This window comes from Hypomesus nipponensis, chromosome 4 (genome assembly GCF_054491055.1).
Source record: "Hypomesus nipponensis isolate SF chromosome 4, ASM5449105v1, whole genome shotgun sequence".
Classification (NCBI taxonomy): domain Eukaryota; kingdom Metazoa; phylum Chordata; class Actinopteri; order Osmeriformes; family Osmeridae; genus Hypomesus; species Hypomesus nipponensis.
The window spans coordinates 6687456-6831153 of record NC_140364.1 but is presented as its reverse complement, the minus strand read 5'-3'; the positions used below and the strand labels follow the sequence as shown (position 1 = coordinate 6831153).

Genomic DNA, 143698 nt, shown 5'->3' with positions numbered 1-143698 from the left:
TCTGTATGGTTTCTTTCCACACAGCAGGATATGCTCCGAGAGCCACCCCGTTTGCTAGATCCCAAGTATTTTCTTCAAAAAAGTACTGAAAACCTGGAGAACAAATGCCCTTAGAAGATCTTATAATGCTTCTGTGATCAATGTACTTTGAAAATCTCTGTGTTGTTTTCACAGTGTGGTGTCCCTCAGTCTAACAATCCAGCAGAAATAATCAATGTGCATTGAGGGACACATCTAAGGGCTTCAGCTCCAACAACTGGGGGCAGATTGTCCATTGAAGCGATGAAGCGAGACTCCTGGCCTTGTCACCTGCTCTTTACTGCGAGTCACCAATCAAGGGGCTAACAGCATGCTGATCTGTTCTTGGTGTTGAATGCTAGAAGATGAATTGCATAAGTATAATTTGAACGTATTAAAAACATCATTATCTAGAAATACGAAGTCCTGTAAGAATCACTTTAACCCAAAATTGAATTTGAATGTGACATTCAGACTGGGTAATCATGGTGCAGGCGATTTTGCTCTCTTTCATCCAAAACAAGGTACAGGGGAGGTTTTGAACTGCTCTACCACATAACTATACTCAGGTGTTATCCAAGGAAAATATTCAACCAGTGCTGAGTATGAATGACCTTACCTTAAAACACTGACACAGTTGAAGATGCCCCCTTTTTCTCTGACACAAGCACATTTTATCAGTATCTTTCAAGCCCAAAGTAACACTTTACTTTCCATCACTTGCCTCTGGCTTCCAGCCTTGCTGACAGGGGTAGCTTGTGTGCTGATGATTGCCCTTAATGGGTTGTGAGAGACGTCATTAACGTCTCTGCCCACCATCCCTCTCCAGTAGCTCAGGGGCCAAGCAGTTTGACCGGCCTCTGTACACAAAGAAAACCTGAGACAAAAATATAGAAGGAGTGGATGTCTTGAGTGTTCATGCCTAAAAAACTGAAAATGAAACATTAAAAAAGAGTGGCTCAGTGCACAATCAACATGTATCATTTGATGTGTATTTAAATGATTAGAAAATGAGTGGGATTGAAAAATGTAAAAAGAGTAAAAATGAAAGTGGGCTTTTTGATCACCTTTTAAATTTTGATAGGATATTTGACCTTGAATGTGAAATCTGAGTCATGAGTTGTGCATGCGGCCATGAGGCCACAGTCAGCAGCTATCAGGGAGAACCTCCTCTCTGATTGCCATCCACAAAGAATGCCCTGAGGAAAAAAAAAAAAGAGTATGACACGGGGATTTTACAGGACAAGGTTATAGAATTCCAGAATTCCCTGCATAGATAAAGAATGCAAAACGTAAAAGAATGATCATTTTGATTTCAGCTGCTTTAGTGTTAATTTGAAATATGTCCTAGAGTTATTGATATTTGAGGCAAATGCATTCAAGGGTTTTCCAGTTGCTTGGCGATGCTACATCCCTGATGTTCCAAAGCAATGTGGGAGAAGTAAGCTGGATCCCTCATGTACTCTAGTACAGTTAATGTTATTTCAAGTTCATTCACATCCATTGAATTACAGATGTCTTCTCCTGCTCTGTTGCAGAGTTTATGTTGTGGTGTGGTAAACAGGAGGCATCTGTGTGAATTGCCGTCTCAAGTTGAACAGCCATGGATGTGACCAGATGACAGCTATCAATAGTCGAGGAAGACACTACAACAATGAAAAAATACAAATACTGTGTTCTTACCTTTGATGAGATAAAAAAGAAAGAAAGTGAAAATAGCAAAAAATATATATTGAGGAATTTGAAACCTTCCCTTTCATATCTAATTGTGAACTTTGAAACATTCTAAAAATACAGTTCTTGATAACAATTGCTAGTTGAGTGGGTGTATATGTGGGATTAGAATAATAACTTCCTCATGTGACTGTTTGAGAGAGGGATTTAAGTCAGTGATATCATTCAAACGTTTCCTGTTTTTCATGTTACATAATGGAATGGAGTAGGAAAAGGTTCTACTTTCAAGTTGTTGTCACAAAAAAAGAATGTTCTGTGAAGTGTGGTCTTAGAGTCTACTGTTATACTCTGCTATTTATTGAAAATCACAGCTAGGACTTGGGGAATCACAGTTTCAGAACAGATATACAATGTATAGAAACAAAGAGTAATTGTTCGCATGATCCACAAACTATATTCAGTGTGTCTACTCTTTGAGAATTACAAAAGCAGAACTATGGATCACATATGGCTGCTGTGTTTGAGCACAGATTGAGTATCTATTTTATGAGAAATCGTGTATAACAATTTGACTGGGGTATGTAGCAATTGGAAAATCCCATCTGTGTCAGAGGCTGAATGTTATGTTTTAGGCATCATTCCCTTAGCATCCAATTACATTTACAAGAAGCTTGAGGTCTCCCTCAGTATCTCAGTCTGTTTCCCAGACGTGTGGGGAATTAAGTCTGTCAGCTAATCAACTCCGCCACATTGATCGCCGCACTATTTTAACGAAGCCAAAATTTCCAACCATGCCATTTAAACTGCATACTCCCATTAAGAAACATGTACCCCTTGAACCATTTGACTCCCTGAGGATGAACTGTCAACTGACAGAGGAAACAGGCAATGTTCATAAAATAATATTGCTGGTAATAAAAAATAATTTTACGTCTGTAGAATCAATCTAAAAGCAAGGTTGCTCAGATATGTATACAAGGCTGAACAGATGTCCCTGAAAATGCTATTATCCCAACAGACTGTTATGTAATGATCTTCGGCAGCCATACAATAAAGGCTGGTAACTGATGGCCAATCAAAGCTAAATGTAGGCCAGGAAGTGAAGACTTTTGAAAAGTAAGTTAGATGTTGCACTCAAACAAACATCATCCAGCTTTAACTTCCCCAGACTGCTCTCCTGTCATTTTTATTGCAGTTTGTTTGATATCTGTAGGAACACCTAATATTCATCATGCACTGCAGACTGTCTACACGGTTGGTTAAGTGCCCTGTAAAAGATTACTTGTGTCACAGGTTTGAACACCAACTGCATATCATGAAGATTAGAAAAGCTGATGCTACGGAACTATATATTTAAAGAAATGGTGTGACGTGTATGTTCAATAGTGGAAAACTGGGCTTGATCTACAATCAGCTCCATAACTTGTGAACACTAGTCCCACCATAAAGCATGGAATTGGGTTTGTGACAAAGTGTTCTGGCAATTCATCCATGCATGCCATTCTGACAGAACCTTCACTTTTCCTTTGCCTTGGAGTCATCCTGAGGCTTACAAAAACTAAAACAGTTTTACACCTAGTAAGTGACATCAAAAGAATATTCAGAAAAACACCTTGAAAGCTGAAAGTTGTAACTGACGATTAGTTGTTGATTACATAAAATCCCCCTTCATGAGAAAGCCAGTGAGGGTTACCATGCAGCTTCGAGAGATTGGAGATTGAACTATCTAGTTCAGTCCAATATGTACTGGAGCTAACACTAGTAAGTACATTATTCTCTATGAATAAATTGTTTTTAAAATTAAAAAAAGAAGTGGAATATTATTGAACACATGAACAACAAATTAGGGTGTGGATTGTTTTAGTCCAATTTGCAACTCAACCTTTCTACTCTGCCTCTGAAGGAAATTGGATTTTATTCTGACCGTCTGATCGTTTTTATGAAGTACATTCAGATTATATTAACTAACATTTCCTAAAATGTTGTTGAAACAACTGATTGGGCATCTCTATGTCATGGGGAGATGTTGGTGGTCTTCAGTATCAGAGACTATTCCCAACATACATTTAGGTGACAGTATAGCATACTAGCATCCTAACACACACATACAGCAAAGTGAAAAACATGTACCCGATACAAAATAGTATTTTCAGTCCTATTAGTGTCCTGTTTTACCCCCAACATCATCATGGGGGTTATTAAAGGTGTTGGTGTACAACAGAATTTCATTATCACATTGAAACATGGCGACAAATTCACAATAGGTTTCCTTTTTATCTACATTGAAACTCATTTTGATGCTACGAAGAAGAGCAATTGCAATCAGGGAGATATAAATTGGCTTCATAGAGAACCATTCAGGAGGCGACCGCTTTCAAACCTGTCTTATCAGTTCCTTAAATGAGTCAGACATCTTTTAAATCATCATTCATTACTCTACGGAATATAAAATGTGAGTTGTGATAAAATCTGAACCATTCTTGGGTTGATCAGGAATAGTATCCATTTTCGATGATATATAACGTTTTTTAACAGTACACCTACAGTAACAAAGATATTTCATGTGCATGCCTACTATAAGTATGTATCAATGTGTGTGTGTCTGTTCAATTGCTTAATCATTTGTCATGCTGGATAATGATACCATTTAGAATTTCTTACTAAAGTTTTAAATTTACATTAATATCTAGGAATGATTGAAATCCTTTCCATATTTCTCTGGCAGCTAATTTCATTTAATTACAGTCCCCGTAGTCAGCCATGATTTCTATCATTACCCTTTCATTAAACAAAGAGGGATTCCATGTCTTAATATTCAAAGTTTTCTCACTCTAAACAGAAGGGATAATCAGGAAACGTGATTTGCTTTATCTCAAATTATGCATTTAAACAGAGATTGCATCCTGTATGTGAATGTGCTGAAGCTGGAATTCTACTGCCTTGTTTTTAGGGTGGGAAACTCCCTCCTCTTGTGACATCACACACAACAGCAGATAGTAAACTGTAATCATTCTATTCACTCTCTTTTTGATGTGTACTGGCATCAGATACTAGCCACTTTTAATTTGTATTCCATTGTAATCAGCGGGAGGGCTGACATCCTACACAGTGGGTAATAGCAATAACACTAAACTAATTTCATTTTCTGAAGTCTGAGATCATAATGTCCTCACCTAGATCAAATATTGATTATTGCCAATGGCAATCAAACACCTTTTCTCAGTGTTCCTTTACCTTTGCTCTTACTCTCCCCAGCTCCTCTATCATATAATGTATCGATCCTTGTCACATGTTATGAGTTATCAGGTGATTTGAAGGTCATGGACTTTCAAACAAAATTGCCTGCGCAATCCACTTCACTCTTTATTCTGCTGTGGGCAGTATTGACTGGACCAACTCAATCAATCACGACAAGCAACGTTGTGGAAGTGATTGGACTGGGAGTGGGATAAGGGCTGGTACCACATCTACAAATCCACATCATACACCCATTGGAGGTGAGACTGAATGCGGCTGAATGCGGCAAGTCAGATTTGGGTGCTATGAGTTAAATTCAGGAAACTGTTTTGATACTATGGGTCTTTCTTACTGTACAAGAAGTTAGTGATTCCTTTTTTCCATCTTCCTCATTTGGTGCCAAGTACATTTTTGAATTGCCAGTTTCACATCCAGACAAGGGAACTCCTTGACCGAGCAGTCAGGCAGACAAAAGAAAGGTCAGCCTAACAAATGAGGATGTGGTTGAGAGAGCTAAAGTGCAGAGGGAAATCCCAGAGAAGATTAAACTCTATGATCACCTTTTTCTCGGGCTAACGTTCCAGGCTAACTATGCAAGGAGAAGATCCCTGAACAGATGAGGGATTATCAAACTGCCATGGGAGGTTATGAGGGTCCTTGAGCTCAGAAGATTTGCTAAAGGTGAGCGTAATTTCAGTATTATCCTCTGTCGGTCAATCCCCCTGCGGTATGACAAAGGTTGATTGGTGTTCCTTGTTTGGTTAATCTAGAATGGGCACATAGTGAGAACATACACAGCCGGGACAACAACAGCGCTGTACACTGCAACCTTTTTCCGGGTGTTCTTTTCTCTCTGACTAATTCTCACCTGGGACTGCATGGTTCATAAATAAACACAAAACAATTTCCAGACTAAATTGCCATGAAGACTCGTCAAGGGTGGCTGTCTGAAGGTGATGATGACACAGATTCTGAGATGGATCAGACACTGGAGGGGAATAGAGAGAGGCCCTGGGTACAGGAGAGAGCCCTGCCTACCTGCCCTCAATTCATAACTGCACATCAACCATTCTAACATCTGTGTGGGCCTCTCTCTCCCTCTCTTTCTGTGTGTCCTTGAGACTCATTCAATCCCATCGTCTGAGAGTTGGGACTGAATGTTGTTCACAGAGTGGCATGATCAAGGTGAGACTGAGAGACTGTGGCTGAATATGATCACTGAGCAGTGGGCCCTGAAGACTACAGAGCATGTCTGGATGAAACTCCTCCCTGTGTAATGTGAAGATGCATCCATCTTAGATAGGGACTGAACCAGTTCATCAAACCACAATTTTCATGCACTCAGCTTTATCACACGGTATGGTTTATTGAAACAGTCATTTGAAAACACAGCACATAACACTGTTCCCGCACACCAGCAGCACCCTTTCGCACAGTTGAGTGTGTGAAATAACAATGCTGTACAAAGATAGTTTTGTTAGTTGATGGCAGTGGCAAGCAAGGTCATGACTCCATCACGAGTTGATGCCTTATTTAACGTCAGCAGAGAGAGCATTAAAGAGATGAGATCAGCTCTGGGCTGAACACAGAACTAGGTCGTTATTTTCTCTTATTGATCACAGATTTGTATCATGTGTTATGCTCCAAAGAAAACGACACGAGTCTGGAGGAAACCTCAGACATGGGCACCAGCGCTGAGAGGATTTGTGTGTTTAACGATTCCTCCGCATCAACATCCCATCAGAGCCAATTAGTCATGACACCAGATAACATTGGCTGCCTCCACAACAACTCTCCTTCTGGAAGCACACATCCGTCCTCTCTCCCTCCTCCAGTGGAACGCACGTCTATCCCGGGAGCAGGTGTGTGCACTCCCATGTTTGCATGGATTAGACCGATCCCTGTGTAGGAACCCGATAACAGCCAAGTGGCTTGGAAATAAAGTGTCCTCTCTCTGAGGTAATGTCGCCTCGCTCAGACACTGCTTCAGTCGGCTTTGGCTCCGCAACGGAGTGTGAAGGTTCTCCCAATGGGATTTTGTGAAAAAGAGCAAAGAATAAAGAAACGGAGAGCAATGTGTTTTTTGCACATTGTTTGTGAATAATTGTAGCCGCTCTGTGATTTTAGTAATTATGCAAGTGTGTTGACATATTCAAATACATTAGCAGTTTAGCATAATATTATTATTTTTTGTATCTGTTTGGAAAGTACCTTCACGGAGGTGAAACAAAGTATAAATGAGATTGGAGAGGGGTGGGAGCAGGGGGTCCCGGGGAGGGGGGGGGGGGCACAGCTAAGAGTTTTGACTTGATGTGAAATAAGGGACACCTTATATATGAACATACCTGAGAGGAGATACAAATCCAAGATGGAATACAGCTGTACGGTACAGCATCTTGTGTTCCCAAGGTCCTTTGAGAAATGACTCACAGATGATGATCTCGAAAGTATTTTGCGTTACAGTGTTGTGTGTAGCTGGGGGACAGACAGTAGTTTGCAGAGTCTTTGACAAAGGCCCAAAGGGTGAAGTGAGCGAGTTCTACTCTCATGCACAAGTGGAGGTGAAACATTCGAAAAAGAGGGTACCAAGAATCATGAAAATGATTACATTTTGACTTCATTTTACAACTTTTAGTTGAGAAAGAAGCTCTTAAGTTTGTATAAGTGGTAACGTGTCAGACTATGGTCTTGCTAACCATGGGTGGTAAGACAGAGCAAATTAATGAGTCTTTCAATTTGTCTGATTGAACTACAATGAATAGGTGCCGCCTAAATAACTCTGATAGGTGAAGATTGTGATAGGCAATTTAAAAGGACTCATTATTTTGATGTAAACCTTACGCAGAACCTCTTGTTCTCCATTTCAGATTTAATGAGGTGAGGGCAGTGAGACAAGATGAAATCTTTCTCTTTGCAGGTGCTTTGATGAGTTCATCCAAGGTTACCGTATAAAGTACAAAGAGAAATTTATGACACAGTATAATTGGCCTTTATCTTCATTGAGACATCCATATCGTCCGTGTTCTGAAATGAAAATGGATCACAGAGAGAGCGAGAGTTTAGTGGACCACAGCAGAGAGGCCCATACCTGCTGAAAGGTTAAATCAACTGAAATGCCAGCACTTGAGAGGGGTCTGTATGAGAATTGGTGTGGAGACAGCAGCCAAGGTATCAGTGACTCGCAGATGATCCCTGTCAGACACCCCTAAAGCATTCAGGCCAACCGGGCTGGGCTTGCGCAGGAACTATCACGTAGATTACTGTTTAATGTGAGCTATGTTACCTGTTGGTCTCTATCCTGTACTGTAAGTCGCTCTGGATAAGAGTGTCTGCTTAATGACTAAATGTATCCTGTCTTTGATATAGACATCAGGCTAGGAATGACAGATTGTCTTGAGATGAATCCCAACATTCATTAAATGGACATCCTAGGCTACATTTAGATGTGTTGTTTGTGTCACATTCAAATGTTGCAAATGTGCTTCTGACAATAGGAATAGAAAATAAAACAAGTCTTTTTTGAGCAGCTCCCTTGTATAAAGTCCTTTCTTAAACGTCAAAGAAAACCCATGAATTGTTGTGATATCAAATTGATGTAAACCCAGAGAATCTTTCCGATCCTTTCATCGCTTTGGCAAACTCATGTTCTTGCACGTCTGGGAAAACTTGTTCATGGCTGTGATCACCCCCTATTGCTGATTGGATTGCAAAATAACAATGTCTTGGATACAACATTGACAATAGTGCATGATAATATCTAACCAATTGGGAGTGAAGGACTGGCCTCAGAGGACTTCTTCAGATAGAGGACACTTTCAAAATGAAACTCTGGACAGCAGTCTCATTGTACTTGTCTGCATAATGCCATCAATATGTTCAGCTCATCATCATCATCATTCCCTTCCAACCCCCCCTCACCCTCTGTACGCAATACAACCCTTGGCAAGGTATTCATATTCAGCGTTCAATCAATGTCTTATTTCCTGCTTTCTCTGTTGGAGTGTACCCTTTGTCATTAGAAGTCATTCGGGGAGTAATTTAGTGGAATTGTGTGGAGCTGGCAGTTGGAAATTTGGAAGCTGCCTGAATTCTTCCATTGTACAAGACGGCAGGGTCTTACCTGCTGTCACTGGTACTTGGGACATTTCAGATAGATTTTCTTTCATTTTTTTAAGTGCAGGATAAAGACATGTCACAGATTATATATGAATGCCTGGAAAATATACCAGGATATAAAGGAAGGCAGAGGACATTTGAGAAAGGCTTTCAAATGTACTTGTTTCATGCTGTTTTACAGACATAAGAGGCATTGCCATGATAATCAGATGGCAGAGTTTGTTCCTAAAACTTATCTAAATAGCATGTCATATCATCTGTGTCTGGAGTTAAAGTAAAAGTAACACATTTATCAGTAAATAAAATAACTAGGAATAACATTCACCAAAGATTATAACATTTTCTAGTGCAGGCATTGCTTGTAAGATAAATTATAGAAATACCAGATGCCAGATTTTCTAAAAACCTTTGATCTTACGTACTGGAAAAACACAAATTCAAAGTTAAAAGATTACCATAAGGTCAAAATGTCAGAATAATTAAGCTGAGTGTCTTGTTTTGCATTGTCTGCCCACAGCCTATGTAAGCCATGCAAACCAATTTTACAGAAAGCTGTAAAATGCCATTTCCATTAAAAGATTATGTGAAATTGGTCATCATTGTCATTGCAGCCATCCTCACCCTTTAATAAAGTCTTCACCATCAACAATCACAACAACAAAGCAAGGAGGCCTGATCCACAGGACGGTGTACACTTACCTACTCTATCACCTCCGAACATGGCAGAGCTCCATTGGACAAAAGACCATTTTCTCTAGAGATTCAGGTTCAGTTTTGTTTCTGTGACTATTACGTAAAACTCCTACGTTTATTTTTGATCAGTTCTTTTTTATGAAATAGAAATGAATGTTATAGAGCTATATAAAAACTGTTTAAGGAGGACAGGTAGCAGTGTATTAAAGAAAATACAGTGTAAGAAAGACAAAGGAGTGTAGTCTAAAGATAATTAACTACCATGCCAGACAAGGCCTAACTCCCATTAAACTATGGAGCAATGCTTCACCCATACTCAGTGATCAATGCCGACGTGTGCCAATTTCACCAGCCTGTATTAGCCCATCAGATACGCAATGAGCTTAGTAAGTCTCAGCTCATTTGGTACCAGATCTCCGCTATGCACAGGCTTAGTCTGAGGGGTTAATGGCTCAGGGTCTGCATGCACCAAAACAACCAAATGTAATTAAACGTTTATATTTTTTTGAAACTTTTAACAGTATTTACACTGGATGTCTTGATAAATGGTCCCAAGTACATAATAACCACAAGCATTCTGTAAGTAGGTTTCATGAATTCTTGAAGCTTCAAGAATTCATGAAACCTACTTCAATACTTTGGTTCAATTTTAGGATAATTTCCTGAGCACACACAAAATGATTGTCCCTTCTCTTAAATTACCTCCACATGCCAAACTGTATCCTTTTTTCCAACTCCAAGAAATTTAACCGATTCAGGGTTAAAGAGTGAAAAGATACTGTAAGATACTTTCACCTCATCCTATTAACTTTCTCAGGGGTCTATTATCTGCCAGCAAAAAACAGATACCAGGTCATGGCAATAAAGACAGCTGAATCTGTTGAAACTCACTCTCGCAAATCCAATTTCTATGTCCAATATTGTCACTTCCCACAGGAAAATAATATCCGGACAATTGTCGGATCTTGTTCCGAAGAATAGCTATTCCATTGAAACATTATCTTTTCTCAACAAAGTATTTTCAAGACAAAGTGCTGAATGTCCTACCAACAATTGGTTATCAAATATTAGGCCATGGTGTGATACAGCTATAGACCTTGAGCGTGAACTCAGAATGAATAAATAAAACAATTAATTTCTAATGCTTCAATTCATTTGCTGAGATGATGAGAAAACCATTGTGGAGAGATGAAGTTGTTGATGACATTTTGCCTGAGGATGAAATTGTATCTTTGGCTCACACAAAAGGAATATTAGTACCTCAGAAAATATTTTATCTTGAGTGTATCCAACAAAAACCCAGTCTCCTTGCAGAGTCAAGCCTTGACAGAACTGTGAAGACAGCCAACGAGCTGACTCGTTTGAATATGGCATATTGTCAGATATGTCAGAGAGATATTCTTGCCTGTGTGTTTTCTAGTTATACAGGAATACACCTGATGAAAAGTCTAAGTGACATTCGAGCAAAACTAACAAAGAGAAAATAAAGACAACCTCTGATAGGCTGGAAAAACCAGACAGACAAACTGTCTGTACAGATAGATAGATATATAGATAAATATTTATAAATAGATAGGTTGTGACATATTCATATATTCATAGGTGCATATTGTTCTGCCTGGGAAGCTAGCCAGCTTTTTAGTGTAATCGCTGGTGTCAGGTCATAAATTAAACAGCCACTGAAAACAGAGTGTGTGTGTGGGGGGGGGGGGGGGGGGGGGGCGACACACGCAAGCTCCACTTTTTCCTGCCACATACATCTTGTTATCCCAGCTTCCCCCTCGCCTACTGGGGAGGAGTGTGCTGAAGTCAATCAATTCTGCCACACGACAAGAGTATTTACAGTTCATTAATGAGGAGGCCAGGGACAGGACGTTGCAACTGAGAGCTCTTGGGACAAGGGGGACATTTGAAGGGGAACCGGCGGAGTGACGAGATTACAAAGTGCGTATTGGAATGGGGGCGGATATTGCGGTGAAAGGAAGTGGTGTGGGGGGGGGGGGGGTTAGATGTTGAAGAGAGAAACAGTGTTCCATGCTGTAGGTCACACCAACGGTGACTTCATTATGTGTGTCACAGCAACAATAGTGGAGACAGCTATTTAACAAGGAAGTTAACCTTGAGGGAAGGAGATTGCACGTCAGTATTGACCTCTGCTAATTAGCTCTGCCAAGTGCCAATGCAACTCAGCATTGGATTTCATTCTTCCCTATTTCCATATGTTCCCATATTACATAACAACTTCATAAGGTCCTTGGGATTTCCATTGGAAATAAAGTAGGCTATAAGCTATGTAATTCACCAGATGAAAAACACTCAGCAAAACATAACTCAACTAAACATACTTATTTGACCTGCTAAGCTGATTCAAGGCCAGTCCATGTCCTATGCCTTTACTCTCTTTATGATTCCAAGCAGTTCCAACAGTGTAGAGTATCTGCGTCTGAAAAACTATGCCATTTCAAGCCTCAGGACACTAGACAATCGATAAGGGGTTGTCATCTCGCCCTACCAAACAATAGGACGGCCTGTCACAACCAATGTGAACACTCATCGATTTAAATATACCTCCTTTTCAGCTGAGCCAACAGCATGGGGGATTAAGAGTGTGGTTCTGGTCATTGGAGGAATAGATCGCGACACACCATCATTTATTCACAAGTAATTTGATTTAGGGACTGACAAGCTGGGCGTATTGAGTCGGGGGGGGGGGGAGGGTAATAACAGATTAATAATCGTAATTGACAAGTGGCCGAGTTCCTTGAAAAGGGAGCCAGCCCTTTTAGTTTGATGGATGTCATTCATCAGTGCAATAATCGAGGGGGCCTTGGCTGACCGGGCTGTCCCGGGGAGCCCCCCACCTGTCCCGGCTCCTCCTGTGCCCCATGATGATCCGTCACGGGCTGGAGGGGGTCTGGGAAACAGAGGCAGGAGTCGGCCATCTCTCCATCCATCAGGGGCGGAGATGTGGTGGCGGTGGTGGAGGTCATGCCCGGGTAGCCATCTCTCAGCAGCTCATCAGTAGGTGTGACGAGACGAGAGAGGGAGGGGGGGGGGGGAGTCTGATGCAGTCAGAGACGAGGCTGTCAATCCATCTCAGTGTCTCTGTCAGACGCACGGCGACAGCGCCCTCACAGACCAGCAGGGAGAGAGCAGAGATGACTGCTCAGGAGAAACAGGGGTGGAACTGCTGCGATGCGCGCATAGAACATCTCTCCCAGAGTTAAGGCTAGTGATGTACAATGAGGTACGTTGGACATAAGCCTGGGTATTATACAACAGTGAGTTAATGTGGATAGAACTGTATTGATTGTGTGCCTGTTGACCAAAATTACGGTTGGACTACGCGAATTATGAACAAAGTCTTTACTTATTTCTCATGAGCATAAAATCAATAGCTATTTCAGGGGCTCATTTGTTAACTTCCCCATTTTGTCTCTCTAGCCATTCCTGGGTGGAATTTTCCGTTTTTTCTATCTGGCCATTTGAGATGACAATTATTATATTGCCTTTTCTAAAATCAATGTAGGCATCCTACTACATTGTTGCTATGGCTTTATTACTAAGACTTTTGTTCACATTCCTGTGTTTCCAATTTATTAACTTCTTTCGTCATCCGTGTTTTGCATAATTCTGTATTCAAATCTCTTCTTTGGAAGTGAGAAAGATATGAATGATTAATATCTGACATTTTTATAATTCCTGTGCTCGGGTGGCCTCGGGAACCTGTTGTAGAGAAATACGAATTTTATAAACCTGACAAAGAGAATAGCTAAAAGAATCAGGTGAGATGAGAAACACAAATGAAAGATCAGTCAGTCAATCTCTGCATTCCAGACACACACACACACACACCCCGACCAATGAGAAACCCGCTTTGGTAATAACGAGCTGCTGAGCTTCACAAGAGATTTCAATGAAGACAAAGCCTCTGATGGAATAGGATACCACACTGCTTTATGGGCAGATCTGTCTCTCGCTATGCAAAGACAGAGGGCACTCTCCTACTAAGGATGCACTAATGCACAGTCAGTCCCCCAGGGCTCTGTGGGAGGCGTTCTGCGCCTCTTCAGCACTTGTTGTTGTCGTCGGCTCATCACATCACATCACAGGCCATTTGCCACCCAGCATATCTGGATCCATATGCCCTTCTGCTACCTTCTTAGCATGGACAGGATAGGCCCAGGCCCAGGCCCTTTTCACACATCAGCACTGGCTACTGGAAGAGTGAGTGAACATCCAGACTATTGAACATCACAAGCCTGAGAATGATATGTTGGTTGTGCTGCAGCTTAGCAATAACTACAGCCTACCATGGGAGGTTGGGCATTTTTAATTTTTTTATAAATAATGGGGAAGAAAGACAGGGAGCAGTTTTCTATTATAAAACAGAAAGTGAGGATGTCATGGGAAGAATCATCCTGTTTGTTGTCAATGGCCAGCTGATTAGCTTTTATAGTGATATCATCAATGTCATATATGTCTGGTTTCAGTTTCCCCAAGCCTTTCTTCAACAGGCACAAAAAACATCTTAACTGTCCGTCTGGTGTGCAGATATTGATTGCTGTATATTGTTATCTGATGCTGATGATAATATAGCCTACACACCTTGTCAGACGCAGCCAGCACTAATCAACAAAGGGAATACTATCACCCTGCCTTGTGACAGCTTGTCAAGACCGGTCCTTTTGAGACAATCAGAGTGCTGGACGCGCTGTCATATCAGTGTGACTAAGCTGTTTTCGAGTGTCAGCCTGCAGGGTACTCGTCACCATGACACGGCATTGCCTCAGATTTCACCTCTCTCCAAAGAGCATCGGACGACCAAGGTCTGTCAAAACACCGCCTCTAGCAGGCCTTTTGTGCCACCATCTAAACAATCTAATTATCAATGTCATTACTGCCTTTGTGTTGTAATGAAGCTAATGTTGTGGTAAATTGCAGGAAATGCTGGCATTCTCAGAGATGGGTATCACAGGAGCAGTGTCTCGTCAGGCTGTCTGTGTGCCTCCCTGCCTCCATTCGGTTTGGTCTATTCACGCTTGTGATGTGCTTTGATGTGAGTCTACTGCTAGCGTTTCAGCTCATTAGCTTGCACTCCTATATAGCATACTAAGCTCGTACCTCATTATCAACTCCATACAACAACACAAAAATGGAGGGGGTCCTTAGCACACCTTGGCAATTTCGTTTTAAATGCCTTTTATGAGTTACAGCGGGTGAAAACATCCATGAACTCAAGTACTTTTTCCTGAAACAGGTTGGGAAATTGTGACCTACTGGCATTGATTTACTAAAAACCAAATCAATTATAAAAAGAGGAGGTGAAAGAGGTTCTCTCAGATGTCCAAGTCAAGGTCTGTCTTGAAGAAGGTTTAAAAATGGACTGTCCACCTTTGGCCTTATCAGATAAGCTGAGCACTTGATTGAGGTGAAAGAAATTATTTTTACCAGACCAGTTGAACACCGGTCTGTCAGAAGTCATTGAGAACAGTCAGCACTCCACAGACTCACCTTCAGGAAGCTCACAGACCAGCTCATTTGAATCCATTTGACAAGGTGGAGTGACAGGAAGAGATGAGTACAATTTGATTGTTGTGGTTCAAAGTGAATAGATTGTTTTGGGTTGTCATGACAGGGAGTTTATTTGTGGGCTAAGATGATTGAATGATTGGATGTGCCTTCCCCACTGATCAGTCAGACAATGCACAGAGGGAGCTTCAATGGCCACAAGAGTAAAATCCTGTGACAATTGATTTCACCACACTTTATTCCTCAGAACCCACTGTGCATATCTCTCAGTTTGGGTCTTTCCCTTTTTCCCTTTATTCAATCTGTACCTATTCATGCCACATTTTGAGTATGGCACTGTCACAGCGGGGTGGGTGAGTCACATTTAGCTCCGAAAACAGATGACTGTGAAGTTGATGAGACTGTGAAAGACGAATGCCTGTTGCTCTCCTCCATGGAGCTGCTGAATATGAATCGATAGTGTTTAATCATGCCTTATCTTACATGGAGCGGCTCTGGCTCAGAGGCATGGCACCATCTATCACCTGAATGGGCCTCTCTATCCTCCATCACTGCACCACATTCGTCTCAGTCCTATGTGACACACGCACACACGTCCTTTTTTTGGGCCAAGTTTTTTTGAGAAGAATTCTATGACAGAAATGTGAGGCTTTCAACAGGCCGTCCACTGGTGAATGCTAGTCCATGCTGAGCCATGCTTACACATCTCGACACTCTCTCACTTTCCTTCAATCAACTCTCATTTCCTCATACTAAATGACAGTTTGTCTCTAGGAGCGAGGTGGAAACACAGCCCACCTTTTACATTGTATTACCGGATGTAATTCTGTTTAATTAGCGATGGAGAACAAATAGTTAGGCTCTGTGCCCTCGTGCGGAGAACAGCGATTAACCACCGGCTTTGTTTAAATGCAATCCTGTCAATCATAGCGTCCTTTGTCTCTGCGCTAATCAGCATGTCATTGTTCAGCAAACACGATTTCTCCCCAAAATAAGATGGAGGATTAAAGATAATGAACTGCTCCCCCTCTCATTTGCGTCCCATATTTGGAGGGCGAAGTGAGGATTCTAGGGACAGACGGATCAGTGCCTCGACTCAATCTGGACGCTTGAGGAATTTCAAATCACTTGAATCTGAATTTGTTTTTTGAATTGATGGCATATTTTCAAATCCAATTATTTATACTACTCGGTTTTACCACTGCAATAACCCCTTCCATCTGCAAATGATCCGTAATGCCCCTGACATTACATCGCTCCGGCTCAAACAAATAAAGAATAAGCAGAACTGCTTTTAGTTAACACCATCGTGTCATTCAAAAGAACCTGTCCTTGTCTGTATTTTCCACAGGCACAATTTGAACACCTGTGTCCTCACTTCCTCTGTGCCCCCACCCTCAAGGACTCAAACAAACATGCAAGTCACTCAACAGCTTAGTTTTGATGCCTTTTTAACATTGGGTTTCATAGTGTTTTCCTCAATTCCCACTCAGGTGAATTTCCCTAATTTCACAGACATAATTGCACCACATGAAATTGGTTCTCATCAAAACGATATATTTTTTTGACAGTCTACACCTTCCATCTATGAGCTGGGGTTTGGCATTAGCATAAATTTAAAAAAAGAATCTGCCACAAGCTCACAGCATGGCAAGTAACAACATCAACAAAAGCTGGGAGATGAGATAACAACAAGGGAATATGAAGGCTTGTTTGTCTGGTGGTTAGGGCATGTGTTCTTCCATCTCTCCACTGAGTTTGTCTTAGGGCTTATTTCTCTCTGAAGCCAACATCTACAATTTGATCTCCATCCGCGAGCAGAGGGGACTTTAGTACCATCTTTTGTAGATCCAAAGGTTTTTATGAAAACAAACAGAAAAGCCTGGAAATGTATGGTTTATGTTATGACGTCACTGTCAGTTATAACTTTGTCGTCTCACTCCAGTCCTCGTCAAACTTACCATTCCCCAGTCAAACACAACTACTGACCTCAACATAATAGCTTTGCGCTTGGAGAAGTGAGCTATCCATCTCAAATATCCTTCATCCTGGTGTGAGCATTGGGTAACGGAAAGTGTTTGTCCTTCTCACTAAATTAAAGGTTATATACTCAATGTGATGTTTTTACAGGAAAGCACAACCTGCTTCCCTCAGATATTCTTCATCCTACTCTAGAACATGTGCATTTATATGCTGTTTGGCTTTTTTTGTTGCTGTTTTTAGCCACGTCCTATTAGTAAGCCAAATCCCACCGACAATAAAAAAGCTTTTCACTATCAGTCACCCCTCTGCCTATCACACTGTCATTAAAGCAGCAAAATCCATGAAGCAAAAACGCATGCTGGAATTGATGGCTTTGTTGGTGAAATTCCTCTGTAGCAACCATCTCATTGGAATGGCAGAGATGTGCAGACTGCTTTCTGAGAGGTGACATTTTGTTGAACACTAACTCATTTCTCATTATCGTTTCCCTGCTCATTCCATCATCCCTACACTCTTTCTTTCTCCCTCTTCATTCTTTTCCCCCCCTCTCTCTGACTCTCTCTCTCTGTCTGTCTTTCTCCCCCTGAATCTCCCCCATCATTTCTTTCATCACTTTCTCTTGATTCCACATGCTGCTCTGAAGATCACGTGCTCTGCCTATCTAGCCGGGCTTTAATACCACAATTGATCTTCCTACATGCAGAGCACCACGCATTGTCGGAGCAGATAAGTGGGGACGAGATGCTTGTCAGCCCACAGTGCTCGTCTCTGACTTTAGAAAGCCATCTGCACCAACTCCTCCATGGTTAGTTGTTTCAGAACTCAAGCAGGTATCAGTCTCTCACAGGCCTGCCCCCTCCCATCTATAATTCACCAGGAACAGGCCATATCTAAACCAAAGGGAAGTGAATATCCCACCTATACACTGAAGTGGAGCAGTAGTCAGAAACAAGAGAGTGGCAACAGAGCTAGATAAGCAGGCTATGGGTGGCTTCAGAGAGGGAAGCACTTATTAGGTCCAAACCAATGCAACGTTATCCCTCATATTATATTACCCCTCATGTACTGTAAAGTGTACCTTCAAGGACCTCACTTCTCACATAAGCAATATGTAGATGCTCTGCTCTTCAAACGCAGCAGCAGCACGTGGTTTGTGAGTCTGTGTGCAAGACGCTGAATGGTACTGGCTAAACTGTGGGGGAAAATATACTGTGACTTACTGAAAGCTCGTCAACAGATTAAACTTGGGTGTGTATCAAAGATCTGAAATCAAATCAGCATCTGAAGTGATTCAGGCCGTCCTTTGTTCCACGAGCATAAACCTAAAGTAAAGGATGTCAAGAAGATGATTGCTTTCTTGGTATTGTTTTCACCTTCTCTCCCTCTACTCTCGTTTCTGTCGCCCGCTCCCTCCCTCCCTGCCTCCTTCTTCCTTCTCTTTCTCTGCCTCTCTCTCCCTCCCTCTCTTTCTTTCTCTCTACTTCACTCACATCAAAAAAGATCCCTTTTCTGAGTAATAGCCCATTAGCTCTGCTCTGACTCTGTCAAAACCTCCCCAGGCTCCTTGTCTTGCCATTACACTCCTCCGACTTAAGAACAACAAAATAATAACAAAGACCAGGCCCTTTTCAAGGGGGGAGAGAAGTCACGTGAACGATACACAGAACAAAAGTGTTTCATTTGACCATCTTAACATTCACACTCATGGATATAGACAGTGGTGTTTTCGTAGTCATATATTACTTGCAGTCTGTTGTGGAGAGTACTGTATACAGACCAGTAATATTATTACGCATAGTACATTCATGTCACACACCATATCGAGAAGCACAAGCCGTGAAATTGCACTGGCAGCAATATGCACACACATCTGTACAGTAGCCTCTGCCGTCCTGTGCAGCCTTGTGGGGTATCAATCTCCTTCATTGACAGCTATTTATGAGAGTAAACAGGGGCTTCCTTCACCTAATGATTGCTGAAAGAGTTCACTTAAACTGAATCCTCTAATTAGCATTAATCATGTTTATGTTTTTTTTACTCTCTTTTTACTCTGTTAAACCGCCATTCTCCGTCTTCCTTAAGGCTGTCAGCTCTAACATCTGGTTTGTGGCGAGCGTGATGCATGTTATTCATGAGCACGCTGTAATTAATGCCACTGTGCATGATGACTTGCTTTGAGGCAAGTCAGACGTTGGATATTGACAACAATCCTGTGCCCACACATTCAGATGCATTTGGTCTGTGAAATGTGGAAAACAATGAGTAAAGCTGTATATGAATGCAATGAAAAGTTTTCTTGGAAGTCAGCATTTACGAAAACCTGCAGTTCACATTGTTGTTACAGGGTGGTCAGTCAGCCTGGTGTTGAGACTAGTTTTTTCAGAGAGAAGTAACCAAGAGGCAACCTTGCTCTGCTACATATTTTACAACCTGGTGTCTTATAGATGGGGCTGCAGTTCAGTTGAACAGCAGTAAGGAGATTGGAGAAAGTAATTGAGTTTAAAGGTGAATAAGTGTCGGCCATTTCTTTCCACACACGGCCACCTTTCCACAGCTAACATTCTTGCAGGTGATTAATGATGAATATGCGAATATGCACTGGAAATCACCTCCATTCAAAGGGCAGCCATTTTAAATACATCCTGTTTGAAACCAACACATTGGTGGGAAAGCACAAACATTTTCCTTGCCATTAAGGCACTTGCCACTGAGGCATTGTGCTGCATTTCAATTCTCCCAACCATTAACACATCCTATTGACATCAATATAATGTTGAAAGGTCAACCAAATAAGTTTGCTTCCATGAAAATAGCTTTGTTCATTAAAGCAATTAAAGCAGTACAAATATGTGTAGTCGAGATGGTTATGTCAATTGCTGTTTAATTAGAAAAATAGCCTTGCACACATTTATCAATATGTGTCGATGTCATGAGGTAAAAAAGCAAGTTCAAACCAACAGTGTAATTTGAAAGCCGAATCCAATTACATAACAACTAAAATACCATTCTGTCAATTCCACCATCTTATATAACATGTATTTTATAATGACTTTTCATTGAACTATAGTACTTTTTCAAGTTGATCAACTGAAGGTATCATTTGGCAAACTGCTCTCTATTTGCTTCAATGATGTGAGGCATCTATGTTTTATAGCTTGGCTGTGCACTTATAAAAGGTTTAATTTAGTCCTGAAAGTTTTAATGTGGTTTAGATGTGTGTAAGATGATTAGAAGATTTAATCATAGATACCGGCTTAGTGGAGGTTACTTGTAGGAGTGTGAGAAAATAATGTTTTAGCCATTACAGCAATACATTCAAAATGCCATAAAAAGTATCATCCAATCTTAATTTCAATCTAAAAATAGAAAAATGAAAAAACATGTTTTGATAAGTTGAAATGCTGCTGTATTTCCTCAACCGCATTTCTAGTAAAAGAAAAATTACTTGAAAACAATAAATGAAAACTTATAATCAACAGCACCCTTGAAACCACACAAGCACATTTTAACCATGATGTCTCCTTCCTCTTTTACTAGATCGTTTTAAATAATTAATTAATTCAATTGAAATCAATTTGGATCATTGCACTATTGCTGCATTAGCCTAGTTGCAGTTGCTGTATTGGTGCATTATATCCTTTCCTTATGTTAGTCAATAAATTAATATTGGTCTTTCTCCACGATCTTGTCTAACCAACAAATCAAGGAAATATGAGTGTTCACCCAAACCTGAGCCAAAATGTTAAAAGTACATAATATTCATATATGCAAACACTTCACTCAAGGACAGCAGACATGAATGGACAAGGAAATCCGTCATAGATCTACAGACGTGCTAATCTATGCCATTTGCCTATGCCCTGTTTAACAGACTGACTAGGCCTACTGCTCCTCAGAGAGATCTTGACAGTGTCCCCGTCATATGCATGCTATCCTTATAACAGTCATACCATCTTTTAAACCACAATGTGCCAGGATGTGTGGGAGACATCCAGACAGACTTATGTCTCTTCTTTCGTTAAATTACAAATGTGTTTATTCGATACATGTACTTAGAGGAAAGAGACTTCCGTTTGCAGGTGCATTGGGATTGCCTGATTACGCACAATTGTCTGTTTGAGTGATGCGTTAGTAATGCCATTTGGGATTTAGTGTAACCTACACCCTACTGGCTCTTCACCAAGAGCCAGCGGTAAGCTAGAACAGTAGTTATCACGAAGGTGTGTTCAATTAAATGAAAAGGGGAGGAGGCGGCGTACAAAAATAATGCACTTTATTTATGGTACAGTTGGTGTTCCCTCGAGCCACTAGCACAACAAGCTGCACCAAGGCTGCGATCTTATTACGTTGCCTGTTACATAAAGTCAAATCAAACTAATATAATTAAATCAATCCAAACACAAGGGGGGCACTCTCACTGCAAAGAAACAAAAGGACAGAATAACGCCCGTCCAATAAAATAAATGACACACAAAACTTGGAGGTGGTTTACATAACAAAGGCACTCAACGGCAAACTGCAAGCCCTGAACTGCTGTCTTGTAATAGGCATTAGGCTGGGGAACAGCGAATGTTTTAACTAGTTGAAATTCTACGGTGGGAAAAACAGTGGCTACTAATGATCCCTGAAAATAGCAGACATTATTTTAGCCACTTGTGTATCAAAACATACAGGTTTTACATAATATTACACTGGTCAATTAATACCTTTACGTCTGTGCTGAGGTCCGATTTCAGATGGGAACCATGCGTTTCTAGCACAGGACACTACAACAACAATCAATGCATAATCAATACAACAGTATAAACATTACTCATTTACTCCCACAATTTACTCTGTTTAATTCACCTCACATTTACTGTCTTAAAATCTCAATTAAAACACAAACATTTGTAAACATGGCTTACGTGGTGACGCTTGTCCTTACCCGCTTCCAATTTATCACCGCCGGCCAGCTCTGATTGAAAACAACACTAACTGTGGTATGCCATCTACCTGCATTTAATTGAAATTAAGGTGGTCATGTGACAGAACCAGGTGAACCAAATGGCTCCCTGGTTTATCCCCCTCCCACCTGTCACATATTTCCCCCACTTTAAAAGGTCACCGTCCCGGTGCCGTTGATCTATTCTTTCTAATGCCATGGCCTAAAATAGTAGCTGGGGGTAAGGTTTACTGACCGAATGGCGTTTTGTTGGGCTTCTAGGTGTTGGGTAACTGACTGTGGCAACCGGTAGGGGTTGGAGTGTTGGCCTGCTCGTGCCCGTCTTGGGCGTCTCACTGGGTCTTCTCCCAACGGCATCATTTCTTGGGGTGGGTCTGACTCCACCTCTGGAGAGGAGCTACCTGTGCCAACTACTGTTGTCATTGGGGTTGCCTGGTCAACTTGTGGCGGGCAGTTGTTGTCCAGTTGTGGTCCAGTCACTGTCCCATCTTGTCCAACTTCGCAGCCTGGCCTTGCATCTGGCAGATTAGGTAGAGCTTGAAACCACACCTCATCCTCATCCTCTTCATTAATATTTTGTCTCTCATTTTCTGGTGTGCCACATAGCATGTCCCAAGGAGCATCCACCGGTGGTTTATCCTGGCTTGGCAGAGCTTGCAACTCGGAGCGGTGGACATTCATGTCTGGACCCAACCCATCTTCAGGTGTAAGATGGTACACGAGACCCTTGTCGTCCCGGCATTTCACCACTCGGTATATTCTTGGATCCCAAAAATCTTGGATTTTGTGCCGGCCGAGTGGATGGCTTCTACGATACACCCTGGTATTCACTGGGATAAGGGGTGGGAGGTGACTGTAACGTTCTCTAGTGGCCGCTGCTGCCTCCAGACGGCTCTTGGCGTCAGCGTAAATTTCAGCAAGGTGTTCTTGGTGGGTAGTGACCCAATCGGCTGGGGGTGTATCATCTGGATCTGCTGCTCCCAGCCCCAGCAAGAAATCCACCGGAAGTTGGGGCTTCTGCCCAAACATGAGTTCGTATGGGGAATGACCCGTGGTCTGATGCACAGATGTGTTGTATGCAAACAGCAAGTGTGGGAGGGCTTGGGGCCACCTTTTCTTCTTCTCAGGGGGCAGGGTCCGCAAAAGGTCATGGAGTGTGCGATTAAAACGTTCACATTGCCCGTTTCCCTGTGGATGATAGGGAGTGGTTCTGCTTTTGTTGATCCCGTACAACTTGCACAAACGCTTCAGCAATTCTCCCTCAAAGGACCGGCCTTGGTCTGAGTGGATTCTTTTTGGCACCCCAAAGGAGTAGAACCACTTTTCCGTAAGGACCTTGGCCACAGTCTCTGCCTGCTGATTAGCAGTTGGATAAGCTTGGGTGAATTTGGAAAACACATCTGTAACAATTAAAACATTTTCATAGCCATTACTTGCTTTTTCCATGGTTGAGAAGTCAATAGCGACAACTTCCAGTGGTTTGGTGGCCAACAGGTGGCCTGCATAGGTGCGTGCAGTAGGAACCACTCCCTTGGCTAGAGAACACCGCTCACATTCTTTGCACCACTGCTCAATGTCCCGACGCATCCTAGGCCAGTAACACCTCTGACGGACTAGTTCAGTAGTTCTTTCCACCCCTTGGTGGCCATGATTGTCATGCAAGCTTGTTAATACCTCCTTGAGCAGAACTTTTGGTAGTAGTAGCTGTAGTTTAAGGTTCCGCGCTGGGGGTCGTTGAATCTCACGATACAAGATGCCATCCTGCTCTCGGATTCTGCGCCACTGACGAGCTAGCTCCAGTACCATCGTGGCTTCCTGTGGTCTCTCCTGTCTATTTGGCGGCCGGGCCCTCCTCCAGTACGCCAAAAAGGCCCCAATCACCACGTCTTTTGCCTGGAGTGCTCGTAGGTCTGCTGGCAAGCGGATGGGAGCTGCATCGATGGTGGCGATCACTGCTTGTCGTGTCAGGTGTTCCGTTAGTACCTCGGGCACCCTCAACTCCATTGGGACCGTGATGCCAGAGACGACTGCTGTGACAAGCTGTGGAGACAAATCACGATTTTGACGTGACAGGGCGTCGGCATTCTGGTTTGCTGTACCAGGGCGATATTTCAGCTGAAAGTCAAAACTTGCCAACTGGGAGGCCCACCTCTGTTCAACTGCAGCTAACTTGGCAGTCTGCAGGTGGCTTAAGGGATTGTTGTCTGTATAGACAATAAATTTGGCCCCGAGCAAATATTCCCTGAACCTCTCCGTCACCGCCCATTTCAATGCCAGAAACTCTAGCTTCATCGAACTGTAGTTCGACATGTTTCTTTCAGATGGTCGCAAGGTTCTACTGGCAAAGGCAATGGGACGTCTCTTTCCGTCCACTTCCTGAGACAGGACCCCACCCAGGCCCTGGTGACTGGCATCAATCTCAAGGATAAATGGCTTTGAGAAGTCTGCATACTTGAGAACTGGGGCACTTACAAGTTTCTGTTTCAGTGTTTCGAATGCTTGTTCACAGTGGTCATTCCAGAGATTCCCCAGCATAGCGTTAGATCCACCCCTTTTCTTTCCTTTCCCTTGGACTGCTGCAACGAGCTTGTGTAAAGGCCCTGCATGCCTGGCAAAGCCTGCCACGAACCTGCGGTAATAAGAGGCAAACCCCAAAAATGAACGCAGGTCAGTCAGGGTGGAAGGGCGTTTCCACTGCAGGACAGTCCGGATCTTATCTGGGTCAGTTGCCACTCCACGAGCTGATATTACATGTCCTAAATATTGTACTTCCTCTTGGAAAAAATGGCATTTGCTCAATTTAAGTTTTAAGTTGTGTTCCTCGAGTCTACCCAATACCACTTGTAATCGTTGTAAATGCTGTTGAAACGAGGATGAAAAAATCACAATATCATCCAAGTACAACAACAATGAGTGGAAACTTTGGTCGCCAAAGATTCTTTCCATCAGGCGCTGGAATGTACTCGGGGCATTACATAGGCCAAAGGGCATGCGATTAAATTCAAATAACCCAAAGGGTGTACAGAAGGCAGTCTTATCTTTATCCTTTTCAGCCATGGGAACTTGATGGTATCCAGAGGCCAGATCTAGAGTCGAAAACAGTGTGGCCCCCGTTAGTGCATCCAAGGATTCCTCTATTCTTGGAAGAGGGTATGCGTCCTTTCTTGTTTTGGCATTAAGTTGTCTATAGTCCACACAAAGGCGGATTGTACCATCTTTCTTTTGGACCACTACGATAGGTGAAGCGTATGGACTACAACTAGGTTGAACTATCCCCTTCCCTACCAGTTCATGTACATGAGCCTTGACTTGTGCAAACTGAGATGGAGGCAGACGCCGGTAACGTTGCCGTACTGGGGTTGTTTCTACCAAGTGTATCTCATGTTGGACTAGTGCTGTACAACCCAAGTCCCCGTCGTGTTCACTGAATACCCTTCGGTACTGCTCTAGAAGGGCCCTAGCTTCCTGCTGTTGTGAACATGAAAGGTTTGGCCAAGGTACCCCCCCGAAATCTACCGGGGCTATGGTGCTAGCCCCTGCTGCTTGAACAAGAGCTACCTGCTCGTTACCTGTACCATCACCAGAGGTGGAGTCTACTATGTGAAGGGTTCCCAGTATACTACGGGGTTGGAGCCACTGGTCTTCTATCCCTACGTTAACCACTGGTACATTCACTTTGCCCTGAGTAATGGGCAATAAGGCAGACGAGATAAGGAGATGCACAGGCAACTGCCCTTCTCCATAGGGTAGGGGCTCGAGGAAGCATGACACAATAGAGCCTGGGACAAGCGAGCAAGTGGCCTGCACAAACTTAAGGCACCCAGCCGGTATACGAAGAGTGGGACCTGGCTGTACTACTGCCTTCCCAATGCACCCAGAGCCAGAGATGCGCTCCAAGCTTTGGCATTCAGATAACGCTTGTTTCCATCCATTCTCCGCGGCCTGTACTGGCGGGCAATGGAAGAGATCCTGCCCATGTTCCTTGAACAGTTCTTGGTAGCAGGGACTAATAGCGTTCATTCCCAGCAAGCCTGGTACAGCCAACTTCTGTTGCCGCGTGGTGGGGTCCAGTGCATCTCTAACCACCAACACTCCTATTTTTGGGAGGGCTTTGCCCAGCACCTCTAAGTCAAGCTCAAGATAACCCAGGTAGGGAATGGCTATCCCATTAGCTGCTTTAAGCTGTAGCCAATCACATGGCTGCATCGCTTCAGTGGTCTGAGGTTGTACATGCTGCCGAAAAAAACTCTCAGTCACCGTTGTTACCATGGAGCCAGTATCGAGGAGGCAGCGTGTAAGTACACCCCCAAGACGAATGTCAATGACTGGACAACTTCCGATAAGACGGGTGTTAGTAGAGGAAGTCTTCTGTTTTGAGCCCATCAAACCCCCCCCCGGTGTCAAGCTCCCAACACCAGAGGGCGCTAGTTTTCCGGCTGCATCACACTGTTGGTGGTTACCGTAGTCTGCACCCCGCCAGGGTAGTCACTCCGTGTTGCTACCCCCTGACCTCCTGGAATGAAAACCCTGCACATTCTAGCTATATGGCCAGCTTGGTTACAACGTAAGCATATGGGCTTCCCATCTGCCTGGAACTTGTAGGGCCTAGGCTGAGCTGCTGCCGGTCTGTGAGTGGAACTGGTAAGACTGCGTGACTGTCCTAGTTGGGCTAAAATTACATCAAGCTGAGACTGTTGTTTGCGAAGGCACTCCTTCAGTTCTGTAAACTCAGAGGAGGGACTGGCTGTAACGGCATTAGTGTCTGCCTCATAGGAATTGCAGGAATATGCACGGGCTCGGGGGGTGGTTTGTGTACGCCTATTAAGCCAATCGAGGGCTTCATTTCGTATATCCCTAAAAAGTAACCGCTGGTTAGCTGAGACTTTATCCAGCAAGTCACCCTGCAGTTTATCATTACGGAGACCTTCGACAAACTGGTCACGGAGGACGCGATCCGAATGCTCTAAATCATCATCCCTCTCCTTAATCTGTTCCATTAACTCCATTAAAACATGGGAATATTCCCTCACAGATTCACTTTCAAACTGCCGGCGGTGATAAAACTGGCGGTGTAAAGCATTAAGAGATTTGGAGCAACGAAAGTTATTTTTCAAAATGGCAAAAATTCTCTGTGGGTCATTGCGATCAGCTGCTGGACTAAACTTAATCTCCCGCTTAGCCTCTCCATCCAATAAATCATACAGAAACAAAGCCTGCTCAAGTCCAGGCATAGGACGGACCGCCAATGACCACTTTGCCTCCTCAAACCAGTCTTCTACAGACATATTGTCAACAGACATTTTACCAGAAAACCTTGGACATTTTCTTTCTCTAGGTAGACATAACAGACGCTCAGAGGTTCGCCTAGTAGGATTGTTGAGAGAATCCTGGTCAGAGTCTGATATATTTGAAGGACCTGCCTGTCCTCTAAGTTGCTGGTTATCAGCTTGAAGCTGTTTAACCAGCTCTGTCAAAGCCCTAACCTGTTCCTCCAAGGTATCAGACATGTTGATGATGAGGAGCCAACCTTGAGAGCGAAGTGTGATGAATCTTCCTCGTGGTAACCACTGTTTTCCCCACCAATCTAATGCCTTTTAAAATAACCACCTCCACAAAGGAAATAAATATATGTATCTAACAAACAACAAAATATACACAAGTAGCCAGGCAAAATTTCACACCACCTCCAACCCTACTCGCAGCGCCAAATGTAACCTACACCCTACTGGCTCTTCACCAAGAGCCAGCGGTAAGCTAGAACAGTAGTTATCACGAAGGTGTGTTCAATTAAATGAAAAGGGGAGGAGGCGGCGTACAAAAATAATGCACTTTATTTATGGTACAGTTGGTGTTCCCTCGAGCCACTAGCACAACAAGCTGCACCAAGGCTGCGATCTTATTACGTTGCCTGTTACATAAAGTCAAATCAAACTAATATAATTAAATCAATCCAAACACAAGGGGGGCACTCTCACTGCAAAGAAACAAAAGGACAGAATAACGCCCGTCCAATAAAATAAATGACACACAAAACTTGGAGGTGGTTTACATAACAAAGGCACTCAACGGCAAACTGCAAGCCCTGAACTGCTGTCTTGTAATAGGCATTAGGCTGGGGAACAGCGAATGTTTTAACTAGTTGAAATTCTACGGTGGGAAAAACAGTGGCTACTAATGATCCCTGAAAATAGCAGACATTATTTTAGCCACTTGTGTATCAAAACATACAGGTTTTACATAATATTACACTGGTCAATTAATACCTTTACGTCTGTGCTGAGGTCCGATTTCAGATGGGAACCATGCGTTTCTAGCACAGGACACTACAACAACAATCAATGCATAATCAATACAACAGTATAAACATTACTCATTTACTCCCACAATTTACTCTGTTTAATTCACCTCACATTTACTGTCTTAAAATCTCAATTAAAACACAAACATTTGTAAACATGGCTTACGTGGTGACGCTTGTCCTTACCCGCTTCCAATTTATCACCGCCGGCCAGCTCTGATTGAAAACAACACTAACTGTGGTATGCCATCTACCTGCATTTAATTGAAATTAAGGTGGTCATGTGACAGAACCAGGTGAACCAAATGGCTCCCTGGTTTATCCCCCTCCCACCTGTCACATTAGGGTTAGTCGGTAGGGTAGAAAAAGGCATAGCGCAGAGAAGGTTTAATGACATTTCTGAAGCAGGGGCTGTAGTCAGATCACGCTCGCTGGAGTAATTGCAGAGGAGGGACGGCGACTGAGCGTCTCTTTAAGGCTTAATCGGTGTGCAGGTTGATTTTTCCGGCAGAGCGCTCGGCGTGTCGGTAAGCTACATCAGACGGCCAGATGAAGGCGGGTACCGCGATTGGTGCAGAGTATGCAACAGGAGGTCTCAACACATATCTCCCATTCAAAGGGCACTTCAAAGATGCGACAACACCAGAGTGATATTCATGAATTATTTTGACAGCGGCTGGAGTTCGGTGCATATTTTAATAGGATAAGCCAACTGAATCTTGCATAGAGGAATGCTCAAGAGTCAGCCGTAGGGAGAACACAGTGTTGACATCTTTGAAAGATTGATTTTACTTCATTTCAGGCGGGGGGGGGGTTGATTAGAGAAAATAAGTGAGACAGAGACGTCCGGATGAATGTTCAATGAAAATGGCCCAAGGTGTTGACTTATAAGTGCCTGGTTGGCAGAAAGCACATTCCAAAACGAGACTAAAATATGGTATTTGCAACTACTAAAAACGTATGTGTAATATTAGCCTAAACGTGACAAGTAGGATACATTTCTCATAAAAAATCAATACAGGACAATCCATCAATAGACCAATTTGACATTTAAAAAAGGAGCAGCAAATATGACATTTTTGAAGCAGCTCAATGTTCAGATGGTTTGTCAAGTTAGTCAAATATTTTAAGTTTAATGTTGTGTCATAATTTGATAATGTGTGCCAGAAGAATAGGCATGGTTCTCATAGCCTGTGGTGAATGCATGAGCAGGTGGTGCAACTGACCTTCTGATTTGAACAATAAGGGAAAGGATCATCTGAGAGATGGAGGAAAGACAAAGTAATTCCCATAAATGGGAAGTGTTTTAACAGTGGCTTAGTTGTAACACTGTCAGTGGTTGAACAGTGGTGATACCGTCAATATTTACACTACCCTTTACATGTTGACCTTACCAGAGATGTGGCATGTCTCTATGATCAACAATGTGGATTTTACAACCAAAAATAAGAACGTAAACATTTGTATCAAGAACAGTTTTTGCCTAACATTTGCAACCTCTAGGCCAAACAAAATGCGGGTCAAGAGTATACATTGCCCGTTGTTTTTTTGTCACTTGAAATTGTTCACTTAATTCAAACAGTTTACTATTAACTGTTGCATGAACTGGATAATGTGGATATTTTTTCCAGTAAAATTATTTCTCCTTGTTACATGTCTCCCCAGCTACATTTAGAACTCACCATAGTAGTGGATGCAAAAACAGAACTCTTTTTATTTGACATTAACTCACATGATCCGTGATGGTGTGCAAGACATCCATGAGAGTTTCATTTGAAGTCGACAAATATTGTCTACTTCATACAGCGCATTAAATCATCAGTTTATCAAATACAGTGTATCATTGTTTGAGATATCAAGAGTGAACAACCATTGAGTTTCTGAAGTTCAAACTAAAAGTGGTACTCCCTGGTCTCCCCCAGTAATATGTTATATTCTGCTATCTGTAATGAGGTTGGCTTGAGAAGTAATTGCTTGGGATTTTCATAGTGCTTTAGAATGGAGTTGCTGATACAGCAATTGAGGAATGGATGATTTCGATATCTGAGGGTAATCATACTATAATCAAGAAATTCAACAAAAAAAACATAAATTGTTCCCGTGTACATTAGACATATAATTATGAATATAAAACATAATGACCGGGTTTACCAGATTCGTTAAGAAGCTCTTAACGCTAAGAGCTTCTTAAGAACGTTCTAAGAGCACTCTGGAACGCTCGTAGAACATTCCTAAGAAGCTCTTAGCATTAAGAGCTTCTTAACGAATCTGGGAAACCCGGCCAATATGTGTTACGTGTAGAACTTTAAGTAGTTCCCTGATTTGTTTTCTTTTCTCTAAAATTCCTGAAACTTGAATCAATCCGTTTTTCTTTATTCATGATTAAGTTGTAAATTGTATCTTAAAGTTGGCTATGGACTCGAGCATTAACTTAAATGAGAACTGGATTAGATCAAAATAAAAATGTATCAAATAGGCTATTCGGACTGTGCATAAACTCCTCCATGAATGCCTGTCTAAATGGCAGGAGGTAGATGAATCCTTCGAGACAAGAAGGAAGCGTTTGTGGTCAGAGCTGAAGCCCCTTCTATTAGATGGAGCGCTCCCTTGCTGATGCTACCTGCGAGTCTGTCTGCGGTCAGGGAGCACACAATTAATCTTGTCAATCACCGCTCTGCTCACCAGGTAGTTGGTGGATCTCAGCAGAGCAGTCCAGCATGGGAGGCTCTTAGTAAAGCATGAACATGACCAATGCCTAGATATTTGTCAATGGGCAAGCTGGATAACGGGTACAAAGGAATGCCAAGGCAGGTGGATGAGGTAATAAAATCTTTCACCAGTAACTTTAGCACAAATGTATTATACTGTTTTATTATACTCCACTGATCTACAATGTACAGTAGTGTAAAATGAGCAAAGTAGAAAGATCAACATGCAATGCAGCATTTGATAATTGCAACAAAACAGTCAAGAATTACACCAACCTTTAGACATCACACATTGATAAACAGACAAACACACACACACACATGCACACACAAACACACCAACATTGTACACTTATATATGTATATGGGCACTTCTTTAATCAAGTCTTCCCACATATTCTGCAGCATCCAGATCCATCCTCGATCCACCAGCCTTGGAACTGTCACTCCTCACTGCAACTGTTTGTTTCAGTCAGTCAACTCAGGCACAGCCTAGTTTCACACTAACAATGCAGCACTAGCGCTCAACCAAGTCTTTGATGGCAAAAGTTTGATAAGATTTCACACATAGATTAGTTTCAGTAATTTTTTTTCTTCTTCCTTGGTTTAGACTCTAGTGACAGTGCGTCAGTCAGCATTGTGCTCCAGGGGTCTGCAGTCGATGAAAATAGCCTCCCACCAGATGGGTCCTGTGAGTGAATTACCACCCTCCCTTCCCCAACCATCTCCCTCTACCCTGGGTGCCAGGTCTGAAATGTATTTACCAGTGGCAACGAAGAGAAGGCATATCAACAAGAGAGAATTAGCTTTCCCATAAAGCGGTAATGAGCAAGAAGAGCCTGCAGATTCATTCTAAATCTGAGTAAAGAGCCTAGGTCTGCCAGGAACAATGGACGAAACCTGGGGCTCTGTGATTGGTGGGATTGGGGGAGATTTGGATGGGATCAGGGGTGCAGATGGGGCCCAGGAGAGAAGAAGATCCAAACCCGGCACGGGTGGAGGCTGTCTATGAGAGTATCACTGCTGCTGAGCAATGCATCACAAACGTCAATTAGTCCATCATTAGTCGGAAAGCACCCCACCCCACCCCTCCACACACACACACACATAACAGTACAAAGCTCTGCTATTATTTCTCTGACATCAAGATTAGACTCATCACTCTTACACGTTTTCAAATGTTTATTTTCTTAAAATGACACAGTTCTGCATTGTAAAATGGACACTCTATTCCATTATATTCTGTTCTATTTTACTCTTTTATCAGATGCTGTTCTATCCTCTAAATAGCAATTCCCCTAAACAACAGTAAACAAACACAGAAAACGTCACAGATATCCCTGATAGATCTGTCACTTGCTGTGTCACTGATGTGTGAGTGGAAGTGACTGGCTTTGATACAAGGATACACTGCTCCAACAACAAATACACACTATGGTGATTATAAGGAGCCCTGCTGATTTCTAACAGTTATCTTGACAGCTGAAAACATAGGTTGTCTCTCATGTGAGATGTCCAAAGAAACAGCTGGTTGCTTTTTAGTTTTCATTACATTTTAGAGAATGTTTTAGTTTTGAATTAATGTATTCCACCACTTCCTTACTCTGCCAGTAGCCGGGAGGATTAGTTCAGACAAACAATTGAGAACAAGACTAAAATAAATGGAGGCAAAATATCTGAGGCACTCTAAGGACATAAACGGTGGTCTTATCTCCCACACACCACTCAAATGTTCTCCTTGAGATGTTGCTGTTTTGCCTTTCTTCAACCTACTTTTTGACTTCCCTACTGGCATTTAAAACTGAGACTTACTTCAGTGTAGAAATAAATTATCTTTAATCCTCTGGCCTCTCTCCCTGCAAAATCATGCCCTGATGTATGAAAGGTGTTTCGGATTCTCAGTGCAAAGAAAGAAGCTGTCCATGGTTCTGAATTGAATAGATCGATTGTGCGCAGAACGATAATGCATTGTTGAATAAACAGCCACTTTGTCTGGTGTCTTGCCAGCTCTGCAATTTAATCACCGAAAGAGTAAATATATGAATGCCTGGTCTTGAGAAGCTCATTAAAGATGCTGGCCATAAGGCTTCTTCCAGGAATGAAGCACTTTCAGCTTCACTAGTGAGAGTAATGACCATCATTCATACTGCCAGCTCTCATTGCCCAGTGGACTTTAAAATCACACGTACTTGCATTCTAGAGGGAGGAAAACAGTCCTATTTAATCTTTCTGGAGGAGGTATGTTTCTCTAAAATCATGTGCAGGTGATCTATGGTTTCATCTGTTTGAGCTAAGGGGAAAAACAGCGAGGAAAATGTAATATCCCATGATATCACTTTAGATAGGTGAAGTGCTTTTTCCAGCTCAACAGAGAGAGTAGAAATGCATCATGGGTAGGCATCTTGCATTTTAACGTGTTTTGTACTCTGCTATATGTATTTCCAACTGTATCTCTAAGTATTGACGTTTGTGTGTTTTGTGTGTGTCTGTGTGTACCATTGCGTTGAAGCGTTCCTCAACAAGATCTGTTTGGAGGAACTGAAGTTCACCCACAGATGGGATGTGAGGCAGAGAGAGTTCAAACAGCCCCTGGTAAAGCAAACCTATCTACCGACTTTCACAACAATGTGTTTCTCCACACTTGGTCAAACATCACTGCCGCCGAGGAGTTATCCTCAGGAGGTCAAATCATCTCTCAGTGAATCTCTGTTAAAACACCTATTCCACTGTGAATGGCCAGAGCAGAATTTTTGGGCTCCTTTGTGAGATGAACCTGTGCAGAGCCAGGTCAAAACTACTTTTTTTCCTGGTCAGTGAGATTATGAATTCTAAAGTAAATGTTTTGTTTCTCAATCTTTTTTTTCAATGTCATCAGGATAGTCAGCAGGATGTCCTCCCATTCCCTCTGCCTCCCAATTTAGCAGTTTTTAATTGTGGGTGATTTATTAATTGAAGAGCAACACCCTGGCTGTCTTTGTGCTTGTTGGTTCTGACAGTAAGAAGAGCTCCTGGAGAATGTTCCGGCCCTGGTCTACTCTATGGAGGGCAGACACACACTTAAAAAGCTCCTGGAGCGTCAACAACTAACTGGCAGCAAAATGCCTTACCCAGTTACCATGTGAGGGGTGGCTGGCGAGGTGGGCAGTGTGGATGAAACAAATGTGTTTTAATAAGATACTAATAGATCCACAATGGAGCCAACAGCATTTTTTTTATATTGTTGTGTCTTTTCTAAAAAGTATCTTTGTTGACTACAAGAGCGATTGTGTTCACACTGTTAATGAGAAAGAGAGGCTTTTGGATTTCTCAGAGTTTGTGATACAGAGTCCATTTTCAGGGATGTCACAGGGGTTAAGATCACCAATCAGAGAGCTGTGATTGAGTCACTCTGGAATGTTCAACCCTGGCAGCCTCCGAAGATCCAATCAAGTGTCCACAGCTAGGACACAAAGTCCTCTCTCTAACTCTCTCACATTGGGATTCAATCAGCACTCTGCTCTACAGCGTGGAGCAGAGAACCATCTCATGTCAAGGTTAGTAAGATGAGAAAAAGGGAGGCCTTCAGCTCAGCCTGACAGCAGTGTTAGGAGGGCTCTATGGGGGGAGACTACATGTAGGATGTTTAAAGGGAACGCCTGGAACCTTCCTGGCCAGCCACGTTTAAATTGGTCCGCAGTGTTATCCCGGAGTAAAGCTGCATCAGAGTTCATTCTTCCTCGGATTGAGTGAAGAGCTGCATTTGAAAATTGTCAACGTGTCACTTTTTTTCCCTCCCTCCCTCCCTCCCTCCCTCCCTCCCTCCCTCCCTCCCTCCCTCCCTCCCTCCCTCCCTCCCTCCCTCCCTCCCTCCCTCCCTCTCTCTCTCTCTCTCTCTCTCTCTCTCTCTCTCTCTCTCTCTCTCTCTCCCTCCCTCTCCTTCCCTCCCTCCCTCCCTCCCTCCTCCATCTCTCTCTTTCTCACTCTCTCTCCCTCTCTCCCTCCCTCTCTCTCTCTCCCTCCCTCCCTCCCTCCCCCTCTCTCTCTCTCTCTCTCTCTCTCTCTCTCTCTCTCTCTCTCTCTCTCTCCCTCTCTCCCAACCTCCCTCCCTCCCTCTTCTCTGTCCTGTTCCTTTCAGGCACTCGGCTAAGCTTTGCAGATTGGAGTTCGCTTAATTCCCATTATTCCATGCATTCTCAAACAGCTACACTGACACCGCCAGTGAATTTCAACAAACCTCTGCCATAAAATATACTGCAGCTGTGGCGCTTCGTATTGATCTGGAAGTTCTCTAGAGTTTTCTTTGTTGTGGACTCAAGGCAAAGAGCATCAAGGTCAAACTAGGCTGGATGGAGTGAGTGTCCGTTTCCAAGACAACAAATACAAAGGCAACATTTTTGTGTCAACATTTTTTGTTGAAAGATGTAAGGAGGATACAGGTTGATACAGACAGAGCAAGAGAGAGTGCAACGTTGATTTCATTGACTAAGTACTGAACATAGAGAAATCTGAAAAGAAATCACAAAGTGAGTTATCAAAACTTACTTACTGTCCAACCTTTTACCAAATTAGGAGGCTAGATCAGTTTTTGATTATTTTGCTCTTATAGAAAACAGCCCTGAAGAATGTATTGCATTTGACGAAAGCGCAATTTCATTAACACCATGTCAAATCATTAATCTTCAAAGCACTGGTCCATGAAAACAAGCTTCTGCATTCACTTTTAATAAAGATCATCTATTTTTATGCCAAAACAGATGGTTTGTATCAGTTCATTTACATGTAAACTTCAGCCAGATGCTTTAAGACACTTTTTCAAGTTCCTTCATTTGGAATAATAGCTTTTGACATCTTCAAAAAGGAGGCCTTGGGGTTGAAATGAAAAGTGTTTGAGTCTTGTCTTGTTTACTAACAGAGTGAGGGCCAGTAAACTGTCCAAATCTTTATTTCATTGAAGAACAAAGCACATTTGGAAAGAGCAACAAAAAAGAGAATTCTGACGTCCAGGTCATCTTCACACGATTATGGAAACAAATAGTCAACCGCACGAGGATATGAGGAGGGTAGAGCACATCAAATCCAATATGTACAATATGGAATATAGAAAATAACTGCAGTTCCACACTAATAACGTCAACTCATATGGATTACAAAAAGTATACCAAGAGAATCTTGAAGAAATCCTGATGAAATTAAGTCAACAAATGCAGTGCAGTAAACTTACTTCTTAGTCCACTCTGAAATTATTCCTGGGACTGATTGTGTTTGGCCTTATAAACAGGACTGACCAATGAAGTTCTTTTATTAGGAATCATGACACAGCAAATTCACACTGTGGCAACAGAGTACACTGCATTAGAAGTCAGACGGCATGCACGTTCTCCAGCCACTTGTTTGGCTGCTGTTAGCACGTCAGCTAGCAGATATCTCAGTACTTTAAAGAAGTCGTGAAGAGCAGATACCAAGCCAAGAGAGAGTTTCCACACAAGCCCTGACAAGTTCATTTGGTTATAATTACTTACACTGCTCAGGTATGCTGTCGACATTTGTCACCGAGACAACCGCATTACCCGATGAGATTAATTTGTCATATTTCTTCCGCCTGGAACTGATCTAATCCACACAGCGGTGCGACGACGAGGTAGAGCAAGCAGCCACTGTGCACCTGCAGAGTGGAGTGTGTTTCACCCAGGGCACCTCCTCTGGGGTCGTTTGTGCGAACGGCTCCCGTGTTGTCAGATGACATCATTTAGCAGGACCCCTGAAGATGGCCCTCACTCCTGCTCACTCTTGGCACCTGGCAGGCAAGTTTAGCTCTCTCGCCCTGGCTGGGCTCCACTTAAACTGCAGGCCATTCTCTTCTCCATTAAGAGAATCTTTTCCTAATGAACCCTCGTCCTAGGGAGGAAGTGATTAATAGGAGACGCCGGCCAGTCTTGCATTAGCCAGCGCTCTTACTCTAGCTAAGAGTCAGGCGTTTGGTGTAAAACAAGACACACACACAGGAATACACATAGAGCTGAACATCGGCATGCTAATAACTAGCTGGGATCAGTGGGCCTCAAGGAGACAAGCAATTTGGGAGAGCGTGGTGAGGTCGTCAGACCAATATGAAGTTGTCTCTAAACACAGCTTCTTGAATCCTTTGTCATTTAAAACAAAGAGTTGAAACCCCCGTTTGTATTCATGGTGGGAAGCACATGAAACACCGTCCAATCATCATGGTGTTGAGGTTGGTCTTGTTACGGCAGTATGTGTCTTCACACTACCTTGAAACTGTAAAGGAAAGCTGCAAAACAAAGCCTTCCTTGTAGTCATATCATGTCATACAATGTAATGGCAGCCAGTTGCAGTGGAAGTCATCTCTAGAGCCACAGAAACTATATGCCAGTGACAACAGTATGTCCCAGCAACTTCTTTTCCCTGGGGTTAAAATCATGCCCCGATCGGCACTGTTTGCCTCCATTTTTCGTGAACATATGGCACAACCTCAGCTGAATAAGCCTGGCAGGAGGGGCTTCTGACAATCTCAATGCTACATGGGCTCTGAGAGACTCCCTTGCTGGCAGACACACTGACAACAATGAGAGAGAGAAGAGCTCCCTAGAGACGAGCCTTTGTTGGTAAACTGTGTTTTACCCACATTCATCTACTGATCTATGGCTTTAGCAGGCAACACCAGCCTCATAAAATCCATAATGCCAAAAGCTCAAAGAAAGTACAGGCTGTTTGGAGACACGGGACATTTTTATTGCCCTGTGGGATAATGCTGCTGGCTGACTTCAATGACGTTATCAGAGAGAACTCAGGAGAGCTGTGGTCCCTTATAGTCGTAGAGTCACGATTATGATCTGAAATCTTCAAGTCCAAAGGGAGTCAGGCTCTTCAACCTCAACATCTTCACGGATTGTACTTTCATCAAGGAATGTAGGCGTCGAGGTGAAGACACTTGGCAGAGGGGGGGTGGTGTGGGGGGGTGGAGCAGCAAGCTGCCATCACAACGCTGAGTGTCTCACCAGAGATTGTCTCGGGCTGATTACCATGAACCACAGGGGCCCCAGGAGCTCATCAGCACTCCCATCCGCCCTCAGATCTCCTTGTTGACTCCAAAGCAGCGGCTCTCTACCGGCCAGGAGCCTCACAGTGCTCTGATTCATGGGCAACCTTTTCACCTGTGTCCTCAAACTCGACGCAGCCTTGGATTTGGTTAGCAACCGTGGTCCTAAACAGGCGCCATGCTGGAGTCAGAAATGCCACTCATGCTGGGATCTCAGACAACGATAAAACAGAGAGGACAGGACCCATTGTCATGCTTCATTTAATGGTCAGTTGGCATTTTCGTTCGGAGTACCTCATTATGGCATTGGGAGCGTGTGAGCCACTAACCCTGATTGGGCGGTGGTGGAGCATGAAGAATGCCTGCCGCCACAGCTGCATGTGACAGACACCAGACATTGGCAATGTGTTATTGAACTACAAATGGTGCTTATAATGCTGATCATGGCGACGAGGATCTTTGTCCACCCTTGTGTCGAGTAGGTAGCGGTTCGCAGACATTGGTATCGAGCACCACGTTTGCGGAGTAGTCTTACCATGTGTCCTTTGGTTCAAGAAATAGAATGTGTGGACTTGTGTGAACACACACATAAACGTAAGCCCAAATAAGCACGCACACGTGCACACAAACAACATCACACACACAACATCACGAAAAAAGTGGTAGAAACTACCCTGCTCTCTTCAAGTGTCAGTGGAACACTTCCCCACTGTGAAGTATTCTGTTGACATGAAGGGAAACATTCTATAATTATCACGTAAATATACTGATTGCTGTGAGCTGGTGTCTTATTACCGTCGTTCTTCTTCCTTTCAATTTTGGTGCAGAGGAAATTAAGACAGGGGAAAGCTGTCTGCATACAGCCCCTCATTAAATTGATGTCTAAAAACAGCAATTACCCCTCAAAATGCAGCCACGCATGACTGGAATATTAAAGACCAGTGGATGAGCTTGCGCTTCTGCAAAGTGATCGATCTATCAGCTACAGACAGGTCAGAGCTACTGAGCAGATTCAGCAGAAGTGCAACCTTCTCAGACACACCTCCGCATCAGCGGGACGCTCTGAGAGTCCGTCAAGCAGGTGAGATCTCCAGCATCTCTGGCCCAGCATGTGTGCTGCTTCACCAACAGCACTGCCCCAGGTCATCCTTGGAGTTAAGAGATTCCCTCCGACAGTTCAGTATGAGCGTCGGCGTGGCAAAATAAAGATATCCTTCCTCAAAAAACCTGAAATGGTGGTTCCTTTGCGTGTCTGGGAGGAAGCATAGTTCTCTTTTACTGCTCCATTGTTGTGAGTCTGGGGTGTTCACACAGGAGGATGTGCTGTCTGTACCGTACACTGATTGTGCCCCTCTCAGGTGGGCTCTGAGGGGTGGGATTCAGGCGGCCACCGCGGCATAGCTCACACGTCCAGCACATGATCGTTTCCCAGAATTAGCAGGCTAACGATGCGTTTATAATGAACACTTAACTGAAGAAATATAATGATTATAGAATGGACTCATTACTAGTTTTTCTCACATCTGCGACAAGCTCAACGTGCTGTAGAGCATGCTCACTGAAACGAATGCAGACACTGAGAAAGGAAGTTCAGTGTCACGGAACCGTGAATCCAACAATAACACTTTGTCTCCACAGTACATTTAGCCCTAGGCATTGATGGAGCCCTTGTAAGTTGATCACTTTCCTCTTCACTGCTTTGAAACAGTACATTATTAGCGCACAATGCGTCATTAAAGTGGGAAGTCTTGGGTTACTCCAGCCTGTGTGATCTTGTTCAGTAGACACGACCCAGAGAAGGTTATTGGTCTCTACCAGAGTTCCTGTCAGGACCTGCTGTTTGTCTAAGGAATACAAGGTGTCGGAGAATAAAAATAAAAATCATTTTACCTTTGCTCACTGGCCAGCTGTGATATACATATGATCAAATACAATCATGATATGACATGGAAGGTCAGAGATGGGGAGAACAGATAGACAGTTTGGATGAAGAGATAGAGCACAGACCAGCAGTAGAAAAGTGATTGTATTTATTTGTACACGCCTAAGGCCAATAGCCATGAATGGATGTTGGATGATACATCCAGTGTTCACATTTACATTTAGTCATTTAGCAGACACTCTTATCCAGAGCGACTTACAGTATGTACAGGGACATTCCCCCAAGGCAAGTAGGGTGAAGTGCCTTGCCCAAGGACACAACGTCATTATGCACAGCCGGGAATCGAACTGGCAACCATCAGATTACTAGCCCAATTCTCTAACCGCTCAGCCACCTGACTGGTGTTGAGTTGTAGACTTTGATGGTGAAGACGGCAAAAGACGGTGAGTCAAGTATCAGATTTATACACTGATACATTGTTTAGATGAACCATAGGCACTGTATAAATTTGACATGGTCTTGTGCTTCTATCTTCACTGTTATGTAGAAGAAGTACCACAGGTTGTATTTGTGTCCCACTAGCGCCCCCTGTTGAACTGTGTTTTTTGTTCATGACAACACTAAACTATCAATGGTTTACAACGTAATTGTTTGGATTCCGAATAATCTCCAGACTTCTGCCTGTTCGGAACCGATGGAATGACAGAATGAGTAGAAGTGTGAGAGGCAGTTAGACTAAGGTCAATTGTATCCTTATGTTGAATAAAAAATGCATTCATTTGGAATTCACTTAAATGACGGACATTTTTACAGTCAATCAGTGTAATTATCAACGAGACATACAATTTCCATGTAAATCCATAATGTTTGTGTGCATTCAGCTGCTGGCATTTCAGGGGGAAATACCCCTGAGTATGTATATTGGACAGAGGGAGCTTTATTCAAATGGAATTTCAAAGGGCATGATGTGGCATTTTCAAGGTACAGTATGTCTATTCAAACACATTCTTTTTCTAAAATTTTTTCACCATCTATTTCAACCACTGGCCTTTAGTTAGGCAGGATATAATAGGGTGTTCAACTTTTAAGGTCAGACTTAAACTATAAAACTTAAATGAGTATAGCATGGCCATCAATGTCTTCATCGTGCCCTTCTTCCAACCTGACTCAAACTCCATTTATACTGGCATGGAATCTTATCTTACGTATGGAAAGCTCCTATGTTTGAACTGTACTGGTGAGATTGATTAGCTTTTTTGCCACCTGGCTCATCTTCTGTCAAAGCTTCCTTTGTTGCGGAATGTGTTTATCCGGAAATCTAATTTAAATGCCGTTTGAGGAAAAAGGACCTTCTGCCAGACTGGACCATCTGCCCTCCACTGCAAAACAAGGTAAATATGAAACACTAAGCTGAACTCGAAAACCAGGACCGAAGTATTAAAATATGGAGTCAGGTGGCTTAGCGGGTAGAGCATTGAGCTAGTAATCTGAAGGTTGCCAGTTAGATTCCCAGCCAGTGCACATGATGTTGTTTCCTTGGGCAAGACACTTCACCCTACTTGCCTTGGGGAGAATGTCCCTGTACTTACTGTAAGTCGCTCTGGATAAGAGCGTCTGCTTAATGACTAAATGTAAATGTAAATATCACAGATCAAGGACACACTGTTTTCAGGTTTTAAGTCAATATTTCAAAGATCTACTGGTGAGAAATTGTTGCGATAGGGTCTGTGTCGATAAGAATGTCTCATCTTAGCTATTCACTCCTTTGGAACAACTAAAAGATAGAAGCCACAGTTCCAAGGTGAGCTGATAGCTCTGAGCTTAGTGTTCAGAGTTTGCCCGGTAATGCTATGTCCAGGAGACACTTTCTAACAGGCACTTGCGTGGGTCAAAGTTGAACCCTGAGGCTGGATCAGGACCCTCCCTGTGAGAATTCTCATTTTAAATGCTGTGTAGACGGAGGTTGGAAGCTACCCTTGATCTTCTTCTGAATCTGTCTCTTTCTCTCGTCTGTCTGTTCAGCAGTGGATCCGGCTGTCTGTCACTTCTCTTGGGGTTCAACCACGCTATCCAGAACATTTTGCCTGTTTTCATGACTTGCCCTGAAAACTTTCTTTTTGAAGTTTGATTGATGGTCTCCTTCTCATTTGTCTGTAGCACATTTAACGTTTTGAGGGCCTCCGTTTATTGGCCCATCACAGGTTGTTCTACAGTATTATATTCCATTTGCATTCTAATTCCACTGCTTGTTCAATGGGGCTTAGTGAGATGGATGTACAGGTTCATAACAAACAGGGGACATCATTATGCAAATATGGACATTTTTACATCCAAGAGCCATAAAACTGTCTCTGATGTTGCGTGTTGAGCACAGTGGAGACTTGAGAAATGTCTGGTATAACGCTCTTCATTGCCTTACGTAAATGTCATTATAGTCAGATTATATGGGCCGCGTGGCAGCCAGAGGTCTGAACAGCAGACTGATAGGCCTGGCATGGGAGCTGGCGGAGTCAGCAGCCATGACTGTTGATTTTGTAAAAAACGTACTGTACGTGGCTCTGAATAATCAGATTTACTGAGCACAAAGCAGCTCTAATTGGTTTTAAATTTCCCTTAATTGTCATTTATGGAACGCAACACTGCACAGCCTCTGAGAGAGAGTGGGAGGGATGAAGGTGGAGAGATCCCAGAGAGACTGACTGGGGCCATTCTGACTGGGGCTGTGCTGGCCTCTGTTAGACCCCCCCCCCCCCTTCTCCCCCGCCAAATGAGACAAAGGGAGGAACCAAACAGGCAAGGGAGTAAAAGAGAGCTGTTTAATAAGTGGGCCTGGGTCGCTAATCAAATAGCAAAGTGCACATTAAGGTTAATTTCCTCCTCTATTAAAAAGCAGCTTAATGGACTGCAGCTTAGTCAGCCACTTGGCCAAGTGACCTGAGATGAGCCTTAGCTAGGGGAGATCTCCTTTCTGAAAGCAGCTCGGAGCAAAGTCCGAAATTATTTACGAAGGAAACATCTAGATCACAAGGGTACACTTAATTACCTTTCTCCTCCCCTCAACTACTTACAACTGTGGTCCTTATAAAACCAAATATAAACACAGTTTAATTTGTATCTAATAGGAAGTTTTTAACTTTCTGAAGACATTATAAGTCACTGCAGATATAGAAAGTGTTTATCCTGCCATGGCCTCTTTAATATTTGTCCTCACACCAATGCTGCCTATGTTCTATATTGGTATTGGTTATTCTTCATGCAAGTATTACATAGGCTTTATGGATATATCCTTCATCGCTTCTGTCTTCATATATATACAGTATATATATATATATATATATATATATATATATATATATATATATATATATATATATATATATATACTGTATATGAGGATGCCTGGGGCCTGATTGGCTGGCTGGCTGTTGCTACTACTGTGAAGAATGGCTGCTAAGGGTTGGCACTGCCTCCCAATAGATGGTGAAAAGGTATGCAAATGCCCTATTGTTTTAAGCCCCTCTCTGGCTCTAACTTATGGCATTATGAAAGCCTTTACTGCACTCTCATGAATTGTTGACGCTGTGAAAGTTCAGAGTCAGGCTTTAGAAAGGAGGGAGAGAAGGGCTAAGGTATGATTGAAAGTCAAACGTTCTTTGAGATTGTATGGAGGAGAAAATTAGATGATTTGTGTACATGTGCCAGATGTATCCACAGTCGTGTCTGTCATAAGAGCTTGGAAAATGTATGGGTTTACTACATGTACTGTATATTCTATATCGTTTGTAAAGTGTCATCTTGATGGTTTTTGGTGTGCTTTCGACTGAGGGAACAGCTGTTTACCTCCCATCAAGCTGCACATGCACTCAACTCCTCCATATTGCTATTTTTCTTGACAGTAACTTCATACTTGGGGAGTGCAATCTAGGGCCAGCATATTGACGATGCAGTTCAAGTTTTTCCTTTGGACCCATGCCAGGATAATTTGATTGTGAGGGGAGCATGTGGTGGGCTTCAACCCAAGAGTTAACCTCCCCCTATCAGATCCTTGTTTACACTTCCAGTGTTACACCGGACACTTTACCAAGTGGAAGCGTCGGTTAATATTGTCCTTTAGAGACCTCCATAGTGTTTATGGTTGGATCTGCTTTCATCTCTTCAGACTCCACTGCCCTGAGGTCTGGCCATTAGAAAGATTTATCCGTTTGGCCATATCATCAATCCCCTATTTCATCTGCCTCTCCAACAATGACCTCACTCTCTCAGACATAGTTGCTTTGAGAAACTTTGGCAACCAAAAAGTGGGTATCTGCTCTGTCCTTCTGCCTGTGTTTGCACATCTCGCTGTAAAGAGACAAACAGTTGTTATTCATTGTATTTTCTATTGACAGTATGTTTAGCCTTCTATTCCTCTCTCCCTGTGTTCTGTATCATGGTCCTCCTCTCATACACAAAGGAAAGCACAACATAAAACAGAATATACAAAAATGCTTCTTCAGCTTCTTCAGTGATCTTTCGCAACAATTTTCTTAATAATCTCACGCAGTCTGGTACAGATAATTTTATCTGACTTCTGTAAACCTAAACCCTAGGCATCTACCTAAAAGAACCATGGCAACACAAGTATACATTTAGCGAAGTTTACTCATGTAAAGGGAAGAAAAAAGTCTAACAAGCACTATTTCTAATCGGCCACTCATTTCTCCTATTTTGTATCACTTTCTCGAATACTGATGTTTGTACCCTCTTCTCTTTGTTCTCTCTTCACTCACTCTAACTCCAGACACCCACATTTACGCTGATGCATATTCTTTCATGCTGTTGACTTTCGGATCCATTTGCATAACAAGGAACATGAAACACAGATCACAGGAGTGAACTGAGATTCAGAGTACTCTGTTGCCAATAACCCCTGTTTCGCACTGTATAAACTTCCTTCAGATGTCTATTGACTGTGCTGAGAAACATAATATCCTTACAGAAGTCAGAGATTATTTGTGTTTCGATGAGATGAAAGAAATGACATGTATATGTTTCCACGCATCGTCCTCAGTTGCAGGAAACTCCTTTTCTCCCCGAATCCAACCTCCAGTGCAACAAAACAAACTCTGGGACCACAGACAGACATACAGTAAGCACCAGATTCCACCACAACTGTAAACTAACATGGTAAATTGTCTGGCCTAGGTCAGTGATTTAGCACACAGTTGTAGCAAACCACATAACCCTAATTCTACCAGGAAACCTTTTTTTATGGGCTCACTATATCCTTGAGAGACCCAACAATTGCTAACAGCACTACCTCACTCTCTGTCTCTCCATTTCCAATTGAACTTCTTCAGTCATCGCCCCTCATCTGTCCTCCCATTACCCTCTCACATCTTCACATCCGCTCTCTCCTCCTCATCTACCTCTCAGATATTGTTTCTATGACCCTGCTACCACCTGCCCACCATTTGCCCAAGTCTCCCATCCGGCTCTCATCTCCAGTCACCCTCTAGCCTTTAGCTTTTGCCTGTAGGTTTATCCCTGTCCTATTTGGTGTTTACTCTCAGACGTTTTCATTAAGATGGTGTCAGGATAGACCCGGCTGCTGCTGCATGCTGTATGCGCAAGATGATACAGAGCAAGTAGCCTGTCTGTCTCTGTGTCATCTGTTCCTGTCTTTGCTTGTTTAACCTAACATAAAAAAGACAAGTGATTAACATGATAAAAACATTGAACAATTAGCTGTTTCTCTGAAGATGATGGATTTACAGTATTTCCTATGAAGTTAATTAGAATCCAGAACAATATCACAACATCGTAACAGGATTATAAATGTGCTATTGGGACAAATTAACTCTGAAATGCATGACCTTATGGTCTTTCACTGTTTCTCTGTTCAGTAGTAGGTGAGAGAAAAGATAGTGAGAAAGACAGAGAGAGGAAGTGTAGCGTTGTAGATTAGTGCAACATTGCCATCTAGTGGCTAACCTGTTTGTTCTGCCATTTTGAGCTAAAGTCTGGACTGGAGAGATTGTGACATTGGCATAGCACAGGCTTGGAGGGATCTCATAACCATTGAAATATAAATGCTATTGATAGATATGTTTGGAACAAAAAATGCTGTGGAAATGTATTAAGATTACTATTATCACTGTGCAAATGTACAAATATGCCTGGCCCAGCTACTGAGGGGTCAAATGTTGTTGTTGGGTCATTTATGGGCTGATGATTGGGAACCGATTGAGAAAACCAATGTTTGTATGTCATGTCAGATCAAGGCTGCCTTTGCTTGCATAAATAACGGAACTCAAACAATGTGTGCCAACTTCCCACGGTTGTCTCATGCCAGAAAACACATTCTCCTCCTGTAGGAAGGAAGTCACTGAGCTGCACCTCAGAGACAGTGTAGGAGTTAGCCAGTTCTCTGCTTGCAAGCATAAGACATATATATATATATATTGCAATTCTAACATATTTTGTCTCCTGGCTACCTTTGTGTGTATTCAATAGATGGGAGACTGATTTCCAGAATCAGCATGATATTGCAATAAGACAACACAAGTCCAAACCCTGTAGCAAAAGTGGCATCAGTGCTCAGGAATGAATGAAAGACAAAACAATGTCAAACGCAGGAGTTTGGTCTAGCAGCAGAGTGGTTAGATAAGTTATGTCAAAGGCTACGTTGATCCCATAATAGACTGGAGCACAACCTAGATATGGGCCGACAACTAAGATGAACTGATCCTTCTCATGTCCACCAACTTGGCTGACAAGTGCCCTTAAAGCACTGAGGGTCTATAAGGCTTAAGGTGTGGCACCATGACTGACCCTACATTTAATGATCTGTGAGCAAAGTGCCATTGCATTTCTCTAATGACCACAAGATGGGGCTTACGTCCCAAGAATTGTGGATGAGCAATGAGAACCCCACCCATAGTTGTAGCAAAATGCACTGCCGTTTCAGTCACAGCACCATTACATCATCTGTTATGTGGCACTATAATACAGCATCCATGTCATGGGGATTTTATTGATCTTGCTCATCTTAACTAACCCAAGCACAATATACCACAACTCGGGTCTTGCAATATAATACGAAACAACCACATTCAAGTTTACTCAACTTTATTTCTCAGTACAACAGTTCCAAGTCAACTAGTTACAAGCTCAATGGAGATGTCAGTGTATTGCTTGTGTAGACCTCCCTTTATGGTTTCAAAGATGACATCCATTTACGGGTGTAGCAAAATCCTACCATGGTCTTACAACTCGTGATGTGCTTTGAGACAAATCCATCTTTACAAATGCAGAACATGGCCACAGCAGTAAGGACTTGAGCGAGATGGGTCCAGGACAGTAAAAGCAGCATGACACTGATGACTGTCCAGATGAACTAACTGAGCTCATTCAGTGCCATGAACAGGTGTGACTCATACACATTTCCAAAAGCAGACTATGGAAGAGATTAGTTTACCTATGCATAGAGACATGCTTCCATACAGGAGAAGTGCTCACAGCTAACCATTAACTCTGAAGCCGCAAGCTACATATCCTAAGCAACAAACACATTGCAGGTAGACTCAGAGCATTGGAATATTCAGTGTTTTGTTTTTTTTATAATTTTTTTTGCTTTTTCTTAAGGTGGGCAGAACACAAATACTGGCCATCAAACTGAAAATAAATCTTTGGATACAAAAACCCCTGTACAACCCCCTTCTCCCCCTCCTTGCACAGCTCAGTCTTCTGAGGCGCCCTCTTTGGTTTCTTTGTTCTTTCGAACCTCCTCCAGTTTCTTATCCTGTGGAACACAAAAGATTAGTGTGGTGTTCTATTTGACGTTTATAGTCATAACTCGAGCAATAACTTACCTTCTCCTTGAACTTCTCCTCCATTGCTGCCTTGAGCGCGGTGCGATTTTCTTTGTTGGCCTCCATCTTCTGGTTCAGTTTCTCCTCGGCCAGCTTGCTGAAGTTATTGTTCTCTTCCAGGGCTTTCTGTTGCACCACCCTTTCATGCTCACGTTTCTCAGCCAGGTGCTTCAGAACCTCGGCTTCATGAGACTAAAAGGAGAAGACCGTTTAGTTCTCCAAAACCTTTGCATACTGCTATAACAGCACTGCTTGACACCGGTGGCGACAAGCATTCAGGGCCTTGCATTAAGACCCACTTTACACAAGCTCAAGGACTTGAAATACCAATTCATACAGGTGCCTGACCAAGACGGCGTGTGCATCCTACGTACCTTGCGTCTCTCCTCTGCAGCTTCCAGCTTCCTCTGGATCTCCTCCAGCGAGAGGTCCTTCTTCTTGGGAGGGGACAGAGGGAACTCTACCCTGGCGTCTGGTGCCGGGGGAGCCAGGATCACCTCAAAGGCCTGGCCAGAGGCCCGCTTGTCCAGTTCCTTTATCTGAATGTCTGAAGCTAGTTTAGAGTCTGAAGACAATAGACCACAGTTAGGACTAAAGATTGGTAGGATCAAAGTCTTGAAATGGACAGAACAGCTAATTGGGACAGCTCACCTCCGGAGGCTGCCATTTCTAGAGGACTAAAATACCTGTGAAGGGAAGCAGAACGTCACGTTAGCAAGTGGTACACCCACCTCTCTTCATTAATAACCAGCATGCTGGCAGACATTTGACAGTGAGCACCAGCACCCTCTAGTGCTAGCAACATTCCAGGCCAAACAGTCCTCTCACGCCCTCCTTAGGACAACATGAACACAGCAAAACCATCCTTGCAACTTATTACAATGCATTGGTATTCAAATTACTGCATGAAATGAAATTGTTGCTTGTAGACCACTTGGAACTGTAGCAAGGTTCCAGTTCAACCAATAAAGTTCAAATAAGAGCATTGCCACGGCGACTTAAGTCACTCAAATGTACAGGTAGTCACTGAGACAAAGGCTATGAAGTTCCAAAGTTGTTGCTCCCACAGGCAGCAGTGGGTGTGGCCTAGAAAAATTGTAGGCCGAAAGTGAGCACTAGTTAACTGTGCAGCGCACCTATTACCGCAAAGAGCGCGGCACAATACAGGGGTGTGGGTTACTGAACCCTAAAAAGGCGCGCTTCACAGCTCATGTAGACGGAAATGCAAGATGTAGTTTACCGGATGAACTCAAAGGTTGTCGTTGAGATGAGTAAGATGCCATCACAGACGCAGTTACCTACCATGAGTTAAGGCAGACTAATAAGTCAAGTCACAACTTGAAATGGATGCATTTATATAGATGCAACAACAACTAGACCACTTAATTAATGGCCCACTAAACATTGCTTTCAATTTTTTGTGTAGCGGGTCAACAATTTAAAACAGTCGGGAAAATCGGTTACAGGGTGAAACAAAGCAGCATTTGATTGTCAATCTGATGAGCAGCTGCAAACAAAGAGCAGCATGAGCGCGTGCTGAACAGCTCCGCCCGTTTTACGTGTAATATGCTCTTGGCAAAGCTAAACCCAATAATATCCAATCTGGAAAAACGCAACTAGGTTAGTATTCAACGATCGAGCCATCCAAACAACGGCGAAATACACGCTCAATGCACTCGTGGTAGCTATAAACAGTGAAAGGCAATCAACCACCCAATTGCGAATCCAAGCAAAACAGAGGTAGTTAACATCCGCGAGCCACTGAATTCCCTTTATTTTTACCTGCTTCATTAAGATATTGGAGGGACAGTTACCTCGGCAACCTCAAGTCATTTAACGTGTGAATCATTTTTAAGTTAAAGAAACAATATATCTCCAGAAAGAGATAATGAAGGGTAGCCAACGTGCTTGCTATCAGGTTAAAAACAAAAGCACATCTAAGTACACGAACGACGCTAGTTAACGTTTCAGTAGTTCAAAAAAAAAAAGTCTGAGGTAAACATTTTCATACTAAGCCAAGTTTCCTACCCAACTTCACAAAAACGAAAACATAGGATACAGTGGTTTATATTTCATATTAAAATAAGAAAGAGAAAGCTAAACTATGACACCCACCTTCTCAGGAAAGACGACGGACTTCTATTCAGCAAGGTTCCCTGTGAATTCTGCAAGAGCATGGCAAATTCGCGCATAAAAAGACCGAATGTATGTCGTCATTAAACATCCTGTAAATTCATTGGCTACTTAACACCCCTCCTTTCCTCCTGGTAATTGTAGTTTTCTGTCTTTCCAGACATTACGAGACAGACATGCGATAGTGGCATCCCTTCCTCAAGAAGATTTAGATTTGATCATCATAGAAAATATTAGGAAAGCATTTGGTTTGTGGATTTGACACTAGTAGGCTAAATCACATTGTTTCTCCCCAATGTAGGCCTACTTGATTGCAACAATTTGTTGATAGGCTTTTGTTTTGGATTGCTAGACAGATAGACGTTTATCAAACAAAATCTGCACCTGATGCCTGAATTAACATAGACAATATTTAGGCTAATAAGACATAATAGGGGTATGCGATACTGCAATATTGGTAAGTAAATGCAGGGCCAGTATTACCAATACCGATACTTTTTACTAATAAAAGCAGCTTATCTAGTTTCGCGTAGGAGAAAGCAATGCATCACAATTTATGAAGTGAATACATCATAAATATGCTCATTTGCATTTTCATGATCATTGAACGATTTTGTGATCAGTTGATCATGATTATGATCATAATAAAACACAGGACAAAGAATTGTGTCAAAAATATTGTTACTATAGTGTGCTGCTGGGTCATTTTACTGCACGTGCACGCCGGTGTTGTGCCAAGGCACTTATCCCACCAGGATCTGCATCCCCTGGCCGAGGGAGCGCGCGTGCGCCCAGAGAAGTGGAATTTAATTGCTGCACTAACTTACCTCTTAAATGGAACACATTGCGACGTGGAAGACTCGACAGGGTTTTGCATAGTAGCAAGGGACTCATATGTACATAAATACGTTTGTGTGTGGAGATGTCTGCTCTTAAATACGTTTATGTGTGGAGATGTCTGCTCTTTTCTAGCAAAAGTTACAGAGGGGAATCAGGGGACATTACATCAGCCTAATATAATGTGTACCCCCTCCGTTAACATGCACAGGGTCTGTCAATGAACACAGAAGTTATAGAGGGGATACACATTATACCAAGTGAAAAAACAGCCTCCATATGATCTCATGTTGTTCATTGTGACCAAAAGAACACATAAAATAACACACATGATGGCAGGACAGACCCTTTGCATGTTAGGGGAGGGGGTACAAATTATATCAGGTGAAGAAACTGCCTGATATAATGTGTATCCCCTCTGTAACCTTTGCTAGAAAAGAGCAGACGTCTCCACAAATAAACGTAGGCTATTTATGTAGATAAATGAGTCCCTCGATTCTATGGAAAACCCTGTTGAGTCTTCCACGTCGCAATTTGTTCAATATAAGAGGTGAATTCGAAGTGCAGCAGTTAAAATCAACTCTATGGTTAAACTCCGCTTCTCTGGGTGCACCCGGCTCCCGCGGCCAAGGGATGCAACTCCTGGCAGGGATAGTCCCTTGGCACAACAATGGCAACAACTCACAGCATAGCATAGGGTGTTTGCACAACCACTATGAGGGAATTGTGTACTGAATGTAGAGAAGTTAATTGAAACCTAAGTATCAATCTCATCACGCGAGTATCAATCAATACTGATACCAACGTCGGTATCGATACTATCAATAGTTTAGATCTCACCCCTATTGCATAAACAAATACTGTCTATCTAGCTGGTAGGCCTACATTTCCACAAGGTTAAAAAGAGGAACATGTTTATCCCAGGAGGGATGGAGGCAAGGGAAACAGTCTCACACAAAAAACGATTAAAAAAACTCACTAATTAAAAAATTAACCTTGCAGCACAATCTTCAGTACACTGCTGATGTATAGTTTTGCTGTAACGCTCAAAAACAGCTGTAGAATCAGCATGGTGTAGGCTAATGATGAGTGATTACCAGGTTAGATATAAACCTGTAGAACTACTGGGGAAGGTAGTGGAAAGCCATTTGTTTGGACGGTAGCAAATCCCGTACATGCTATTTAAAATGAAACACTGAACAGTTATGGAGATATCCACAGCCAATTTTTCTGCTCTGTGTCACCCCTCTTCTACCCAGTCAATACTCAATGGGAACGAGGTATTGCATTAGTGATTTCTGTACATTTCTGTTCCAGCAATACATCCGTATATCCAGTACATCCGTGTTTCACATGGGTGCCCATATGGTCCCCAAGATGGTCAGTGTGACTGTGTCACATCCCCCACTACCTAACGGTCTTTCAGGTAATCAACACTACAATGTTAGCACATCAGTGTTTCCTTAACTTAACCTCCTTATGAGTTACTTATCCTCCATTTTCATCTATGAGCTCAGCCATTCTCAGCTCTGAATATGAAAAAAAAGTTCCTGGGTTTATATTTAGATCTGCTTTTGCTGTTGTTATTGGGTATGTTTGCGTGTCCATCTCAATTCCAATCAACCGGTTACAGTTTGGCAAGGCATTGAAACAGAGATGTTTGGTCAGATATTAGGTACTATATCAGTACTGGCCTGTTGGCAGAACACTGTAGTCAGTGTTCATTGATTTGACTGCAGATAGCCTGTTAGCCACTTGATGCCCTGCAAAAGCTGAGTCATCTAACATTACAGACATTCTCTCCAGGTCAGTGTCTGTTAGGCTATGGTATCTGGCACAGTTTTTACATAGAAGTGACAAAGCAAGCCGGCAAAATCAGTCCCAATTATATTTCCGTTAAATGCTAAAAATATATATATGTTATTTTCTCAATAAACAAGGACCTGCAGGCTGGTCTGCCACCCGCACCACATTTAGTCAGGGAATGGTTCTGAGCCGGTGCCCTGGAGAGAAGGAACAGATGGTGCTGACTGCATGCCAGCTCCAGTCTCTTCCACTGACCAGTCCACTGGTCCTCCACAAGTCATAGACAGGCAGATGAGATGGATGGAGCTGTGCAGCAGGAGGGAAGGGAGGGTGTTTCTAATGTCACCAGTGCAGGCAGATGTGAATTGTGGTTGGCAGGGGATCTTTTGAGGGGCTGGATGAAGTTGTTTGTTTGTGTGTGAGTGTGTGTGTACGTGTGTGTGTGTGATCATCCTTTGGAGATGATTTTCCTTGTCAATTCCGTCCCATGTGTCAAAGATGAAAGTAATAGCTTTTTTTTTATCCAGGTCAAGATGCTTGAAGTCTTCCCATCCTATAGGGAGACTATGATGTACAAACCAATACAACCCAAACCGAAAAAATACAAGAGATATAGAGTACTTCTTGGAAAGATATGTCTGAGAAGAGTCAAAAAGCTCAGATTCCTTTGAAATGATTGATTGTGTGATTTTATTTTGACCACAGTATGGAAATTCAATATACAAAGACACACAGCAATAAACATATATTTCTTAGATTAACTAATTGGCTGTGGTGGATACTTCTAACTAAACAAACACCTGGAGCTTGGAGATCTAAGACATGAACTGGAACTCAGGGTTGTTATTGTTTTATGGGTTCCTGCAGCACTACCATTGTGAGGGAGGGTGAACACATTCACACACACAAACACACCCACACATACGAGCTGCAGCTGATCTAAAGGCAGCTTGTCTCTGATCAAAAGGGAGGCCAGCTCTCTTTCAGAGGCACTCAAGCATGACTGTATGTGCTGTGGCTGGAGCTGGGACGATGACCCATTTTCTATGGCTCACTATTGCTCCTCACAAACACAGCATGAGCTGTTTGATCCCCCGTCCTCAGAGGCTGGGAGATTGTTCACTGAGGAGCCTCTCAGGACCGGGCATGAGGTAGTCCTAGGAGGCTGTGCTGTCGTTGGTTTGTCTTGTTACGACAAGGATAGGACATCATGCTTGGCTGTGAGAGAGAAAGAAAATTGAGAGAGAACAGGAAAAGGGGATGAGCCATGTGCAGGCAGTGTGGGAACATTTGTTATTCATAACCATCACATGACATCGATATACTTAGATGACATTTATAGAGATACATTTCAGGTATTGACTAAATGAGAAATTGACACTAAAAGAACATATGTGATACTCTCATCCAGTGAAATGATTAATTGATCTATGCATGTAACAGTTACTGAAACATCCTTACTGTAGGTAAAATCATGATTTCGCCCCTTGGCTTTATACATTTAAATTATCAATTGTATGTAAATCAATAGAGACACTAAATGTTGTGTTTTATGTAATCCACCGTTACATAATAACCCACTCTCCTCCATAGGAGGCTGCAGGCTGTTGAGAAGTGGTTTCTACCTCCCAACCCCCTCCCTGAGTCCTACTAACTGTGTGTGTGTCTGTGCGTTATGTTTGTGTATATGTGTGTGAGTGCATCTGTGTGTGTGTGAGCAATCTGCAAGTTTCGGTAAACACAAACACAAATACTGTGGTCTATTTCCATCAAGGTTTGGAGCTAAATTTAGACAAATTACAGACTCGACTACTTCTCCTGATAGTAAAGTATTCTGAGGAAATGCCATGCATTTTTCCAATAATTGAATGAAATTGAAAAAAGAGAGAGTGGCCCATTCAATATTACACATTTGTGGTAATACCTGATTGATGCTACGGTTGCTGTCACCCTCTCAATCACTTTTTATATTGCATCCCTCTCTTTCACAGCTCACACTGTCCCTCAATCCTCATATCTCTCAAACCCACCTCACCCTCTCTCCCTCCGTGCCCTGTATCACCCCTTACCCTCCCTCACTCCTCACCCTGCCTCCCTCACACCTTCAGGTTCAGGGCATGTCCTTGTTGATGTTCCTTTGGGTGGTCCTGTGTTCCCCATCCTCCCTGAATCGACTCCTCCCCTTGAACCTTGACTCCTCCTCAGTGTCAGACAGATAACAGGCTAGGCGCCTAATGAGGAACAACAGATGGAATTCCTTTCTCAGCTACAGGCTGGTCTGTCTTTGTGGGGTTAAGATAACACTGCAGTGTTTCTCCACTGAGAGGGGGCGGTTCCTGGACTGTAGTGTGTCCCTATGGTATGGCCTCTGATCTTTAGAGATAAAGCCAAGAGTAAAACATTGATAACTTCGCTAATATCTTAAATGAGGATATGAATATTTCAATGAGCTAGCACTAATAATGAATGTGTTTTGGGGCTATAAAACCTGCTCAGACTCAAAAGCATTTTCAAGCCTGTGAAAGCAAAAATATTTACTATGGAGGCAAAAACTTGGGTCTACAACTGTGAAACTGTGTAGTTGGATTTGTAAATGTTTCCAACTGTAAATCTTTATGTAGAGCATACATATGTCTATATATATTTCACAGATAATACAGTCATATTGCCTTTACCCCTGTTAACATTTTGAGGAAGTATCTTGAAACACACATAGGAAATAGGAGTATGTGTCACACTGTGTCTTTGTTTAGAATTATATTGATATACTTCATGGTATATCAATGAAGTGGTGGTGGAAGAGAGAGTAGGTGGGCACATACGAGTGTGAATCAGAGATAATGTAAGGGGGCAGGGGGGCATTGATGAACAAGGGGAGAGCGAGAATGACAAATACAGAGAGAGAATTGTTTACAGATTTGCAAGATTTACAGAACAGACAGCGACAACTAAATGTTTGGGTATGGGGGTGGGGCATAAGACTGTTGCTGAATCAGGGCTTGTTACCGTCCTTGGGTACCCCTGGGGCCATGATGTCAGGGCAGGGACAGACAAACAAAGAGAGAAGGAAGAGAGGGAGGGAGAGGAGCGGAGGAGTTGGTGGCAGAAAAGCCACCACAGTAGTATTGGGAGAGAAGAGAGGGATAGATAACCATTCATAGATAATGATTGTAACTGGACTGCAGATATAATCTTTTCTTCATCGTTATCCACTCACCATGGGTTGACTGGCCTAGATGAATATCTTCAAACAATACAGCTCACAAAGCAGGAGCCGTTTTTGACTGGGTCAAAAACAACCCCTAGTTTGTGTATTACCGTAACATTGACTAGTAATCTCAATCTGGGTGCTAATCTGAAATAAATGTTACAACATCCAATTTAATACTAAAACCAGCTAGATATCTGCCGTCTGGCATCCACACGATATGTAATCCTGGTATCTGATGGCATCACTGCCCTCCCTGCCACACCCAGCAGACACCATGTCCTCTCCATATCTCTGTACACAGGAAATGCAGCAGGAAATTCAGCAATGTTGAGCTGTGTACAAGGACTGTTCTGGATTATCCTAATCCCATCTATGAACATTAGCTCTGTGCTAATAGTGTCAGTCAACCTTGAGCTCTGTAATGTTCTCAATTTAGATTAACTATGGATTTGAATAATCAGTGAATCATGCAGGTGTATTTTTCAAATTTGGCAGTCCTGGCAGTCATATGTCTACAATCAGTGCACTTTAGAAACAAAATAAGAACATGCATGGACTGTATCCGCTGTTAAAGGTTTGTGTAAAAATGAGTCAAGCTCATTCTGAACTGAGTGTGACAGAGTGATATCATGCTGAGGCTGTCTAAAAGAGGGCTTCTGGGCAGAGAGATATTTCATCCCAGTGGGTGATGCTGAGCTGACGCTGCCAGTCTCCGCCCCGTTGGCACATGGCTGATGCAGCTGGTCCGGGGCTTGTGTTTACATTCACAATTTATTCATTAATCCAAAGTGATGTAGAAGTAGGACGCGGAAAGTGGAGTAGAAGATCAAAGATCAGAATACACGAGTCAAAGAATAGTCTGCACTTACTAACTACACTGCAAAGTAACTACACCGCAACTAACAGAAGCTGTGAACAAAAATAAGACGACAGTGTATTATAATACTGCAATGATACTGCAGTGCAACAACACCATTTCAATTGCTCAAATGTATAGCAACAGTAACATCTGGATCACAGTAGCTCAATTACAGTGTTAAGAACAAGGATGCCTGGTGTGTTCACAGCCTTGTGATCTGGCTCAGGACAAAGGATGAAGTCACTGACAAGCTGGACTCCAATCTTAGGGAGGAGGAAGGGGGAAGGGACTTCACCAGAAGGACAGATTTTTTTTACACCATTGTGGATAATAAAGAACACTTCCCTCGCTGACGCTGAACCGTTCACACGGGCAGGTCCAGCACTAATCGAATTTACATGCAATCTCCTGTTATAATTTGCCTACACCCCTCTTGTCATGTCACAGTGGTACCTTCCAGACATCTTTGGGGAAAGAGAGGATTAAGGGTCAGTTGAGAGAAATGTTTTGGTCACAGTCCTCTCTTCTGAATAGAGGGCCAACACTCTGAAAAACAACATGTTTGGCGTACTCAACAGGGGTTTGAGCTCCCCTCTCAAGTTAGAGTTGATCTGGCCCCGGATTAACAACAGTGGATCACATCTGCTTCACAGTCTAGTATGCCATGAATTTCCAACCCGTGCTCAACTAGTGTACTCCTCTGTACTCTTACCATCTGCCTTGCTCTTTGTTTCATTCCCTTCACTTATGCTCTTTCCCTTCCCTCTTTCCCCATCCCCGTCTCTCATCTCATTCCCCCCCCTCCTCTCTCTCTCTCTCTCTCTCTCTCTCTCTCTCTCTCTCTCTCTCTCTCTCTCTCTCTCTCTCTCTCTCTCTCTCTCTCTCTCTCTCTCTCTCTCTCTCTCTCTCTCTCTGTCTCTCTCTGTCTCTCTCTGTCTCTCTCTGTCTCTCTCTCTCTCTCTATCTCTCTCTCTCTCTCTCTTATGGCAGCACGTTGAGCTGCATGTGAAGGCTGCTCTATGCTGCCCGCCTGCCCATCAGCCAGACACTCTATTTGACCCATGTCTCCATGGCCCCAGTGCCAGCCTCTCTAACTTCACCACTCTATTCTTTCCCTCTCTTTCTCTTTTCTCCATCTGTTCCGTTGTCTGCCTGTCGGCCTATCAGTCTCTGCATCCTCTTCCAATCTGTCTATGTCTCTCCCCCTCGCTACTCTCTCTCCCTCTCAGTCTGTAGTGGCTAGTTCATTGTAGAAGACAGACCCGCCAGCAGTGTCGTGGTCATGAGAGGTGAAACAGCAGAGGAGGATGCTCAGCATGGGGCTGGAAGGAGGGAGGGTGTTCATTGACTTTGCTTCGATTGATACTGGAATGAGTTTGTAACAGAGCTAAAGTCCATTTCAACCGGGCAATTACTGGGCAGACTACCGACTGGTGTTAAGGAATCTATGTACAGCCTGTTGGTGCTGACCTTTTCTGGTTGAATTAATGGAGCTTTACTTGTCTGGCTTTGTTGAATGTACAGTAGCTGGATATTACACATTACAAGTGTTCTGCTTGTCATTTTCAGACCGGAACAAAAACCCAATGCTGTAATTCCCTTTTGTTGTAAACTGAGATTTGGAGCTGTGTTTGCTGAATGGCAGTTGTTGACAAATTTAACCCTTACATCTACAATGAATCAAGCCATATGTTGGCACCCCTCCTCTCCCCCAACTGTGTCTAACTTCTAAAGTATCACGTCATCTAAGAATCCCTGTATTGTCCTGTATGCACCGACAGCATGGCTTTCTGTGACACAGCACTCTCTCATAAAAACTTGATGGAATATGAGACACAGTATAAGGCTTCTCTCAGGGGTAGGTTACCCTAGCAACAAGTTACGTAGCAACCGTCACGGTCAGGGACCCACCATGGAGGTGTGAGATGGTGGGACAGTGTAGACAAGAGGAGGAAGTCATTAGGGGAATCTTTGAAAAACACATTCCTTCCCTTACAACAATTCCATCAATATATTAGAATCACGCATTGTGATGTGACGTGTCAAAGCAGAGTAATGTTAGGATTATAGGACATCCTGATGAGATGATATGGAATGATGAGAGTAAGGCAAACAGACCGACAGACAGACAGACAGATGTGCATGCTACTCCAGACAGAGACAGACAGACAGACAGACCCAACTTGCATAGAACAACAATTCTCAGCTAAAATGGAGACCTGCGTTCCATCACTTACAAAACTGGGTGTGTGGCAAAAACTGTGAGGTTTGAATAGAATATTTGATAAGAGTTTTGTTTATTAGATGCTCGGGTCAAGGGTTCGAGACTACAAAGATGTGGGTCATGACAGAGCAGTGGATCTGTCATAGATCCTGTTCAATCTGCATTCCAGACAGATTCTCTTTGTGCCCAGACATAACAAAGAGGTTTTCACAACAGGACTATGACGTCTTGGTATTGGTTTATGAGTAAATGTCTCCACCTGGTGTTATACAAGAGGACATGCCTCATAAAACAACAGGGTACTGTATACATTTTGACATGATGATGTCTATGATACATCAATGACATTTCTATGAATACAAGCCCAAATTGTAATCTTGTAGGTTAGGGTGTACAACACAGGACTTAAAATCTCAGATGTTCTGATAATGTGTTGACCAGTTACATGGCAGCAATCCCCCGACACCGTCCTGTTGCTGGTAAAGCACCACCGCTGTGACAAGGACAAGCGTGTGCTTTTGAGGTGCACGTGATACTTCGGTTTCATCACACCAGACACAGGAGAGACTTGTCTTATGGATTTATTATGCCATTTGCCTGTTTAACCCAAATAAATAACATGTCAAATTAGGCTGAGTAAAATATATACTGCACGTACCACTGAGAGATTAGGGACAGTCTTTTGAATAAGTTTACCTGGAGATATTATCATAAGAACAGTTTCATAGTCATCATCGAGAACAGTTTATTACAATAGAGGACCAGTAGAGAACCTGATGGACATAAGCCTACCCTATGTGCATTTGATAGACAAAACCATACAAATATACATACAGCCCAAACAGATTAAAATAGAGACAATAATAATATGCTCATCGACATGTATGCAAGTGAGTGAGTTTAGTGTAACTGCATGACAATATGTACAACTGGAATGAGTTGAGGGTTATCTATGGCTGTCTCTCTGGGTTCTATATGGTGATGGTGGCCTGTGTTTACACCATAACAGTCCTCCCAACAATCCTGCTTATCTGATGCTGTGTCACAGGCTCCATGAAACGTGTTGATGAGTGCAAACAGGCTGGTCCCCTCGCAGTCTGCTGAGTGGCAGAAGGCAAGGCAGGCCGCCATCTTCTTCCACAGTCGGCCCTCTGTCAAACCGTTTGGTGTTTAGTGGAGGTGTGACGCCACGCTTGCTCTGGCGCCCAGTCGTCGTCAGGCATATGCTGCCAACGGGGTGGCACGTGTGCAGCTAAGCTCCGTGGCCCGCTCGCTGTGACTGGGTGGGTGGCGAGGCCGGCACATGCCCTACAGTGTGCTCTCAGAAGCCACACTGGATCGTGACAGGACAAAGTGATAAGCCCCTCTACAGTTTGAACAGCTGGGATGTTTAATGACTTACCTACAAAAGACTACAAAGAAGTGTCAATAGCCCGATACTGGATAACAGTATTTCAGAAATAGAGTGCAATGCAATCTTTTGTCGATTGCAACTAGGCACATTTTCAGAGGAAATGTCTGGGAAAGCCTTTCAAAGAGCCTCGAGCAGAGCTTATTATCATCTTAAGTTTTCTTATTATATTTAATGTGGTGGTAAGTGGTTGGCAGTGAAATGCCATTTAAGGAATGTTTTGACATTAGGATTTGTCCTACCCATTACCTTTAGTGCCAGGCTACTGTGACAAAAACTGGTTTGTATTATGAACAACTCAGGGAATATCCTAACCAATCTCCACCAAGGCCATCAGCTGATCTGGTTATTAGCATTCAAACTCATTCTAACACTGTGTAAAAAATGCTAATTAAAAAACATACCACATGCCCATTTCACACCTCAAATCCAAGTCCCAGCTAGTTAAAAAACATGACTGTCACACACCAACGTCTAAGAGGAATCCTGCCTCTGTTAAAACACAGTCCATTTTCCTTATACAAATACATTTACAAGTTACCATTTCCACGTCAGAAAGCCAAAAACCAGTAGGCCACTGTGGGAAACCTTCCCTCCCATCACAAGGTGTATAAAATCAGTGATACTAGATAGATAGATAGATAGATAGATAGATACTGTATATATCTGCAGGAAATGCAAGCAAATTCATTTTATATTTGCACTTACGATCTTCATGACTGATTATAAGTGAAGTCATAGAAAAATTGTATTGTACAGTATATGTTCTGCAAATGTCTCTTAGTTTCAATACAGGAGTGTGTAGAGTGAGCGGTTCCACACGCACACACACTCACTGACACACACACACACACACACACACACACTTCCACTCTGTGTCTGTTGAGATATAGGGGTCCTCATCCCTCCTAAGAAGCTCAGCTGTTGTGCACACAGCCGGTCTCTCCACAGACCCGTCGGACCATCGCTCTTTCACAGATCCTCTTCTCTTGCTCCCTCCATCCCTCCTCTCCAGGTATCTCTGCAGGCCTCCGGTGAGGTGAGGTGAGGCCCAGGGCCCTTAAGATCCCTCTGTCCCCTCCAAGCTCTCTGCAGGGGCCTGACCTTCCTCTGAGGTGGGAGACTGGGCCCCTCCTGAACCATCTGATACACACACACACAGGACATGGACAGGACACAGGTATCCATCATGCTTCACAATGTAACTTTATGTGTGGTATATGATTAGCAAATTAACACTCACACAGTTTACTATTGTGCTTATAGCTCACGAAAAATTCAAGATGGTCATTGTATATTCATCATATGATTCCCTTTTGTGTTTTGGCATGTTACAAAAGCTGACAAAACCCAATCAAAGTGTTTCTTTTGAATCTTTCTCAAATGCTAAACATGCCTCCAGAAGAAAACAAGTTGTGACTAAACAAAAATAGACCAAATAATCACTCCCTTACCATACCACCGATCTACTGAGAAAGAACAACATTATTGTACCCTGGTAGAGAAATCCTCCTCAGTGGTGTGTTTACAGTGACAGGAGAGAGAGCCCTGTAAGACGATGCCAGTCTGAGCGGGCTCACCTGTGAGAGCCAGCTCGGCCAGTTTGAGGGGCAGGTCGGTGGGGTTGACGCCGGCTGGAGAGCCCAGGATGTCTGGGAGGGCGTTCCTCCTCCCCGAGCGACCTGACGATGCAAAGTCCAACACAGGCTCCACCTCCGTCATCTCAGGGACCTATCACTACTGCCTGTGGTAGCAGTCAGGGGAACACACACAGAGAGAAAGACACAGATACAGAGATACAGAGAGAGAGACAGAGAGAAAGAGACAGAAGAACAGAGAGAGGAGACAGAGAGAGACGGAGAGACAGAGAGAGACAGACGAACAAGAGAAAGACATTTTTGTATCATTTTTGCCCACTGGGGGGAGAGCTTTCTTCAAAAACATGTGGCTTTGTACTGCTGCAAACAACATTTACTTTGTTTCAAGGATCGACAACTAGCACTAACATCTACAGTAACAACACATATTTGTATAGAATTGTGAGTAGCTTTATCTTGACAATGGTTTATTCCTAATGTCCCCAATGAACAATTTCTCACATTGGGGTTTTAACTGACCTGTTCAGTTATTTTTTAATTCTACATCATCAAAATACTCTCAATGAGGTTTCTGGTTTAATCTGGAATATCCCAGTTGGTCACTGTAGTGGATGTGTTTTCATGAGCACCAGCAGTTTGGTCATGCTCAAGGCTACACAAGTGACAGTCTGAATTATATCCCCTGTCACACACATACACTATATATACACATGCACATGCCAACACATGTACACATGCATACAATCTGTAAATCATGAAAACCATGCCAACAAAGACTAGTATTTAGGAAAGACACCAACACATTCTTCAAGTGGACATATACACATATAGCAGCACCAATCACAGTACACATTTCTTTGCAATCACACACACGCACACACGCGCACACGCACACACACACACACAGAGTGAGCTGCTGTTTCTATGGCAACAGATGAAAAAACACCTCTGGCTCAGCAAATGCAAGAGTCCAAAGCATTCTGGAAATCTTTCTTTCTGCTGCTTTTCTTGGTTGTTGACATAAATGAACCCGAACATGTTACGAAGTATCAATCTGCATTCCATTTTGTAGTTTTTTTCTCCATCTTCTTTATACATATTGAAAGGCTGAAACATGTGCACACACTCTCACACACACACACACAAACACACACACACACGCGAACAAACACTCAAGACATCAAGAGTGGGGGCCACAGGTTGGCCATCTGTTTGCCTTCAGCACTAGTCTTGCCCTTAAGGGTTATTTTATTGTTATCCAACACAAGTTGTGTGGCGTCCCAATTTGAACATGGCTTCACAAGCACCCTGCTGTGGTATTACATATGAACACACTTTTCTCCACCATATTATGGGTCACAGCGTGACTGGTGCTCATCAATCTCTGCAACTGCAGGATGATGGCCATAAACAGTGGAAACATAATGACATGGCGTTTCTGTATGGACTTGCGTGGGCACAGAGGGGAGTGTATGCCAGCTAGTCTTGCGTCGATAATTGGGGCTCTGCTTGCAACACTTTCCCATTCTCTATCTCTCTCTCTCTCTCTCACTCTCTCTCTCTCTCTCTCTCTCTCTCTCTCTCTCTCTCTCTCTCTCTCTCTCTCTCTCTCACTCTCTTTCTCTCTTTCTCTCTGCTTCTCAACCTATAAAACACTCCCACTCATTCACTGCTTGTTTGTCTTGCCAGCCTCTTCACTCTCCATTTCGCCTCTTTTGACTAGTTCAGCCCCATTTCTGTAGGACAACTATAATAGCACACGCCATTCTAAGACTCTCCAGTTTTACATTCAATGAGCTTGATGAGAAGTCTGTTCTTTCAGGCTTTTCGTGTGCGTTATTCCACAGGACAGATAATCCAATGGCTGCAGTTTAACTGTAGAAGAAAAATAGGAGTGAGTTTACAAGGCCATCCAGTGTGTGTGTGTGGGGGGGGGTGGGTGCTGGAGATAAGATTGCCCATGGTCCTTCACCCTAACGCCTTCTTCCTGGTGACAGTGCAGGTCTGCAGCCAGGGCACGGCGTTCTTCCCTGTCCTTGCAGCTTTTGCTCCGCAAAAGCATGCCAGAGTGCCCCTTTTGTGTCAGCCGTTGAGGCAGAGAAGACACACTATGGTTAGCATGAGCCGGTTTGCGAGTGGCAGGCACGTTGGCGGCAGACAGGAGACCACCAAAGGACAAAAGGAGGACCAAACTGAACCCAGTTTGCTCTGCCTCCCACACACAAGCACCCAGGATATAAGTTGAGCTACCTCCCCCATCTGAAGTGTGTCGACATCTGGGCTCAAAAACAGTTGAGTATATATATATATATATATATATATATATATTATTGTTTGGTTTGTTTGATTGAGGTCAACTTGAGAAGACTTTCGAAAGAGAGTAATGAAAGTAGTGCAGTTGAACAGGTGATAATCCACTAAGAGCTTAACTGAGATAATCCTGTATAGAATTTGTGACCTATATAATTTCAAAGGAAGTTCCGTCAGATTCTGGAGCAGGTTGTATTAGACACTATAAAGCCAGACGATGAAAAACAAAGAAGAAAGGAAAGTGTTCATGGAGGCAAGCTCTAGTAGTATGGGGGATGTTTACTGATTGATATTGTAAGACCACAAGGTTGAACCGGCATAGAAGGATCTCTTAGACTCCGGACCACCCTGTCATTAAAGAAGGTTATTATTAATGGAGTAAACTACTACCTGTGTTAGTTCCAAATGCGTTCCCCTCTTTAATTGACCGCTAAAGGATATGTGTTTGAACCACATTCCATCCAGTTGGCGACTTAGCAAAAAATCTATAAATAATTGTTACGATTTATGAATCTTTCTTCCGATCCATGTGCAAATACAGTTCTCAACTCATCAGGACATTTTATATGCATTCAATATCCATCTGAAAATGTACACGATTTCTCCAGCTAAAAAACACTTCATGGGTCCTTTGAAACACAAATGCATCCAGAAATGAACTCTGAAGGCTGTGAGTTCCTAAGCTCTCTGAGATACAAGAGAGACTCACAAGGGTCTTTCAGTCTAAAAGCTAGAACGCTACGTGATTTGTGCAAATTGAAATGTATATGTAAGTGCAATGCCCTGTTTAGGGACGAGCTCTGCTCTTATTTCAGCACCATGGACAGGGAAATATAACCTTCATTGCTGCTTCTTCTCTAGGCACTCTGCTAGCAGCAGGTCAGTCAGTCAGGCAGACAGACAGGCAGACAGACAGATAACCAGTCAGGCAGACAACTCCCATGGATATATCTCACCAGGGCCTGAGACTGGTCTCCTGCCTGTTTCTCATCAGTGTAACACAAGGAGTGTGAGGGGAAAAAAAGCAGGAGTTCAGGACTTTTTTTTTTATTACAAAATGGGGCTCCACGGCAACGTGTAAATTAAACTGGGGGGGGGGGGGGGGTTGGGGGGTTCACTGCCTCACCTCCTCAAAGAGGTGTGGGAAAAAGGGATATTTTCAGCCATGGCATATCGCCTCATGATGACAGCCATTCCGGCTCCTCTCACTTCAGCTGTCATACTTCACTTTCTGTACCTTTCTCACTTTCATACTCTCTGCTGCTGGCCCAAGGACACATTGCGCAGAGTTCCATCGAAATTGCTCTGTAGCATCCGTGACAGAGGTCGTTGAGTGACCCGCTCATTGTACTGGGTGACTGTGTTCTACCCTTTTACAGAATAGAGAGTGTCATCCCTAAATGAGCAGGTTTATCTCATGGATGAGGTCAGAACCTTACACTGGATGTGACCCACTTTGTGAAGACACCCTCACACGGGACTAAGCAGGAAATGATGTCTACGGAGAGGACAAAGTACGTTTTTCTTGAATAAATGATGGCTGGGATTACTCTGCCTCTATTTATAATTCCTCATGCCTACGATTACTTCCTGTACTTCTCTCTCCATCTGTATCCCTCTCTCCTTTTTCTCTACTCTTCCTTATCATGAAGCTTAACATGCTGCTGCCATGGTAACAGCACCGCTGTGATCAGGGGTGGCCTATAGGATGGGCGAGGGAGACACACAGAGACAGCATGTCTTAATACCCTGTGTCCAAACGGCCTTCCTTTCTTTCAGGACTTCAGAATGTCTATTTTTAGTCTGTGGGGGGGGGAAGCATGATTCTGGTCAGCAGCTTGCGGAATCTATAGGAACAGGTGTAGGAGAGACTGAGTGGTAGAAAGGAGGAGGAGAAGCAGGGAGGTCGACTGATCCGGTGAGACAACTTGATCCCGCCCTTTTGTTAGATCTTGCCCACAGCCTGGCTGATCTTTTCCCATATCCACTGATCCCTAGCTATTTACAAAGCATGCTTGGCGTCTTTCATGTTTTATAACCCAGGCACACAGACTCACAGGCATCAACCAACCTTTCATTTAGCTCTTCTACTTAGTGAGCCCTGAAAGCTAAATCAAGCTCTGTTTGAGTTTGTGTGCTTCAGGCTACACGGGGGCTTCTAGGAAGAGCCTGCTGGCTAAGAGAAGCTTCAGAAACGCTTGTGTGTCTTTTGACTTCTGTTCTAGAAACAACCGGCAAAAGTTTCGAACGACCGGAGGAAAATCTGTTGCTTCGACAGGGCCTCTCTTTGCACAGCATTCAACACAACACCATTCAAACACTCCTGCCGATGAGGTCTCAAGTTGTCTTCCTTATGGGATCCCTTATCTAATCTTTGACGTCAGTATGGAAAGCATTTGAGAGCTAAGCACCACTAAATCATCACAAATAGGTCCAAGGTCCGACAGAGGAGGAAGTAAAAAGGAATACAAACAATATACCACCAAAAACAGGACTGATCAAGGTATTTTCAGAGGACAACAGAAGTGTGTGGGAGCAAAATACCTTCCTCTTCGCCAAATGTGAGATAAATTGCGAGCTCCTTCAAAGGGGTCAAACACAACACAGCAACAAAGCCATTCAGACCAATTAATGTACTTACAGAGTTCTTTGCTGCCTGGCTGGCATGTAGGTTACTGTTTCTATCAGCAGTTGGCGAGGACTCCTACTGCATGCCACTCATGTGGGATCACAATTTAGCTGGGTACAAAATCTCAGACTCAAGTCCACCGGGGTTTAAGTTCAAACACCGTCCTGAAACACCGAGTCTGACAACGGCTGATTAGAGCAGGTTTAGAGGACATCATCAATGAGAGGGCACGAGACAGGGAAGGGATGAGTCACTGTAATAACGCAGACAAGAGGGAACGAGAGAGAGAGATAGAGAGAGAGAGAGATAGAGAGAGAGAGAGAGGACTGAACGTGATGTTCCGAGTCCCACCCCCCTTGTGACACTGGGAAGAAAGTCTGTGCGGTTTGCCAAAACCAAAACATCAATATTTTAGCCCTGAGCCTCTGTTTGTAGGAGAGGCTACAAGCCCCCACTGCCCCCTCGCCCGTTCTCAACAGCCACGTAAACAGAGAGGCTCCGTGGCCCGCTGCGCCTGCACGTGGCTCTCCGCACACTGCCCAGTCGCTACCCATGAGCCTTCAGCTCTCTCTCACAACAACACTGGCAAAAGGGGCAGTGGCATAGATACAAAAGGGCAGCCATGTCTTGTCTAAAGGGTGCACACTCAAACCAGTCCCCCCCTCTGCAATCATCACAGGGAACATGAAGCGCATTGTTGTGTTTTGGTGTGGGCCTTGAGAGGGACTGTTTATGGAAGGCTTAATTAATGGTTGCAGAAGAGGTGCAATTGAACCAGTCATGGAGCTAGACCCTTCTTACAGATCGAGACTGCGAACGGTGCGCTTTTGAATGAGACTTGCTCAATGTCTGACGAACCATTTCAAGGATTTTACATGTCACACTCACTGGATGGGTCAGGATGTATTATGCATAATAATTTGGCAGTGGAACAAAAGCAGATGCATGCATTGTCTGCCTTGATTCACTTAGAGGCTGGGCCATTGATCTGTGGATGGAAGGCTCTGTGATTTTTTTTTTTTACTCGTCTCCAGGGTGGCCTTCCATCTGGTCCGTGTTTCTGTTGGGCAGGAGACAAGGCTTCAGCAGGAGGAGTCTGACATTGAGAGAGCACCAGCATGTCGCGTCAAGACAGGTCAGAGGTCCTCATTTGGAATTCCACATAGGGAGTAATCGCAGGGGTGTGCTGTAAGTGCCAGCATATTGAGTTACAGCTGCTAACTGTACCCATCATCCCTGCTGCTGCCGCTGGGAGAGATGGGGGTGGCAGGGGAATAGAAGGTGGGGTTGGGGTCATGGACGTTTAACACAGCCAAATCATCCTTAGAGGAGAAACTCTCCTCGAGTCACTCATCCTCTGGGCTGCACGTCTTTTAACACAGGGTTGTTCAAAGTGTATGTGTGTGTGTGTTTGTCTGTGTGTGCTGATCTGACCCAGTTTATACACTGGTTTCAGTGCATTTATTAGAGTCAATGTGTGCATATGTGGTTTTATGGTGGTGCTGTTTGTTTTGTTGTTGTAAAACCAAAAACCCATATCATTGGCTGACATACTCTTGTTCTGAAATTCCTGACTGACACGTGTCGTGGCCTGGAAATGAAATCATCCATTCTGAGGCATAGGTCACGGTAAAGGCTACTGCTAGTTTCAGCCAAGCACTAGATCAGATGCCATTCTCATAGGTCACTGGTCGACAGGAAAAATTAATTCAAATTCAGCTTCCAGTGGTGCCTAGTCAAAGTTCTAATTCAATGTAAAACTGATTTTCCTAAAGTATAGTAAAGAGCACATTTATGCTAATGACCAACTGCCATTTTATTCCAGATATTAGTTTTTACCCTCCAAACCTTTCACACGCCGTTTAATGTCTGTATATTAGACAACAACAACAACAACAACAGCAACTTGTCTTTATAAACCATTCCTAGGCAGAAAACAGATGCAAGAGGATCCTTGTGATGAACGCACATGGAGAGTTCCCTCTGGATGAGTCATGCCAGGCCAGGGGGAGGAAAGCCACATCAAGGGGCGGTCAGGGTGATCTGCAACTGTCTGGGGCAGAATGACCAGGACATGTGACAGAGATGACAGAAGGGGACTGACTCAACACCCACCAGTGAGGGATTGTCTGCAGCCATATGTGACAGATATACAGTATGAATGGCAGGGCACCAAAACCTTGAGGTCATACAAATAGTTGTCACACACACACACTACACACACACACACACACACACAAACATACAACCCTGCATTCAAGTTAAGTGGAAAAGGGAGGTTATGGTGATGAATTGTTTAGGATTGACAATGAAGTGTAGCTGTTAAACCCGGCTCGTGGCACAGGCACACCTCCTGGGTGCATGTGACAAACAAATCAAGAAGCAGAATTGTAATATGGGAGTTAATGAATGTCTTTTTTTGGTTCTAGAACGTTTTGGAAGCATGGCTTTTGAACTATGAAGAAGTCAATAAATGACCAACTGTAAATTAATGATTTACTTTTTGTGTTAACAATTGAGCGTAGTGATTGGATACCATGGATTTATTTAGTTCCAATAGCTTTCCAAGTTTGCATGTAGCTCCAATGGGCCATTTTTTTAAATCATTTATAAATGACAGTTGGGAAAAAATGACGTTTTACCAGTTAACTTTACCAGTATAGTGAAGTAAGGTTACAGGTAACCTCCCTGTAATTATGTTGGGGCCTTGGCTATCAACATAAAATCCAGCCAATATTTGCACGACATCATTCAGTTTAGGCTACAGCAGCTGTAGGCTCGGAGTTCCTCCAACGACTGTCAGGTTCAGTGAATGACAAGACCTCTTGGATACGTTCCTGACCATTAGTGACCTATTAGCTTAGTAAATATGTTTTCACAATGCCAATATGTAAAAAGCACGACTTCTCATAACCTTCATAACATATTGATACTGTATGAATACAACAACATTATAATAGTACACTTGTAGAGCACTCACCAACAGGATCAGTGCGCGTGTCAAAATCAAAATCCCAAAAAGTTGTAACTACCCAGCCACCATCCTGTCCAATGTAAGATACGATATTATGCTGCAAAATAAAGCTTTCTCGTTATATGAAAATCGTTTTTCCCGTACGGACTAATTGTTGCAGACATTGGTCTGTTGTAGTGGCAGGAGACGGGTTTCAAGCTCTTCTATTCCAGCTCGTTCAATGTGCTCTCACAGCACAATTGAGAGGGCAATACCAAGATTCTTGTAGTTAGGGGAGTACGAATAATAGAAGCCCCTTAAAATGACAAAATATAGAATTGTATTCGTGATTGTGTTTCTTATTTTTTTTATATGTATAAAACTGTAAAAAAAATGTTTTAAAGCAAATATACACCCAATAGTCAAACAATGAATAAAACCTGGTAATGTATTTTCCCCTAATATGGTACGAACGCGGTTTTGTCCAATAGCATTGTGTTTCAGGAACCATCCAGCGTCCAAATCTATAGGTTTTATCCTGAATTGAACTGTCATGTAACAGGTGAATTATTATAACAAATCATCCAAAGTGGGATATCTTTTTTGTAGATCAGTGTCAGTTGGACAACAGCATGTAAAACAGTTACCGCATGTAAAACAGTAATGAACCTATAAAGAAACACTATTACATGTATTTGTTTTTTTTTACTGTTATTTACACTGTTAAATGTATGTGCATGTGCATAAAGCAACACTGTTGTTACATTTACTCATTTATAATTCGTAAACAAAAAACGGTATAGGTCTGCAATCAGCAACATCATGTCATATGACCACATTCTCTACAGCCAATCGTGTCTCCCACACTTCCTTTCATCAAATGAGTAGATTTCAGTCATATCATAAAGCTTAACAAGTGGCGTCTGAACAGCATGAAAGTGGGCAGTGGGAAGTATCACTTCAATCTGTAAAATGACTGCAGATGCATTTTGAAGATCTGATTATCTATTCATGCCTTGCTGACCCAGGTCTGGTGCACTCTGGCTGTTGTCTAGTCCTGAAGCCGGCTTAACAGTTCAGAGTAGGCTACTTCAATTTATGTTGGCGATGTTGGGGTAAAATATAGAGGGAGAGAGAGAGGCTATATTCCAATATAGTCCATTGGAATGCTGTTGCCCTAGAAAACATCAAAAATAGATTACACGATCCATTGCAAAAGTGAAAATATTGATTATATCCAGATTTGTAACTAGCAAATCATTCATAACATATTATGGCTACCCATCACGGCCCGCATCAGATTCAAGACCCTGGTACTGACCTTCCGAGCAGTGAACGGGACTGCACCCGACTACATCAAGTCTCTCCTGCAGCCTTACAACCCCGCCCGACACCTACGGTCTTCTTCAGATAACCGCCTGGTGGTCCCACCGCCCAAGACCGCCCGGTCCCAACACAAGCTCTTCTCCTGTCTGGCCCCCCAGTGGTGGAATCAACTCCCCACCTTCATCAGAGACACAGACTGTCTCTCCACCTTCAAGAAAAGGCTCAAGACGCACTTGTTCCGGGAGTACAACGGTAGGCTACTTAGGAATGGTTTGCTGAACCCAATGCTAGTTTCCTCAAGGATCACAATGACTCTTGTTTAGAGACTTGTTGCTCTTGTTGGTTAGTGGTAACTGATTCAAGCTGTTGTATCTGCTGCGAAACATTCTATTTTAGTTAATCTTATTTTTATTTTTACTGTTGCTTGCTTTTTCTACAGCAAGCAACAGTTAAAATAAAAATAAGATGAACTAAAATAGAATGTTTCGCAGCAGATACAACAGTTTGAATCAGTTACCACTAACCAACAAGAGCAACAAGAGGAATACTCAAGAGTTTGGAGTTCAATATCTGTGAACCAATCCTTTGTCTTGAGTTACCGAAAAAAAAGTAATCCCGCCCCAATTCCCTGATGCTAAGAAACGCCCTGTTGACTTCACTGGTTTCATCGCTGGCTACTGAGCCGAGGCTGAAACTTATTGTCACTATTCCCCTTTTTCACTTTTATTTTTCTGGACAAGTACTTTTGTTTAAAGTAAAATGGGAGCGTGTATGGCATTGTGTTCACTTGCTAGCTGTGTAAGTAGTCTATTAATTATTAAACTTCCGTAAAGTCGTTGTTTGGAGTTCTTTCGCTGCTTCCGTGTGGCGCACGTAGCTAGATAAACAAGCACAGATTGACTTTTTCTTGTATGGTACATAGACGTAAAGTATATTCAGATTATTACAAAAGTGACAGAAAATAGATTTTGAAAATCGGTTTGGGCATACTTTATTGCAATGCATATGAAGTTAGCGCTTTAGCGGCCAAATAGCGAGGTGAAGTTTCATATTCGACATTCGTTCTTAAGACGCTCTAAGAGTTTAGAGCTTCTTAACGAATCTGGGAAACCCGGCAAATGTCTGGTGTACCTCCACAGCCTTTACTTTTTCAATTACATTTAAAACAAAACAAAATCGATAATCTATGAACAGAGTTTAATCCTCGGAGATCGTAATAACCTTTTCAAACTTGTCAAAAAATCTCAAATATACACCAGATTATTCTAATAGTCTAGTCTACTTCCACACTCTTTACTTCAACACGCTTTACGTTTAATGTGTTACATTAAAACCTGTGCCAGCATGTTTTTTATTTTATTTAAGACTCTCCATGATACATTTTTGAGAGGGGTGTAGTAGATCACTGTCGTATCACAACAAATAGTCAGTGAAAAGCAGCTTTCTCTCACTTAAACAAAGCTTTATAAGAAGTAATGTCACAAGTCCTGTTAATGAGTTCAGTTTGTGCAAACAGAGATAAGATGCAGAGGCAATCTTGAATAGGGCACAATACATTATCTTTAAGAAGTCACAGACTCACAAATCAATAGGCTTTCAGTTTTCTAGCTAGTAAGTAGTAGTTTAAGTCAAGGATCCAGTAGGCCCACTTGGCAATATGTGGGTTCCAAGCAGCCTCTGCTACACATTGTTTATATCCTTCAATGCTTGTAACTACTGCTCCAATGCTTAGTGCTGGAGCAATACAGAACATGATTAGTGAAGGATGACTGGCTGGACCACAATTACATCCTACTGTTTTTATTGGCACACCTCCCTTAGCAGTCTGTCTGCATCACCAGAGAACAAGAAGATGCAACCTTCTATTGACAGCCCCAATGCGAGCTCATCCACTCGATGTAAACACATCACGAGGAAGGGTGACATGATTACTTCTAAATGAGTGGCTAGCTGGCCTGATTACTGTCAAAATAATCAGCTATTTGTGCTCCACCCAATGGAATCAAGCGTAGGACGAAATGGGTGGTTGTCATGACAGTAGTTCCACAGTGTGTGTGTCCCCCCCCCCCCCCCATCTACAGTGCAAACCATGCATGCATTACACAGATTTGCCCCCCTCCCATCCCCGAGCCATTTCCCTCAGATTTGCCAAAATGTGAGTCATTGTGTGTACTGTCCTAATTCCGAGGCTGCCTCTCTTCCTATCTGCAGGCATCTTGTTTGTGTGGCTCGGCGCCCTGTCTCCTGTCAGGATGCTGTCCTTCCACGTACAACTCTGTGGTGTCCCGGCTCGCCTTCTCCTTCCTGCTGCTGCTCGGAACGCTGGTCTCTGTCATCATGATCCTACCAGGCATGGAGGCCCAGCTCAAGAAGGTGTTTCACTGTTTAACACTGTTGCAGCACCACCATGAGTGAGAGAGCAGTTTGTGTGTGTGTTTGTGTGTAAGTGTTGTGTGTGTGTGTGTGTACGTGTTGTGTGTTTCTGTATACGCGTGCAACCATACATGCTTGTGTGCGCCTGCTCATATTGTAATAGGTGATTGTGTTGACCTCCATGTATTTAGATGTCACATATCTGTCCCCTTGTTCTCACAATGTCCCCTGACCTGTGTCAGATTCCAGGGTTCTGTGTGGATGGGGCTGGCACTTTCATACCTGGGGTAGAAGGCAAGGTGAACTGTGACATCATCGTGGGTTACAAGTCTGTTTACCGCATGTGCTTCGCGATGGCTTGTTTCTTCTTCCTCTTCTCTGTCATCATGATCCGCGTGCGCAGCAGCAAGGACCCTCGAGCCTCCATCCAGAACGGGTACGTAACCCTGTGTTCCTCCAGGGAGGCAATGGGGCCCTCTGCTGGGGAGACGATGTAGTGCACGTGTACAATTTTTTGATCAACATTTGTATTTTATTTGTACATATTTCTTCCACTGCATGTGCTAAAGATCCGTTGAATTGTTTTGACAGATTCTGGTTTTTCAAATTCCTCATACTGGTTGGAATTACTGTTGGTGCTTTCTTCATTCCAGATGGCATCTTCAACACAGGTACAGGCGAACTCATCCAGACAAACCAACTACAAAACCAAGACCATCCTAACCTTGCTCCAGAATAACTAACAGTTTTTCTGTCGTTTACAGTGTGGTTCTGGTTTGGAGTGGTGGGTTCCTTTGCCTTCATCATCATCCAGCTTATCCTTTTGATAGACTTTGCTCATACTTGGAACCAGTCCTGGCTGGAGAAGGCAGAGGAGGGCAACTCCAAGTGCTGGTTTGCAGGTGTCAACATTGTCAACATTCTTTATTTCCCCTACTTGGACTTAACCCTTAAGCAACTGCAACAATTAACTGGCGTTTACAGATGATATACCCTTTGATCTCCCCTTCAGCGCTCCTGTCATTCACCATAGTGCACTATGCCCTGGCCTTTGCTGCCATGGTACTGTTCTATGTGTACTACACACTGCCTGATGACTGCACAGAGCACAAGGTCTTCATCAGCCTCAACCTCATCTTCTGCATTGTCGTCTCCATCGTCGCCATCTTGCCCAAAGTCCAGGTGACGTCCAAGGCTTCTCAGGCCTTCTCTACTGTACCAATTACTTTTATACATCTGTGACTTGCTCATTCAGTCATCGAGCAAAGCTAAACGTATGTTAAACCAGAAGTTAAACAGTGTGTAATTCACAGGAGTCCCAGCCGAGTTCAGGTCTGCTTCAGGCCTCTATGATCACCCTCTACACCATGTATGTCACCTGGTCTGCCATGACTAACAATCCCAGTAAGTCTCCTGACTGACTCACCACTCTGGTGACCACACCATGAGTCACATTCACTGGAGTCTCAGGGTCAAGGACACTTTTGCACGCAATAGACTGCAAACACACACACCTTTTTCTTTTTTGTTGTTGCAGGGAATCCCATTATTGGCATAGTTTGTTCCACCTCAACCCTCCAGAATAAATTGTCTCTACCAAAACATATTTTCCCTTTGCTCCCTTCCTCCTGTCAGATCGCCAGTGTAACCCCAGTCTGCTGGATATGGTCAGTCGAGGACCCAACGCGACTCCTCCTCCTGCCCCCGCTGTCAAAGAGGACGTGCAGTGGTGGGACGCCCAGAGCGTTGTGGGATTGCTCATATTCTTCTTCTGCACGCTCTATGCCAGGTAAGAAACCCCCCGTAAACAGCTGGTTCACAGTAAACAACTGGTATAAACCCCCCTCCCACAGTAAACATTTGGCTAAAGCAACCCCCCCCCCCCCAAAAAAAAAAACCTGTCCAATCGTCTCGGCTTGTCCTCCACAGCATCCGTTCGTCCAACAACACACAGGTGAACAAGCTGATGCAGACAGAGGAGGGCCAGGGATTGGCTGCAGACTACGAGGCCGCCAACGGTGAGGTCGGGGTCAGACGTGCCGTGGACAATGAAGAGGACGGGGTCACCTACAGCTACTCCTTCTTCCACTTCAGCCTCTGCCTGGCCTCACTCTACATCATGATGACCCTCACCAACTGGTACATGTAAGTGTGCCATCGGAGTAGGTGTATCTTCAATCTTATCCCAATGGGATGGAATCGATTTGGATTATTATTATTCATTCAGCCTCTGGGATTTACAATAATGACGGCTCTTACATTTTATTCATGTAGTCTGCTTGATCCAAAGCGAATATTAGTGCATGTAGAAAAGACAGCAGAAATGTCAGGATCAGAAGTCAACGGTTCAGCCTTTGAGTGGTTCGAGCTAATGAAGGGTCTGTATAAGTCTTCTGAAACCAGTGAGGGTGAAGGACGGATCCGATTAGGAGGATGACTCACACCCTCATTTCCCCCCTGTCCTCTATCACTCCACAGGCCAGAAACAGACTACAAGGCCATGCAGAGCACCATGCCTGCTGTGTGGGTGAAGATCAGCTCCAGCTGGGTAGGTCTGGCACTCTACCTGTGGACCTTAGTGGCACCCCTCATACTCCCAGACCGGGAATTCAACTAGTCTCCTGGTTGTGTCCCTCTTGAAGGAATTGTATGGTTATATAGGCAATAAGCTTGGTTTTGTATTGTACCCTATTGTCTTACACTCTTAATATTTCAGGTATCAATTGGCTTTGCACTATACACTACCTTATAATGTCACTATGTGGAAATTGAAGATGGGGAATATATCAAATAACGTTTCATGTTTTTCTCTGAATATCAGGACACTTGCAATAATGTTTGTTTGCTTAGATAAAATGCTTTTAGGTATTTTGTTAGAATCCGCAAGTACAAAAGTTAATGTTACAATATCGCATTTTATTTTTTTACCATTTGGACAAGTGCATTTGTGTTTGTAATACAGGCGAATATAAGTGATTTATCTTTTTATATATTTTTACAATTAATCATTTCATCATTTCTTCTTTTTGAGAACACATTATACTCAATGGAATATATCTTAGAATGGTCTTGTTTGCATGAGTATAAAAGTCAAGATTTACTTTAGCCCTGTAGGTGGGACTGTTGTTCTTTAAAACCCATCCATCCCATTCACATACAGAATAATAAAGATATAAAAGACCCATCTTGACAACATATCGCACCGGATATTGTTTTTTTTTTTTTCAAGGTGCTAAGTGTTGTTTCCACTGTCCAACCTCTGATTTTCCGGCATCAGCCACCTTTAGGTCAACTAGTGCTTTACAATAAAGCATTTATCCCCATCACATGACATCACCAAGTATTGCCAACAGGGACTCCAGTTCCTCCCATACCCTCACTCCCCCCTCTGATCACATGACTTCTCTCCTGTGGGATTATTTCCCAGTGTGGCAGGATTCCCCCTTCAAACACGCATACACACGCACACATACTCTTGGCAGGAGACGGAGGGGGAATGTGATTTCCCCCATCACAAGATCGCCATGAGGAGGCAGTTGAACACAAGACCCGTATTCATTGTGCGGAGCAAAGGGGCTGGTGCTGGGGAGGAGCGCACACAGAGAGGGCCACATTTGTAGACTTGTTCTCAGACGTCTGGAATCAAATCACAGCCATCAGACTAACAGCTTGAGTGTTAGTTTACACACAGAGACATACATATGTGGTCTAAAACAAACATTCAAACACTGCAGGCAGTAATACATTAAAGAGGGTCAGCCTTGCCTCCCCATCTATAATTGATGTTTCTATCTGTCTGTTTTGATTTGAAGTGAGCTTCTTTTTGAGCACTTGGACAAGATCTTTATTCTTCTTGACCTAAAGTAAATTGCACCCACATTTGAAAGCATTCTGATTTTCACTAAGGGTGCTGACATCTATAATTCAGGATGTGTGTTAGCACCTCTTATGATAAACCCATCCCACTCTTCCTGACATCACAACCCAATGTCTGGACAGGGGTGTGACAACACTGTCTATCTTGGTGACCTTGTTTATAATGGAGTGACCCCCTATCGACCCTGGGAATAGTCAATAGTGGTGTTCCCCAGTGCAGCTGAGAGCAGCCGGCAAACCTAATGCTGTTATATAATGAGAGTGTGTGTGGGGGGGGGAGAGGGGGGGGTTGCGCCATGACACAGAGAGAAAGAGCAAGAGCGGGAGACAGAACGAGAGATGGAGTGAGAGATAGATTGAGAGCCATCGGTTGCGTAAGCTGGTTAGGATCCTGCTCTCATTGGGACGGAGATCTCCCACCATTCCTCTTTGCGTCTCAGTTAGCTCATCCTGCCCCGGGGAGCACTTCGGTGGAGCGAGGAAGAATCATCCAGCCAACAGACAGGTCTCCCCAGAGCTATGAGTGTAAAGCATAACCTGGCAACCATGGTGGAAAAACAATCTAAAAGGAGCACTGTCACACATATAGCCTTAAATGGGATGTCCCAGTGGTCTTCATTATACTCCTGTACAAACTGTTGTCACAGTTTTTAACTTAAACAAAAAGGGTTTTCCCCTGCGATTCTCTTTGGACAGGACATACATCAATACACACAAATACAGGAACTCATACTTTTGCTTCTGCTTAGTACACTAGGATAGTGTCAAAGGCTAAAACAGGATATGGATCACAAACTGACTTTTGTGGTGAATTATTCTTAAGCAGGAGACTAAAGTTCTACAGTACATTCTAAGAAAAAGGTAAATGTCAACGCATAATTATTATAGAATAACTATAAATAATTGTAAATTCAAACTAAAACATTAGCCTACATGACCCCTCCAGCCGTTATCAATATCAAGCAAGGCCAAAACATTCTGTAGTAACTTTGGTCTCCACCGGCGGACAAAAGGTACAGCCTGTCTTCCTCGACGCATCCGCAATTACAGTACAGTAGAAGTGGGCGGGGTTTCTCGAGGGTCTCGTGCGTGAGGGCAGCGCTGGTTCTGCGTGGATAGAGGCAGCATGTTTGTCGCGCGGACCAGCTGTGTGCGTGGGACACTGGCGCTGTGTGAAATTGCAGCATCAACTTTACAAGGTTCTAGAAGAACAAGAAGCCCAATCCGCTCTGCCTTGCACAGCACCTTAGTAGGCTGTACGTGGTGATTCCCAACATAAAGACGGCTCCGCGGACGAATAACTCACTTGGCTGGAGCTATATGTTCCCATGTAGTAAATTGAAATTTTAGCAACGGGTGCAATTACCATATTTTAGCATATCCCCCTGGCTAATACACGGGTAGGTGGTTTCCGGAGAAGACTCGGTACCGCAGAGAAGTGAAGTTCAGCAGCTCTGCAGGTAAATGTCCAACACAATGTGTTATTGTTTCAAAAAATGTTCAGTATCACGGTACAGTAGCCGAACTATTTTCACAGTGGAGAGTGAAATGTATATTTCCTCATGCGCCCCATGTCGCGTGCCTAAAGCTCTTCAATCAGCGATTCTGTGAATTATGATTGTAGCTTATTATAAGATGGAAAATACATATCGATAGTTATGGGGTAGGTGTAGTATTCGAGAGGTCTACCTTAGTATTGGCATTTAACTGTTACCCAGTTGTTAACGTGGAATTTGAGGATGTTGAAGCAAGCCGTTGTTCAGTTTCGCCCCACCGTAATCACAGGCATCTTGTAAAATGAAAACTGAAGTAGTCGATTCTCGACCGGCCATGTGTTTTGTCAGTCAATAGTGTAACATACAGAAAGATTGTGAGATGAATGAATTTGTTCCATTGTCGATCACCAAAAAACATTGGCACAATAATGATTGCCTACCTATTGCATTATGGTTTCAATTAGAACATTTTGTAATTGTATTAATGTATCCAGCCCAAGCATGTAAAGAAAATGTCCCTCTCAGATAAGCAGACGACCAACTGCAAATCGGGATCTAGTTCAGTCCAACAAGGAACGGGAATTCCTTATTTCAATAAAATGGAGGTCCATTGCATTTCATTGAGAATAAAAGAAATAATATAGTAGTAGCTACTGTGAATCTAGCCGCGTGGGTTGCGTGGATTTGTTCTTGTCATCTGATTTCTACGTGTCATTGTCAACGCAGATGAGAGTACATACCCTTGCTCACGACATTTTCAACAGTAGAATCAAACAAATATGAATAACATATTACATAATCTCAAATGCCGGACTCGTGTTGCGCATTGTTTGGGTTTAATAGGTGTCACTGCGGTATGATAGATCCTTCAAATGCTTACCGAAGTGAATAAGGCACGAGTGCATTTATTTCTGAGAGAAATTCAGCCATTAGGCTACCCATCCCATTCTCCGAAACACGCGTTTTATAACAAAAGAAAAAAAACACTAGGGAAAATTAAATGTATTCTGTACATTTCTTGGAACCTACGAGTTATTCCGCAGTTCACGTCCATGAACGCACGCCGATAGGCATCATGTGCGCACTGCTTTACAACGCATGCTTTACGGCCTCCTTATTATCAAAATAGAGCCAATGTAATGGGACGTGTAGTAGTCTTAGCATCTCACAGATCAATGTCCAGAAAAACTATTCGATTATTTCAGCTTCATATAATTTCGATATTTAACATGACGTTAAGTCTACAGTATCAAATTACAAGGAACAGAGCAGTTTACGCGAGGGCATTTCAGGACACAACTTAGCTGCTATGTATAAAACCCTGAAATGTATTTGTTGCTCCTTAGAGCTACATGCCAAGGACGGCCTACCTGATTTTGAGGATTGTACAGACCTATGCCATATCAACATTTTGATTGTTGTGATTTCAAGAATAGACCTAGAACTTGTTGTGATTTCAAGAAGAGACAAATACATAAAAAACAAACTAGATTGTAGTACACCCAAACATAGATTATAGAAAACAAGGTGCAATTCATTTATTTAATCTTTGTATTTTAGTTTGGGTGAGTCAATATGGAAACATTTTGACTGGGTTACTGTGTTGCTCACCAAAACTGGCACTTGAATCTGACCTGAAGGCCAGAAGTCTGGTGTCGTGAACCAATCAATTCTGACATATTGAGTCCCATGGAACCTAATCCTGTGTTGCAATATTGTATGTCAGTCTGGCATGCTAAGAGAGAGCATGCTGTCTAACTCCTTCACTGTGTGGAGGGGTAGGATTTTTTAAATTCTTCTGACAGACTGTGCCTTCACAGGGAATCTCCCCTGTGGCTGCATGGAAAAGCCAGCAGTAGTGTCATTATTTATTTTCTCTGAGCGTCGTCCTTCTTCCTCTTAGTCATGTGACAGAGAGGCTATATAACAGGCCGGTGTGTTCCATTGGTCAAGGTTGATGTTATACAGTTACATCAATGTCCGCCTGAGTAATTGATGACGAGGGCTAGGTAGCTCCCTGTGTTCTGTTCCTGAACAATATTGTATGGGGATTGCTGAACTCACATAGACTCCAACAACCCAGTGGCAGACATTCGTCCCAGATTCTATTCATGCCATAGAAATGTAAAAAATTGTGGATAGATGGATACCTGGACAACCATGTAGAAATCCAAAAGGAAAATGCTATCTGAAGCTTGAGAGAGGATTCCTGACAATAAACATTGCATTTCAGTCTCTGTGGCACTCTTTTTGAGTGTTGATTTGCAGTAAAGACAATCTTACATTTCATCAATCTGAAATAATCCTGAATCTTATTGGGATAGAATGTCCCACTGTGTAGTTTTGTTTACGGTGGCACACAAAGATGGAGCATAGTGCCGTGATTGTGACACAGATAGGCCCAGAGCCCAAACAGCTTTCAACGTGTTTGCCTTCCGAGCCAGAATGGTGTGTGGTTTCTGGAAGGCTGTAAACGAGCACAACCCAAAACGAGAGCAGCCTCAAGAGTGATCTGTCTACCTGCCCAAGACGCATACAGTTGGGGGTATGGTAAACATTGAAGAAGCTCATGGAGTCCTAAAGTGCACCCTGAAATTGTGTGGCATGTTGTTGCCCTAGCACTATGAAACGGCATGCTCCCTCCCTCCCTCTCTCTCTCTGCTTGTCAAAGGTCCCTCTGTCAGGCCAAGGGCGGCCGGCCCGGTGAGGACAACATTGACATTCATGCTCCTCTAGCTTACCGAGTCACTGTCATGCACTTCATCCCTCAGGTGTCAGTCATTACAGTGTCCTTGGGAGCAGGTGAATGAGAGGGCACTGCTTCTCTGGCGAGACAGTCTTAATGGCCACATTGCTGACTTGCTTTAGCATGAACCCCGTCATTAAACCACAGTCAGAATTTAGCTCTGCTAAAGATACGCAGGTGTTTAAAGCAATATGAATTCAAATCCCTTTAATACCATAGTTATCTAACAATGCTCGCATGCTTTCAACAGTCAGTTTGAAGCTAAAAAGCTAGGTTCATTCTGAAACCATGCACCACTCATGCAGCCATATTCATCTTCATACTGGCCATCCTCTAATGAGACAGTGAACAGATCACCAATTATGGCCTCACAGTGTCCTACTTACGGCGATAACAATCTACAGGAAATGGGATCCCACCATTGATCGATAATGTTAGAGTACACTACGTCCAGCCCTTATACCTCTTAGTTCAGTGACACTCTTTTCACATTACATCTCATAATCGCTGGCCAACACTCCAAACTCCCACATCTCCAAAGGTCACTCACAGCCTCTTCCTGGCGGTCACACATTTGTTTTGAATGTCTAGTGTGGCTTATCTCTTTTTGTTCAGGGATGTAGCCTACATACAGTCCTAGACAAAAGTAATGAGCATACATCCGTCCTCAGCCAGCAGTAGAAAGCCCTCGCAGTGAGGTTGAGAACCTGAGATTCAAGTTGGCCATCCATCAACAAGGACTTTCCCCAGTCGGTGTGGCGACAGCTGAAATGTCAAAACTGCCCCTAAGTGAACAGATTTTCTCCCTGCTGGCAACCGGCTTAGGACGGCGGGAGCGGAAATTGAATCTTTCTCTCATCCTCGTTAATGAAAGGGTACACTTGCCTCTGTGCATGCACGCGCACACCCACGCACACTTGTGTAGCTACAGACGTGTGTGTTAGCACAAGTGTGCTGGACGTGAATGAGCACACCTGCTGTTAATGTGCGTCACGTGCGCGCGCCCTGCTCTACAGTGCGTGTGTGTCACTCGTAAAAGACCACAGTGTTTTTGCATGGTTTTCTGTTGGAGAAAAGGTCAGAGTATGGGAATGCAAGGCTGCATGTGTACAGTTTGAGGCATTTGGCCCTTGGTCTGAAGTGCTGCCCAGGCCTGTGAGGGTCTGGATGCTGCTGCGACCCTGGGGCCAGGCGTATGGACCCAGCTTGCTGTGTCAGTCAGGTGGAGAGACACTCTCTCTCAACTCTCCCCCTGTCCTGTGGAGAGAGCAGCCTGTCGGGCAGAAGGCTGGTCAGCTGTAGGGCTAATTCATAAGTCACCTACATGGACATGGACACGTGCGCATGCACTCTCTCTCTCTCTCTCTCTCTCTCTCTCTCTCTCTCTCTCTCTCTCTCTCTCTCTCTCTCTCTTTCTCTCTCTCTCTCTCTCTCTCTCTCTCTCTCTCTCTCTCTCTCTCTCTCTCTGTCTGTCTCCCACTTTTTCTCTCTCTTTCTCTCCCCTCTCTTTTTCTCTCCTCTCTCCCTTACGAAGGGAGGGGAAATGATGGTGAGCTGAGGGGACTTTTCTTATCATTACACATCATCTTTACTATTGCCACTTGTTGACATTGTCATTCTGTATCAAGGTCATGTCAAGGGCTAGGATCAAGGGCAAGGTCAAGAGCTAGGATCGAGGTATATCTCGCAGGGAGATGACTACACCAGGGCTTCAAGGATGTCCAGGCCAGAAGCTTAATTTTTCCTTTTTTATCTCTTTTGATCATTTCCTCAGTGAGACCTTGATGATAGCTTTTTCAAATAGAGTTGTTTAGTAAACAAAGTGATTTTGTTAAGTTCCAGGTTAGTGGGGAGCCGTGTACCTGAATAATGGAGACCTGTCATCTGCACCCTCCGGAGACAGCTCTGACACACCGTGATGAATGTCCTCATTGCAGTACATGTCAAAATATTGTCCTCCGCATCTCACTGTGTGCATTATCACTCTCTCTCTCTCTCTCTCTCTCTCTCTCTCTCTCTCTCTCTCTCTCTCTCTCACCCCGCCATCTCTCCATATCAGTGATTGCTATAGATTCCTGGGCAGGGGGGTAGTGAGTTGGCCGACTGCCTCAGCCTGTCTGTTGATTCAGTGTTTGGTGAAATAAGAGAACATATGGCTGCTCCCTCTCCACATTACATCACCTGATATTGTAGCAGATTGGTTTGCTATTACAGTCCAGCCTAACCAAAGGGACAATGGAAAAAACACTGTTTCTCAAAGGGCTGGTATTTGAGCTGCACTGAAAAAGTCAGACCAGAGTCAAAATGACCAAACCCATCATAATGGAGTAGGTTTTCTCTATAAAGATTTTTTAAGATTTTTTTTTTTACATGCTGGTTAACCTAGCTCTCAGAAAATGTATCTCTTCGCTAGTGTACTATTGATTTGTATGAATGTTTTGTTGCATCACATCTTTGGGCAGCTTCGCATGTCATGGTCCAGGCCTTTATTGTTTTCATATGTTTGGTTGTCTCAAACAGTTCTGTGCCAGTTTATAGACTGCTGTTTACTTACTTGCAATCAGGCTTCTTGCCCATTAGAAGAGAACAACACTGTCATTTGTAATGTTGGCATCCAAGAGACACCAAGCTCTCCAGATGGTATTGCGGTACGTAATGCTAGAGTTTCAATCAGTGTTTATACCCCACCCTGACACCTCACCCACCCCTCTCTAACACACAAATACACAGACCAAACCACACACACCCACCTCTCTGCAGCAGCCTAAGTTTGCCACGGTGGTCAGCAACACTCTAAATTGAGCATTTCCTCTTTCTTTATATGGCATGTTTTCCATAACTATCATTCAAATGGCTTTTGTCATCCCCCCCCGCCGCCTCTTTATAGACTGTCTTTTAGTTATTTTGAGATGAGTGCATCACCCATGTCTACAAAGGATTCTTTTGACTATGTGGGGTTTTGCTGTTGGCCAAGAAGCCCGCAGCTGTTTATATCAATGGTGTCTTAAATATGGACTAAAACATGAGAAAGAGACTGAGAGACAGAGAGAAAAAGAGAGGGAGGCTAAACAGGTGAGCGCAGCAATCGGTTCCTGTCTCCAAAATAAAGATTCCCGGCAAGCCGCGTACGGTTTTCTCGTGCAAACACAGTTCATGCATACATGTCATTAGAATGTTGTTGGAACACCTAATTACAAGTCGTGAAAAGAACATGGGTCACCCACCCAACCTGCCACCACACAGACCGACTGTACGCTGTCTGTCAACAGCGTCTGGTTTGATCAGGTAGCTTTTAGAACTCCATGGCCAGGTCTTAGAGCAGGGTCCTAAAGAGGTGAAAAGACTGTCTCTGTCTCGTTGGTTTGTTGGTCTGTGTCTGGGTGGGGGCAGGGGTGGTGGGGCGATAGCGAAGCTGTATTAGGCTTTGTAGGCTTACTCTTTTGCGGCAACCTTTTTAAAACTTTTTTTGCCACCAGTTTCTCCTTTAAGGCCCGCGTCTCTTCTGTCCTCAGAAAAGTACACACTGCTCCAGTCTATAGCATACCCTTTTTTCTGTAAAAACCAAACAACATAGTAGTATCCTACCTACTAACGTTCACGTTCGTATTAAAGAAGTCCTTGCATGTCAGTGACCGATGCAGTCGTCTTAGTGGCGTTTAAAGGTCATGTGTATTCCCCCTGGACCGCTGGAAGGCTGAGGACGTTGGTTTTCTCTCTCCTCTTGTCAGGTGGCCCGCAGCCCCGTTTCCCCCTGTGGCGTGGCAGGATGGAGTCAGCCTGGCAGTGAGCCTCACTGGAGCAACCTGGAGGACACTGCTAACGCACCGGCCCAGGTCCTCTACCTGCCTCAGAGGGGATATTGCGGGTGTGTATTATTGTTGGCAAAGCCATAATAAGGGTGGTTCGGGAAACTGGCAGCTTCAGACACACACCAAGGAATGCTTGTGCTTTTAAAGCAAACCCTGCGGACTCACTCTGTGACCTACTGGTGCTGTACATCTAGTTGCCCATTCAAAGTCTTCGGGATGGCATTCAACATGCATTTGTTGAGCGTATTCTGCCGTTCTAAAGGTCAACAAGTACTCTCTGATCGTTTCCTGCTGTAGAGCATTGAGGGGACGCTGATTGCGGTCAATTATTAGATAAGATGTACAATGGAAATGAGTGGGAACATGTAGGATGCATATGCACTTTTTAATGTAAGTCTGTAAGTCTGTATGTCTGATTGAAGTACTGTTTTTACATAAGGCTTGATGAACGAAAAACCCACAGACATGTAAGATGTAAATATATAAGATAAGTGCTCACAAAGCTTAGTTTTTCATGCTTTTCCCTATTTCCTGAATAAACTGCCGGCTGCTCTGCATGGCCTCATCTAGAAGGTTCTCAAGTTCTTGGTTAAGTGAAAATGCAGTAAGCTCCCACTGGTGGATTTTTCCCTCTCTATCGTGGTCACTAATAGAACCCAGATATTAATTGACAGAGAGATTGCTAGATAGAGAATTGCTATGTGGTCCGGTTGAGGCCTGCCTGGCCATTGAGCCCCAGTCTCAGATGAAATAAGCCAGACCCAGACTGGAAAGGAACACACACTAGAAGGTCTATCACTCCAGTGGCTTTGGGTCTGGGTCTGGGTCTGGGTATAGGTCAGTATCTGGGGATGGGTCTGGTGGCGGTCTAGGTCTGGTCTGGGTCTGTTCCACTACCTGTTTGTCCTCTCTGACCCAGGCAGCCTGGAGTAAAGGCGGTCCGGCCAGCCTCTTCACCCACTAGCTGCCTGGTATTCCCTCATTACCACATACGTCGGCACACTTTCAGTCTCTTGAAAAGTTGAAGTGAAGGAAAGAAGGACAGGGAAAAGAAAAACATGGCATGAAAGAAGTCAGTGATGTCAGAATTGCCTGGACTTGTTTCAGCTGGATCCCTCTCAGGCGTACGTGGAGGGAAAGGGGGCCGTGGCGTGTGGACATTCTCCAGAACCACTTGCTAAAACTGGACCCCTGTGCCTTTTTTCCACCTGGGTCCTTGTGTTTTCAGCTTTCTCAGGGGTTTTCAGGGGTTTCTCAGAACTCTGTAGCAAAAACTGCACTCTTTTTCCCGCCTTCCCGGGAAGTGAGAACTGAATGGAGAAACTGTGCGTTAAAAATACAAAGTGACCTCCCCTATCAAATGTGAAAGTCACCGCACACACCCTGGCCCTCTACCTTTCCCCCTCTCAGCTCTCTGCCAGCTGTGCTGCCTGAAACCTCAGCCAAGAGCAACATAGCCTGACGTTGCCTTCCAAATAAGGAGGTTCCACTTCATTTTTACTATCCGTGAGTCCTGGCTAAGAGAGAGAGAGAGAGACAGAGAGAGAGAGAGAGACAGGCAGACAAAGAGAAAGTGAGGGAGAGAGAGGTAGGGAGGGAAAGAGAGGGAGGGTTGGAATACAGACAGTCTCCTCCTCCCCATTCATAGGCATGATATACTCTGCTACCTGTTTGTCAGCGCAGAGCACGTACAGTGTAGCCTCGATTACCCCTCTCCTCTCCGTCATCGTACGGGCATTCATTCATTCTTTCGTTGTCTCACTCTCTCTGTCTTGCTGCCTCTTGTTGCTCTTCCTCTCTCTGCCATTCAGACCTGGACGAATAAACACCTGCTACCGGGTAAATCCATTGATATTTTTTATACCATATTATTCTCAATGAATCATTTTGATGACAGTCGGACAGCAGTGTGATTGATCGGAAGAGGGCTGTGTTGGTATTTATTTTGTTATTAATACCTGTTTTTAAGTATTAATACATGTTTTTCTATCATAATTGGATTTCATCCAATGTAAATATCTTATATGTGGAGTGTCTCAGCTACAGCACACACAATGTGGTGTGTAATGAATGGTATACAATGTTTGCTGCCCAGTGCTGCGTGTGGAGGTGTTTTCAGCGCGTGTGCCTGTGTGCGAGGGAGAGGGGGGAGAGACAGCATGATTGCGAGGGCTGTGGTTCTGCAGGGTGTAGCAGCGTACTGCTCAGCCTGGGACTGAATGGGCTCCCTGTGCTGTGTGACGGAGCTCCCGCGCTCCGCATTCCGCTCTTCTATGGGCTCCCCGAGGTGTGCGCACACACACACACACATACACAGACTCTCACGCACTCACGCACGCGCGGGCACACACACAATCGCCGTAGGAAAGGCTGTGTGTTGTGTGGACAGCCCTGTGGGTCCTGCTTGGTGTCTGGGGGCAGAGTTTTAGAGCCTGTTGATGGGGATGTGTTTTCCTTCTGATGCCAGGCTGGTTCCAGCTTTGATAACACCGGCAGAAGTCCACAGAGTTGGATTTGTAATTTTTCGCAAGGTCACATGACACTGGTAGAGGGCTCAGTTAGGGATATTTTGTGTTTGCCATGAAGGACACTTAGGTAGCCGTTCAAAAATCTCTGTAATGTCAGAATTAGTAACTGAATAATCAAAATGAGTCCATTTATGTTTGTGTTGGCCACAGTAGTCTGGTAAGCTATCATACTACTAAAGGGATACATAGTGGTTTGGAATTAATTCAGTATTCTCTGGCATAGATTTTTGGACACTTACCGTTTTCTTTTTGTTAAAAAGATTTGGGTTTGTATTTTGTGGAAGGGTGGCACCTTGGTTGCTTCTCTCTCTCTGTAGTCAGCGAGGATGCTGGGAGATAAATTTAGCCCTCCAGCTCTCCTTCCATCTGCTGCTGCGTGGTTTAGGGCCGTTACCATAGGAACCACCGCTGGGTGCCCATTAGTGTGAGAGCAGGAAATGGACTTGATTTAAAAAATAGGCATTTAAACAATATTTTTTTCACACTGAAATGCATAAAAGTCTTACAATTATGTGAAATTGCATAACCCACTTTAAACTGGCTTTCTAGCTATGGGGGTGTGTGGTTGGCTGTCAGTTGTCCATTACATGAAGATACTTATTGACTCTGTTAGCTCATTTGAGTTAAGCTGCCACAATAACATGTAAATTGTTCCCTCAATCAGTTCTGTCTGTCTATAATATTGTTATCAGTTGGCCCTGTTATTATCAATTGGCCCTGTTATTATCAGTTGGCTCTGTGAAATGAGTCTTTCCCTGCACCACCTGTGTGTCCGTCTCTAAGTGACGGCTTACCCATAGACATCATGTAATGTACACTGTTGTACATGTCATGAGGAACAAGCTGCCAGAAAATCTCATTTACACTTTGAGGGAGAGGTGATATTCAGTGATTAAAAATGGTTGTTTTTGTTTTATCGTGTGAATACATTATGGGGTGTGTGTTGGGAGTGTGATAGCGCTGCATGTAGCCTCCTCTCATACCAATCATCACTTGGCTTCAGAACGTGCCACCGTTTCTTGGAACGTCTCACAGATATTGCCAGGCCGAGAAAGAAGCAGGTGTTATTTTCTGTGAGATGCCTGGATCGCTTCTTGAAGCCCTTCGTTAATCCGCAGCACTGTTCCAGTCTGACCTACTTATACTTGTTCTAATTGGCGACTTGTTCTTTAAATGCATTCAAGCGTTCCAACTTTGTGACTGTCAGCAAGTCATTGTAACTACACACCCTCAGTTTAGATATGTCAACCTGTTATACTGGATATTGACCAGCAGCTTCTCCCATGGTTTTGCCCTTCTCTATGAGAGTGTGGGCGTAGGAACCAGCTGGTCAGTGAGTAGGATGGCATGTTTTGTTGTTACAGTCGGTTTGGCTTGAAGAATAGTGGAATTTTCACCCAGTGCATGCACTGGACTTTGGGTCATCTTGGCTATCCAAACTGGAAACGGTCAGCTTTTCTCCATGGTGATAAACATGGCTCTTATTTGGTGTGTCCCAGCCAATCTTCAGCAGTTTCAGTTAATGCATGAAACATTCAGAATAAATCCATGCACTGTTCATAGACAACACAAGTCACATCTTTGTGCACATCTGTATGGTGATGCTCTTTCAGTTTTGATAATACATTTCACAGCACCGAGAACACTATGTTTTCACTGTTGGGACTACAACATGCCACGTGTTGGGATGAAAATTAGCTGACCGAGTGACAAGTGAGGCAGGTTTTGTGGTGTCGGGAATGTGAGAACAAGATAAATATGAACGTGAAGATTAGGCGGCGTGTTACAGTGTTCAAATCAAAAGGTCAAACTCTCTATAGGCATGACTATAATCAATGAGCAGCTCAAGTGAAAAGATGTTCACCAATGACAGGAACACTGTGCCTGCCATCTCAGCCCGATGTTGATCTTGATTATGATGTGAGGTCTTGATTATGTGGGAGATCAGAGGACAGGGACAAAGACCGACTGAATGAGAAAGAAGCACTACTGATAGTGCTACTGATAACGTTGAAGACAGGGTTGTTTCTTCTCTGCTGTGGCATGTGAGGATTACAGAGTTGGCATTTGGCCTTTTTTCACTAGCTTCAGCAACTGGGAGAGCGAGAAAGAGTGAGTAAAGCGTATGAAGAATCTGGCTGCTACAAAAGCTCAGGACGTTGGGCAATCAAGATAAGAAATCAGTCTCACTTGTCTGCACAGTGTGATTCCAAGGAAGTGGTTTGTAACTAAGCTCCCAAATGATTAAAAATCCTCGAATTGGCCTGTTTTTTGTCAGTGTTCTTCATACTTCCAAGTGAAAGATTTGATAGAGATGCATAAATATACCTAACTAACAACTTTGCTACTTAGCTAACACCTTTCAGTTAAGAACATTTTGGAACTTCTGAAGTAGATTTATGGCAAGCCACAAGAAACTTCAGAAGAATGGTGGAATGAATGGAATAACTGATTTTGCAGATGTGGAGGGTAAAAAAGGGAGAGAGAGAGAGATGGATTTGAACCTTCTTCAGTGTGTCTGTCAGGCATCTAATCTGTTGAGTCTGTGTATGTCTTCCAGATGTTCTGAGGTGGACTGAGGTGATATCAGAAGACAGATAAGTTCTCTCCGTACTCGAGGACACCAGAACTGGGCAGGTAGACCCTGTGTGCCAACGACATGAGAGGCCTCAGGCCCGAATGGACAAGGTTTTTCTCAGCACAGTGTAACCAATCACAGCTGCCTCTGCTGGCGCTGCCGTTTCCTTTCTGATGGCATCATCCCATTGTCAAGCAATAAAGCCCAATAATATTGAAGATAATTATGAGTCTAGACAGCCAGTCGACGCAGACCTCATAAAGGCTGAATTAGACTACATTCAGTCTATTATCCATTGAATGAATTGGCTTGACCTCAGTGGCCTGGCTCAGGCAGACACATCCCAGGTGTCGACCTGAGGCTGCCTTTCCATTTTATGGAGGCCTTGCATAGCCACTTGACGACTGGGGAGCAGTCCGGAGGTCACAAACCCCCTCAGCCCGGTTCTCCTCAGCCCAGATCTCCCTCCCCGAAAAATCCGACACAATCACCTCAGCCCAAACAGCAGCCCCATGACACGTCCCAGCAGCACAAGCAGCCTAAAAGGCAGCCTCCAGAGCGCAAACGTCTCAGGCACCAGAGGCAGAGCGTCGACTCGGATACAGGAGTGGAGAGTAAACGTCCGGAGCCGGCTTCACAGAGAGCAGGCCGAGTATCATCGGGACCTCCGGGTCCCTCACCGTCGACTCCTAGCCGGTCCACACAGACCCGGCCCACGGAGGACAGCAAGGAAGACATCCTTAAGCAGAAACGGGAGCGTAAGCCTCAAAGGCCAGGGAAATATGTGTGCTCCTACTGCGGACGTGCCTGTGCTAAGCCCAGTGTCCTCCAAAAACACATCCGCTCCCACACAGGAGAGAGGCCCTACCCCTGCGGTCCCTGTGGCTTCTCCTTCAAGACCAAGAGTAACCTTTACAAGCACCGAAAATCTCACACCCACAGGGTGAAGGCTGGGCTAGCCACTGCTGAGCCGAGGGCCTTAGAAGAGCCGGCTACAGAGTCGGAGGATGAGTCCAGACAGCTTTCGTCTGCTGCAAGTATGGACAGACAAGGGAGTGTGTGTACGACCAAAAACATTGACTCAGAGAGGTCTAAAGAGCCTCCTAGAGGCATGGATGACTCCTTTGCCGTCAAAAAACGGTTGGCCATGCGTCTGAGCCGCGGAAAACGTGGACCTCTCGACTCGTCCGATGAAAAGAGCTCCTCGCTGATTCTAGCGAGTAGGGGCAGCACAGAATCGGGCTATTTCTCTCGCTCCGAGAGCACTGAGCAATCCCAAGATAGCCCTCCCAACACAAGTGCCAAAAGCTATGCAGAAATCATCCAGGGGAAGTACGGGCGCCTGGGGCACCTTCAGAGGATGTCTCGTCATCACAACCAGCAGCCACCAGGTCAAGAGGAGAACAATATCCCGTTCACAGTGCCCAAGAAGCAGGTCATAGACCACATCACAAAGCTCATCACCATCAACGAGGCCGTGGTGGACACGAGTAAGATCGACAGCGTGAAGCCTAGGAGGTTCTCTCTCTCCAGGAGAAGTAGCTCAGAATCTCCGAAAGCATCATCTCTTAAGGAACCCAGTCTGAACAGCCCTAAAGCTGCAGAGCCCGGCTTCCAAAGCAGTGGCTCCATCACTATGGGTGTTCCATGTAATAAGTTTCATCACCAGTCTTTAAACGTGAACTCTTTGGCTGGCCAAACATCCACCGCCCCACTTCTGAGAAGTCAATCCATGCCGTCTGCTGCTAGCTCAACTGATGCCTCAAGAACCGGCCCACGTAGCTTTCGCCTTAGCCAGTCATTTGATGAACAGAAAGCTTCAGAAACACAGTTGTCTCGCCGCTACGGCATCCTAAAACGACAGCCTGCTATCGAACTACCCATTGGTGCTGAATTACCAAAAGAGGAACTTCCGGTTTCTCAACCCCACTACCATCATCACATGTCCGCAGTGCCTGACCACAAGCAATGTCAGCTACAGCCATACGAGTGTGAGTCCTGCGGCACCGGATGCAAGGACTGGGAGGGTTACAAGACACACAGACAGAGCCTCTGCTTGGCACAACGAACCCTAGAAGGCGAAATAGCAATATGTCAGTCGGGCCGTCTCAATCTGACACACCATCTCACGAGGCCTGGCGCCTTAACGATCCGCAAGAGAAGGAAAGAAGAGAGCTTCGAGTTGGACGATCCCTCCTCCCCCGTCCTTGCGTCGTCCCTACCCGTCTTCCCCTCGTCTGTGCCCGGCAGAGACGAGAGCAGCAAGTGCTACGAGATGCCCGGTCGGAGCGCATGGCCACAGGTGGAAAAAAGTGGGAGGAGTTCGGGGAAAGGCTTCTCTGTAATCCAACACACCAGTTCATTCGAGAGGCAGGAGACGCTTTGTGCGGATAGCAAAGCCCTCGAGGAGGTGCAGGCCCGCTTTCCACCCGTCGAGGAGCCTCAGAAACAATCCCAGCAGATGCCATCCAAACCAGCACCCCGGAAGCTGGTCCGCCAACACAACGTCCAAGTCCCAGAGATACTTGTCACAGAGGACTCGAACACAGGCAGCGTGTCCGTGTCATTACCAGTGCCGGCGTCCATACCCAAACAGACGGAGCGGACAGACGAGTTTCAGTGGCCACAGAGGAGCCCCACCCTGGCCCAGCTCCCAATCGAAAAGCTGCCGCCTAAGAAGAAGCGCCTCCGCCTTGCGGAGGCAGCCCAGTCATCGGGGGAGTCCAGCTTCGACTCCACATCCCTCCCCCGCAGCCCGAGTCAGGACAGCAGCGCCTCGTACGCGTCGAGTCGCTCTGCTTCCTTTGAAGAGTCCAACAGGCTGGACGTGGAGGCAACAGGGACGACAACACCGTTGAGGAGATCGAGGGCCCCTCACACGCTGCCGGTCCCTGGACTCCACCCGCACCGGGAGATGAGACGCTCAGCGTCAGAACAGGCTCCCCACGACCCGCCGTATAGCGTCCTCATGGCCGAAACACGCAGCAAATCGTTTGACTACAGCTGCCTGTCACCAGAGCGCTCCGCGGCCGGCTGGAGGGAGAGGCGCAAGTGTCTCCTGATGAGACACACGGTAGTCAGAGACCCAGAGGAGGAGGAGCAGCCCTCCAAATGTGGTGCCCCGAAGATGAACCCTTCCCACTCCGATCCCAGCCCTGACCCGACCTCTTCCAGCTCCTTGTCCAGAGCCTCCCCAGGTCGCTCCCCTGCTTCTTCCCTGTCAACTGATGCCATGTCATACAATTCAACACCCCTCAGTCAAAGTGTACAGTCAACCAGAAGTTTAGATGTCCTACCCACTCAGAACCCAGCCCATGAACCCCTCCCATTGGCGAAACTCATCCAATCAGGACAGTGTTCTAGCATCTCCATTCACCCCTTCCGTCCCCAATCTACCCAATTCCCAACAGGGGCAGCCAGGGCTCATTACCTCCCCATGTCTACAGGACTACAACTGAAAATCCCCTCACAGGTTCATGTAGAACCTGAGCTAATGCCCCCCTCGCAAATGGCATCATGTCAACCTAACATCACCCCCAGCTCAGAGATGCTGAGGCCCCCCGTGTCACAGGCAGTAACAGTCCGTCTCCATGGGGACACCCTCTCCCCAGCCCGTTGCATATACACCACCATGTCCCAGACCATGTGCCCCAGGTCCCAGGAGCCTATATGCTCTGCACTGAACATTGGAACCAGTGAATATAAACTCCCCGTGGCCATGTCTTTAGACAGCCAGATGGAGGGCTTCAGAATGTCAGGTTCAGGGGGAAACAAGAGGATGCTCTCCCCTTCTAGCAGTATAGAGCTCAGCCCAGAATCCCAACAGCAGCAGAAAAGAGTCAAGGAGCATGAAAAGGAAAAGGAGGAGGAAAGGTTTGGTGATGAAACAGAAACATCCAGAGAAGAAAAGGAGAGTCATCCTTCTCCAGCAAGCCAGAGTGGACCTTCATTCCCAAGTCTTCAGTCTAGCACCTCATTCAGCTGGTGCTACCTGAACTACATCAAGCCCAACCCCTCCACCCTGGCTGAACAGCAGCCTTCGGTGTATTCCTCGTGGTCCACCAGCGAGTTCGACCCCAACCCCCCGGGCCTGTCCAGTAAGATGGCCATGTCCCTGCTGCAGTGCAAGCAAAGCTCCAGCCCCTCCATCTACACCATGTCTGCAATGTCCTCCAGCACCATCGAGACTCCACAGCCTTCTGACACCCCAAAGCCGTGCTCTTCTGAGGTAATTACTTTAAAGTAGCATGTTTGGTATTATCTCTCTTACCCGTCCCCCCCCAGTGGAAGTACATTGCTCGTGTGTATCATATGGCATCAAAAATGTGCTCCTCTCTTAACGATGCTGTGTTTTTGTCCAATTCAAACTGCAAACCAGTAACAACTGAATGTCTACATAGAAATACATAATGAAACAAAGTTGAATGAGAATCCCCCCCCCCCCCATCTCTGTCTCCTGGCACGCTGGAGCAGAGTTGGTGAATTTGCCCATGTCTTTCTCGGATGTAGGTCCACGACACTGTCACAGCGTGTGATCACAGCCAGGCTCAGACCAAGGATGATCAACGGTCAGCAGAAGACCGGGGGAACATTTTGAAGGAAAAGGACAAAGGGGAGCCCCGGTCATCCAACCAAGATGGTGAATCTTCACGGATCTGGGTGTGTGAAGGAGGGTGAGTAAGACTTCATCACATTTCCAGCCTAACCCAGCTGAAATGATAACACTGCAAACACAGTGCAATGCAGGTCATACCACATCATGTTTAACCTTCCCAATTCCTGCATTCACAAATAGATTAGAACCCCCAGAATACAACCCAGTGTGTGGCTATATGCGTATGCCATGGTCCAAGCTCCCTACAGTGCAGGCGGTTGGTTTCTGTCAGCGAGCGGAGAGCTGGATGCTGGAAAGTGTTGTCTTTCCTCCTGCAGGAGGGAAGAAGGCTTGGCCGTCTGCTCCAACAGAGCCCGTCTGTTAGTTCGGTCCAAGCCAGGAAACTACCTAGCTCCCTTCACCATGTACCCCTGCAGAGGGCCATTTACACCCATGTCCGTAAACGATCACCACCATTCATGTCCAGTAGCAATACAGCCCATTGGTTTGTAGATGGTGACTGATAGGATGAATGCAGCGTTTTTTCAAGTTTGTTTACTGGAAAAAAGGACTTCCTTTGCTGAATAAATCACAGGTAGGCCATAGAGCCATACTGAAGTGTATTACTTAACCTCTTTGTGAATGAGGGTAGTGTTTATATTTTTATATCACATATAAAGTGTTTTAGATGTAAATATAACTTTGACTCAGTGAAATATGGGCGGGAAACATAAGAGAGACGGTCTGATTCATCCCTCGGACCGCCAGCTCGATAGCTGCGATTGAATCACACACAGTATGAAACGCGGTCCGATTAGTTATCAGAAATACCGTACCCCTGTCATACCGGAGAGTGCTGCGAGAGGCCATCTGTGTGTTGTTTTGTGGCTCGAGTGCGTCTGTGAGCCGGTCCCCGTCGTGACTCACGTTGACACTCATCACAGCCTTCTCCTCCGAGTGACTCATCCTCTCGCCCGCTCCCACCGTCAACGCCGTCTGTTCGGGGTGTGTTGAGGATGATAAGACCAAGCGGAGGGGAGCCAGGTAGTCAAACAAGGACCTTTCACGATGGGTCTTCTGTGGGGGGAGTGAGTGAGTGAGTGAGTGAGTGAGTGAGTGAGTGAGTGAGTGAAGGGCTTCGGTGTGTGGGCTGTCTCTCAAGATAAAGCCTGTGCTCAATTTGTGAATGGCCGTCGTTTAACACTGCGTGGCGGCTGTCGCTGTTATGGCAGTCGATATGTTTTCAAGCTTGATAACCCTCGTGTATCCGGAGAGCGTCAATGTTTTTCTCAGTCCTGAATACCCCACAGTATTCCTTTATGGTCCATCTGTGATTTATTCAGCCAAGGAAGTCATTTTTAGCAGTGGGAGTTAAGAAGATTGAGAAAATAACATCGATTCTAATCGTAACGATTGTTTGTTCTAGAAATGTGTTTCTATTTTCTTTCGTTTTTTTCCCCCTGGTGTTTATTTGGAGCAGCTGGTGTGGACCAGGGTTTCCCTCCCTCTCTGGGCTGTTTTTATTGGCTGCCAGCAGCAAACCCCCGGCCCCTGGGCGAGATTGCAGATTCCCTGTGTGTGGAAAGAGAGGGCGAGCGCTGGGCGGTGTGCTTGGGTTAGATGGCGGGGTATAGGGGGTTCAGGGAGAGAGAGAGAGAGAGGGTGGGTGGGTGGGTGGGGAGGTGGGGGGTTATGAAAGCTGCTCTGTTAAAGCTGAAGTGGGGGACTCGCTGTGGGACCCTCCGTACACAGCCCACACCCAGGGGCGGACCCCCAGCCCAGCTGCCAGAGTGTGAGTTCACTGTGTAATAAGGGCGTTTGCCAAACAGACACACACGGTAAACTGGATAAATAAAGACACAAGCCTGCAGCTCGCAGGTGCTGCAGTACAGGACCCACACTGTACCGGATCATCTTACAGTCATATCGATTGTGGTTGTCATTGTGAGAGTAGCCGCATCAATGGACAAAATGTCTGTAAACTGTCTCAGTGCTGATAGCCCAACCTCCCCTGGTGTCCTCACAGCTACCGGTCGAATGAGGAGTATGTGTACGTGTGGGGACGAGGCAGGGGGAGGTATGTGTGTGAGGAGTGCGGCATCCGCTGCCGGAAACCCAGCATGCTGCACAAGCACATCCGCCTGCACACCGACGCTCGCCCGTATGTCTGCAAACACTGCAACTTCGCCTTTAAAACCAAAGGTACAGACGGAGAACTCACCTGTTCTGTTCTTTTTTGAATTGCCCTGGGACCCAAGTCTGATCCATCTCATTCATCATCATTAGAAGTCAGATGTTTTTATGTTTGTTTTTCCCCAATTGCAGGAAACCTCACTAAACACATGAAGTCCAAGGCCCACGGTAAGAAGTCTCATGAGTGGCCGACTGCTGGTTGTTCCCTGGACGACACAGAGGCGGATGAAGGTAAACTTAGTGTATGTGTGTACGTGGGAATGGGCCGACCAATAATCCAATATATATATATATATATATATATATATATATATATATATAAATATATATATATATATATATATCGTCTGTACTCTAAATGAATATGTTGAAATCTTAGGGATCAGTGAAGACTGTCCGGGCTGGCCAGAGACACAGGAAGACCATCAGTACTCAGACCTGGAGGAAACAGACGAGGAAGAAGATGAGGATGATGATGACAATGAGGATGATGAAGAACCTTGGTACGGGCCCAACCCCCACAGCGCCTCCACACACAAGCTGACCAGCCTACCAGACCGGCCCGCGGAGCTTGAGTCCAGCCGGTCCTCTGAACCCAAGGGGCCAGAGAGAGGCTACCCTGCTCCTACTACCAGCGCGAAGACAGCCCTGCTCTCACATCACCATGCTGAGCCCCCTCCAGGGACAGCCTCCTCAGGGGCCCACATCCCATCACCAGGCACTCCATCCCCAGGCCAACGCCAGTCCCCTGCTCGCACCCTCTCCCAAAAAAGCGACCTGTCCGCTCAACACGGCCCCTCCCTCGGGGTTCAGCTGTCCCCTGCCCTCCGACACGGGTCCCCTCCCTCGTCCCTGTGCCCCTCCAGTTGTCATGGCTCCCCCTCCCCGGGGAGACAGCCGTCCCCCACCAGAGCTCAGTCCCCTGGTGGCAGCCCCCCAGGCTCCCCTGGCCCCTGCCTGGCAGGCTCCTCAGCTCTCCACAGGTCCAGCTCGCCCAGAGAGGCCCCTTCAGATGCCCCCATGGACCGAGCTGGCTGCCTCACACCCATGACAAGGCTGGTAAGTCGCATGGGCCCAATCCCCTTTGTTTGTGGTGGTTTAGAACAACCTCCGTTGAGGGGTAGGGTTTAACTGAGTGGTTAGAGGGTTTGACGGCAGATCAAGGTCACAGGTTATTAAATGTCCCTATGTACGTAAATGTGTTTGCTAAATGAGTACATCTTTATTGTTATTATGGTGTTCTGTTTTTTTGTGTGTATATTGTATAATTAATGTTATTCAAAGGACACCTGATCACCGCACTCTGCTGTGACTCCTATTACCTGCTGGTTTAGTCGAGAGATTAAAATAATCCTCCTTTTTTTTCAAATCCTGTCAAGGGGTAAACAAATTTCAGAAGAGTAAACATTCAAACAAATATAGATACCTTAATATATTCTAGGTTATTTTAAAGTTACACCTTTATTGAAAAAGGAAGGAAAGTCAACTACTTTTATATTATTCAAACCAAGCCAATATTGCTGCAGCTTAAAATACACACAACATGTTTTTCCTTGGGCAGCTGGTGATAAAAAAGACCAATTTTATCCCTTTAAAAGTTGAAAATCATAACCGCGAGTTGGTCTCATCATCCATCAAGTTGAAACCTCCTGCCCCTTCTTTCTTCTCCAAGCAGAGGACCCAGTTGGTCCAGGGGTCTCGTCCCCCCCACCTCCTGCCCAGGCCGGGCCTGCCACAAGGGGTCCAGGGGGTCCTCAGCCATCTGCCCCTACACTCCCAGCAGCTTGCTAGAACACCCAGCCTCATGATTCCTATCGGGGGTATCCACATGGTCCAGCCCAGGGCCAGCCCACTCTACAGCCTGGTGAGGAGTCCAGTGACGGCCCCAGCTCCGTATGGCCCTGGCGGGGAGCACGGAGCCTGGACTGCTGGCCTGAGGAAGAGCCTACTGGGTAGGTTACCTTCACTGGAACGTCAGGACAGCCTGAGAGAGGGCGGGCCGAGCTCGCCCACCAGCCACCAGGACCACGGGGTACGGGAGGTCAGAGATAGGAAGTGCACGCCTCGGGTTTGTCTGGGCATGCGAGCAGCGGGCAGCCCTGGAGAGGAGAGCGAGCCCTGTTGTTCTGCGCAGGGTGACAGCTCGCACACACACGCCCAGGGAGTGACACGCACACACGCTCCGGACGGCTCTGTTTTTCCAGAGACATCTCAAGGCCAGAACTCTCCTCCCTCCTGCCAGACTAAACTCTGATGCGGGGTGGAGGAGAGCTCAAGGGAAGGTGCAAAAGACTTCATTCTACAAGCTAGGAGCTGTTGGTACTGTGTGTATCCTGTTCTGGTTTGGAGACTGAAGACAAAGGAAATCAAAACAGTACTCCCGTGCTGCTTCTGACGATGTGCTGTTATGTAATTACATGAATAATATATAGAAACATGTATGTTAAATATGCAGTATATGTTTTTTAATCTTTTTTTATCCTTCTTTCTTTTTGATGTTATTGTTAATTTATTGATGTGCTCTTATGCAATTCTGTACTATGCCAGAGAGCAGCTGGAATGAAATTTAGATGATAATGACTTTATTCTGTCCATCTTTACCTTGTTAACCTTTTGGACAGCTAAATATACTCACGTGTCGATGTACTGTATGACCAAAATGATTATAGAAAGGTACTAGAAATATTTATTCACCCCGACCAGTATTTTGAAGTGCAATTTCTGTCAAGATTGTGGCTTGAACTGTCATACTTACAGGCTGTGACTTTAATATGTTTACCATGTGTCCTCTATTTGTGTTTGAGTAGTCAAGCAGGGTTAGAAAATCATCATCCTTTTCTACTATCTTCAGAAGGTTACGTCTCGAAATAACACATTTTGACGTGTAGTGCACTGACAGATGATTTGATAATCTCAAAAAACATGTATGATCATTCACATGGTACAGTTGATATTGTCATATGTAACAGATACATGTATTTTGTGTTGTTTTTATACAGTCACTTCTGTCATTTCCATGTCTGTTGCCATTAAAGCTCTCGTTTTTACATATTTATAATGAAATGATGTCACTGTGTATGTTTTTATTCTATGTGTACAGTGCATTGTGTTATATTGTAATAGCACCACCTTGTGGCCAAACAAAACAAAAAAACTACCCCATTTTCTTGAACGTGCACCAGTTTTGCAGTCTGGTGCAGTGTCTCACAATCTAGAGATTGATCTAATACAACCCTGTGTTTGCATTAATCCCTAAGGCAGGGAATGACTGAGATGTACATGTCTTCAAAAATGGGACATTTTTTTTACAAAGCATATGCTTTAAGGTTGTTCAGTAGTGTCATACGGAGGTAATTTGATACATGTGAGGTGCTTGATGGAGTAATGATTTCACTTCTGTTGGCACGTGTGTCCTGCTGGTGTTTAGCTGGAGAGATGCTAGGGTGGTCCAGGCCTTCCTTTGTCTCCACATGGAGGAACCTGCCTGCAGCAGCCACTAGGTGTCAGCATGTAGCCTCCTTGCCTGGGGCTTGACACTGCAGCTTGGTGAAAAGTGTGACATCATTGGCTAAACGTCCTCTCGGCCCACTTTGTCAAAGACAAACAGGACAAAGACCATAGTCCATAGACCTATTAAAGTGTTACAAAAAAAGGTACATTGGAAATCTGACTGACATTACAATATAATATCATTTTGACGCAAAGATAGTTTAGTTGGTTTAACACTCGATCACATCTGGCAAATGAAATCAATTTTCAATCTACATCTAATATTCTCATATCACCAGTATTCACATTCTAGTGCATTTTTTTTAATCGATTACTTATAAAGAGAAATATAGGTTAACAGTGCTGTGATTATACCCGATCACGATAGTGCACAACAATAGAGGTACACATTCTCCTCTGTTTATTGTGGTGCTGGCATGATAAGATACTGAATATTTATGATGCATGAGTAAGTGACTCCTACTGTCCGATTGTGCCTCTGTCACCATGGCAACGCCAGTGTATCAACTACTAGTTCTTTGATTCATTGATACACCTGTATGTAGGGAGTCAGATGGCTGAACGGAATCAGGCTATGAATCAGAAGGTTGCCGGTTCGGTTCCCGGCCATGCTAAATGACGTTGTGTCCTTGGTCAAGGCACTTCACCCTACTTGCCTCGGGGGGAATGTCCCTGTACTTACTGTAAGTCACTCTGGATAAGAGCGTCTGCTAAATGGCTAAATGTAAATTTATTCACAATAGAGATACTGATAAATACAAACATAATGCTCTTTGTGCATGTTTATGTTTGTTTACACTATATAGAACCCTCACCCTCACACTTTTGGAATTATAAGGAAGAGGATAAGGGGTGTGCAAATTCGTACAGCTGCAAATTCTTACAATACAGCTGCTTTCTTCACTACCCAGGCTCTTTCCTAATCCCAAAGATATGTTTTGAGTTTTTTCATTCCATCTCACACTAGTATCCATGATATATTTAACCGGATCTCGCCGAGGGAAAGCTCTCACAAATGACAACACGCAAGTCATCTACCATGACCTCGACATTCCAATCTAATTTAGGACAAGATCCTGGTCAGTTTGGTAGATCATTAAACACCCTTTTACTCACAGTATGTGAGTGTGGTTAGATCATTGGTTTATGATTTCAAAGACCTTAATGAATTCCATGAAATCCAGAGGATGAACAAGTGACTCGTCTGTTGGTGTTTGGCATCGTTTCGCATTCCTCCGGAAGTGAAAATGGGATAAGGGCACACACACTGTGACTGCAGAGTCACTGGCTGTCTAGAAAGTGGGAGGGGGAGCAGGGGAGGGGGGGGATAAGGGGGGCTTCCCTCTCTCGCCACCCTGCCATCAGGCAAATATTTGTTCTAGATATTTTCCCCCATTGGGACAAATAGTTTCTGAAATGCCATTGTTTTGTAGATTATGACATTACTTTGGCATTTCCTCAGTTACCGCTCAGTCTACCCCCTCGCAAACACTTCATGTCCCAAATTGTTTCTTACCCAGTCATTGAAAACTGTTGTTTGTCCATGCCTAGGTGTCCCCAAAGCCTTGTCCCAGTGATATCCCTTTGTTTGAGATCACAGCAAGCTCTTAAAGGCTGCAGAGGATTCCTCAGTGTGTTTCCTAAGACCTTCAAACACTGGTATACTGTATGACAAAGTACAATGGTTAACTAAAACTGCTGCGGTCACCAGTTCTGCAGAGCGCCCCAGCGTGTGAGAATAGCGAGAGAATTTCTCCTAGCAGTTGCATTAGGGACACAAAGGGACTATGGATTGATTGTGGGTGCAGTCGTATTAGTTATCTGTTCATTGGATTTTTGCTGAGGCTCATGTTTTCTAGAACAGCAGCGAGAGTGCACACCTGTGTGCCATTCAGGGGAAGTATCTTTGTACCTAAAATCTTTGTTATGGGTTTGTTTTTTTGTGAACACGCAAATATGGAGATCATGTTCCAATTCATAGTCGCCAACTAAACTCCTTCAAGCAAGCTTTCACCTCTGTTACCTTATGTGATAACCACTTATCAAATGCATAGTGGGTTCCGGTGGCCACAGTTTGCCATTGAATCATGTTTTCAAGTCTGTCCACCGGTAGTTAGGGTACCAGGGTACCAAGTTGTGGTATTATCTCTGTGGTAGATGGCATTTGACTGCAGATCAAGAGGTTGCAGGTTCAAATCTCCACCCAGTACGTCGTTTTAGAAAAAACACTTGCTCAATGAATAGATTGTATAACTGGCTTGTATTTGTCTATCTACAATGACTGTGGAGGAGTGCAGCTCCCTTCTTCTTATCAAGATTTCCAGTTACTCAATTTGATCACACGGCATTCAGTAAAAAAACATTGGTACAGTCAAAGAAATGCAAACAGATACATAGTGTGTGTGGGTGTTTGAGGGCAGTGGGGCTGTAAAGGTCTGTCACCCTACTGTATATCTCTAAAGAAGGTCAGGGCGCATGCCGTTCTGCAGGGAGGATGCTTAGATAGCGTGGGCTTGTGTGTGGCAGCAGGCTCATCCCGGAAGTGTCTGCCGTGACATCAGTTTCCGTAGAGGAGCTGGACGCGGGGCCTGGCGGCATGCCCTCAACTCCATATCAGCCTTGTGGCACATGCAAAACAAGAGCCCATCAGCCACTATCTTCCCTGCCCTTCCTGATGGAACAGGGGTCTAGCCCACCTCCAGGTTCCCCTCTCTGCCATGCGTCTCGGAAAAACCCATAGACATTCCATGGCTTCACTGGACTTCCTGTCTCTGGCTGACAATGACCTGCCCTTTGAAGGCCAAAACAACACATTCAATGGAGTTTTCCCTCTCTCTATCGTTGTCTGACACTCAACTTCCTCCTTCCTGGTGGAGGTCGCGCCAGAGGAGAGTCTTGGAATGTATAGAGAGGCAGCTGGAACGCTGTGTTGTGTAACAACAGGGCTTTCCTCCTACTAGGTAGTAGGCGGGGTCAGGGACATGATCGTATAAGAGCAGGGCCAGGCAGACTGCTCAGCACAAAGCACCTGTTGCCTCTCTGTCCGACTATACCCGCCAATCCGGACTGTACAGATTCTACTGCACCCTCTGAGTGTGTGAAAAACCTGCTCTTGGATATTAGTCTGTCATTATACAAGGAGACTGATCATGGCTCTTTCTCTGTTCAGAATGCTGACTTTCACTCTCACACTCTGTGTGGTCCTACAAGAGGGTAAGCTGGCTACTTCATTTTTATTCTCTTAGTCACTTTTTAGATGTTATTTATAGGTCTCTATGAAAGACTGGTAAAGTTTGCAAGTACTGAATACGTTTTCCTCAACATAAAACTTGCATGATTTGCATTGTAGGATTGCATTGACTTAAAAAAATTTTACTTACTATTATCACTAACGAAACATAAGTGGCACGGATGCATTGTTACAAAATATCAAACAAAAAAATAATATAAATAATAAACAATAAAATAGCTTTTTCAGTAGACATTTTGATCTGAGATAACATTATAAAGACCCCTGATGTTGAAAGCTGGAGTAGCAGTTTGCACTACAGCATCATGTCTAAGCAGCCTGTGTGTTATTGCTGGTTGTCCAGAGACTGGTTTCACTGTTAGACGGTGCAGGTTCAGCCACGCCTATGAAACCAGGCAGAGAAGGAAAATAAGATACTGACCCGAATTTATAACACCTGGATGAAGTTTCAAAATAGATAGAAAAAGAAAAGATAGGAGAATAGAAAAGCTATCACATAAATCCAGGGCAATTGTGTTGAATGGCAAATCAGCCACAGTGTTAATGTGAAACAGTATCAGTTTAAAGCACCTTTGCGGTTGTCTAGTGCTAACCCCATATGATCTTGTGTCTATCTAGGTATTGGGCTGCCTTTATCGGGTCAGTCTGAGACTCCGGCCAAGTCTGCCCCACGCAGAACCAAGCGCTGCTCCTGCAGCAACTGGATGGACACAGAATGTGTCTACTTCTGTCATCTGGATATAATCTGGGTCAATACTCCCAGGTGAGTTTGACTGACAGCTGCTGTGTGCATATACACACAGAATCACACACATGCACACACAGAGACACACACACATGCACACACAGAGACACACACACATGCACCCACTGACTCATCAACCTTCTCCCCCACAGTAAGATCGCCCCCTATGGTTTGGGAAGCCCCCTGTCTCGGCGCCGCCGCTCCGCCGCTCGCTGTGAGTGCGCCCACCCTGACGACAAGACCTGCTCAGGGTTCTGCCACGACAGGTGAGCCCATCCCCATCCCCACGCGTCTCCCAAGATCCAAGGCACTTCCTTCCCCTCACGTCTACATTTCGGCATTCCAGATTGTATCAACTGAGAGACTTATCTCAAGGATAATTCCGGTGGTTAATTCATGTGTAAGCAGCATAGGGGTGGTTTGTAAGCAGACAGGTCATGGTGAGAGTCAGGGAGAGAGGGAGTAGGGCTGGTGGCTATGATGTGGCTATGATGGTACTGTAGGAGTGGAAGGGAAGTACCTACACGCCGCTGCAGGTCTATTAGTCATGTCTCTATTTTTGGATAGTTTCTTTTTCACCCTCACCGTAGGGGAGGTTTGTAACAGCAGTACATTATTGCGGTTATGAAACCGAGGTTGAGGATTAGTTGGTGTCTCGATGTCTTATCCAGGGACAGGTTCCCTACCAGGGGGGTTTGTGAAAGCATATTGAGTTGAAATCTGTCGTAAACCATAAAAATGTTGTCTGCCAAATTATTTATATATATACAAAAGACACCTGGAGGGTTGCCAAGAGGGTTTCTTTGTTGGCCTAATTTTAACACGGTTGTCATTTTAATCCACAGCTCTGAGAATTCCAGCATTGTGAAGGTCAGCCCTTTAGAAGAAATGGATGTCCGCTCAGACGTTAGCTACAAAACCTTTCTGACCTCCCTCAGGTAACACAGCACAAAATTTGAAAATGGTACAATGGCTAAAAATGAAACTGTAAATATTGTTAAAGACAGCTCTTATATTCCTAACATTTTTATTATTTTTGTCGTAACAGAAATGTGGTCAAAGCCAATATGGCTGCTGCACGTCTGCCAGCTTCCTCAAGGAAGAAATCCTTCAGAGCCAACAGACACCAGATCAAGTAGAGGAGGAGCTGGACAGAGGCGAGCATGGAACAAAATGACAGACTGTTCATGTGGTCTGGTCTGGTCTGGTCTGGTCTGGTCTGGTCTGGTCTGGTCTGGCCTGGTTCTGCTTACCTGCCAGCCTGCTTCCTGGTCTGGTCTGGTACAGACTGGACATCTGGACCAAGGCGGAGAAGGGCATAAGGATCTAATCCTTGCAAGTGCCTTTGGATTTTGCGCTCTAGACTGGGAGAGTGATGACTATTCTAACTAAACGTGTGCATGGCTTGTTAAGAGCCCCAAACAGTGGACCCCAACCAGTTCTCTGAGACTCTGCTGGACTATTTAGGAAGGACTTTTAGTCCCACATACAGAAGAGTGTTCTGGGTGTGGAGCTCATCACCTAGCCTACTCTGAATCATCATGTACAGAATGATACATTTATCAATATGCGATCCTTTTTTTTCTCTGTATCAGAGCTTAAGTTTATTTGTCCTCTGCAAAAAATATACTTGAAACTAAAATCAGATGTCACTACGTTTAAGCTGGTCCATGCATCACTTAAATATAATGAAGGACAGATCCTAGTAGATCTTATTTGTAATACTCATTTCAGCTAGGCTTTATCCATTAATATATGTGGACCACACACATACACACACACGCACACAAATACAAACACACACAATCTTACTGACACAAAAGAAAAGCAGGTCTATTGTGATGGCGGAAGTATTTATTGCGTAGCTACTGTTTAATGTTTTGATTGTAGATAAGCCAGCAGGTTTCAATAGCATGAGCCCTGCCAAAAATGCAGTAATTGTTTTTTTCTCTCAACAAAATGTCCTTTTAATGCCTTAGTAACTACCCATTGGGAAATCATGACAATGTTACAAACCTCCAAAGGAATTTGTTTATTTCCAAGTTGGGATTGAGATCCCTCAATCTTTGACCAATATGTGGCCTCTGTCAGTGAACTGTTGAAGTCTTACTCATGTTCAATATTCCAGTGCTGTATTTATTTGGGGGATTTAGGTTTATCAAAATGCTGTAATGTGTCCTCCGTATATGAATGTTTACCAGTCAAAGACACTCCAAGAAGAAAAGAAAAAGTTTACCGTTACATTCAGTTGCTCTGAAAAGAAACTATAGAGATGGTATCATTTTAATTTATTTATTTAACTTATTTGTGTGTATATATATATATATTTATTGTTGTGAGTTACTTCATTATTGTTTTGAAATAAATATACATCAACTAACATGCTTGTTCTGTTTAGTTTTTTCTTTTACCTTTTTAAGATTTTTATCAACAAATCATCTCATTTCTGATTGCAATTTAATAATAATAATTCTAATGACTGGAAAGTCTAATATCTGACTTCAGATTTTGGATGAGATGAATAAAGCAGGAACAAGTATGGACTTTCCCCTTTTTAGTCCCATTTGTGCATATACAGACACATAGTGTACACAGTCTCCAGTCTGGAGGGAAAGTACAGTATTGTTTTGTATACTCTATGGTAGACCTAGATGGTCTGTGTCTAGTGTAATTTCACTTGTTATCTATCCCTGGTGTGTGCAGTCTTTGTCTTGTCTTATTCCATGAACTGATGTTTATTCTAGATACTGGTAGTTGGTATAGGACAGAGGCTGATGTCTCTGCAGGTGTATAGACACAAGTGTATGAGCACAATGGATGCATTATGGCAAGACAACTCACTCAAGATAACTCAACTGTATTGACATGGGTATCTCAATGTGGTATCTTGGTGAAGCAACTTGTGATGCTTGTGCTTTGTTTGTAGTTTTTTTTTACTATCCCAGAAAAGTCCCACATACCTCTGCTATTTCAAAGAACTGTGGATCTCAGTAATGCAGTTTTCTTAGCTGTCCTCACAAGGCTGTCCGATTAACAGGTTGCTTAGAGACAAACAGCTGGTCAAAAGTGAACCTGCATGGATGTTACCATAGACCAAACACCTTTAGTACTTATTTAACCAGACATCGTGAAGGATATACAGACCCCCAGCACAGACTTATGTGGCCTATGTAATGGCTGAGTAAGAGTAAGAAATGAAAACAGGATGCTTTTTTCACATTCCCGACACATTCCTATAGCACAGGAGAGAACAAGAGAGAAAAACAGTGGAAAAATGTGTCCACTCCTCCTAGTGATAGGAACTGATACGAAATGGATGGAGGTTGTGATTTTGGCCCGCTTAATCACTCGCTTATCTTAACATTGCTGGGTTGTTTGTTTTCTTTTATTACTTCAACCCTCTCTCAACCTACAGTTTTCTTCTTCCTTTGTCTGTTGTCGGTTTTAGCAAATCTTGATCAGGAGGGAAGAACTGGTTGGCAGTTTACAGCCGAAACAACGGATTGTGTTTTAGTATCGACCTGCCTTTCTTTTCACTAAGGCTGTTCTGCAAAATGATTTTTCAAGCACTTAATAAACTCTGCTTCATCAAATAAATTATACAAATGTTTTTAATGTTTTTAATCACACAACACACCTACACATAGATTAGGGTAGGATGAGACACGTTGTAACTGCTCTAAAGCGATGCAATTCCCCATTCGACAATGCAGGACGAGCCCAGTCAGTGATAGACAACACTATATTACTGCACCATTTTCTTTCTGCACATGCTATCACTTGCTCTATGCTGTTGTTTGGTTCCAATCAGAGAAAGCTCTCCATAGCACACAGTAAAGACTAGCTACAGTCTGGTCCGGTATCTGCACATTCCTTCTCTTCCTGGTTTTGTTTGCTGGGGACCGTGAGGTGGCTGGCTGCTGGGGACACAGGGTGAGCGTTGACGGGGCTCCTCCTGCATGGCTGTCACTGCAGTCTGACACAGACACGAGCCGTTAGATACCGCAACCCTGGGTCTGGGCCTGGCCAACACCAGCAGAAAGGAAACAAGGACTAAGGCCCAGATTAAAACTCACGTTTGTTTAACGGATAAAAGAAAAGAAAACAGTGGCCCGTACTTAAGAAGGGAGCGTAGCAGTGTTTTGGAGCAAAACAACTCCCTGGACAGAATAGTGAATGTCCCCAGAAGCATTTCTGTGCTCAAAGACGGTCACACATTCCTGCATGTAGACTCAGTATTTAAGTTCAAAGGTGAAGCTCGTCACCCCGTGGTTTGATCATTCCAATCCAGCCCGTTTAACCATTCTTTGTTAAATTAGTCAGCCTTATTCTTGTTATTCCAGTCCCAGATCATCACAAGCGTTTACTTTCACAGACCACATATACCAGACATTCCTGTCGAGACCAGAACGTGGATTTCTCAGACTTGTCTATGACATGTTTGTACTGGATGACATTTTTGGGGCTAGTCGTCGTGTTGATTGTCATCTGTGTTTCCCATGTGTCTTGGCACACGTACACCAGAGGAGATAGCTGCCCGGTCGGTCGACGAGACCCTGTGGCTCTGTGTAAACAACCTGACAGCCTCTGTAAACACACATCGTCTTCCATTCACAGCAGCTGATGGCGATCTTAATTTGTCCATTCAAACGGCCGATGATGACCATCTGCTTACCCCCTGGACATGCCAAAAGACAAGGCACAAATGGAGGAAACTAGTGGTGGCAGCCATACCTGCATATCCCTCCATCATAGGGAGGATGAGCACGCAGTCGTTGTGTTTGGACAGAGAATGCAGACTGAGCACACACGTGTAACTGGCCATACACACGTAGACGTGTCACACGGATGTATCGATCGCATGGTGTCCGCAAACAGCCGTTTGTCTCAGTGATGTCAATGACACATCATCGACATGTTACCTTTGAGGTTGAGGCATGAATGTTGTCAGAGTTCACATTGATATGCAATTTCCTCATCCTTTATCACAGGGTCGAAAAGGAAGGGCTTTCATCGACTGTTGCTTTCTTTGGAGACCTCTACAGACATTCGCTCCAACATAAATGTGACCAAAGAGTCATGCCAGGCTGTGCAAGTAGACAGTTTTTTGTGGATTGTTGTTGGGGTTGAACGAAAGGCTGTAACAGGTTTGTCTGAGGTGTGCCTGTGTTCAGCTTCATCTACAGGGGGCCCAGACTGGTCAGCCACTGGCTCCATTACAGGAAAGGGCTGCTTCCTCACAGTGCCCTCACAAACAAGACTCTCAATCACAAACACACACACATACCCCACACACAAGAAAAATACACACTCATGCTTGTTCCAGAGCTCCCTTAACCTCTGTTTCTCTCCCTCCCTCTCTCTCTCGGGTTGACAGGGCCTGGCTGTGTGGCCAGAGGTTGATTGTGTTTGTGTTGTGTCTGGGGCCAGGGGGAGCAGGGGGGGTAGGGGGAGCAGGGGGGGCAGGGGGGGCAGGGGGAGCAGGGGGGGTAGGGGAAGGCGCTGCCTCTTGCCTGGCACACTGGAGGAAGCTGCTGGGTTCGAGAGGAACATTCCATGGCCCCAGATGGTTGGGAACACAGGCCAGATAGGTGGTATCAATAACGCAGGGAAAGCATGGTAGGCAGATCTATTATAGTTCTTTCCTCACCTGGTATGCCGTCAGGATTGCACTGTTTAGATTGGATGCGTTCAGTGGGCAACTTGTAGTTTTATCTTGAAGTTCGACAGAAATTGATGACTTTTAATAGTACCTTAGATGGGCAAGTGACGGGAGTAGGCAACTATTTTACTGTTGGCTCTGACCATTTTAAGACAGCGCGTGGGGTCTCGAATCAGTCACTTATTAAGTATTTCCTCACCTTCTCCAGGCATGAAGTCGTCCACTTTGCTTCTGTGTACTGTGTACCCCTCAGAGAGAGAGAGAGAGAGAGAGAGAGAGAGAGAGAGAGAGAGAGAGAGAGAGAGAGAGAGAGAGAGAGAGAGAGAGAGAGAGAGAGAGAGAGAGAGAGAGAGAGAGAGAAACAGAGAGAGAGAAACAGAGAGAGAGAGAGAGAGAGAGAGAGAGAGAGAGAGAGAGAGAGAGAGAGAAACAGAGAGACATTCTTAGAATGTGTCCACAATTGAACAGAGAAATGGTCCGCAGGCACGCTATCTGCCACAATTGTTGATTTGCAGGGGAAGGTCAGAGTTGCAATGTTCTGTTTCACAAATACTACGGAGACAGAATGTTGCTGCTGAGGGTGAGAACAACCTGGGTGTGTACCACTAATCCTCCTGTTCAGAAATTAAACTAGCTTTTCCCTCACCAGTTATTTGTGTCAATTTCACTTAGAAAGAAATCTGTATCTCTTTTTTTGTGCTCACAGATTTCAGTAACCAGTTTACTGGAATCACTTTTCAGTCTGTACAGTCCTACTGAGAAGATGAGATGATATAATCTAAAATGGGCAATTTCCATGCCAGACATTGCAGGGTTAACCTGAAGTTCGACCACTTTCAAAAGAATGCAAATAAAGAGCTTTACTAAAAATAAACTTGGATACCTTAGTGACATCTCATCTTTCTTCACATTAATCACACTGGAACTTTGTGTACATTCTCTACTATATCACATTAGTGTCCATACCTCCTTCTGGAAGGGTTTCTTTACTGTGTATGGGACACACAGGCACCCACACACACACATACACACACACACACACACACACACACACACTGGTGACACACTTGACTTGAGTCTGCTCTGAGGCTATGACTACTAGTCTGAGCCCTAACAGTTTAAGGCAGAGATTGGATCAAAATGCCTGAAGGGATGAGTAAATGTCACCTTGCAACAAAACATTAACCATCATTGTAGATCAGGGTAAAGTGATCCACTGTGGAGTATTAATCGTCTGAGTCACATTCCTTTTCAGAACATAACAGAAACCCAATCACAGCCCAACTTACGTAAATAAGGACTGAGCTCTGACATGTCTACCCTGTTGAAGAGGAAACACCCAAATACCCGTCAAGGAAATGTATCTTCTGCATTAACTTTATCTGACATTTTCCAGACGTGGCTGTTCTAATTATAGTCTTCATAACCTTTGCTTAAAACAAAGAGCCTCTCTTTAAATAACTTTCTTTATCAAGGTTCTGTGATGTTTCGGCGGCCGTGAAACACAGATCCCGATCCCTCGCTCTCCCGAAGAGGGAAAAAGAGAATGACGTTGTTTGTTCCTCTGAGAGGTGTTGAGAGGCGAGGGGGCGGGGGTGAGCCTGGTGGGCATCACAGAGTCAGACAGCCTCTGGGTGTTCACCTTTAGAGAGACAGCGGGTTGGGCCCAGGCTAGCTGCTGGTTATCTGGTTATCTCCAAAGGTGATGTCAGACCCAGGGGTGTATCCTCCAGAACCACAGGGTGGAGAGACCCTCCCCTGCCTGGCATGTCTGCTTGCAGAATGAGGCCACGCGACCCTGGCATGCATGGGGTACAAGACAAACACGTGCTCTCATCTCCCTGCTCGAATACCCATCACCCCCTGCCAGCATGATGACTCAACAAGGTCTGAAGGGAATTAAAGCAGATTCATTGTCTATGCCTGGAATGGTTATAATTGTGCAGTTAAGTATAGTTTTTTGTGATCACTGACAATTGCATTCTCATGATCCAGTGATTCAGGACAATTAAAACACCACTCAAGATTGGTTTTGTTTTTGCCCAATTTATTTGACAGATATTGAGCTGCCAGGGAATGTGAGAACCCACGCAGACACACTGTAGGTCTATGACAGTGACACAAACGTTCAATCTGGTGTGCAAGTGTTTTCTTCACCTGACAATCTGCCAAGTTGTGTTTGTGCAGGTTTTGTCAGACCTACTGTCACCAGTGACGTGGGACGACTTAATAACATTCCGACGTTTGGTGTCTGGGACGTTAGTTCATAGACAGACAATGTGTCATAATTACTGTTAAAAATCAATCAGGTGTACTTTACCAGTTATTATGTAACATCACACATTGTCATACACAAGTTTTAGCCATAGTCTTACAGGCAATGCTTACTCAATGTTGATTTGAAATAAACACTATGATTCTGACCTGTCAACAATGGGATGTGCTCGATGGAGGATGAAAAGCCAATCTCTCTCCTGGTGGGTACAGTCATGCCATCATCAGCTGTCCATCAGGCCTCTCCATCAGCCACGCCCACAAGAGACAAGAATCTGGAGTACAACTGTCCATGCAGCACGTCCAAGCTTATGCTGTGACGTCACAAACTCTCCTCGCTGTCCTTCTGAGCCAGGGCCTCCCTGCTTTGAGCATACCAGTGTCACAAACGTCAAATGGAGATAAAAGAGAGAGTGTTCCATTCTCACAGCTCGATCCTCCCTCCCTCCTTTGATCCATGCGTTCATTCTGCCGCCCGTCAGTAAGGTGATCCTTAAGTTCCTATTCTTAGCTGTACAAGGAGGGCATCGCCAGTGGTGTGTGATATCGGTATATGTTCCAGGTATTGTGAGGTTTTATACATCAGGCATTGTAGAAGGCTTCACCATGAGTCACTCGAAAGCATTGTCGAAAGCAGACTGCAGTAATGAGTGATCTCTGGTTTCAGTGCCCTCCTGTCCATGAACATCTCTAGTCTCCAACCTCATGGGTTTACTGTCTGTCATCAAAACCCACACATGACAACAGTGACGCATATTATCAGTGCTATTGTCTCCCCTCTTTATACACAGGACAGTGCACTGAATTAAGGATTGTCTGTTTTATGTTAATTATGTCTTGTCTGTGACCTTCATTTTAAAACTTTGTAGATGTCAAGACACTAAGCTAATCAATTCCAAATACAGAGGACGTAAAGATAAACGTCATTGTTTTGAAGTTTGAGTGTGGGCCCAAGTCCTGAGATGAGATGATTAGTTTTGGATTGTTCATAACAAAGGAATTCTAATGTTTATCGTAGATGGCGTTCAGCGATAGGACTGGTATGCTGCTCTGCAGTCTATTTAGTTGTCGTTAAGCATAGTCTTTTCACAATGCAATGATGGGAAAATACTGTAAACAACTGGGGTTGCTCCGAGTAACCTTGATATGAGATGGACTGATAATCAGCTCTGCAAGTAGAAAAACTCTAGTTCACCAATGAATGTGAACATGGTAGCCCACAATGATAGCACAATGCTAGCATGTGGGTGTGTAATCCTCTCTTACCTCTCTTCCAAAGCTGCAGAAAGCTATCTGGTAGGCTAAGTGTTACGTATTGTAAATCAAGGTGTAAGTCAACAGAAACTGACAGGACGTGACCAATCTTGTAGGCTACCTGTGTGCCTGTCTGTGGCACTCTGCTGATCGGACAACTGTTTTGATGTACTAAAACACTCAGACCTGTTACTGGAATGGAATTACTTTGGGCTACACAGCTGTGAGATGCCATTACCTATTTGTTCTATGTTACAGAACTATATCCAGGTGAATGGACTGAAACTGGATAAGCATTTAAATCGAGGCGAATAAAATGTCAACAGAGGAACAAGATATGGCTCCTTCCTGTGAGCCGTAGCCTACAATGTTCTTTGTTGACTAAACTGGCAATGAACTACAGTTCATATTTTAGCTTCATGGGACAAGACATGGCAACAGGCTATGATCTTTGAAAGTCCATATTAGGGCAATATTCTTCTAGTCAGTGCGAGTAGGTGAAAAGGAGGGTCAGGAAGAATTGCCCAGATTTTTCACATGGAAACACCCATCTTCCTCATAATGGCCATGTCATGAAAGTTTGTCATGGGAGATAAATGTCCATCACGTAGAGGCATGTCAACAGCTGTAGTCTAATCTCATGGACTATTTATAGTTTCCAAGACATCTGGCATACCGCGGCACACATTACAGGTTTTGTTTTCTTGCAATGCACCATGAAATTGTTGAAATATCAAGCATATTTATAGTAAGCCTTTTCTGAGACTCGGAGGCAAAGATTTCCTCTTTTTGTTTGCTGTTTCTAAGTACAGTATGAATGAGCTGTGAATGTTCTAAATTAGATCACAATGCTGTTTCACAAAGTACACTTTTTAGGATTCTTGGTTGCCATTGAAAAATACTTTTATAGCCTGAAAAGCCGTGTGAAAAAACAACCTATACAGAAATGCTGAAGTCAAACATAGCAAAGGGGTCCAGTTAGCATGAATCTAGAAGTTTATCCTTTGAAAGGTTTGACATCACAACTGTAACACAAGAAGGAGACAGATTATATCTGATATTTTCTCATTACTAATTGTTCAAAGTTATTGCACAGTGTGTCAGAAATTCATTAAAGGGTGTCGTCAGGTTGATTTAGGTCAATTCAGCCATACAGGGTTGGAGCACAGCTGCCACAAATACCTCAGCTGTTAGCTAATGTCAGGAGCTGGAGTATGTCTGTCCGCCCACCTGCAGGATGCTCCCGCCTTCTGTCCAATACAATCCCAGCAGTTCACCAATAGGAAGACACTGACGATTACACAGGGCTGACTCCCACCTGAATCCGCTCCAGAGGGCCTAGTCCCACCTGACTTCTCCCAGTGCCTTCAACACCTTCAACACCATCCAACCTTGGACTCAGGAAGAAAAGGATGAGGTAAATGTAGGTAGGTGCCCCCTTGGTCTTGTTGAATATTGTAGATCGGCATCCAAACATATCCTTTACAAGCAGGACACGCTTGCTAAATCTGGCCATTTAGTTTGCCACAAATGCTTCCTTTAAAACATATAATTGCACACTGTCTTCTGTAATTAACCGGCCCTCCCTGCACACAAAAAGAATCAAAATATTTAGTTTCATTTACTAAACCCTCCTCGGACTATCGCTCCCTTACCTCCACTTGCTGCACCGAGCATCTCCCTACTTACAACATCAGGTCTGAACTTGTTAGTTAAAAGTCCCCAAATCTGAAATATCCCTTGGTTTCTCATCCTTTCAGTCTGTTGCAACCACTGACTGGAACACATTACAGAAACTGAAACTGAATATATTTACCAGCCACCAGCGTCAAATTGTTTTCTCCAAATGTGTATTATCCCGTAATTGAACCCTGTGTTTTTACTGTGTACAGCCCAATATGTTTTTGGTATTTGGTATATTTGTAATTTGTGCTGGTAACCTGGTTTTTAATGTTTTTCCTAGGGTATTTCCTCTTTCTGCCTGTAGCAATGTTGCAATTTGTCATTGGAGATCAATAAAGTACTAGCCACCTACCTACCTACCTACTTACCTACCTATCTAAATCTTTGACTAGTTTACGAAAGATCCCAGGCACATCTTATTTTCCACAGGGATAGACTGCTATCATTTTTTCCCTCCCATGGTCAAATGCTTAAACTGTGTCAACTTAAGACCCCAGATGGAAGCGGTTATTGCTTTACATTTCTCCCTTCAACACAACAATTGCTTTTCACAGTTTTGAGTGGAGCTGGCTAGTAGAAAACCAACACAGAAAAAAAAAACACTCACCATAAGACTGGGAATGTCTTAAGGAATGGCCAATATTCCCACAAAAGGGCATTGTTTTATTCTCTAATGCCAACCAAGCAAAGGGCACACAATTTGATCACAGCTACATGAATGAAATCTTCACATTGGTTAACTCACATACACACACACTTTACTTACAGTTTTTCTCAGTTGTTATTAACACACAGAAAGCGCAAATTTGGCACAATTTGCACAACCTTCACTTCATGTACCAATCGCTTAACCCAATTTGGCACTACTTCACAGTCTCTTATTTGCATTAGACACTGACTTTCCTTCTTTACACAATGTTCACACAATGTTCAGTTGTTGCACACACTTATCAAGCAACCTACAACACACAAATCTCTACACTTTCAGGTCTGTTGAGCAATTTGCAATCAGGTCTGCAGCATAGTAAAAGTGCCTTGAGGCTTGAGCCTCTGTTTTGTTAGGTAAACAATGGATAACTTTGAAGTGATCGAAAACCAGAGAATGAGAGGGGTGAGAGTGAGAGGAGGAAGAGGAGGACAAGAAGGAGGGGGACAAGGGGGAGGAGGAGTAGCAGGTAGAGGAGTAGGAGGACAGAGAGAAGGAAGAGGAGGAGGAAGAGTAGAAGGAGGAGGACAAGGATGAAGAGGAGGACAAGAAGGAGGAAGAGGACAAGGAGGAGGAAGAGGATGAGAAGTACAAGGAGAAGAAGAAGGAGGAGGAGGAGAAAGAAGGAGAACGGTCGTCTCTAATGAGATTCGGGCCACTATGGTAGACCATGTGCTCAACCATGGTTTGAGCATGAGGGAGGCTGGCCAGAGGGTCAAACCAAATCTCTGCCACTTTACAGTTGCTGCCATCATTAGAACCTTCAGGATGGAGAACAGGTACTAAATCTATTTGCCTTGTGTACTGTAATACTATACTTATCAATAGAATACAGTGTGCTCACAGTATTTGTATTTTGCAGGACTGAAAGAGGACCACCCCGTGGAGGAAGAAGACACACTTTCACAGCTGAACAGGAGACTGAAATTGTAAATTGGGTTCGTGAGAACAACACTATCATACTCTGACAAATTCAAACTAGGATCCTGGCTGACCATGCTACATTCAGGAATGTCCAGACCGTCAGCCTTTTTACATTGTACCGTATTCTTCGCAGGAATGCCATGCGGATGAAACAGGTGTACAGGGTCCCATTCAACCGGAACACAAACCACTTCAAGGAGTGTGGATGAGGCCCCCTGGCCAGACAGGAACCAAAGGCATGATGCCGAATTCATTTATGTGAATAAATGGGAGGTTTGAGCAGACCGGTTTACAGTACTGTACTGTTCTCTGTGTGTACAGAAACAAAATCTTTTTTTGCTGCATATTTGTGTGCTGTTTTATGTTTGACTATGAAAAAAAGTAGGCCTACATTAACACATATTACAAAAGGAGAAAATGACTAATTATCCAGAAACATTGTCATTCATATGGTGTGTTCCATTTTTATAATTGTGTTTTCAATTTTGCACTTCAGTGTGCTGTAGTGTGCAGCCAAATGCTTAGTTGTGTGTACTCTGTGTGTACTCAATGAATGGTATGTGTGTGTAATTTGAAAATATGGCCGTGTGCACCAAATGAAAACACAAGTTCCATTTTGTGAATAGTTACTGTAAGAGATTTGATGGCAAAGAGCCATCTTGCAAAGGGAGTGTCAAGTTTAGCATTTTGTGTGTAAGGTTTTTAGTTTTGTGTGTGCAGTTTTGAGAAAGCTGTTATTGTTTTGAGAAACGTGTGTTAACAATTGTGAAAAACTGTTATCAGTTTTCTGTTATATCTCACTGACCCAGTAGATGGCAGCAGAACATACACAACAACTATTATGCGATGTCTTCTTTCACATTATCTCCACCCTGCTATTCATTTGATGGCCAGCAGAGATCATACTACTCTAACTCTTTACTACACCTCATAATCACATCTCATACACACTACAAACACATACAATGTTAAATTCTGAATCTTGTAACTTTCGTGTTATCATAATCCCAGTTTACTATGTGCAAAACATATTTTGATAATCCAGAAAGTATACATTATAAAACAATATGTAAAATTGTTGTTAATTTGCTTCGTTTCCTGTTCTGAAAGGTAGGTTAGCTAATCAGTGAAGGGCAGGTTTCCTAAGCCATGCAGTGCGCATGTGCATCAGTAATCTTTCAAGTGGAAGACCTACTATACTTTGACTACTGACACCTGTTTGGGTTTTGGAACTTTTGGAAAAGACAAGTTCGTATTTACATTTATTTCATATAAATGACCTTTTGGTAAATTATAAATATTACTACGTTGATGGTTTGGCATATTTGATTATTGGGTCACTGTTGCGTGCTTTAATTGTTCGGCATGCTAACTGACTAGCTACTTGTAGCTAGTCTAGCTACAAGCTAGAATGAACTGGAGTTCCGTATTGAGTGCTAACTGATTGAGCACGATAAGGGTGCTGTACACAGAAATCAGCGGGGATGGGGGCGTTGAACTTGTCGTAGCTTGCGAAATCGCGGTAAGTGTAGATATTGAACTTGTCATTCGTTATTTCTTAGCCTAATCTAGTATGTTTTGGAATTGATTTCTAAATTTAATACCACCTGTTGCTGGGTGAGCTAGCAGCAACTTCGTTGTTGTGTTGCCAAAATACTAGCTTGATAGTACTACGATATATTTCAGGGAAAGCTTTTCTGATACCAGTGGAGTTTAAACTTCAAATAGTAGAACGATAACTTCAAGTAATAAAAAATAGGTACGTTTTTGTTATCCGCAGAGCTGCATCAGTGTCTCAGACAGAGGCTGTATTAAATGTATTCATATGGTGTCAGCATTCTGGGAGATGGTGAAACATCAAATACTGACAGGTTAAAGTAGTTGGTAAACAGTGGTAATATAAAACAATGTTTTTTAGAAAGTGTACAAACATTGTATGCATCTACTTTCATTTAGTTGTGCATGTATTTCCACTTGTTTACTTAAACGAAATACTTTTCGTTTCCTGCATTCCTCAACGTTCCTTTACTGGCACCTTTGTCAGTCTCAACATGTTCAAATTTTTTCCGAGTGATGACAATGGGGATAAAGGGGTTTGTATAATAAATCACCCCAGGTCTTGAAATGATGACTTGAAATTACTTCTAGGAAGTGGGGAAAAAACAAAAGAATGTTTATGCTCTCAGTTCAAGATAAGCTTCAAACTGTTCTGAGAGGCTATTGTGTTACTTCCTTTAATTAATGGTCTAAGATCCCTGCAGCCATTGATGACTGCCATCTCTTATCACAGGTGGGATCACAGGTGGTAGCCTATAGTCAGGGGAAGATCAGTCACCTATGAAAGGGAGAACCTTTATATTAGCCCACCAGACTTGACTGTACATGCCCACCTTTACAACAATACTGATGCTACTGAATTGTTGTTTTTTAGGCTGTGGGGTTATATGCAGGATACTGCATAGCTGGCATCAACTGGGAGTGTTGGCAGAAGTTCATTCAGAGCCATGTTGCTCATTTGCTAACTAACCCCAACGTGGCACTTTATGAGATGAAAGCCAAGCTTGCAGAATGAACTCCACACAATGGGTGATTGTGCCCCGTTTAGCCCAGGTCCTCTCCACTCTTCTCTCTGGCCCCTAATGAGCTATTGCGTCGATGGTAGTGAATAGTGGCACTGGCTGTTTTTGTAGGATGTTCACAAAGACTTATCAGAACAATGAAAAATAGAGGACAGTTGATGCTGCATTAAGTTAGGGTCTGAGAAGAGTTTAGAATTAGGACACAGCAACGCTGCTTGTCCTCTGTTTAGTCTTTTAAAAAACAAATCTGTTTCATATGATTTACTCTGACGGAAGTGAAACTCATGTCATACTGGGTCAAACTGGTTGTTCATCTGAGATGTGCATTGCGGAGCTTTTACTGTAATGACCAAACCTGAAAATCCGGCTTCCATTTAGCCTACTATTTCAGCTATTCCTTTTGTAACATCCTTGTTTTCTTATTTTTGTGGAGGCTTAGGCCATCACACATAAAGTTTGTACAAACATGACCTACTGTACAGAGCCAGCCAAAACAGGCCATCACTCACCTGCCTGGGGCTCACCAAACAGATTCAGTAACATGGCGGACTGTATGTTTATGTGTGTTGTGCTGCCAGTTCATGGCTTATCTTGGTGCTCCTCTGTAGTCTGCACTAAAAGCATTGTGTTCACACCCTGACTTCTGTGTTTGCCTTGCTCTGCTTGCTCATTTCAAAAGGCGGTTGTCCTTCCGAGGCAAGTCGTGGCAAGTCAGGCAGACCCAATGCACAGCCTGGACATTTGAGTATGGAACAACAGGGTAGCCTAGCTTAAGTGCTGATAGTTGTCTAGTGAATAATTTGTAGGAAACCTCAGTTTGCTCTCACCATGCGCATCATTGGCCATCTCAAATAGACCCAGGGACATGTGATCGGTCTCTTTGTCCTTAACATGTCAGTGAAGTAGCCTGAGATCAATTGGGTTTGCAATGTGGCTATAGGCCTTTCCTTGACTCCTACCACCAAAATACGGTTTATCCAACCGTATCCTGCTCTGTACTTTGCTTTGAACAAAAGCATCTGCTGAGAATGTAACGTGAGAGTTTTAAGAAGTAACCACATGATAAACCCCTGAAAAGGAGACTTTAATATTTTTCTAAACGGCCCAACCCGACACTATCCAGGCTTAGATGGATACCAGCCTAATCTGTTTGAGGGGAGATTGGTGATTTGGGTGAAGTGATGATGGCAGGCTTGCAGTACACTGTATTTCATCTCTACCTGATCCTGCCCACACTCTGTGGATTAGAAGGCTCAGTTACAGGGTGTGCACTGTGACACTCAAATAGAAGGCCCCTTCAGCTGTGCAGGTGTACAAGATACTGGACTCACCAAACCAGTTGGGCAGGCAACATCTGACCAGGCATGCATTTACTTCCTGCCATAATGCAGGCAAAATAATCTGAATCAGAAATGGGTCTATTACCAAGTAAGGTATTACATAGTATTTATTGATGATGAAACAATAAACATCATATATTATTAGTTATTTGTTTGCTAATAAACACAATAAACATAGTGTGAGGACACAAACAGGCAAGTGGAAAAAGTGCAAAATTAGAAAGAAATGACAAATGAACAATAGAAGATATGAAAAAGCATACTAGAAGCCTAGGCTAGCTAGACTTCTCAAATAACAACATAGCCTGGTTTGCCAAACCCTCACAGATGGATGTTTTCTTGTCAAACCACACTTGGAATCACACTGTAATGTTTGTTACAGTTAACCTAACTAATCCTTTGTGTTACATTTAGTCACACTACATTTAGTCATTTAGCAGACACTCTTACTAAAGTGTCACTTAAGTGTTAATCCAATTCATTTGATGTGTCTTTATATTCTAATTGGTGTCTGGAATTGCACAGGCTGTAGGATTATCCTGGTTGAATACAGTGTCAGAAGGTCAATCCTGTTCAATAGTGAATGTGAGGATAATGGGATTCAAGCAAGAGACTTCCTCTAGTCATTGTGTTAGCTGAGTATAGAGTACTGTACCCAGTTCTCATTGCGAGCACTGCAGATGTACCTAAGGAATCTAGGAAATTACAGCTCGTCAACAGTCTTTATATGTGCTGAATGAAAATATATTCAGTTGAACTTTCTTGACCTGCGGTTCCCATGGTTCTGTGGCTCTGCTAAAGAGCAGCCTGCCAAGCTAACCCGTGTCAGTTATATGCGGGTCAAGTGCTTGACTCCAGGTTCGAGCTCTCTATCATTCTTCACACAAGCTAGTCACATGGGCAAGGATATGAGCTAGTTTTGGTGAACGGACTTTGCTCAGAGTGGGAAACATTCCATAACGCTGGCCGATACTCCCCCCCCCCCCCCCCCCCCCCCCACACACCTACTTTCGATGCAGCCAATGACACGCTGGCCAGCCGTTAAGTTGCTACTGTGACCATGTGAGTTAAACACTCCTACGGGCTTGGCGGCTGGTGATTAGCGTCAGGCTGGATGTTGCCCTGGGAGGGCCTGAGGATTGGACACTCCCACACGTGGTTCAAACAGCCACTCTGAGCCACTCAGGACGACTCAAAGCTGCCTTGAGCTAGACTAACTGTGATTAACGCCATGGGAAGAAACACCTGATGGTCCTGCTGAACACATGTCTGTCTGCCTGAGAAGTAAAGTCCTTCCACTTACTAATACTGTTAGTGGTTGTGCTTTTGGCCCTGCTTTTTTAGGTAGGCCTAGTCCTCAGGGGTAGTCCTCAGGGGTAGACCTCAGGGGTAGACCTCAGGGGTAGACCTCAGGGGTAGACCTCAGGGGTAGACCTCAGGGGTAGACCTCAGGGGTAGTCCTCAGGGGTAGTCCTCAGGGGTAGTCCTCAGGGGTAGACCTCAGGGGTAGTCCTCAGGGGTAGTCCTCAGGGGTAGACCTCAGGGGTAGTCCTCAGGGGTAGGCCTCAGGGGTAGACCTCAGGGGTAGTCCTCAGGGGTAGACCTCAGGGGTAGTCCTCAGGGGTAGTCCTCAGGGGTAGACCTCAGGGGTAGACCTCAGGGGTAGTCCTCAGGGGTAGGCCTCAGGGGTAGGCCTCAGGGGTAGGCCTCAGGGGTAGTCCTCAGGGGTAGTCCTCAGGGGTAGACCTCAGGGGTAGACCTCAGGGGTAGACCTCAGGGGTAGTCCTCAGGGGTAGGCCTCAGGGGTAGGCCTCAGGGGTAGGCCTCAGGGGTAGGCCTCAGGGGTAGTCCTCAGGGGTAGACCTCAGTGGTAGACCTCAGGGGTAGACCTCAGGGGTAGACCTCAGGGGTAGTCCTCAAATAAAGAAACCCAGTTTAGTTAGAGCCATAATGTCACATTTAAGAACATTTGACTCAAACTTGACCAAACCCATACCCTATAGGATTTGAGCTAGAATTTGATGTTTTCTACTTTGAAAACCCATGATGCAATAATTGGATAGGTTCCCAAAACAAATCCATTATGTCTACACACAACTGTAGACAACCCTAACTAACCCTAACCCAATCAATCAATGACTGTTCACATCAGCATCCAAACACCCAGACGATCACACATGGTTGCTGTGGTCTAGCTGTGCAGCCTCAGCAGTACAAGTCAATGCGGCTAAGCTCACGTGAAAGACACTGTGAGCGCATCCAGCTTTCCTCGCCATGTGACGAATGTGGGGCACAGACTAGGCATGTGCGCTCCCTGGCCTTCTCACCTTTACTGCTCCTCCCTCCCTGGCACCGCCTGTAGAGAGGTCTTCTCCTCCTCTCCCAACTGCTCTCCATTTGCTGCGGTGTAAATCCAGGCGTTGGCATGGCCTCGAAAAGTGGCGTTACTCAGTCAGTGTGACATGGGAGTTCCCACCACAGTGAGACAGACTGAGACCTCTGTCACCACACACAGTGAGACAGACTGAGACCTCTGTCACCACACACAGTGAGACAGACTGAGACCTCTGTCACCACACACAGGGGGACAGACTGAGACCTCTGTCACCACACACAGGGGGACAGACTGAGACCTCTGTCACCACACACAGTGAGACAGACTGAGACCTCTGTCACCACACACAGTGAGACAGACTGAGACCTCTGTCACCACACACAGGGGGACAGACTGAGACCTCTGTCACCACACACAGTGAGACAGACTGAGACCTCTGTCACCACACACAGGGGGACAGACTGAGACCTCTGTCACCACACACAGGGGGACAGACTGAGACCTCTGTCACCACACACAGTGAGACAGACTGAGACCTCTGTCACCACACACAGTGAGACAGACTGAGACCTCTGTCACCACACACAGTGAGACAGACTGAGACCTCTGTCACCACACACAGGGGGACAGACTGAGACCTCTGTCACCACACACAGTGAGACAGACTGAGACCTCTGTCACCACACACAGGGGGACAGACTGAGACCTCTGTCACCACACACAGGGGGACAGACTGAGACCTCTGTCACCACACACAGGGGGACAGACTGAGACCTCTGTCACCACACACAGTGAGACAGACTGAGACCTCTGTCACCACACACAGTGAGACAGACTGAGACCTCTGTCACCACACACAGGGGGACAGACTGAGACCTCTGTCACCACACACAGTGAGACAGACTGAGACCTCTGTCACCACACACAGTGAGACAGACTGAGACCTCTGTCACCACACACAGGGGGACAGACTGAGACCTCTGTCACCACACACAGGGGGACAGACTGAGACCTCTGTCACCACACACAGGGGGACAGACTGAGACCTCTGTCACCACACACAGGGGGACAGACTGAGACCTCTGTCACCACACACAGTGAGACAGACTGAGACCTCTGTCACCACACACAGTGAGACAGACTGACCGTGCTTGTCCACTATAGCGGCGCGGAGCGTCGGCTTCCAATTAATTTTCAATGAAACCGGGCGTTGACGCTCGCGTACGCTCCCACAATGCCCTACACCAGCGTCAATGCCCGGTTTCATTGAAAATGGATTGGAAGTCCACACTCCGTGCCGCTCCGCTGTAGTGGACACGCACGGTGAGACCTCAGGGATGATGGATTTTCAAAACTCTGCACGTTTCGAAGCCATTTGTAATAGGAGAAAAGTTGTTGGACATTTTTACACGCTAATAATCTGAGCATTTACTCAGTACAACATTTACTCAGTACAACACCAAACATCGTCTTGATGAGACTTTACTGAAAGCAAACTGAAACGTTAAACGTTTACAGTGGGAACCCTTCCACTCTGAGGTATTCTGAGGATTCAGACAGACTACTGATGCAAGACTGACAGTGTCCCTTGACAGATATAAGGTCCTTACATGTTTGGTTATCAGGCTTAGGAACTAAACATGTTTATCTGTTTCATGTTATCCTTTTACGTCGTTTAGCTTTACTTTGCTTTTTCAGCTGTTTTGAACTCATCCGCTTCTCTTACCTTGTTTGGTCTTATTCAGGTTCTGCTGACTGCACAGGAACTGTGATGGAAAATCAAGGTGAGAAAAACACAAAATACACTTCCTTATGAGTGTGTATGTTTACACACACACACACACACACACACACACACTCACTCACACACACACTAGTTTGTCTTCACTGCTGACTATTCAACATTTATTACCCATGATGTAATTCCAACTATGTAACTGAAACCGTACTCATGTGAGGTACTTGTCAGTTTGTGCCTGCGTGTGTTAGTCTCTGTCCTGTCAGGGACAGGCATGGTATCAGTAGGCCAGAAAACAGGGAGTCAACACAGTACTAAGTTGCTACGCTATCCTTCAAGGCTTGGCTGGGGCAGTGACGCGGGCCTGTGTTGACACGTTGTCTGTCGTTGATAGGGCCTTGACTAGAGGACACACCTGCAAAGAGAGACAAAGAGACACACCCACCCACCCACACACACACACACACACACACACACACACAAGGCCCAGAGCTCAGTTTCTCGACAGGCCACAGTGTTAGTGGAGCAGGGGACACACTGGTGTCAGGTACAGTAGACACACTCGGGTGTCACGCCGGCACCTCATCTCTGTCCCAGTGGGACTTTACCAATCTGGGAACCTCTGTTTGGATTTGGACTACAACTAGGATGGCTGTACAGTGTGAGCAGACTGTGTGTGAGTATCTCTCTCGCTTCGGGGGCATTTGGATGTCTTTCTGTAGGGCAATTACTGGCAGGCCACTGAATAGAAATAGGCTTCTCCAGGCTTTAAAGAGATGCGACAGAGCTGAATTGCGTGGGGCCATGTGACTGGTGTTGTTGGTGCTTTTTGGTCCGGTCCCCAGTGGCCCTGCTAAGCCTCGCTGTGATGGACAGTGGGTCAAGACCTCACCGGGCCCTCATTGGCTCAGCACAGCACAGATCAAGCTTAGTCAGGTCTTGGGACAACAAAATCAAAGGGTTAAACAGATTGGGTGACTTGATCTTCTTTTCCTTGCCCGGCCAGACTCACAGTAAAAATAGCTTCTTTCCCTCACTGTAGTATGGGGACTGTTCTCAGCATTGGCACCCTTTGTTTTATACTATTTAACGCTAACTCCCTGGTATAGCTTAACAACTTTTTATTGCTGCCGCTTCTTTTTACTTATATATTTTGATTGAATTTGTATAAATATTAGATTTTTGTATTTGTATGCCTATTATGAGGCTAACCCTTGTCTTCAGAATGACTTTTTTCAGAATGACCTGTGTCATGTGCATACAGGTCTCTGTGTTGCAGCAGTAAGCTCAGTGTGTTGTAAGCTACTTTCCTTTGTGAAACTGAACTCATCCAGTGTGTGTATCTACCTCCCCTGACTGTGTTAGAACCATCGACGTGCTTTGAGGATGAAACATTTCGTGTTGTTCTTGTGAGTCATGAGCCTATTTTCATTCCAGTGATGTTATCTTTCTCCCCCAAATTGAAATTTGAATTCAAATATACCCAATTTTCCCGAGATAATTGTCTGCCAGTAACATATGATGAGACAGTCAGCTTCAGTTTTCAGGGTTGTGCTCCTAATTATTGGCCTTATCATAAAGCTGACCCATAGCCTTGCATTCCACTCATTCTTGCCTGTCATTTTCTAAATGTGCTAGTTTCCTGTCATAACCTCACTGACACTCTAGAGGGAGCCACAGGCCTGTGCAATAACCCGTAAACAAGCCCGGTTGCTCAACTACTTCATGACGATCTCTTGGAATCCATTAAGAAGTTTTTGGAAATCAGACCTTTTTCTTTTTTTCCTTCTTCCCGCTCCTCCCAAGGTCACTTGTTAGCAGTCATGAACACTCACTGCTTAGCCCCTCTCTTGACTTGCTCACAGTGACACACTGTGGCAGAGTTTACCAGACGATCAATCAAAGCTGAATGGTTTCTGGTCCAGGTGATTGGGTTCTCCCCTATAGGTCCTTAGGAAGGGTAAACAAGCCAGCAGGTGCCTACAGGCAACATGTCTGTAACTCATTAATTGAGGTTCACTGTTCACCCACTCCTGAATGGTCCAAAGTATGGTGAGCTTGAAGCTGCCCTCTCCTTTTTACTGTGAAAACTCTAATGGCGGAGAACATCAACGTTTTTTTTTTTTAAGTTTACTGTCAAATGTGCCTAGTTTGCCAGGCAACGGCGGGCTGGACATTTTCAACTTTGTAACCTTCTTGATAAGATTCTCAGACGTGGAATGTATCAGTAAGGACCGTGTTGCCATTAGAATGTTCAGTGCTCTCTCACCAGATTAGCTAGTGTCTGTGTCATCATACACAAGAAGGCTCACTGCTTCATCCTGGCTTCATCTGGACTGACTGCCTCGTCACTGCTTGCTGTTGTACTTTCCAGTGTGCCTCCCTGTACTAACCGGGGTTCTCCCGGTAGAGGGATGGCTGTTCCTGCAGTAGGGCACACCTCCCCCCTCCCTCTCCCTCCTCCCTATCAGTTTGTCCGGTAGCCCAATCACAACCCCCCCCCCCTTCCCCCAGCCAGAGGGCCTGAGAGATATGTCGACATCCGGGCAATCTGCTCTGTCTCTACCACTCTCCGTGGAGTTCATGCCAGATTGAACACTCGCTGAAACGCACGCGTTTGTCAGTGTAATGGCTTGCTGTTAAGACCAGAGTGAAATGCATGAAAACACAAGTGAGGCCCAGTGTTAGACCTGCTAGTAGCCTACTGCAAGTGTGTGTGTGTGTTGTGTGTGGGGTGGGGGGGTGTAATCTTTCCCTCAAGGTAGACAGATGGGTCTAGTAGTTCACGTTCTGATACTTTTAAGCATGTTCACCATTTCCAAATTACCTTTAAAACTTTACAAAGGGTTTAAAAAAAAGTCAGCACATTGGCTGTAAAACAACCCTCTCAGTGAAAACCCGAGTACTGTCGATAACCATCCACAGGTATTATTTCCTAGCATGGAATGACAAGGCAGTACAATGCTGGCTTATCATTGCCTTTTTTTCTCATGCATGCACATATATGGTCGGATCCCGGAATGTCATTTGACTCTTCTGTGATGTCACTTCCTCTTGCCGGGCGCGAAGCTCCACCAAGGCCCAGCTCACCTTCCACTTCTCATGTTACTGCTCCCTGGAGAGCCCTCCTCTTGCCCTTGGGGGAGCTTTGGGTGTCAGCCCGTGGAAGGGCACTGGAGGGGCCCCACTGCAAACTCCTCTGGTCTTGACAACCAGACCATAGCCCCCCCCCCCCCCCTCCTCCACGACAACTCGCCTCTCCTGAACTTTGCCCCCTAAAAATCTGCCCTCAAGAATGACAGGCATGTGAGTCTGCCGGTGTAGCCTTATTGCCGTACCTTATTTATGAAGCCAAAACCAGGAAGGGAGGGACTTGGCGGCTGAGGGAGTTAGTGAGTGTGTGTGTGTGAGCGAGAGAAAAAGAGAGAGAGAGGGAAAGACCAAAACACACAAAGTGAAGGGAGGGGAAGAGGGCGAGTCCAGAGAGAGAGGGAGAGAGAGAGGGAGCGAGCACAACTCGGCGAGTAGGAGAGTCTTGGGTTACAGGAGCACTGTAAGGCAGGTTCCAGAAGAGCGGCGCAAGACGGTCGATATATATATATTCCACCCGTCCTCCCGCAGCCCGTGGCGGCTCGGGCTTTGGCCTCCACAGAGGCCGGGGCCTCCACAGAGGCCGGGGCCGTCAGCCACGACTCAGCTAGCATGGGACAGAGCGCCAGCGCTCAGACAGCAGCCCAGCAACCAGCGCTACACAACCACACCGGTGAGTCCTCGCATGGGGTGACATGGGGACTGGAGAGCCCCCTGTGGACCTGGAGGCTGCCTGCTGTTGGGGTGGGGTGGTGGAAGGTTCCGGAGGGGGGGGTGTCTAGAGAGTTTGAGCAGAGCTGGCGTGCCCCCCCGTCAATGTGGATTTTACAATGGAGGCTACACACACTGGTGTGTGTGTGTGTTTGTGTGTGTGTGTGTGTACAGGGGCAAAGGCAGCAGGCACAGACAGGTGTAGGGGAATGTGTGCCGATGGAATGCGGTGATTGTGAAAGGCACGAAGCTCCCCTGACTCTGTCATCTGTCTGTACTCCTCCCTCCCCCCCCTCTTCCCCTGCTCTGGAACACGGGAGGCTTTCATGAAGAACATACTGCAGGAGCTGGGGGTGCTAGGCACCAGATGCTTCCTTATCTCCGCCTCTCTGGGTTGATGTGGTCCGGCCCAGGATGCTGGTATCCTGTCTCCTGCCGTGTATGATGTGTGTTTGCACTGTGTGTTTGCCCTCAAGGCACTGTCTCCGCGCCACGCAGAAAACACATAGGAACCTGTTTGTGTTGTCAGTAGACCGAATGGCTTCAGTTTATAGCCCTCTTCAAGTTGTCTATCTTGTGCTTGGAAACTCACTTAGAAGGGGTTATGTTTCCTCTGGGAGGGTAAAGCACATGACATGGTCACAGTTGACTGGGAAAGTGGTGGACTTTGCAGTTGCTGGCATTGTTTTCTCATGGACTTTGAGGGAAGTTATGGTCGGCTACATCGTTAAAATGTCTCACGGCTGGTAAAGTCTTTGCAGGACAACTGAGCGTAGGACAACTGAGGGCGTAAGACTCACTTTATGAGTAAGTCTTACACACAAACGTGGACACAAGGTGAACCATAACGTGTGTGTGTGTGGGGGGGGGGGACTGAGGCTGTTCTACTCTGTATTTTTATTTTTACCACAGCTTCAGTGACTCAGTGGCTTGTCATGCCTTTGGCATGGGTCATATGGACTTACTGCATTGCTGCTTATTGCATAAGCGCACCCAGGCCTCTTCTGGCCATGTTACTGCAATGGCACCAGGTTCAGGAGCCTGACAAACAATAGGCGCATTGACAAAACGGTTCCAATATTTTCTTTTATGTTACAACGAGTTCTGCTGCTCTCAGTCCAGCTTAGCCTGCCGTCATTGTTAACCCTGCAGGTTTGGCTGCAGAGACTGGTGGTGGTGGGGGTCTGTTCCACGAGGCCCCACCCTCGCTGGCGTCCTGCGTCCAGCCTCACTCCTCCTCCTCCCGCCGGTGGCGTTCACCGACACCGGCCGTCTCGCATTGTCGCCTTCCTTTGTAGCACAAGGGTTGCCCGCCAGCCCAGCGCCCGTAGCAACCAGCCACACACACACGCGGCTCACACGGCTCACACGGCCCAGCCCCTCCCCGTCAAACCAACCCCAAGGCCACCCCACCCCCCTTTTTCCCCTCCTTCTCTGCACCCGTTGGTGGCCAGGCTAAGTGTCAGGAACAGCTGGGAGACAAGTGTGTTGGGAGAGAGGGAGGGTCCACACCTCCCCCCCCCCCCACCCCCCTACATTGCTGCCAGCTCGCCTCTCAGCAGCATACGGATGGAGATCACAGACACGCACACCACCCCCACCGGACTAGCAGAGAGGCCAGACAGCCTTGTTTATCCTGGGGAGATGAATGGACCTCACCGGTCTAGAAGGGTGTTAGCAGTCAGGGGTCAACCAAAAAAGGAGTGGCACTCATGTGTTGAGTACAGAGCGTGCCTAGAAAATGAAGAGACTGCAAGCGACGGTAGGCAAACGAGCTGGTGAAACAGGAGCCACAGGGTAGACGTATCGCGCTGGCTCTGCTTGGTTTAAGGCTCTAACCAGGCCTCTGCTTTGATACATTCTCGTTTCTGAGTTGTCCCCTAGCCCAAAGAATAAATCCTGTTCTCATGTACGTTAAACTGAGAGCTCTAGGGGCTGACTGACTCCATGTAACCTTTACATGAGCTGCATCAGGCCCTGGCACCGATTCCCTGGGCGTGTCAACTTGTGTCGACGCCACTGCCTACTCCATTGTCCCTCCACAGGTGACAGTGTCACCAGGACCGCGTCCTCAAATACCCCAGGGTGTATTGACCAGACGGGTCGGACCCGGATCAGAGACCGTGTCTGGTGTGGGTTTGCACAAGGTTTCGCTTGTTCTGTAAAAAGCAGGTGTCGCTCCGTCGAACTGGGGATGTTGTGGAGCTGAGATGGATGTGGCACCCCCAGCAGGCTGGGTTCACCTGGGATGTGGTGGAGATGAGATGGATGTGGCACGCCCAGCAGGCTGGGTTCACCTGGGATGTGGTGGAGATGAGATGGATGTGGCACCCCCAGCAGGCTGGGTTCACCTGGGATGTGGTGGAGATGAGATGGATGTGGCACCCCCAGCAGGCTGGGTTCACCTGGGATGTGGTGGAGATGAGATGGATGTGGCACCCCCAGCAGGCTGGGTTCACCTGGGATGTGGTGGAGATGAGATGGATGTGGCACCCCCAGCAGGCTGGGTTCACCTGGGATGTGGTGGAGATGAGATGGATGTGGCACCCCCAGCAGGCTGGGTTCACCTGGGATGTGGTGGAGCTGAGATGGATGTGGCACCCCCAGCAGGCTGGGTTCACCTGGGATGTGGTGGAGATGAGATGGATGTGGCACCCCCAGCAGGCTGGGTTCACCTGGGATGTGGTGGAGATGAGATGGATGTGGCACCCCCAGCAGGCTGGGTTCACCTGGGATGTGGTGGAGATGAGATGGATGTGGCACCCCCAGCAGGCTGGGTTCACCTGGGATGTGGTGGAGATGAGATGGATGTGGCACCCCAGTAGGCTGGGTTCACCTGGGATGTGGTGGAGATGAGATGGATGTGGCACCCCCAGCAGGCTGGGTTCACCTGGGATCCTGAACCTGGCCTCGGCTCAGACAACCTGCCTGGACTCGTCTCCCAACCTGTTCTGCCTCTCTCCAAACGCTCCTTTGCTTTCGCTCCCACTCCTTATTAAAAAAGGTTAGACAGACGCCCATCACAACAGTGACTGGCACTGATTGTACCGACATTCTAAAGAGTTCACCTGCCTCTGTGTAAAGTTTGGGAGGGGGGAGGAGAAGGAGGAGGAGGAGGAGGAGGAGGAGGAGGGTGTTGTGAATTAGCCTTGTCCTGGAGTGGATCCTTATCTGTGAGGAGAATATGTTTGCATATGTAACTGGCATTTCTGTTAAGTCCATTTTAATAATCATCATCTCTTCTTGGAAAGTTGAGCTAGACAGATGGACATGAGGATAATGGCATGGCATTTAATCAGATCACCATGTTTATCTCTTCCTCTTTCAATAAGGGTTCATTTGGCTTTTTTTCTCATTTGGCAAGGCACCTCTTGGCTTGAGTGCTAGATCCCCACAGCACAATATTACACAATTTGTGTGTGCGTGCACGTTTTGAGAGAGAGATTCATCATCATCTAAAAATGGGTTTCACGCCCGGCGTTGACTCATAAGTAGTTCATTCTACCCGAGCGGGATAAACTTCAGTTAATGTCTGAGTAATCCCTCCCAACCAGTATCACACTGCTTTGTTTACAGTGTATTTTGGGATCCTTTTTTGTGATGTTGTTTCAACTTGTAAAGAGGTTCCACTCTACCTGATACCCAACCGTGAATGTGGTCTTAATCCTTAAAACATTCTAGACCTACAAGATATGTTGTTTAAAAAAAAAAATCCAGCTCGACAGTTAGGTCTTCTGGTATATGTAGTCTTTCCTGTTGGTGTGACAGCTGGGAGAACTTGGCTGGCAATAATAGAGGAACGTCTGCCAGCCTTCACTCGGGCTGTCTGCCTGTCTTCTCCAAGAGGAATGTGGCACCAGTGTCAGACCCAGCTCAGACATAACACCTCACGCTACTGTACACCCCACAAACATGGACGCTGCCGCCAAGACATGAGCGGGCTGTGTCGGCACGCACTGGTCATCTCTGCTCCGAGGCATCAAGACAAGGAGACGTTTCACTCCTCAAGTCTGTCCTATCACATGGAGAAAGTGATAACCACACTCATTTGTGGTCTCTCTTTCTCTCTCTTTTCCCCCCCCCCGCTCTCCTTTTCTCTGTTCCTCTCTGTTGTCCCTCTCTCTCTGTTGCCCCACCTCTCCTTGCACCGGCGTGCTTCAGGCGATGAGGTGGACTTGCAGCGCGGTTCGACCGGGAGCGTGGGGGGCAACTCTGGGGGCAGCAGCAGCCCCCCGTCCAAGCGCAAGGGCAAGTTCACCACCCTCGGCAACATCTTCAAGCCCTGGAAGTGGAGGAAGAAGAAGGCTAGCGAGAAGTTCACGGAAACCTCTATAGGTTTGTAAAGCACCGTGTAGGCTAAACACTGCCAGTGCCATGAAGGGACTTTTACCCTTCTCCTTTTCCATCTTCGATCACAGTGATATTATACAAATATATTTAGCCCTTTATCTTTGATTACAAAGTACATCTGTCATTCTATTTCCAGTTTTGGAGAGGAAGATCTCCATGAGAAGACCCAGACAGGAGCTGATCGACAGAGGGGTGCTGAAAGAGATCCCCGAAAATGGTGGGTCCCAGACACAAACCTCCTGACGGCGCGCACACACACACAATCCTCCTGCCTCCCAAAAAATGCACGACGACGTCCTCGAACCCATGTTTTCTGTGTGTGTCTCTCTCTCTCTCTCTCTCTCTCTCTCTCTCTCTCTGCGCCTGTCTTGTGTGCAACAGAGATCAACGACGTGAACCGCGCCAAAGCCCCCCTGCCCAAGAACGGGCATGGGCCAGCCTTAGACGTTGACCACGTCTCCCTGTCGGGGAGGCGCGTCTCCCAGGGGGGGGACGCCCCCTCCTCGGACTCCAGGTCCAGCCTGAACCCCACCTGGCTGCCCCAGGTCGACGAGCGTCACAGCAGCTTCTCCAGCGGCGACCTGCGGGGCAGGGTGTCGTCGGACGCCTCGCGGAGCAGCCGCGCCCCGCTGGACGTGGACTCCCACGCCCGCCTGCCGGCGGAGGCGGACCGGCGCGGCCGCCTGGCCTCGGACCTGGAGAAGCGAGTGGGCGCCCAGGACGAGGGCCGGTACCGGCGGGAGGAGAGGAGGGACAAGGACGACAGGAGAGACAAGGACGACAGGAGAGACAAGGACGACAGGAGAGACAAGGACGACAGGAGAGACAAGGACGACAGGAGAGACAAGGAGGAGAGGAGAGACCCTCGCGACGACAGGGAGGAGCGAGGCCGGAGGGAGGAGAGGGAGGACCGAGAGAGGAGGGAGCGGGAGCGACGGGACGAGCGGGAGCGCGAGGGAGGGGACAGGAAGGAGGAGAAGGAGCGGCGAGAGAGGAGGGACGACCGGGCGGAGAGGGAAGAGAGGGAGCGGAGAGACCGCGACGAGCGCGAGAGGAGGGAGGAGCGGGAGAGGGCGGACGACAGGGAGAGGAGAGAGAGCAGGCCCGAGGACCGAGAGAGGAGGGACGACAAGGTCCGGAGAGACGACCGGAGAGAGGAGAGGGAGAGGAGGGACGACCGCGGGGAAAAGAGAACTGAGCGGGAGAGACCGGAAGAGAGGGAGAGGAAGGAAGACAGAGAAAGGAGGGAGGAGAGGGATAGGAGGGAGGAGAAGGAAAGGAGGGAGGAGAAGGAAAGGAGGGAGGAGAAGGAAAGGAGGGAGGAGAAGGAAAGGAGGGAGGAGAAGGAAAGGAGGGAGGAGAAGGAAAGGCGAGAGGAGAAGGAAAGGAGAGAGGATAGGGAGAGGAAGGAAGCTCGTGAGGGAAGGCCAGATACTAAAAGACCCGTGGAGGAGGTCCGCCCTCCAGCCAGGCCCCACTTTGAGACTGAGGCTCGGCCCGGCCCGGTCTTGTACCAAGACCACAAGAAGCCTCGTCCCATCTCCGAGATGACTGGAACGTCCTCGCTCACCAGGAACATCACGCCCGACTTGTTCCGCCCACGCACAGGTAAGACGCCAACGTCCCTGTGAATCACCAACCTGGGCAGATTAGGAGCACGCGGCCCTCCCACTCACTCCGGCTAAACTCTGAAAAAAGCCGCTTATTGGACGGTGTTGAGCAACAGCTTTTCCTCAGCTCTGCATTGTACTACGCACTCGGCACTTTGCGTCATGACCGCGTGTTGTGTTTGCACTTTGAGCTTCTGCTAAATGTGTGTTTGTGTGCGTGTGTGTCTTGTCCATTCTGTAGGGTCTGCCGGTGCCCGGTTTGCCCCCGACCCCGACTCTCCCAGAGAGCCGCCCCCCCACAAACAGGCCATGCTGCCCCCCAAGAAGCCTGCTGCTCCCTCCCTTGAGCCCGCCCCTCCCTCCTCCTCCTCTGCTGCACCAGTGGCCAAGCCCCCCAGGACCGTCTCCCTGATGGCCGACGACCCCCCTCCTCCACGCCCCGCCTCCGCCGCCCCCCCCGCCGGGGAGCCCAGCGCCCCCCCTCCCGTGCCCCCCCACGCCAAACAGCCCCCCGTCCCCCCGCCCAAGCCCAGCAACCGCAACAGCAACCCCGCACTGCTTGGTGAGTCTAGGCCCCGCCTCGCCGCTCCACGCACCCCCGCGACACAACTGACCTTTTTCCTTTTCAGCTTCCCGCTCTCCCTCTGCTGAATTTTGACAGACGGGTGACTGTCGCCTTTCAAGGAGCGTTGGATTTTTATTCCCCCCCCCGCGCTCCCAGACCTGCACTGGCTGTGCTGGTTCAGTGTGTGTGTTTGTGTGTGTGTGTGTGTGTGTGTGTGAGCTGCAGTGTCCTGAGGGAGGGCGGGATGGGGCTTGTCTCCGCTGCGTGGAAGCTGCAAGCCCGGCGCTTCTCTGCCGCGCCACCTGGCCGGGGCTCTCCATCAGGCCGTGGGGCACTACCAACCGTGTTCTCTGCCCTAGCTTGCCTTGCCAGGCTTCAGTTGCTGCTGCGAGGATCTACACACCCACACACACACACACACACAGTAATGCCTGTACACACATATATACGCACACAGTAACATTTGTTTGGAATCTCAAACATTCCTGTCCAGTTTGGGAGGCGTGGTTGCCATACATATGCTACTTGCACTCACAGCCTCTAAATCTAATTGGGCGTGACAGCGACGTTCCACTTTGACAGGCTCGCTGCTTGCAGTGGGCCGGTCTGATTGGCTGAGCAGGCAGGAGCAGAGGCTCCTGGGACGCTGGCTTGTTGTTGTTGTTTTCCTACTGTCTTGTCAGCCTCCCAGGACTTACTGGCACACACGCGTTCACACACCAGGAGTGTACAGTATCTGCCTACTCAGCAGCGAGCCCTAAGATTTGCAGCTGCTGCTGTTTTACTCCCATTAGTTTCTGTCTAGAACAGTAGATTGTAAACAAAGAAACACCCTATGAATTTGGAACCAAAATGCCACTAGGGGTATTTATGAAAACGTTATCCCCCTCTCACACACATAGTTTTACCTGAAAACCCTCTTGACTCGTTCACCAGAATCAGAATTGTGTTTAATTGCCAAGTAAGTGGTCACAAACAAGGAATATACTTTGGTTGGCAGGTGCATACAGTGAACATTTAAACATTTATTAAAATTTACAACAAAATAAAATTAACTACTGGCAGAGATATACAATATAATATAATATAAAATAAAATAAGATAAATTAAAAAATATAGAATACACAAATGTTAATGTGACAGAGGGTGTGAGGTAAAGTGACAGTGTCAGTTTGGGGCCTTGTTAAAAAGGCTAGCAGCGGAAGGAAAGAAACTGTTGTTGTGGCGTGAGGTATTGGTCCTGATGGAACGCAGCCTTCATTGTCCTTGGCAGGTTGAATGTCTTCAGCTGCTGCAGGAAGTACATCCTCTGTTGTGCTTTCTTGTTGAGGGAGCTGATGTTCAGTTCCCACTTGAGGTCCTGGGAGAGGATAGTGCCCAGGAAGCGGAAGGACTCCACAGTGTTGACTGGGGAGTCACTCAGGGTGATGGGGGTGAGTGGGGCTGTGTTCTTTCTAGAGTCCACAACCATCTCCACTGTGTTAAGAGCATTGAGGTCTAAGTTGTTCTGGCTTCACCAGGGGTCAGCTTCCCACCTGTACTGTTCCAACCTTCACGGTGTTCAACCAAGTAGTCCTGACTTCACCATGGTCTAAACGATTGAGTTTTGCACGCGCACACGCACTCCACACAGTACCAGGACGGTGCTCCCCTGCGACCAGGCCCTGTCTGTGTTCCAGCCTTCCTTTTGGCCGCCCTTGACCCCCTCCGCCTCCCCTCCCCACCAGCCTCCACCCTGCACAGGTTCTCCAGGGCCCGCCCGGCCCCCCACCACTGCCCCAGCTGGAGACGGCAGGGCGAGCAGGGCCACTACCTCTCCCTGCCCAGCCACCTCTGCCATCGTGCTGGACAGCCCTGCCCAGGTACCCTGCTGGGAGCCGTCTCCCGGCCACACACGTCCCCTCCCCCCTCCACCGGCTCTGATAACCAATCAAGCGGCATGGATCACCCCCCCCCCCCCCTTACCACCACCAGTCACGGCATGCGCTTTCCTCCAGCACACCTCTGAACTGCATGTCGCGACAGGAAGTTGCCGCGAAACTGACCTCGACACGGCCGCCACGGAAAGAACCCACGCATGGGATTTATTAACCGTCTCCACGACCAGGGTTTATGGAGCGTACCGTGTAGACCGATGACCTCAGCCTCGTGTGCCCTGCGGACTGCTACTAACGAAATCCCTCTCAGGGGGTTTGGAGCTGAGCCCGTTCCCCAGCACGGGATGAGACTTGTCGTTTTATCTGTGAACACGTCTCGTATTGCAACTATGTGCTCGGCTTTTCTGTTTGGCTCTCCCTCGTCCCTAGTGCTCCCACTCCCGATGTCGAAAGTTAACGTGTCTTCACAAAGGACATGCACCTGGAATCCGGACGTGTTGTTTGAGGTGTGGGCTGCTGGTGTGTGATGGTGTCTGTGTGGTGTGTCTTTCAGCCGAGCTGTCTCAGCCCTCCAGTGGAGTCATCGTGGTACCTGCCCCCGCCAAGCGCTCTCCACCCACCCCGCCCAAGAGGATGACGCCCGTCACCAAGCGCCAATCGGAGGAGCCGCTGCCACCGCCCTCCCAAGCCCCAGCCCCAACCCCGGCCTCGGGGCCCGCCTCCGGCCCCAACCCCTCGGTCTCCATCACCGTGCCCACTGCTGCTCCGGCTGGGCCCGGTACTGACAACAGCAGCTCAGCAGACCCGACCTCCCCGCCCCCAGCGCACATACCCCCGTCACCTCCCCACACCCTGCCCCCGCCTGCCCCCGCCCCACAGCTGAGGGAACCTCCGTCGCCCAGCACGGATCCCCCCAGCCACCCTCCCAACATCCCCCTGCACCTCCTGATCCAGCAGGCCCTGAACAACAGCCCCAGGCCGTCCCCGTCCAACCCGGGCAGCTCGCAGAGGGCCCACTCCCTGCTGTTCGAGTCCCCGCCGGAGTTCCTGGTGGAGCACGGGGGGCGCTACTCCCTCCCCGTCACCTTCGAGCCTGTCAGACTGTGAGTGCTCTCTCTCTCGTTCTCTCTCTCTCTCTGTTTCTCTCTCTCGCTATCTCTCTCCCCGTCTGTCTGATTCTATCTCTCTCTCTCTCTCTCTCTCTCTCTCGCTATCTCTCTCCCCGTCTGTCTGGTTCTCTCTCTCTCTTTCTCTGTCTGCTCTGACTAGTGTCCGATTCACGCCAGACCCCCTGGAGCTGTCATGATCCACTCACAAGTTACCGCAGTTTGGGAACCAATGTGTTTGTCTCGCCCTTCTCTCCCTCGGTCTGGGTTTTTTTTCTCTCTCTCTCTCTTACCCTCTTTCTCTCTCTCTCTCTTTTCTCCCTCCATGTCAATCTCTCCTTCTTCCTCCCCTTTGCTCTCTCCCCCCAACCAGACCCGATGACGATGACTTTGACATGGAGGAGGAGCTGGAGAAGCTGAACTATGAGCGCGGGGCCCCGGGGCCCTGGCAGGCCGAGCTGGAGCCCCGCAGCCGCAGGGGCTTCCTGGTGGACGACCCCCGCGTGTCGGTCATCCCCGAGGGCCGCGGCGACAGCGATGACTCGGACCACTCGGACGAGGAGGAGGCGGAGGAGACCGACTCGGACGGGCCCATCCTCTACAGAGACGACACGGATGAGGACGAGGAGGAAGGCCCTCCCAGTAAGGAACACTTGTCATTCTCAAAAGCGTTTCATCAGTAAGGACATGGGAGGCCAAAGGGGAATGGCTCGCTGTCTTCGACAAAGCCAAGCAGCCATAGTAGTCTAGTCTCGTATGCCTCAGCGAAACGGGCCTGTTGTAACCGCGGTGTGCGTGTGTGTGTGACCCAGGCGGGCTGGCCAGCCGTGTGAGGAGGAAGGACACGCTGGCGCTGAAGCTGGAGCGCCAGGCCATGGAGGCCCAGGGCGACCAGGACGGCAACACCTGGCAGAGCCGGGAGCAGTGGGAGGCTCTGAGGAACAAGATCGGCAGCACGCTCACACGGTTAGCCCTGGCCTTCTGTCGGTGTGTCTGTCTCTGTGTGGGTTGTGTGTGGGTGAATGGAGAACAGTTTGTGTGATGAAGCCTCCATGCTGTGTGGGTGTTCCCGCTCAGCCATGTTTGTTTATGGAGGACCTTACTGAGAACCTGCTGCGTGTATCTGTAAACAGGAGGCTGAGCCAGAGGCCTTCACTCGAGGAACTGGAGCAGAGGAACATTTTCCAAGGTAACCCCCCCCCCCCCTCTCTCTCTCTCCGTCATTTGCTGCCCTCTCTTTACCCTTCCGCACCCCTATCGGTCGGACACGCATGTTCACCTTGGCCGCCTCTCCGTCAATTTCCATAGTCTTTGCTGAGTGCAGCACTCATTTGCTTACATGCTTTGTTTTTCTCTTCGGTCGAGCCGTTCTTCACCATTGTAATTGGCTCTTGCGGCCTGAAAATTCTGACTGTCGCATAATTCAGACGCCACCTTGTGGCCTGTGACAGTACTTGCACAAAAGTCCTGCTTGCGATTCCATCCTGCTGTGTCATTTACGTTGATTGCTCTTTCGAGTTCATCATAAATTCCCAAGGGCATTAACATGACATGCATATGACATAACTGAACGTATGCCGGTCGAACGCAGACTGAAGTATCAGGGGTAGTCCTCAAGACAGGTCTGGTGAAGCCAGAGCCACGAGCGTTTCCTGAGACAATGGCGGGCCTTGTGCTGGCCGTGATTAAAACGGCTCTTGTTACAGAGCCGCTGGTCCGTTCTACCCGAGACTGGCGGCAGTGTTTCTCTCTCTCTCTTTCTCTCGCTCACGGAATGTTTTCTCTCCCTCCAGTGAGCGAAGCGGATCGACGGGCAGAGAGGAGCGAGATTAAGCGCAGGCTTACCAAAAAGGTCAGGCTGGCGCACACAGGAACACGCGCGCACACACACAGACAAACACTCACAGAGCTCCGATCCGCCAATGAAAGGTTTAAACCTTTCAAAATGCCCTTGAATGTGTCTAAAGACGACCTATCATCGTGTAGCCTCATCACAAGTCACCAGCACATGATGCCTATCTCTGAGGGCTAGCAGCTGAGTGTGTCTGCTCCCCCCCCGCCCTCTCCAGCTGTCCCAGAGGCCCACGATAGCAGAGCTGCAGGAAAGGAAGATCCTGCGCTTCCACGAGTACGTGGAGTGTACCCACGCCAACGACTACGACCGGCGCGCAGACAAGCCCTGGACCAAGCTCACCCCGGCCGACAAGGTGAGACGTGCACCACTCTCTCACACACACACACACACAGGGGATCCTCATTAACTGCTCATTAATTCCGCTCATGGAGACTGGGGTACAGGGTCGCAGGGGTAATCAGCTCAGATAAGATTTGCATTCCAAATGGATGCAACCTTTTTGCGTCAAAATGCCGTGGCTTTGTTGAGTTCTACCTTGTGAATTATCTGCTCCAGTGAAGCAAGGTGAAATAGGCAGGAAAATTAATGGTGGCGGTAACAATCTCGAATGCAGCCCCCACAACTGAGCCGGCCGCATGGTGTTAAAACATTCTGAACCCGGTAAAGAGTCCGAGTTGTTAGGTTTTGTGAGCAGAGAGTGTCTTAGTGGAGCCTGTTTGGGGTGCCTGTGCTGTACCTGAGCCCATGTCTGTCCTTCCGCCAGGCGGCCATCCGCAAGGAACTCAACGAGTTCAAGAGCTCCGAGATGGAGGTTCACGAGGAGAGCAGGATCTACACCAGGTCAGTTTGGCACACAAACACACACACACAAAAAAACAGATATTAAAAGTCCTGATCCCAACGCCTTCTCCTTTTTATTTATTCAGGTTCCACCGGCCTTAGCTGACTGTCCGTGTCCACTTGAGAATAAGCACTTAGGCCGGGGCTTGAGGGGGGGGCCATGGTGCGGAACACAGCCCCCTGGCACAGCCCCGTCCGCCTCTCTAAGTACCCTGGGATCCACACCTCCACGTCTGAAACCTTGGACTAGGCCTGCCGTCCTTCAGCCCAGACACTGGCCGCCCTCGGTACCAAACACCTCCCGTTTGTGGTCCCCTGACTGCTACTCCCACTGCAGACCCTGCTGAGCATCTCTGCAGCCACAGCATCAGAGATGCAGATCAAGCCCCCGAACTCTGAGCAGAAGCAGAGGGGGAAATGTGGCGGTTCACTGCCAATGGAGAGCTTGCTGTGACTGTTTCACCTGGGCCACGCTGGAGGTTCCCTGTGCCAATACTGAGGGTGATGGGGGGGGCTCTCCTCTGGGCTCTGTCGTGACAGTAGCAGAGCCGTGTCTGGAAGGACCTGTTGTTAAAAGACAGAGAGTCTGTGACAGTTGGTTTCCTGTTCTGTTATTTCTGTCTGCTCTCTCTCTCTCTCTTGCTCTCTGTCTTTCTCTCTCTCGTCCTCCTCAGGCTATACAGATCCAGTGAGGCCTTCAACTTCATTTTAGAGTTTGTGAAAATGTTTTTATCTCCTGATGGGGAAGATAGTGTACAGAGATTATCCTAAATCTTCATATTATATTTGTAAAGGCGGTACTAATTATAATCTTTCTTCAAACTGATAATTGTTAATAGTTTTCTTCTGATAAACCACATTGTGTGTGTATGTGTGTGCGTGTAGACATGCATGTCTGTTCAAGGGTACCCACTGGTGTACCAGCCTTATTTTGGATGTGACGGGTTAATCTTATGTGCATATCATTAAGTGTATTATATATTATGTTCATACTGTTTGTCAAATGGTGTGGGTGAGACCAGGTTGGTACATGAAAGGGTGTGTCTGTTTCAACCATGTTGGTGTAAAACTCTGGTGCGTTTATGAACAAACTTTGTCTATTATGGCATGGAGCACCACAACTCACTGGTCGCTTTGTATTTAGTTGATACATTTATATATAGATTGTGTGTGCTGAATAATCTTTATTAATGCACCTTACTGTTAAATGGAAATCATGAAAACTGTCATTTGTATAATAAAAATAATAATGTGACTTTAGAATTCCAAACTTACACTACGATTCTTTGATAGTTGGCATTGGCAACTATGGCTGGAAAATGACCATATGATTTGGACTTTACTATGGTTGTGCGCTACACTGTATGTGGACTGGAGGGCGGTCACCACCGCTCCACACTAGATTCATCATGTAGGTTAGCTTTGTTCTTTAATGTACATGACTGTCTAATTCTAACAAATGTTTAATTGAATTAAAGTATTATGCAACTATTTTTTCAAAGCAGTATGACCCGATTAATGTTGCAGAAATTGGTACAGAAAAGGGTTTATTACAAATGTATAGTTTCTTTTGTTGTTTCTTTTTCGTGTTTTTTTTTACAAAGAGATCTATGAAGCTCTCTTGCAAGGTACTACTGTATAAATGGTCAACTCCCATTCAAATTAAAAGAAAATGTGATCATGAGAAGGCATGTTTCTGCCGTCAATACTTCATTTGATCTTCTGGTGGAAGACCAGACGAGGGCGCTGTTGTTCCTTGAATCCCTTTTTAGTTTGAATTCTCACCCGAACCCTTGAATTGATTATGGTCATTGTTCCTCAGAAGTGCACTATTATTGTATTTTTTGAAGAATATTTGTCAGGTTTGACAAAACCCTCTAAGCAAATCAGGATCCAGTTGTTCACTTGAGACCCTCTGAAATGCTAATGAACTGGACGCGCTTTAATATTGTCCACTTTTCTCTGGTGTTTCATCTTTTAACCAGTTAATTAGGTTTGGCATATTAAAGTAACTGTTATTTAAGTGAAGTTAGTCCCTTTCATTTTATTCTTTTTTTATGCTGATTTATTCCGATTTGGTGTTTTTGTCATTGTTATGTGTACTGTTGCACAGTCTGAGCTATGAACACAGCATTTAGAAAGGGCGCATGAGACCTACCCTTTACACTGTGCAAAGGACACATTTCAATATACAGTTGGACTTATTTTCTTTTTTCATCAACACAAGTGTGG

General features: G+C 45.3%; 6 protein-coding genes and 1 long non-coding RNA gene across 13 annotated transcripts; 5 read left to right on the top strand and 2 right to left on the bottom strand.

Moving 5' to 3' along the window:
* The first annotated feature begins 4724 nt into the window (after positions 1-4724).
* LOC146295244 (uncharacterized) lies at positions 4725-5835 on the top strand. Of its 2 annotated transcripts, none has more exons than XR_014752971.1 (5): positions 4725-4804; positions 5074-5189; positions 5334-5408; positions 5514-5610; positions 5700-5835. It is a non-coding gene; the product is annotated as an uncharacterized LOC146295244 (long non-coding RNA). The 2 variants fall into 2 exon arrangements; XR_014752972.1 differs by having other exon boundaries at positions 4729-4800.
* A 41377-nt stretch (positions 5836-47212) lies between these two features.
* LOC146295243 (stathmin-like) lies at positions 47213-50203 on the bottom strand. Its single transcript, XM_084696055.1, has 5 exons — positions 50088-50203; positions 48624-48658; positions 48347-48537; positions 47973-48164; positions 47213-47902 (listed from the first exon to the last, which is right to left on the bottom strand). The coding sequence occupies exons 1-5, from the start codon at positions 50162-50164 to the stop codon at positions 47840-47842; spliced, it is 558 nt and encodes a 185-aa protein (XP_084552181.1). The 5' UTR covers positions 50165-50203; the 3' UTR covers positions 47213-47839.
* Positions 50204-59588: 9385 nt separating this feature from the next.
* LOC146295242 (cAMP-dependent protein kinase inhibitor alpha-like) lies at positions 59589-62179 on the bottom strand. The gene is made up of 2 exons (XM_084695958.1): positions 62034-62179; positions 59589-61596 (listed from the first exon to the last, which is right to left on the bottom strand). Exons 1-2 carry the CDS (start codon positions 62173-62175, stop codon positions 61514-61516), a joined length of 225 nt encoding a protein of 74 aa, XP_084552084.1. The 5' UTR covers positions 62176-62179; the 3' UTR covers positions 59589-61513.
* Positions 62180-71911: 9732 nt separating this feature from the next.
* serinc2 (serine incorporator 2) lies at positions 71912-76839 on the top strand. The gene is made up of 10 exons (XM_084696890.1): positions 71912-72067; positions 73481-73642; positions 73885-74078; positions 74234-74313; positions 74407-74544; positions 74655-74824; positions 74956-75046; positions 75278-75431; positions 75572-75787; positions 76121-76839. The coding sequence occupies exons 1-10, from the start codon at positions 72029-72031 to the stop codon at positions 76257-76259; spliced, it is 1383 nt and encodes a 460-aa protein (XP_084553016.1). The 5' UTR covers positions 71912-72028; the 3' UTR covers positions 76260-76839.
* Positions 76840-78524: 1685 nt separating this feature from the next.
* Positions 78525-100506, top strand: hivep3a (HIVEP zinc finger 3a). Of its 3 annotated transcripts, none has more exons than XM_084696054.1 (8): positions 78525-78978; positions 85489-85625; positions 90658-94903; positions 95185-95348; positions 97296-97471; positions 97595-97693; positions 97842-98521; positions 99138-100506. In XM_084696054.1, exons 3-8 carry the CDS (start codon positions 91052-91054, stop codon positions 99714-99716), a joined length of 5550 nt encoding a protein of 1849 aa, XP_084552180.1. In that variant the 5' UTR covers positions 78525-78978; positions 85489-85625; positions 90658-91051; the 3' UTR covers positions 99717-100506. The 3 variants fall into 3 exon arrangements, with proteins under 3 accessions (XP_084552180.1, XP_084552178.1, XP_084552179.1); XM_084696052.1 differs by having other exon boundaries at positions 99135-100506; XM_084696053.1 differs by lacking the exon at positions 85489-85625 and having other exon boundaries at positions 99135-100506.
* A 3510-nt stretch (positions 100507-104016) lies between these two features.
* edn2 (endothelin 2) lies at positions 104017-107301 on the top strand. Its single transcript, XM_084695860.1, has 5 exons — positions 104017-104185; positions 104841-104985; positions 105120-105233; positions 105813-105905; positions 106016-107301. The coding sequence occupies exons 1-5, from the start codon at positions 104122-104124 to the stop codon at positions 106104-106106; spliced, it is 507 nt and encodes a 168-aa protein (XP_084551986.1). The 5' UTR covers positions 104017-104121; the 3' UTR covers positions 106107-107301.
* An 11328-nt stretch (positions 107302-118629) lies between these two features.
* On the top strand, positions 118630-143153 carry phactr4a (phosphatase and actin regulator 4a). 4 transcript variants are annotated; one of them, XM_084696049.1, is made up of 14 exons: positions 118630-118718; positions 125470-125508; positions 133425-133598; positions 133750-133830; positions 133995-135221; positions 135465-135785; positions 138219-138768; positions 139145-139413; positions 139584-139737; positions 139905-139960; positions 140565-140623; positions 140841-140978; positions 141390-141466; positions 141553-143153. In XM_084696049.1, exons 2-14 carry the CDS (start codon positions 125496-125498, stop codon positions 141566-141568), a joined length of 3135 nt encoding a protein of 1044 aa, XP_084552175.1. In that variant the 5' UTR covers positions 118630-118718; positions 125470-125495; the 3' UTR covers positions 141569-143153. The 4 variants fall into 4 exon arrangements, with proteins under 4 accessions (XP_084552175.1, XP_084552176.1, XP_084552174.1 ...); XM_084696050.1 differs by lacking the exon at positions 118630-118718 and adding an exon at positions 118906-118992; XM_084696048.1 differs by lacking the exons at positions 118630-118718; positions 125470-125508 and adding an exon at positions 128803-129225.
* The last annotated feature ends 545 nt before the right edge of the window (positions 143154-143698 follow it).

Excerpts from the sequence above, each read along its gene's own strand:
- phactr4a (XM_084696048.1), top strand. The coding sequence starts at position 129,165 with ATGGGACAGAGCGCCAGCGCTCAGACAGCAGCCCAGCAACCAGCGCTA. Across the intron at positions 135,786-138,218 it reads CAGCAACCCCGCACTGCTTG|CCGAGCTGTCTCAGCCCTCC; the intron begins GTGAGTCTAGGC and ends TGTGTCTTTCAG. Across the intron at positions 140,979-141,389 it reads AGCTCACCCCGGCCGACAAG|GCGGCCATCCGCAAGGAACT; the intron begins GTGAGACGTGCA and ends TCCTTCCGCCAG.
- LOC146295243 (XM_084696055.1), bottom strand. The coding sequence starts at position 50,164 with ATGCGCGAATTTGCCATGCTCTTGCAGAATTCACAGGGAACCTTGCTG. Across the intron at positions 48,659-50,087 it reads CCGTCGTCTTTCCTGAGAAG|GTATTTTAGTCCTCTAGAAA; the intron begins GTGGGTGTCATA and ends TTCCCTTCACAG. Across the intron at positions 48,538-48,623 it reads AGAAATGGCAGCCTCCGGAG|ACTCTAAACTAGCTTCAGAC; the intron begins GTGAGCTGTCCC and ends TATTGTCTTCAG.
- LOC146295242 (XM_084695958.1), bottom strand. The coding sequence starts at position 62,175 with ATGACGGAGGTGGAGCCTGTGTTGGACTTTGCATCGTCAGGTCGCTCG. Across the intron at positions 61,597-62,033 it reads GGCCGAGCTGGCTCTCACAG|ATGGTTCAGGAGGGGCCCAG; the intron begins GTGAGCCCGCTC and ends TGTGTGTATCAG.
- edn2 (XM_084695860.1), top strand. The coding sequence starts at position 104,122 with ATGGCTCTTTCTCTGTTCAGAATGCTGACTTTCACTCTCACACTCTGT. Across the intron at positions 104,986-105,119 it reads ATCTGGGTCAATACTCCCAG|TAAGATCGCCCCCTATGGTT; the intron begins GTGAGTTTGACT and ends TCTCCCCCACAG. Across the intron at positions 105,906-106,015 it reads ACCTTTCTGACCTCCCTCAG|AAATGTGGTCAAAGCCAATA; the intron begins GTAACACAGCAC and ends TTGTCGTAACAG.
- hivep3a (XM_084696053.1), top strand. The coding sequence starts at position 91,052 with ATGGAGGCCTTGCATAGCCACTTGACGACTGGGGAGCAGTCCGGAGGT. Across the intron at positions 97,472-97,594 it reads CTTCGCCTTTAAAACCAAAG|GAAACCTCACTAAACACATG; the intron begins GTACAGACGGAG and ends CCCCAATTGCAG. Across the intron at positions 98,522-99,134 it reads TCACACCCATGACAAGGCTG|CAGAGGACCCAGTTGGTCCA; the intron begins GTAAGTCGCATG and ends TTCTTCTCCAAG.
- serinc2 (XM_084696890.1), top strand. The coding sequence starts at position 72,029 with ATGGGAGCGTGTATGGCATTGTGTTCACTTGCTAGCTGT. Across the intron at positions 73,643-73,884 it reads TGGAGGCCCAGCTCAAGAAG|ATTCCAGGGTTCTGTGTGGA; the intron begins GTGTTTCACTGT and ends GACCTGTGTCAG. Across the intron at positions 75,432-75,571 it reads TTCTGCACGCTCTATGCCAG|CATCCGTTCGTCCAACAACA; the intron begins GTAAGAAACCCC and ends TGTCCTCCACAG.